A 143,280-nucleotide genomic window follows, 5' to 3' on the forward strand; every position below is an offset into this window, starting at 1 on the left:
GTCCTCCCTCTCCTCTCCCCGTGTTGTGTTCTGGGGGCACACCTCACCCCAATCCAATTTCGGGGGGAGCAGAAGGGAGGGGAAGCTCCCTCGCACAACTGGAAGTTGTTGCACAGGGCCTCTGCTGATGGGGTTCTTCATGCGAGTCCCGCCCACTGCTTCCTGCTCTCACCTGTTCCCATTCCTTCCTTTTCGTCCAGTCCAAAGTTGTGGGCGGCAAAGACAACGGCACCGATGAACTCCACTCCCCATCAGCATCCGGCGACAAGCCCTCCCAAGACAACGCGCCTTTCTAAGTCTACATCCGTGTGCATGACTCCCAGAGCCTCGCCCCTTGTTCTTCCCAACATGCAAGACGAAAGGAAAAGGTTCCTGGGCCGCAGGTCCTACTCTGACGAGAGAGATCCATACATCATATATGTAGACGTTCTTTTGCTGCTGGATTCTTCAGGTCCAATAAAGTGAACACACAGTGTTTTGTACACTTATATATTTTACACTAAAAAGGTTTCTAGATGGAACACATTGCTGTGCTGCCTTTTTTGGAAGAGCGCCAGCAATGAGGATTCTGCAACCCTGACCCAAAACAGCCCTCTTTTTTTTGGCACCAGAGTCCTGCACTCTTTCCTCCCACCCCGACCCCCTCTAATGTGCGGGCAAAAAAATTCTGTATGTCATGTAGAAAGAATAGTTCTCGGGTGCCGCTAGCTGCACAGGGAGCTTCTCTCGATTCCTGCTCCATCTTCTCTGCATATAGCTAGCCAGCTTTCTGCTATCGTGGCTTTCTGTGCGATTGGAAGCACCGGGAAAGCTTTGGAAGCCTGCAGTTTCCACTTAAGATATATAACCAGGTTTGGGGGGGGGGTTTCTTCCGGGAAGCAGGGGAGGGGGGGTGATAGAAGATATTTAGAGCCTCTATTTAGCGACTGCCTAGCTTTGCTACACTGATTCTCTAGCTTTAATGAATCTCAGAACCTTTATTTTTTTGGAATGCAGTGGACTTCAGAACATACCAGCTTTTAGCATCGACATTTAGGGGCAATCTACCTTTGAATGCGGAAGCTGAAACACAAGCCTTACATCACCACCTGCTTTACTGGTTTATAACCTTTTTTATATATCTCAAAAGCGCAAAGAATTCTTTTTTGATGGGGGGGGGAGGGAAGGGGTGAAGCACTGGAGTTCTGCCTCCTACCATAGTAATCGCATGCAGATGTGCTGGTCTTGTGTTCATTTCATCGGTGCGTTACGGTGCACATGCCTGCTTTTGCTCTCTCTCTCTCTCTCCTGAGTGTGTGGAACTTGCTTCTCTGCCTCTGGGTTTATGCCTCTGTTTTCTTAGTCCACCCATTTAATCAGATTAAGGAAGGACATGTTGATCGCAGCACAAGAGAGCTATCCTGGAGGGCTCCTTCTCTCTCTCTCTCGGTTTGGTTCTCCTACCAGGAACCTCCTTAAAATACTTTGTACACTTTATGTGATGACAAAGAGCTCCACCTCTGATCTCCTTTTGTTTGCAGCACTTGCCACCAGTTCCTGGCTCTGTTTTCACTCAATGCTAGGAGCACTAGTACGTGGTGTGTCTGCTCCTCCTTCCGAAAAAGGCTGCAACCTTCCACTGTCCTGACCCCTTAGTTCTAAGGCAGAGGTGCCTCTTAAATTATCCAAACCTTTCTGTGCCTTAGAGGCTAAGTGGGACTTCAGCAGTGCCCTAAGTACATATCCATAAAGCTGTTTTGCTTCAAGGCCTTGGTGCCCCCAGAAGGCTTCAAGCTCTTATCTGACCCCTCCTGCCCAGCCGCCCCCCGAGAAGCAAGTTTCAACACTTAACGTGCTGATTGTAGAACTCTCCCTGTGTCCTGTGTTGCCTGTGGATGGTGACCACGCCGTGTCGACCTGGCACAACGGATGAGAGAATCTGCAGGGTGTGGGGGTATCATTTGCTGGCGTTCGTTCAAGGGTAAAGTAGGCACCCATGTTGGGTGGGGAAAGCGGTGCCACTGGGACCGGGGAGCTGTTAGAACACAGACTGAACTGTTTCTCCTGTACAGGTGACTACGGGGGGAACTTTGTCAATAAAATATTCTTTTTTGAAAAGCAAAACGGCTGGCTTCATCTTTGGGCTTGTGTACCAGCTGCGAACCTGCCCAAGCGCCCTGTGGTTTTGACCTTGGCTTTAGGGCGACCCTCCTTGCATTACAGAAATGGAGTTCAGACATTTCTAAATGGATGACACGGTAGGCTGCTCCCGATGTGATTGCCCTTGTTCACTGCAACTTATTTGTGCCAGCGGTGCTGAACTGAACTGATGGTAGCCCAGGGTGAGGGAGGCTTTGTCTGCAGCGATTGAAATAAGAAGGCGGTCAGGGGTTGGCTGATGAGTGGAGGTGGGCTAGAGGAGAGTCGTCCGACAATGAAGGGGTGATTCAGATGGTTTGGGAAAGGCTTTGGAAAGTGAGCGGGGGGAGGCGGGGAGAGGAAGTGGTTTCACAAGTCTCTGTGGCCATATACAATGTCAGGGGTCAGCAAGGCTTACCTTGCCTGGGCCGGTTTACTGCCGCGGAGCCCCCTCCGCGGGCCAGATCGCAGGTGCGCATGAGTGCACGTGACCGCAATTTTCGGTGTCTGCGCAGACGCGATTTCTGGCGACTGCATCTGCACAGATGCGATTTCCGGCATCTGCGCATGCACAGGCGCAATTTCTGGCACCACGGAAATGAGTCCCCGTGCCGCACTGTGCTGGTTTAGCACAGTACGTGGGGACTTGCCAAGTGGGTGGCTTGGTTCAGGGGTGGCTTGGGGGCCAGTAAAATGACCCCCGTGGGCCACAGGTTCCCAGTCCCTGTACAACGCTGTTGGGAACCAGCGGGGAGATGAGCACACAAGCATCTTCTCTAAGGGAAAAACAGTCAAATCTCTTAGTCTTTAAACAGTATTAGCTAGAGGCCACTTACATGCATTTGACCATTTCATGTTGGACGATCAGAACAATGCTGTAGCAATGAGAAACGACAACCATATTTACACCTGATGTTTGCACAGAAGGCCTGTTGCAAACCATCTGTACCTTTTGCATTTCATAGCGTTCTGACTCACCTGTGCATACTGCCTCTCCTATTTATCCTGCTGCCCCCCCACTTCAAAGATGAAGATATTTGTGTAATACAATCCGCCAACTGAGGATAACTCTTTATGCATTGAATTTCTATACCACGTTTCACCCAAAGATCACAGGCTGGTTTACAATATAAAAACACAAAAATGCATGCCATAATACAAGAACAAAACCTGCCCCTACTCGTACAGTTTAAAAGGCCATAGATTTTTTAATTAGCCAAGTGTCTGGGAGAAGAGGAATGTTTTTGTCTGGTGTCTAAAGATACGTAACAAAGGTGCCAGGCATACAAATTAGCAACTGCAGAAAAGGACCGTTCTCTTGTTGCCACCCACTGGACCTCTCGTGGAGGCGGCACATGATGATGATGACCACAGGGTCTGGGTCGGTTCATATGGGGAGAGGCGGTCCTTGAGGTATTGTGGTCCTGAGCTGTTTAAGGCTGGTGACCCTGTGGGTTAAACCACAGAGCCCAGGACTTGCCGATCAGAAGGTTGGTTGTTCGAATCCCCGCGATGGGGTGAGCTCCCGTTGCTCGGTCCCTGCTCCTGCCAACCTAGCAGTTCGAAAGCACAAAAGTGCAAGTAGATAAATAGGTACCGCTCCAGCGGGAAGCTATACGGCGTTTCCGTGCGCTGCTCTGGTTCGCCAGAAGCGGCTTAGTCATGCTGGCCACGTGACCCGGAAGCTGTACACCGGCTCCCTCGGCCAGTAAGGCAAGATGAGTGCTGCAACCCCAGAGTCGGCCACAACTGGACCTAATGGTCAGGGGTCCCTTTACCCTTTAGGTCAATGCCAACACTTTGAATTGGGCCCTGAAATTTAATTGCTAGCCAGTAAATTGCTAGCCTGAAATTTAATTGCAAGCATCATAAACAACAGTTTGAACTTTGCTCAGGAAAACCATAGCTAAAACTAGCAACTTTTCTCCCATACCATAACATTCTGTGCTTAGTTGAAAATATGAGAAGTAGATCCAATGTATATTGAAGTGAGGTTCAAGGAGGAGGGGATGTTAACCCATGATCTCTCCTGAAGTGCTAAAACTATGGACTGCCTACTTGGCATGAAACCAGTCTGTTACCAAAACAATGAATTGGATGCCAGAGTATTTAAAGGGCACAATAATCACTGTTGCGCTTGGGTTCTGCTGGAGGGGTTTCTCACGGGTGCCTTGCTGGCCACTGTGAGAAAAGGATGGTACACGAGGTGGTCTTTGAGCCTGATCCACCAGGGCTTTTACATCCTTAACTGTTTCGAAATTTGCATTTGCAGAAAGGAAAGCAGACAGTGAAAGCTAATTTTGCAATTAGCCTTTTTAACAGCGGAGGCTTTGAGGTTTAATCCCTGGCATGTTGGGTACAGATTATTAGAACTTGTCCAGTAAAAGCACCTGTTCACTGCAGCTGGAGAGTGGTTACCGTATTTTTCGTCCTATAAGGCGCACCGGCCCATAGGACGCACCTCATTTTTTGGGGGGGAAATGAATTTAAAAAAATTATTTCCCCCCCCCAGCCCTGGCTGCCGCCCCAAGCCTTGCGCTCACCTGCCCGAAGCAGGGGAAGCCCTCCGGAGGGCTCCCCGTGCTTCGGGCGACAGGCTGCCGCCCCAAGCCTCGCGCACTGGGCGGGACCTCCTGTCGGGTGCGCGAGGTTTGCAGACACTCGCCCGAAGCAGGGGGAACCCTCTGGAGGGCTCCCCGTGCTTCGGGCGACGGGCTGCCGCCCCAAGCCTCGCGCACCGGGCGGGACCTCCTGCCGGGCGTGCGAGGCTTGCATTCGCCCCATAGGACGCACCCAGATTTCCCCTTCATTTTTGGAGGGGAAAAAGTGCGTCCTATGGGGCGAAAAATACGGTAAGTGCCTTGTTGATACTGCAGTGTGGATTTCCTTCAGATGAGAAAATTTCCTTTGGAAATGTGTATCAGCATTATTATACAGACACGAGATCAGTTTGGAATTCTCTTTCTGCACAGTGAACCAGGACTTGCTGAGATGAGTCACCTGGACAACAAAGAGAAAACAGCAAAAAAGTTTGCGTCCCTCTGCCTCCTCTCTCTGGTGCTCAAGGGACAATGCAATGCAGAATGCAAGACAATTAAAAACATCATGAAAAGTGGAAAGCAGTCTGACTGGCTTCCTTGGCTCCTGAGATACTGTCACAAGCAGACACTTGAAGTAGCTGCTGTCTTAAGCTTGGGAAGGATGTTGCCTGTAAATTTAGGCACTGACCTTGAGTTCACTCTGTATATTAGAATTCTGGGTCCCACAGCAAAGCTAACTCACCACACTGATCCAGAGTGCATAAAAGAAAACACATGCAAGGTTTACTGAATTCAACAGGACTCACTTCTGAATAGACATGGTTAGGACTGCATTGTTAGATGACTTTAAATGTGGTTGGACAAACTGATGGAGAATTAGTCTAGTTGTGCCATCATCATCCTTTTTAATTTGTATACCGTCTTTCTATCTTACAATACTCAAGGCGGTTTGCAAGCTGAAGAAACAAAAAATGCACATCTTATCAATCTAATGCAATACAAAAATGTGATAATAAAACAAAACTTTAAAATAAGCAACCTACATCAAAAAAGTAAAATTCAACAATCATTAGGATAGTATATAATAATAATATCAACATAAAAAATGCAACATTAAAATGCATCCTCATTTAAGCAGAAACTCAAAAACTTTTTTGGAGATGAAAACGTAAAGTCTTCACCAAGGCTAACTATCCAGACTGGTCCTACGTGGGTCAGAAAAAAGCCAGGGAATCCCCAAATAGGAGTTCCATCATAAGAAGTAAAAAGGAAAAAAGAAAGAGGGGGAGGGGATCAAGTTAATTCCAAGCTAAAAGCCAGGCGGAACAACTTTGTCTTACAGGCCCTGCAGAAAGAAATCAGATCCCACAGGGTCCTGGTCTAATGAGACAGAGCGTTCCACCAGGCTGGGGCCAGTGTTGAGAGGGTCCTGGCTCTTGTTCAGGCTAATCTAACTTCCTTAGGGCCCGGGACCTCTAGGGTGTTGCTATTTATGGACCTTAAGGTCTTCTGCGGGGCATACTGGGAGAGGCGGTCCCGTAGGTACGAGGGTCCTAGATCACCTGACACGGACCCACCGCCGCCGCCGTGGCTACCTTACCGTAAATACCCCAGCCCAGGCAGCAGCAAGAATAAGCTGGCAGCGGCGGCAGATTAGGGGTTAGGGGGCGCAAATTACTTGCCTTGCCCGGGGTTAGGGGTGCAAATTACTTGCCTTGCCCCGGGTGCTGACAACCCACGCTACGCCGCTGTACCCCGTCCATCTGGCTGGGCTTCCCCAGCCACTCTGGGCGGCTTCCAACAGAGTATTAAAATACAGTGGTCTGTTAAACATTAAAAGCTTCCCTAAAGAGGGCTGCCTTCAGATGTCTTCTAAAAGTCTGGTTTAAGTCTGGTTCTAAAAGTCTGGTTGTTTTAGACCAGGAAAGTATATAGCCACAAATATTTCTTACAGATGTTCTACCTTGTGGCTTATTTGGAGTTGATGCCTTGGGCTCCATTGGGAGAAAGGGTGAGATATAATTTTAATACATAGAATAATAAATAATGTGGTGCCCTTCAGATGTTGCTGGACTCTGATTGCGTCGGGCCTCAGCCGGCATAGCCAATGGCTCAAGGATGCTCACAGCTGTCACTCAAGAGCAGCTCGAGGCTGCCATGCTGACTACATCCGATGTGCAGAGACAGCATAGATCTGTGGACACATAAAAGGCAGCCAGCCTCCTCATGCCCTGTTTGTAATTGCCTGGGTCCCTCTGCACGACTGCATTTGGAGATGGCGTGCCAGACGAGACAAGGCTTTGATCTCTTCCAGCAGGACTGTTTCATATGATAAAGTAGCTCAGCAAGAGATGCTCTCATTAAGCAATGGGTGGGAGGGAAGGAGACACGCAGCCCGGAGAGGTGTCATCCTTATGGCTTTTTGTGCGGCGGAGATTTTGCATTCCATAACATCCTGTCGCCTCTACTAGATAAGATCCCAATTCCTGGATATCTTGGGAGGAGCATAATTAGCTCAAAAGAAATCTGCAACTAATTCTGAATTTAGAGTTTGAAAGTGGCGCATGGACCATGCCTCCGACAGCTGCAGCGCATGACTGCATGGAAAGTTGGCCCTAGGGTGAAGGAATGTAAATGGTGCCCCTTAAATCTCAAGTTCCTATTGCAATGCTCTTATGATATTTTTGAAGGCTAATGACATCAGAACCTGTACTGCTAATTGAAAGAAAATTGGGAGCTTCCAAAAAGAGGCCAAACTAATTTGCTGTCGTAACAAAACTGGTTGGCCTTATGTACATAAGAGAAAGCAGTACTTCTAAAAAAAAAAGTCCAGGAGAGATCAGAAAGGGAAAAGCTGCTAGCCCCCATAACACTATAATCCAGGGACATCCAGGGTCGGATGTAGATGAAGGGAGACCCTAGGCTACTCCACCTGTGAGCCCCCCCCCAATCCCCCACCCTCACGGCTAGAAGAAAATGGAAATGTTATAAACAGAATTTAGTGAAGCCAAGGATGATGACGGGTATTTAAAATTCTGCAATTCACAATTTCTCCTCTAAAGGACATCAGAAAACTTCATCAAAATTGGTTTGTCTAAGTTTGTCACTTTCAAAGTGCAGAACGCTCAGTGCGCACAACCTCTCTTGAGACATCGTGGCCCGTAATTCATTTTTAATTCTTTTGAGCCTTGAAAAACCCCTTTCTCCCGAGCAGTTAGTGACCATAAAGCTAAGAAATAGCTGCAAGATTGCTTCCACATTAGGCAAGGCCACCTGAATTTTTTCCTTGTATATAATTTGATAAAGGTCTGTATGAGACAAAGAGTGCTCTGCTGTAAGCCTATGGCTTTGTCTCACGTACAGGTGAAAGTGCAAAGTTAAATAAGTTTCAGGTCCATATCTTCTGGGTATGCTTCCATCAACAGTTCAACACCTTGCTGAATTTCTTGTTTAGATGCTTTCAGAATAGCAAGAATGGAAACCAACTGCGCAGCATCAATGTACACAGCACTTCTTTTTAAATTGGCTGCAAGTGCATCTAATATAGAAATATAGGAATAAAGGATTTTATCCTAAACTTATCTCTTAAAGAAAATGCATCTAAGGCCCTAGGCTTCAGTCTACTTAGCCTATACATAAATCCAGCACTGGGGACATCCATTGAAGCTGGGTGCTGGAAGATTCAGGACAAATAAACAAAAGTACTTATTCGCGTAGCGCATAGGTAAACTATTGTTAACGGAGAAATCTGAGGGCTCCCTTGGACAAAAAACAAGGACACCAGCCAGGAATACCAGAGCAAAACAGCAGCCAGTAGGCTTGGTCTTTATTGAAGACGGTCGCGACGGGACTTCCACCTGCCACAAGGTGGAACAAGATGGAAGCCCAGAACAAAAGAAAACCCAAACTTTTATTAACTGCTAATCCCCATGTCACACCCCCCTAAACTACATCACTCATACATCATGAAAGGGGAGGTCTGGTGGCAGTAATCTGAGCATCCTGGACCCTGCCCCATGGTTCTCCCTGCCCTCCACCAAACACCCATTGAGCGTAACAAAAGAGATATTTACATTTCCTTGTTTCCCAGCCAAGTGAATCACACCCTTTTGTCTTCATCTGGGTTTGGTATTTCTGGAATGGCTACGTGTCTGGAACTCAGGTATCAAGATGCCAGGAATTATCACTCAGGCAGAGGGGCTGCTGAGTAGCTGAGGTCACATGTCTATGAATTTATGAAGTTTTCCAATGAGCCAGTACAGAGATACATTTATCAGTGAATTCTTACATTTGGTATTGTGCAGCAAAGGCCCTATCTCTGCAGCTTTCTTATGGCACCTGGAAGCATAGATTTGATCCAAGGTGGGAAGAGTGCACCCAATTATCCTCTCCGCAGTCTTTACAATCCTGGACAGCATTGTTTTTTCAGTGGCATTGTGTCGTACAGTGCACCATGCAGTCTACCTTACAAGGCTGTTGTCAAGATTACAAATATATTTGTAATGGTTGGACCATTAATCATAATAAAAAAAGAATGAGAAAGGCAAATGCTAAACACTGCTATGATTTTGATTAGCCTAATCTAACAATGGCACCTCTCCAGATCCATGCTGGAAGGGCAATTGACTAGAATCATAGAATTATTGATATGGAAAGGAGTCATCTAATCAACCGCCCCCCTGCAAAGCAAGAATCTCAACAGTGGTCTCCCATCCAATTTGAAACCACACTGGACCCTGCTTAGCTTTGACAAATGTGCTAGCTGTTCTTGTTTATTGCAGCAGGCTTGTCTCTTTACTGCTTTTGGCAATAATGTATCTGTTTAATTATTTGGTGGTGCTCACTGACTGCGTCCCAGTGGCCATGAGGTTCCAGGGGCCACGGCAGATGAATCTACGCATTCCAGAGGTCATGCGGTTGCAATATTTTTACTTGAAGCAGAGTGCACAATCCATATTTACTTTTCATTTCCAGGCAGTGCTGAACGATCACATCTCGTTATTCCAAATTTTAATTTAATAATTTATTATTATGTAGCTAAATACCTCCCCACCCCACCTCTTGGATGCACTCTGGCCATTTCTTGCAGTTGCTTTGTCTGGAAGATGGTGTAGAGATAAGACCTCATTCTAACTGCAATTAAGACTTAATGCACTCAACTGGGGGAGGGAGGGGGGAACTGACGTCATTTCACGAACATAAGCATGTCAGCCAACTTTTCTTTCAGCCTTCCCTGGTGGTCTAGTGGTTAGGATTCGGCGCTCTCACCGCCGCGGCCCGGGTTCGATTCCCGGTCAGGGAATGACATTTTTTAAATAATAAAAAAATAATTCTTAAATCCAGGTACCTTTACAAAGGGCGGGGAGCTCGCTTTGATTTTAGCATTTGCTTCTGCCCTGGCTGCTTTTCATTCCCTGAATGCAATACTTTGCAAGCTTTTGCTTCTTCTTTTTTTGCATTTGGAAGCGTGCACCATCCGCTCGATGCACGCGCCCTGCTCTTTCCAAGGGAGGCCGCCGATGCCGCCGGCTGCACCCTTCAAGCTCGCTCCGCGGCCGCGCGCACGCTTAAGAGGATTGCCGCCGCCGCCATGAACGAGGCCGGCGAGCGCGCTTTGCAAAGGGGAAGCCCGCCCCGCGCGCCTCTGCAGCGCCAGGCTGCGATCCTGCGCCTCGTTGCTCCCGAGCAAGCCCCGCCGGACCTTGCTCCCGAGTAAACACGCCTAGCAAGGCTCAGCAGAAGCGGGGTGCACGAGGGGGGGTCCCCGATCGAGGATGCGCGCTGCAAGGAGATGCTTCGGGGCAAAGATTTGCAAGGAGAAGAAGTGGGGCTACTACGCACCCCGCACATTGCACGGGGCGCGCCGAGACATTGCCTCCACCGGCCTCCTCCAGAAAAGCGCCTCCTTGCAATAATTAAATTATTATTATTGCAATTATTGTTATTGCAATTTGCGCGCGCTCGGGTACCCCGCATCGCATCCCGCACCTGAACGCGAACACGCCCACCCCTCTGATTTGTGCCGGCAACTTTCCCTAAGCTTACACCTGACGTCTACTCAGAAGTAAAAAACCAAAAACCATCCCATTGAGTATGTGTGCAATATGACACCCAAGTCAGAGGGTCTCCGGGACTGACGCCTCACCTTTCCTTGGGATTGCGGGTGGTTTAGGATTTGCAAGAAAATTAAAACCGACGGTTGTATTATTATTATTATTATTATCATCATCATCATCATCATGCACGGCGTCCCCCCTTCATTGATTTCTTTGCAAAGCGCACGACCCCTCCTCCTCCTCCTGGAGATTTCTGCATTGCAGGGGGGGTTGGACCAGACGACCCTCGGGGGGTGGGATCCAGCCCCCCCTTTCCCAGCCCCACAAGATTCCCAACTCCTTCCTCCCCACTCCTCTTTCCAATTTTTGCTGCGTGCCCTCCCTTCCCCTCCTCTTTTTTTTCCTCTCCCGGAGAAGCAGACAGGCCCCTGCTGCCGGAGAAAGGGACGCGGACGGATTGACAGGCAGGCGCGCCCCCGCGCGCTCCCTTTCCCCGAGCCTCGCCTGCGCCAGGGCTGTCTTCCCCTGCGCGAGGGAGGGGGGGGGGGACGGGAAGGTGAGGGAGCGCGCGCGCAGGCACGCACGCACGCACGGAGCCAGGCGTACGGGAGCGAGCCCCGCGCGCGCGGAGCCTCCGGAACAGCCTGGCGCGTGCCCGAGCCTCCTCCTGCTGCTCCTCCTCCGCGAGCGCGCACGCTGCTGGCTCGGGTCGGCGTCGTCGTCGTTCTGCTCCCTCTCGCCGGCCGCCTCGCTCGGTCTCTCTCTCTCTCTCTGCTCGGTGCTGCTGCTGCTGCTGCCGCCGCCGGCCCCCTTCTCCCCCCGAGGAAGGAAGCTGCGCAGGATCCGACCCAGCCGGCCGGGAGACGCCGACGGAGGAGGCGGAGGATCCGGCAGGTGAGGAGGGCGCAGCGGAGGCGGCGGCGGCGGCCCAGGCGGGGGAGGAGGAGGAGGGAAGCGGCGGATTTTCTGTCAGCGCCTCACGGTCGGAGGAGGAGGGAGGCCGTGAGGCGCGAGGGAGGAGGGAGAAGCCATTGCGGGAGGGGCTCAGGGTCTCTCTCTGTGGCGCATTGGGGGGGGAGCTGTGGGGAGGGGGGCGTCGAAGAGGGGCGTGTGAGGAAATGGAGGGTGGGGGGATGACGAGGAATTGGGAGGGGTCGTTGAGGGTGGGGGGCAAGGGGTGACTGGGGAGGTGGGGTGGGGGGTAAGGAGGAATGGAAGGTGAGGAGTCATGGAGGGGTGTGTTTGAGGGTGGGGGGCAATGAGGAGGAATTGGGTCGTTGAGGGTGGGGGGCAAGAGGTGACTGAGGGTGGGGGGGTGGGGGTAAGGAGGAATGGAAGGTGAGGAGTCATGGAGGGGTGTGTTTGAGGGTGGGGGGCAATGAGGAGGAATTGGGAGGGGTCGTTGAGGGTGGGGGGGTTGAGGAGGAATTGAGGGGAATCATGGAGGGTGGGAGGGATGAGGAGGGTGTGAAATGGGGAGGGGAGTGAGTGAAAGAGAGGGGAATCAGGGGAGAAATTGAGGCCCACCCCAGAGGTGGGGGGGGGTGGGAAGAGGGAGAAGAAGATGGGTGTGTGTGGTTTTTTTTGGGGGGGGTGGGATGTAGTCAGATTGTGGTGGGTCAGAGGAGTGCAAGGAGGTGGGGTGGGGAATGGGGGTCGTTCATCCAGGGAAGTGGGGAGGGGAGAAGAAGGGATGAGGTGGGTTTGGGAAGGGCTGGCAAGAGAGGAGGAAGGGGAGATGGGGAGGGGAATTGGGGGTCGCCTTTGCGCTGAGGAGGCCGGTGCAGTTGAAGGGCAGAGAGAGGGCTGCTGGTCTGGGTGGGGATGACAGAGGAAAGCAAGACTGGAATTAGGTGGCTGTGGGCAGATCATGTATAGGGCCGTTGGGTGTTTGTGAAAGAGAAAGTGTTGGGGTCGGAAGCTTCTGTTTCTTCCTGCATGACATAACATCCTCTCTACGCGCCCCCCCCCTCACCAGAGTCTGCCTGGTGATGAGGACAGCCCTGTTAATGCTGATAGACAGATTGCCAAGAAAAAGGCCTCAAGTCATTGGGAAGAAACTACGAGGGGGGCAAAAGAAAGTGAGGCAGGGCTCCTCCTGGGCTCTATTGCAGATGTGTGTCTCTGTGTGCATGTGCTCTTCGACATAATGTGGAGAATGGGGTTGAAAAAGCGGTAGTTCCTGCAGGGGAGAGCTGGTGGTTTATTCTTGGGAACCTCTTTCATCCAAGGTAGGCTGGGGGAACTCCTCATCCCTTCACTGACGTACATATACTCTGTGCCAAGGGAAAGCTATTATCATAGGTACGTGCTCAAGCTCCCTTCTCATGCAGTTCCAAGATAATTAAAGATTAAAAAGCTCACAGATTATATAAATAATGGCCTTAGATTTAGGATTGCTGTGTATTCACTGTGATTGATAATGCCAAGTGACATGGGTGGGAGAGAATCAAGAGGTCCTGTCTCCCTAATAGATGATTCCACAGAATCATTGAACATTTGAGTTTTTATGACACGATGCATTAACTGCATCTGTGAAATGAGTTTGAGATTTGCGTTCTCCCTTGTCTGGTTTTGACTGGTGGCCACCAAATATTTTAGCCTACCCCCACAGATAGCGCCTTTAAATGTTGCTGGATGAAATGAGCAAGGGCCGTGAGTCAGAGCAACACTTAGTTGTCTCTTCTGTGCTTTATCAATACAGTACCTTGCAGTCGTAGACATGGTGGAACAATTCATTTGACGTATTACTGGAGCATGTTATGTTGCTGGAGCCAGTTTTCCCCCTGAGGAAGAGGTGAAAGCCATCCATGCCAGCTGCTGGCGCTGTGACACAGAAGGGACTTTAGAAGCTTTCACATCTTGCTTGCATTTTATCCACTGAAGTATCAGTTTGCAGTTAATGTGTACTGCTAGCTTTTGCTGTAGGTCTCTGCATTTTGTGCTGTGTCTCAGGCTGTGAGCTCTGTAGTATAATGTGTATTCAAGGGTAAAAGACAAAGTCAGTACATCATTTTGAACTAGTGTGAGATGAAATCTGCCTTATCTGTTCAAGCTGTTTTATTGCTTTAATTTTCTCCTTGGACTCTGAAAAGGTGAGGTTGCCTTTCATTTATGACACAGCAGTTGGTCACTGAAGCAAAGCAATGTAAGATAGAACTAGATTGGTCATCTACTGATGAGCTTGGCAAATATATAGCATTAAAGAAATTAAGCTCTGGTTTGGGATGAGAATCAGAAAGGAGCTAATGGTTGTATTTATGCATTTTCAAGTCATGTAAAACTTGGCATCCGCCTTTAAGCTCAATGTTGCACCTAGGAGCTACTTTTAAATGATTTCTGAATTCATGTCTTTTTCTGTTCCCTTTTCTTTAAAAGAGAAACAAAACAGAAAACCTCACAAATGTAAAGGTTAGGGAAGTAGCCAATGTGGAGCCCTCCAGAAATTGTTGGGCTATATTTCTCATCAGCCCAAACCAGTTTGGCCAGTAGTTCAGGATGGTGAGAGTTGTAGTATCTCAAAGGCACCACATCAACTACCCCTGGGTTAGACTGTGCTCATTTGTGGGTCACAGGTCTCCAATTGGAGGCCAGTGCTGACAAGCAGAATATTTGAGTTCAACTGAATATTGCTAGTGATGCATGATTCATTTCTTTTACAGACTCTCATAAAGCCAATTCAATTAACAAATGGTTATAGCACATTTTAATTTATTCTGTGCCTACTGAAAAGGGAGAATAAAATTGAGGAAGAAGCAGGGTGGGAAGTGAAGGTGTTGCTCTTAAATTTGCATCAACAGGATATGCTTTAATTCAGTAAACTGAAGCCATAGCTAAATTAATTTGCCCTTAATGGGAAAACCTTTGTGGGCTTCTGGGAGGCGGTGAGGGACTTATTCTGCACTTCTCTATAGTGTGGCATTTTCATTTTCAACTAAATTGCATTACCACATTAAGCTCTGAAACTTCCCATCCTTTCAAAACTGGGCCGGTTTGGAAATCAGTTGGGCAAGAAAATATGTACAAAATTGTAGGCAGCTTCTCAACTTTATTTGGTTCTCTGCTTCTCCAATGAAATGTTGGATTGTGGATGGAGTGTTGATCATTTGCGCATTAAGTCATGCTATTCTTGTGAGCGGAAGCTTCTCAGTTGCACAGCTGCTGGTTCCCAGTGATCTGGCTGCTTTATCACCAGCCTCTCTTATCTACCCATGTGTTGTCTGGTAAACTGAGACTATTCTATTGTATTTTGGAAACAGAGAGAGCTCTCATGCATACATATGACATCTTTCCCTGTGCTATAGAAATGTAATCTGTGGGTAAATAAGAATCCAGGAAATATAGCGTGTCAATTTCCTGCTGCTGTGGCCGCAGAAATTATTTCTAGTTTCCTGTCTTCAGTTATATATGCCATGGTTAATGGAAGCTGATGGCTCACACATGCCTTTGTCAATACTGAACAGAAGACTGATAACTGGTGCCTGAAAGAGAAGGGTAAGCCTTTCTAACACTGAGATGTTACAGGCTTTCAGTTCCATGTCTTTGAGGGTAGGGAAGAGCATAGTTACTGAGCAAGATAAGAAGCTGATTCAAAACAGAAGTCAATGCCAGAACTAGAGAGTTAGAGATGGAAGCATGGAAGTGTCTTCCAATAAAAACACAGATTGGGTCGAGTAACCAGGGTACCATTTTTGGCTTTCTCACCAGTCTGTATACCTCAGGGATGTCTATCTATGCATGTGTACTCTATATTATTCAGATGTTGGCAGCCAATCATAAAATCACAGATCCTTAAACTGTGTAGCAGGCCCCCCTGATGGAGTGTGGGTGTAGGGGACTGCTTTGTCTGTGGGAGTTAATATTATTATTTGTTAGGTTTTTATCCTGCCCTTCCATCCAGGGTTGGGGATGTCTGGGAATACGCATGTGCATTCTCTTCTTTCTTCCAGTTTGATCTCCTGGTTGGGACATAGCTAAGCATGAGACTTGACAGGAAGCAGCAGACCTATTGGGGGAATGTTGTAGCTGGTGAATCCACACCCTTATGTTTAGAGTAACTAAACATCTGTCTTCAGATGTCTTCAGAATGTTGCTCTTACCAACTTGAATTTAACGTTCAGGTCAATGTATGTAAAGACATATATGTGCATGACACCCATCATATATGTACAGTGAGGACTGCATGCATCTGCTACTGCAGCACACGATTGCTAGCCATAACTGTGTGACTTGGCGTTAAGAAACTTTAGATGACTGGCATCTTCTGTTCCCCTTTCTGAAAAACTGTAAGGGAGGAAATCCCATCATAAGGATATACAGTGGTACCTCTGGTTACGTACTTAATTTGTTCCGGAGGTCTGTTCTAAACATGAAACTGTTCTTAACCTGAAGCACCACTTTAGCTAATGGGGCTTCCCGCTGCTGCTGTGCCGCCAGAGCATGATTTCTGTTCTCACCCTGAAGCAAAGTTCTTAACCTGAGGTACTATTTCTGGGTTAGCGAAGTCTGTAACCTGAAGCATATGTAACCTGAAGCGTATGTAACCCGAGGTACCACTGTAATCAAAGCCCTGCTGGATCAGCCCGGTGACCCATCGCATCCTGCATCCTGTACTCAAAGTGGCTCAACCAGATGCCTATGGACAGCACAAAAGCATGACTTGACTACTCTACCCACTTGGGGTTCCCCAAACTGGTACTCAGAGGCATACTGTGACAGTAAAGGTTGAACATGGTCAGCATTTCCCAGCTTAGTGTGGAGGTGAATGTTATATGGGAAACATGAGGATTACCATCCTCAGTGATGCTGATGTGGGGAGATTTGCAGGGGGAGTATCTGCCAGTTCTTATCCTTCTGGTCCATAGTATACCCTCCCTAGGATGAGAATGAGTGATTTGCCCAGCTAAACTCGTACAGGAACTAAGCCAAACTGAGTGTGTGGGGGACAGTTTGGGCAACATCTGCAGGTGAGAACTAGTGGCTGGGGGGGGGGGAAGGCACATTTCACCCACTGATCCCCCCTCTGTTCCCGGTATCCCCATTATTTTAACAAATGTGGGTTGGGCAATGGGTGTTTGCCCAGTTCTGATTTTATGCAGTTTGTTCACTTGTTCATATGGTTCAGAAGTTTGTTACAAAAGTTCAGCTACACTCAACTTCCCCTGATTTAAGCTGCTTGTTGCTTGTGCTGTCTTTCTTTTTAACATTGTTTTAACTTTTTTTTTATTGGCAATATGCACCCTATACCTTTTCTCTAGGCTTAAAAATCCCCTGCTATTTGTCTTCTAATTTACAGGTTAGATTAGGCTTCAGTTTATATGTCACCTTTCCAGAAGGAAATTGTGTTCCTGGCAGATCACACTATGCAAGCTAAAGAAACTGCAAAGCAGAAAAATAGTTAACAAGCATTTCTGACTTTATATTTATTTATATCAACATGTATTTAAATCAAAGTTAAAGATACAACAACACAAACTCTGCATATATATTCAAATTAAACTATGCAAATGCTTTTATAATGCATGTTTTCTCAAAGTTATTTTCTAATGATCACTGTCCGTGCAAAAAATCCATCCGAAACAGTAGTCAAAATGAGTAAAAAGTAAGTCTGTTGCTTTTTGACTTGAACACATGTGATGACACTTCAATTCTCAGGAGTTATAGTGGCCGTTAACTTTTGTGCCATAGCATCCCATTTTTGACTAATTTTGATTTTATTAAATGGTACCTGAGAATATTTTCATTCTTATCAGTGCAATATCTTTGCAAATTGCCTTAAGAGATTTGATTCATTAGTTTACAGTATCATTTACCGGTAATTGTGGTCCAGTGGGTTAATTGCCTTCTCTTATCTCTTAGATAACTCATAAGAGCTAACCCCCCCCCCAAAAAAAAACTTCCTAGCATGCTCCAGAAACAAAATGCATGCCAAGACCATTTAGGAACAGATGCTGGTTGTGTCTTATGCAAAGACTTGCTGTATAATAGTCATAAATTGGGGTGGGACTAAATATGACATTGTTCACTGGTGTGCTCCTGAAAATGACAACCCCATGTTGAGTTTCTCCCACCACCTGTTATGTGTTGCCATACCTACGTGTTATGGAAAAGGTGTCACACGCAGCACTTACCCTTCTGTTCTGTGTGTTTCCTGTGTGTGTTGTTGCAACTACTTCCAGTCTAAACAGGCTGTTGAGTACATCAGATCATTTATTATTATTGTTTTTAAAAATTACATTTGGATATTTTCGTTTTGATGTTTGGAGCAGCTTCTTGAAATTGAGGATGGTAAGCTGGTGACATCAAATCTCTGACTGCAGTCTTATAAGATTATTTACTCCAAAAAATGCAAATAGCTATTAACACATTTACCTCTGACATAGCTGATCGTGAAATGCTGACTTGCTGAATAAAGTAATTTTCTAAGTCATGTCTTGAGGCATCTGCAAATGTATCCATGGAAACGGTTGGTTGTTGGTTGCTTTTAGCTAATGACAAAAAGATGAAGTAAAGAATCAGAGTTTTAAGTTTTTGTTACTTAAACTGTCAAACCAGCAGTTCTTTTTAAATTATGTATGCCAGTTAATCCATTTTATGCTCATTATTTTTGCTCACTTTTTGAGTAGTCCGTAAAGAAGTCCAGGAATTGGAAAGCACAAACACATTCTTGGTATGTTTAATTGAATCGGTGGCATTTACTGTTGCATTCAGATTCTAAGCATTTGTGCCTCTGGAGCTCCATTTACTGTCTCTGCCATGCTCACATAATGGCTTCTGACCTTGGGCTTGTGACCCACTAGTGCATTGGGACCAAGCTATGAAATTTCTTATAAAATGTAGAATTTGCAAGCAGTTTGTTGACTTGCTGGGGAATCTTTTGAAGGAGAAGGTGATGTAGGAGACGTATAACTGCTTGGCAATATGTTCTCTTTGCAGTGGTGGTGCATGGAATGTCAGTTTTTCACGCTTAGTAATTAGGATGAGAATTACGTTTCTCAGCTATAGGTAGATAGCTGTGTTGGTCTGCCGTAGTCGAGAAAATTCCTTCCAGTAGCACCTTAGAGGCCAACTAAGTTTGTTATTGGTATGAGTTTTCATGTGCATGCACACTTCTTCAAAGCTCATACCAATAACAAACTTAGTTGGTCTCTAAGGTGCTACTGGAAGGAATTTTATTATTTTTTTCTCAACTATGTAATATATTAATTTGCTTAAACTGTGAAACTTGACCCACCAGCAATCTCCAACATTGTTTTCTTTTTCATACCTTATGGGTTTCACCAGTACTTAATATAGAAAGACTGTTTCAGTTAAGCCTGCGGAATCCTGTGTCCAGAAAATGTAGGGAATTCTCAGTGCATGGTAGGTATACTCCTCTTGGAGCTGTCCAGCATGGAAAAATGAAATCTTGAGCTTGGTTTCCTTACGAGTGATAGACTCGTAATCTGGGGAACCAGGTTTGCCTCTCTGCTCCTCCACATGCAGCTGCTGGGTGACCTTGGACTAGTCACACTTCTTTGAAGTCTCTCAGCCCCACTCACCTCACAGAGTGTTTGTTGTGGGGGAGGAAGGGAAAGGAGAATGTTAGCCGCTTTGAGACTCCTTCGGGTAGTGATAAAGTGGGATATCAAATCCAAACTCCTCCTCCTCCTCCTCCTCCTTCTCCTCCTCCTCCCCCTCCTCCTCCTCTCTGAAGTGGAGTTTCAGGGTACCCAGACTCAAGAGTTACTGGATTCTACTCCTGATGGCCCCTTTATCTTTGAAAAATCAGCTTTGGGTGTGTGTGATGAAATAGGAGGGCAGAGAGGAGGTGTATAACCCATTCCCTACCTGCTGTGTTTCTTCTCCAGGTCACCCGCTCCCAGTCACATTTCCCTTGCAGGATATCAAATGCGTTTTGGGGGCAGTAAGCAGATGTTTGAAGCCTAGCTTGAAGGGTGGCCAGATTGGTGGGTGATTCAGAGCACAAAAGTGGGTGGAGAAAAGATTAGTATCTCTCTCCCCCCCCCTTGCTATTTCTCTGCTAGGCATGACTTCCCCATGGAGATCCTTTTTTGGGTGTTGGTGGTAGGAAACAGCCATTATAATGAGTTACAAGCAAACATTTGTAATATGTAGCTCTGTCCTTTTCCAGACATAGACAGCCTTTTGAAAAGATTTCCATAGAGAGGTGTGCATAAGACCGTATTACATTGAAGTAAAAAAATTCACAGAGCAGGTTCAGAGTTAGTGTCAATTCTTGCTCTTTTCTCTTGCTTATCAGTGTGTTACCCCAGATTTGTTAGCCTTGGGGAAACAGGTTATTAAGGGAGGTTGGTGTTTTTCCTTGTTTGCTACATGCTCTCAGTACAGTGGGTACCTCAGGTTAAGAACTTAATTTGTTCTGGAGGTCCGTTCTTAACCTGAAACTGTTCTTAACCTGAAGCACCACTTTAGCTAATGGGCCCTCCCGCTGCTGCCACGTTGCCACCGCACAATTTCAGTTCTCATCCTGAAGCAAAGTTCTTAACCCGAGGTACTATTTTTGGGTTAGCGGAGTCTGTAACCTGAAGCGTCTGTAACCTGAAGCATCTGTAACCCGAGGTACCGCTGTACAGTGTTGAGGATGCTAGCTTGAATACAATGTGTTGAGGAAGCAGGGCAGGAACAAGCCATACTTGTAGAGATAAATTTGAAAATGTGGTGGCAAGCTTGCTGATATGTTAGTCTACATCTGTATTGGATTTGTTGTTAGCCGCCCTGAGCCCGGCTTCGGCTGGGGAGGGCGGGATATAAATAAAATTTATTATTATTATTATTATTATTATTATTATTATTTGCTTTTAAGATTTTTTAAAATCACTTGTTTGCTGCTCTGGGCTCCTTTCGGAGGAAAAGTGGGATATCAATTTAATAAATAAAACAAAAGCAAGGAATCGAGTAACAAAAAGAAGTATGTAGTCCATCTTTGAAGATTCTCATTATTTGTCTTTTCATCTTTCCCCGCCCCCCCAAAGGCTCATTTATGATTTCCGACAGTTGTGCGTAACTATATCAGATTTAAAGATCTTGTAGAAATGAGACATGTCCCAGTTTTCTTCGCCAGCTGCCAATTGAATGAAAGCAACAGGAAATCTGCTTGTTTTGTGTACTTCACAGAATTGTAGAGTTAGTTGGAAGGGATCCCAAGAGTCATCAAGTCCAGCGCCCTGCAGAACCGGCAAAAGTGACAGATAGGCTAAGAGAAAAAGACAACAGAGACTTTGAAAAAGATTGGGAACCATTCATATTATATTTGCAGAAAAAAAGAAAGTCAATAGACTTGATGGCAGGATTTAAATAAACACCCACATTATCAGCATCAGAAAATGTTTAGAAGATAGTGAAATAGGATGGTGTATTTCCTTTTATTTTTATGTTTTTAGGTTTGATGTTATGTTATTAATAACTTTTTCTGTTGAGAGATAGCAAAGTGGGTGAAAATAGAAGAAAACCAGAAGCGGAAGTTGGGGGAAGTCTTGGAGGGGAGGGAGGGAGGAATATATATAAAATGTTAAGAATTTGAGATGTATGTAATGAATGAAAAAGAAAAATGAATAAAATAAAATTTTTAAAAAGTCCAGCACCCTGCAATGCAGGAATCTCATCCATGACAAATAGCCACCCAACCTCTGCTTAAAAACCTCCCAGGAAGCAGAGTCTGACACTTTCTGAGGGAGTCCATTCCATTGTCAAACAGCTCCTAAAATTGAAGCCATTAATTTGGGTCCTACCCTCTGGAGCAGAAGAAAACAAAGCTTGTTCCATCTTCCTTGTGACAGCGCTTTAGATATATTATCTTAGTCACCCTCCTCTATACATGTTAAAGTTTATCAGTATCCTCAAATTGTGGTGCCCAGAACTGGACACAGTACAAGTGTGGAGAACTGAGACTAGTCTTTATTTTTTCAAATATGAAAGAAGGTCCTGTCTCTCCCACGTGGTGTTACGGTTAATTTACAAACTAAAATCCTGCTGGTGAAATGTTGGCTTCCTGTTTCCTGTTGTACATGCTTTTTGTGTGGGGTGTGTGTGTGTGTTAGTAACATGTTTTAAGGATGCCAAATGCAGGAGTAACACTGCCTTGCTTATGTAACATAGTCTTTAATGCCAAAACTTTTCCAGATAAAATATCTTGCATAGTTGCCAGTCTGGTTACTAACAGGGGCCGCTAAAAAGCAAGTATGCTAAAAATGGTCCCTGAATCACCAGCTGTTCGTAGACCTGACAACCTGCTGAATGAAGCACTTTTGGGGAAATGAGCACCAAGGAGGGAGATGTCCTAGCATGGATATAGTCTGAGAACTGCTGCCGCAGAATATCGGTAGAATTGAGTTCATAGGCGATACTGTAATAGCACTTGCAAGGATGCTGATGAGATTGTGCCTAATAGTATAGTAGGTGCTTAAGGCATCCTAGCACTGAAGAATTTAAAAACTGCCAGTCTCAAAGCTTTAGACAGCCAGCTGAAATGAGAGTGATATTTCATAATTTAATTAAGATTTTGAGACCTCAATTTATCTTCAAGCTTTTAAATTTTGGACTAGACAGCTTTTGTATTCTGAATCCCGTCAAATTTTGAATTGGAAGCTTTCACTTTAGCTTTCTTTCATAGACGCCACTTCTTTTTCTTAATTCACATTTTAATCTTATTTTGGTGGTGTTGCAGCCACCCCTTGTCCAAAGCACTATAAGATTTCTTGCTAGGTACTTGTAACTGGTCAGACATGAAAGTTCACTATAGGTACAGATACTTCACACTTTGATACTGTGCATTAACTATAGCGTAAGTGGAAAAATAAACAAAATAAACTGTTTTAGAGTTGCAGTACTCCTGTCACTCAGGTAATTGATGCTTGTCTGAAACCTGGTAGTTTGTGTTTATTAAAAGCCTGGCAACAGTTATTCTTGCAGGCATAATGCTGAACCGTGGTTTATTTTCCTTGACTGCTGTTTATTCAATTTCTTACTTACCACATCAGGCCTCGGAGCAGGGTACAGCAATTTAAAATTCAATATTTAAAACAGTCTAAAATGAATTATAGCCACAAGAATAGGGTAGGCCCTAAAAATCTATATTTCAGGTGTCAAGGCCAGATTCGATGTTTATTATACCTCAGTATAAAACCTAGGTTAAGGACTGCTTCCAAGTACCTCCTTTGAAGTGAATCTTCATGAAGTAGTTAAGCATCTGCTTCATTGAGGGAAGTATGAAAAACTGTTGCCCCACTTACCCAGCCTCTATGCTTGCAGGTGACAAGTTTCATGGTTGACTTTTGTATGCTCTCAAGGGCAAGACTTGGCTAAGTAAACTAACCAATGGCTTCCATGACCCAACTTGGATATAAGGATAAACTGCAGTTTCGTGCTATGTGAGGGAGCCTTGGGCTTGCTCCTGTCTTTGGGGACTGGAAGCACCTGCTTCCTGTTTTCCCTCTAACCTCTGTTTATTGTTATAGCTGGAAAGGACAAACTATGGTCAGCTTTAATGGTGGTTTATTAAAAGAAGGAAGGATTGAAACTGATTTATGGTCTTGGCTTGTAATAAACTATTGCTTAATGAAGGGGTAGGAACTGTCAAGGAATTCTACTCATTACTGATTCAGAGCAGAACTCCGATGTATAGTTAGCAGAGTAAAAACTTAAACATGTTGCAGGATTCCCAGAAAAAATAGACCAGAGGCAATTAATTTCATCCAGCAGAGCTTTACTGCTATTGAAGGCAAATGAGCATCATGGTCACAAATCCAGTACATTCAGGATTGGCACTGTCCTTAAGAAATCCAGCTGCAGCAGATTTATCTTAAACTTACAATAACTTATTATGTCTACAGAACACCACACCAGAAGGAAAAGAGATAGAAAGAGAAAGTGAAACCCACGCTCCTTCTGGCCTTATTATCATAGTCAGCATGACCTTGCCGGAAAGAGATAACAGAACCAGCTTAAGCCAGTTGTACTCAATTTCTCCAAAGGAGTAACCCAAACACCATGAACCTTCTGCTTGTTTCTTTCACACACAAAGCTTCCAGAACCTTCTTGAATTAATTACAATAGGAAAGATTTCTACATATCAGATCAATACCTCCTGTACTAAGAAATGCAAACTAACAGGAACTTGTGGTGCTCCGTAGGTTCTTGGATGCTCAGCTTCCATCAGGTCCTGCCAGCATGGATACTGGTTAGGTGTGATAGGAGTCCCTATAGGTCCTCTTCAATTTCATTGTAAGTTTGGAGTCATCCAGGGTTAAGGCAACATCCAGGGTATTGGTACCATGGTTAAGTGTAACATTTGTACTGAGCTTCAGTGTTCCCTAGAAAATGCTGTATCCAGCGTGCTCATAAATTAGCAATATATTATGTTAAGTACCCAAGGGAATATTGTTTCTACCACTTTCAAAATTCCTAAGGTGATATTTATTTATTTTACATATAGAGAGAAAGAAACTAAAAATAAGACTTAGTTGGTTATTACTGTTAATCTTACTTGACAGAAATTTGAAATATATTTGATCCCTAACATGGGCATTTCTGAATTCTCTGCTAACTTTTTCTGAGTACAGCCATGTATTTAATGGTGTTTGTGTGGGACCAGGCTGGAATAATCTCCAGGTTGTCCAGAAACTTGAAATATTTCCTCAGCCCTGCAGCCCTTGTTTTTTTGTTAAGCCTGGGTGGAGCGCTCTAAACCTGAATATAGTAGCACCTCTACTTACAACCGCCTCTACTTGGGCCCAATCCAAGTTGCGACCACGGCAAACCCGGAAGTAAATACCGTGTTTGCCGTGATTCACACACGCGCAGAAACTGCTTCTGCCATTTGTGCATGCGCAGAAGCGATTGGCGGATCGACTTATGGACGGACCTCCGGAACTGATTATGTCCGTAAGTAAAGGTTCCACTGTACTCTGTTTCTAAGCCAAAGGAATGGAAGAAAATGAAAGGAAAGAATATCTCTGTTGGCAGTACATACAGTGCAGGACACTTTATCTCATTTATGAGCTTGCATTGCCTGGTAGTATTTGACCACAATGTACACTTTTCTTACTGGCATTGTAAAACTTGAAGAAACTTGAAGTGGCAAAAAAAGCACAGCTAAGGTTAGAATCTTTTGAATGCCACACCCTTACAAAAATGCATGACTGTTGCACTGTAGTGTGTGATTCGGTTTCCCTTGTGCAGAAGAAACTAAAACACCTGGCAGGATGGGAACTGAGCTCCTCTTTCTCTGTGTGTACTTTGCCTAGACACATTCCTGCCTAAACACCCTTCTTCCCTTCTACCCAGTGCCACTTCAATTCACCTTCCTTTGTTTTGCAGTTGGAATGATGATCCAAGCTTTACCTCCTTGTATCCTGTCTTGACATGTCAGAATATACCGGTACCTTCTGACTTATGGCAGGACTAGAGATTCATGAACAGGATCTCTCACTGTTTGTTTGTTTGGGTTTTTTTAAAAAAGTTAATAGCACTTTGGGAAGTTCCAAATCAGATTGAAACAGTGGAGATGCGGGAGGAGTGTGAGTTTAACCCTCCCCTTACAGTCATTTTACCAGTTAAAATATATCCTCCCCAAGCTGCTGTTTGCCCCATGGCAGGTCACTTGGTGCGGACCGTGTGCCCCATTGATTGAGGAGAAAGCTATTTAGCACACAAACTGATAGCAATATAATATCTAAAATAGATGGTGTCCAACACTTACCCTCCCATGAGATAAGCACTGGGGTAAACCTTCAACTCAGTGGTTTTGTTCTTCTCAGTGACATGTCAGAAATTCTCAATTGTATTGTTCTCATAGGCAATACCAGGAACCAGAAGGAAAAAACCCTCTTGCACTCTGCGAAGAGTTTGACGTCTTCTAAACATAGTCTTTGAATCCTTTACTCTCAACCGCTTTCAGTCCCCATTTAGCATTACGTGACTCCTCAATCTTTATTTCTGGAGCTGCCATCAAGTTTGACAGCCTAAACTCATTCATAGTCTTATAGGAATACCCATTCTTCCTTGCAGGCCTGCACTCTATTCACTAAGCAACTGATCTCCCACCATTCCAAATAAAGTTGGCTCGTTGAGATTCACCTTTGAGCAGCAACACTTTCATCTACCCCAGAGTATTTTGGGACTGACCCTCTTACAAACATGGGGCCCTTTTTATAGGTTGTGTGACCAGTAGTATTTGATACAGCTCCATACTTCTGTGTCATCCTTTTTAAAAGTCAGGATATGCTGATGGTCTTTCCAACATCCTGTGATGAAGAATTCAATGAATTAAGCATGTGTTGTTTTCTGTCTTGAACCTCCCACAGGAACTTCTGTCTCCTTATCTGTCCTTTGCCTAGAGCTGGACCATCAAGGGATCAGTCACGTCATATTTTTGTTCTTGCAGATCTTATTTAGTGGTTTTATCTGTTTAAAGTAGTCATCCCCTTATGGTAGAGTAGAGAAGTTCCTGATTGTAGAACAGAGGCAGACAGGCTTAAGGCTGGCAGGACCTACTCTGCTTTTTTAAACTAGAATCCTGAGTTACATCCATGGGAGCTTGGTACATAAAATATAAAATGTATGTTAAAGTTACTTATAAAAGTCAGAAGCTAAAAGCAAGTTAAACTAAAAATATATACTGTATTTTTCGCCCTATAGGACGCACCGGCCCATAGGACGCACCTAGATTTTTTGGGGGGGGGGAATAAAGGGGAAAAAATATTTTCCCCCCCCAGGCACGGGGCTGGGGAAGCTCGGGCTTTGGCAGCTTTGGCATCGCTCTGGCAGCTTGCGGGGCTGGAGGAGGGGAAAGCCCTCCGCCAGCCTTCTCCCGCTGTCCCCCGAGTTTGCGGGGCTGGCGACGGGGAGGAGCAGGCTTCTCCCCCCCGCCAGCCTTCTAGCCAAGTCGGGGGACAGCGGGAAAGGCGCACCGCGCCTCTCCCGCTGTCCCCCGAGTTTGCGGGGCTGGCGACGGGGAGAAGCAGGCTTCTCCCCCCCGCCAGCCTTCTAGCCAAGTTGGGGGACAGCGGGAAAGGCACGCTGCGTCTCTCCCACTGTCCCCCGAGTTTGCGGGGCTGGTGACGGGGCTCTCCTGAAGCCTGGAGAGCAAGAGGGGTTGGTGCGCACTGACCCCTCTCGCTCTCCAGGCTTCAGCGAAAGCCTGCATTCGCCCCATAGGACGCACACACATTTCCCCTTCATTTTTGGAGGGGAAAAAGTGCATCCTATAGGGCGAAAAATACGGTAAGTAAAACCAACAGTTTAAAATATATAATAAAATTGCATATTAAAATGCACGCCAGAATCACTTGTTAGCAACCTGTGCTAACATGGTTGCTGTTCTGAAATCTCTCCCTTGGTCTTTTGCAGGTGGCTATAAGGAAACATTGCACATTAAATAGTGTGATTCACACTTCCACCTAGCATCCTTGCCCTTTGTAAACAGCCTCCTTTCTCAAAAAACCAGCAAACCAAACTTAAGGAGTGTGTTTTTCTTTCACTCTTGTCTGGTGCATCTATAATGCATGCATATAAATCATTGGCCCTACGTGTGCCTGAGATTCCGGGATTTTGAAGGTGTCCTAGTGAGTTAGAGGGAAAAAGGGGTGGGGAAACTTCTAAGTTTTCCAAAAATGAAAACGTTGACTGCCATTTTAGTTGCTGGAGCTTATTCCTACCTTCACCGGAAGGGTCCCCAAACCCATTGGAACAGATTTTCGAGGGTGCATGGGAACGGGGAGCACAGAGGAGGGTGACGTTCCATCGTTCCATCGTTCCATCGTAGAAGCAGACGTCTGCTTCCTTGTTTGCAGCTCATTGTCAGGAGATTTTGCTTCAAGACACTGTACACAGCCAGCTCTCCTGTTAATCACACCTTTGAAAAGGAAAAACCATCAACTACAGTATAAATTGCTTTGCATAGGTCCTGGCTGGATGTTTCCTTTGCTACTACATTTGGAAAGACTGCTCCGGTATTGGTGTAGCTTACCCACACTGGAGGCGCATCGTCTTGCGCACTTGACACCCTGCCAGGCCTCTCGCTGCTGCCCGTAGTGCGCAGTCTCATGAAGTCACTCTGACTCTGCTGGTGCTGCTGATGTCACAGTTTCTGAGCTCTGCTCTTAGCGCTCTCGTTTCACATTCATAATCTGGTGATTCTAGGGCAGAATAAAGCATTAGGCTTTTTATGCGAGCAGGCGGGTTTCAGGATCACGTCAGTCAAATGGCTCTTGAGCAGCAGGCGCGTATCTGCTGTTTAGCTGATAGAATAAACAGTATATTGCTAATGTATTTTGACATGTTCACATTGTAGTGGAGGTTTCAGCTTTAGATTTTATATATAATTCATATTTAGGTCAAATAACAACAGTTCTTCATGTCTTTGTAGCTATAGTTGTTTCTTACCTTCCATCTTTAGGCTATTCCAAGGGTTTCTGCTGACTCTTTCTTTCTCAATACATAGAAGTACTTTATTTCTTTTTCTCCTGACAGGATACTTTCCTTCAGAAGGATATGAACCATCTATATTACCTTGGCACTGTTTTTTCATAACCTGGGCTGGTTACATATTTAATTAGGTTCCAGCTTTTTTGGGATATTTAGCTACACTGTTTGAGGTGATAATATGCTGCGTTAACTCTTGCACGGTTTTGATATATTAAAAACTAGCCTGCATCCACTCAAAGCCACCTGCATGATATTAATGCCTGTCATTGCTGGGAGGCAACTGATGTTCGTTTTCTTTAGTTCCGTTTCTGCTTGCTTTTTATATTAGAATCCTAATGTAGTTTAAAAAAAAACTTATTTTAGAAATAAGTCAATAGGCAGCCCAGCTTAAAGCGCTCTCTTCTAGATGACTTGTGTTTTTCTTTTAATAACTTTCCCCAAAAGAAAGACTTCATTGGTTCTTTCATTTAACCAATTCAGTCATTTAGTCTGTGAAATGGAAGGCTTTGGGACTTTCTAAAGAATTTAATTTCTTTAAATTATCTGAAGAAGTGTGCATGCACATGAAAGCTCATACCAAGAACAAACTTAGTTGGTCTCTAAGGTGCTACTGGACAATTTATTTATTTTTTATATATATTTCTACTGCATCAGACCAACACGGCTACCTACCTGAATCTTTAATTTATTTAACATCTTAATTTTTGTAGGGTCATATAAGAGTTTGAATTCTACTTGCTATGGTAACTGCTTTTCTACCTTTGGTGAAAGCCCCCCCACCCGGGGGGTGGGGGTGGAGGATGCTTGGGTTACTACTGAATCCCTTCAGAGTGTGCATAAGGAGGGAGCCTTTCATGCACAGCATGAGAGGTAACTAAACTCTCCACCCTGCATTGTTCGCTCCCTCAATGCTTTTTACCAGTGTTTTCAGGGCGGGGGTGAGTTCACTTCTGACAGGAGAGGCAAAAGCTGTTTCAGGGACAAAGTGCACTTGGAGGAGTCCCAACCCACCCCATGGTGTGGTTTAAATCATTCTGCCCCCAAAGCATGACAGTGTGATGTCCCTCTTATGTCTACTTGTACTCAATATCGGTGTGTCATATGTACATGGAGTACAAGGTCACAGGCCTTTATAAGAAGTTGGTCGATTAGACTTAAATGGCTAAATTTTAATCCACTAAGCTTATTAGAGCAACAACATTTGGGCAGCGGTAGTTAAACTTGTCACAAGAGTCTGTGTAACCTGTGAAACAAGGTTAATGATGATGGTTAAAAATATGTCTTAGTGTGAGCTAGTTGGGGGCCATAATTAAGCTGAAAAATTGTGTTCATGTGTACGTACTAGATTGCTCCAATTAGGTGATGGAAACATAACCTTTTACCTAGGAAAAATGAGTTTAAACAACTCTGGATCCTCAGCTTCTCATAGGGTGTTTCTAGGCCAAGAGACCCACTAAACACGTGTTCATATATCACGCTAAGCTGTACTATGGCTTAGTGTATATATACACTGTTTTCTGTGAAGAAGGCAACAGCCATTTTGCTCATCTCTGGACTTTATAGATTGGACTGGCAGATAATCCAAGGGTAGGCATACTGTGTCATCTGAACCCAGGATTGCCGTTAAAGTATTTCCTCCTAAACCATGATTTGTAGCCAAGGTTGAGGAGGAGAGACTTTAACCGCAATCCTGGCTTTGCATAACACTGTAAGCTACCGTATTTTTTGCCCTATAGGACGCACTGTTTCCCCTCCAAAAATGAAGGGGAAATGTGTGTGCGTCCTATGGGGCGAATGAAGGCTTTCGCTGAAGCCTGGAAAGCGAGAGGGGTCGGTGCGCACCGACCCCTCTTGCTCTCAAGGCTTCAGGAGAGCTGCAGCGCCAGCCCCACAAGGTCGGGGGACAGCGGGGAGGCAGAACGCCGACATCCCGCTGTCTCCCGATGTGATTTGGAGGCTGACGGCGGGGAGATGCGTGCTTCTCCCCGCTGCCAGCCGTGCAAGCTCCGGGGACAGCTAGGCGCAGCGTGTCTTCCCGCTGTCCCCGGACCTGGTCTGCAGGCGGGCGGCAGAGAGAAGAGCGCTTCTCCCCGCTGCCTGCCCCGCAAGCTCCGGGGACAGCTAGGAGGCGCAGCGTGTCTTCCCGCTGTCCCCGGACCTGGTCTGCAGGCGGGCGGCAGAGAGAAGAGCGCTTCTCCCCGCTGCCTGCCCCGCAAGCTCCGGGGACAGCTGGGAGGCGCAGCGCATCTTCCCGCTGTCCCCGGACCTGGTCTGCAGGCGGGCAGCGGAGAGAAGAGCGCTTCTCCCCGCTGCCGGCCCCACAAGCGCCTGGGGGGGGGAAAATATTTTTTTCTCTCTTTATTTCCCCCCCAAAAAAACTTGGTGCGTCCTATGGGCCGGTGTGTCCTATGGGGTGAAAAATACGGTAAGTCTTGGTTGAGTTACCATCCTGTGCTGAACTAAAAATTCTGGGGGGAGCAAAGCGACTGCAGGCTCTTTGTGGGGAGCCAGCGTGTTTATATGGTCATGATAAGACACACTCTCACACTTACTATGATGTGCAGACCTGGCCATTGCCTCTTCCCATGTGGATTTCTCAAAAGAGCTCAGCAACAGAGCCACCTAGAAAGCAGTAAGGATGATTTGAATCAACCAAACAAATCTTTCTGTGTTGTGTCTCTCTCCATGTTATGATTCGACAGTACTTGATATGATTCAACAGTGTATTTCCTCTGGGTGAAGGCAGGGTGGTTTAGGCTTGATACAAAGCTCCAAGGTCTGCTGAAAAATAGTTTTGAGGCAAACATGGCTCACTTGGGATCTATTCTGAAAGAGGCCGGCCAGCCTGATGATGCTAGCAGTTTGCTTCTGATACTGATGAGCATGTCCATAATTTAAAACCTGGCATGCTGAACTTGGCTGTAGACCTGTCCAATATTTCCGCTATACAACAAGTTTGGGTCCTTGAAACAGGAAGGACTGCATTACTAACTGGAATACTGGTATGCTGCTGATACCAAGTTACATCTCTGAATTTCATCTGAATCAGGAGAGACTATTCAGGTCCTAAGCTTCGGCCCAGTATACCTGAAGGAGCGTCTCCACCCCCATCGTTCTGCCCGGACACTGAGGTCCAGCGCCGAGGGCCTTCTGGCGGTTCCCTCATTGCGAGAGGCGAAGCTGCAGGGAACCAGGCAGAGGGCCTTTTCGATGGTGGCGCCCGCCCTGTGGAATGCCCTCCCATCGGATGTCAAGGTGATGGACAACTACCTGACATTCAGAAAACATCTTAAGGCGGCCCTATTCAGGGAAGCTTTTAATGTATGATATTTTAGTGTTTTTTGGTTTCTGTGGAAGCCGCCCAGAGTGGCTGGGGAAACCCAGCCAGATGGGCGGGGTACAAATAATAAATTATTATTATTATTATTATTATAAGCTGGTGTCTGGGGGCAGTGATGGGCTTCATTAGGGCCAATAAATGGGGCAACAAAGTAGGATCACATAATGCCAATCCTGAAAGCATGGTACTGGTTGCCTCTGAGCTATTAGTATTAAAAGCCCTGGACAACTTAGGGCCTTAGTACTTACAGAAGCATCTTTTCCAATACTTGTTGACTTGTGCCTTAAGATCTGTGATGGAGGCCTTATTCATAGCTCCACCATTGGGCATGGCCAATTAAGTCACTGCCGCAGGGAACATCCTTAAAGAAATTGGAGTTCTTGTTGAAACTGCACTGAAAAGGATATATCAAGAACTCTGGCCAAAAGTTTCAATATAAGGAATAATTCCTACTCAAGAGTTGAAATGAAAAACGTGTGTATTCTGCTAAGAATAACAGTTTGAAGCTAGTAGTAAATTTAAACACAACGTGTAAGGACGATAGTTTTAAAGTAATGGTAAGTTTCTGTACTTAAACGTTGTATCCAAACTTACCATTACTTTAAAACTATCGTACTTACACGTTGTGTTTAAATTTACTACTAGCTTCAAACTCTTATTCTTAGCAGAACACACACGTTTTTCATTTCAACTCTTGAGTAGGAATTATTCCTTATATTGAAACTTTTGGCCAGAGTTCATGATATATCCTTTTCGGTGCGGGGAACATCCTGACTTTGGACCTCTCCCCCTGTAGAATTGTGTTTGTCTCCTATGGTGATGTAATTTCATTGACAGTTTAAAATGTACCTGTTTGCCTGGACCTTTGGCAAGGATGATTGGGGCTGATGACCTATTATTCATTGCTTTTTGTACTGCATATATAACCTCTCTTACTGATACCCACATAAAAATGCTTCTTAACAGTATTTTAATTAGATTGTTTTTATCTAATTTTGTACCGCTCTGGGCTCCTATGGGAGGAGATGCTGGGTAAAAAATATAATAAAACACTTTCCTGTTTAAAAATTTATTATAGCAACAATATTTAATATTGTCATTGTGTTGTATCCATTGTTAGTCATACTTTGAGTAGATCCATTGAAATAAGTGGATAACTTGGAACCACTAACTTTAGTGTGTCTACTTGTGAGTAGAATTTAGTTTCCCCTCCATCTGTTAATAGCATCAGGCATAGCTGACAACAAATCAATCAGTTTTTTAAAGGCCAAGTGTTGCTGTTAGCAACCTAAGATGACAATAATTTTTTCTGCATACCTACTGCCCCTCTAGCATATGAAGATACTTTATTAATTTCAAGGCAAGTAATATGGGTTTAAAGAAAAAATGTGATTGTAGAACCTGCAGTTTTAGTGCAGTTAGGAATTCTGTGCAAAAGGAGGAACTGAAGAAAAGTAGATTTCAAAGCCTTAATGCTGAATTGTGATTTTTCTCCTCTCATTTGGATGTGTGTGGAGGGGAGGGACCAATCTCTTCACTGTATAAAATGCAGTTTATGAAAATATGGTCAGAGTATTTGAAACAACAAAAAGATTATTCAGTAAACACAGAGCTTTATTTTAATCCAAACCTCTGTCAGTAGGCTGGGATCTGAGACCGTTCCATCCTAGCAGGGAGGCTATGTGCTCCTTCATTGCTGACATGTGCATGATGGTAAATAGACAAAAAACTGACATAAAAAGGCCAATAGAAACCAGTAGGAGACCATTACAACCTCCCAGGAACACTGTTACCAACCTTAAGGTGGCTATTCTTGAGCACAGATACTTCAAAGGGAGACTCCAGTGTGAAACTCCTGAAATACAACTGATAATGAATTTCAGTTTAATCACCTGTGATCTGAATAGGAATAAATAGCCTTTTATCTCACTAAGGTGTTCATTAGCTTACCGATTTCAAGATGTCAATGGGCACAGTCATGATTTTACATAAATACATGGAAGCTGTAACCTAAATGACAGTCTTGAGTTTCCTTCTTATCTCGCTACTAACATTTATTGTCCTTTACACCCATTTGCTGCCATTAAAAAAAAAATCTAGTTTTATTCCTTTTTAATTTTAGCTGGATGGCTAATTAATTACATCATCATGCATTCTCAACCATGAAAATAGAGAGAGAGCTGTCTGTGGCTCTGACAAACCACAGCATTATTTTCTACATTGAAACTAATGCATGGAACCTTATTGCACATTACAGATTTCACCACAAAACCTCATGGTGTATTACCTTTTGATGTAATTTGTTAACCAGCCATTTAATCCAAGTGTAACCAGAACAATGAAACACCCTGGTGGATCTGCAGCAGCACAACCGGGCACCTTCAACTGTCCCAGCTGCAACAAAACATGTCTCTCCCATATTGGTCTCTACAGCCACACAGTGGCGTAGCGTGGGGGTGCCAGGGGGGCCGGCCGCACCGGGCGCAACATCTGGGGGGGGCGCGCTCGCTGCCTCCGGAGTCGCCGAAGAACCTCGGGCGCAGGAGCCGCATGTCTCGCGGAACCGACGAGCTGTGCGCGCGTCCGGGCTGAAGGCGCCCGGCAGGCAGCGGCTCTCAGCGCTCGCCGCGGAGGACGCGCCAGGCAGCCCCTCCTCACAGCCCTACCTCCGCCGGTGCTGCTGCAGCTGCTGGGCCGTTGCATTTTCCTCGCCTCTCTGCCCCCCTCCTCCTCCGGGCAAGCGGCGTCGTTTGGGCGGCAGCGCCAGCAGCAACTCGCAGGTTAGGGGTTAGGGGGGGGGCGCAAATTACTTGCCTTGCCCCGGGTTAGGGGGTGCAAATTACTTGCGTTGCCCTGGGTGCTGACAACTCACGCTACGCCACTGCAGCCACAGCAGGCGCTGCGACCTTTTCAGCAGTTTGACTTCACCCCCAAAGGTGCACCCCTCTGTTGTCTACCGAGACAGACAGATGCCAACCACCAGAACAATGGGGTATACTTGTTTGTATCACTTGAAATGCCATTTTCTTTAGGGTTACTTGTAAGAGTATCTCATGTGGCAAAGGCCAAAGGTTCTTGCCAAACCCTTTTAGTTCATACTTTAAAATCTTTCATGTGGGATTTTGCTGAAAGGTTGCAGTCATTTCGCTCATCTGATTCTGCTTGTTCTAATCAGTTGCACAAATTAGCAGCTGCCAAATATTATCACTGACCATATTGAATTCTAGTGCTGTAAGAGGCTTCACATCAATGGGAAGTCCAAGTCACCCATCATTCTTACTTGCTTGTAGAAATTTGCATGCATTAGCTATGCAAACTACAGTTGTTGGAGGTTATATTTTTCTGTCAATGAGTAAAGTCATAAAACTGTCTTCTGGATCATTTAAATCGGTTATTATTAAGCAAGAAAGAATTAGATTAGTGTGATTGTAAACATTTGACATTTTTAAATATTCTCTGTCCCATCTCTGTTCTCCTAACACACAGTGTATTATTAGCAATCTGATATATTGTTGTTTACCTGTGCTTTGTCCTTAGGAGAATCCTGTTCTGGAACCTGAAGGCTGAATTTTTAGGATCCCACATCTAGGATCTAGCTCGGCTGTTTCATAAGGACGGATTTGTTAAGGCAAGTGAAGCCTCTTAACCTCTGTTAAGAGTTTGAAAATCTCAGCTCTCTGGCAGATGATGTGGCAGGAGCAGAAAGCAGTTTGGTTCCCTTCAAATGCAGCAGGTAGAGAGATTCCATCATTGCTTTGTGGGAGTTGGTAGAAGTGGAGGAAGATAATTTTTCTAGTTAGCACTAGTTGCAAGGACTGCATCTTGGATTAGCCTTATAAAGATATTGTACACGAGTTGAACTACACTTGAAAATTGCCAGATTTTAACTTTTATTCTTAATTAACATTAAGCTGGTAGACTGTATGTTTGATCCTGCACTGGCACTACAGGTTGGGAAAAAGCAATAGTTAGTAATCTGTCATATTATTGAGTCATTTTATTGATTAAATAGTTGACTGAAAGAGAAACAACCCTTTTAATTTCATTCCTGTAGCCATCCCTGTTTCAGAAGTTTGGGGTGGGCAACGGCAGTTTTACATAAGAGATTGAGTTGCATTGCCAGAGAACTCTTATTCCTCAAAGGTGCAGTAAAAGAGTATATTACAATAACAAAATGTGCATTGCAAAGTTAGGTTTTAATAGTGATGTGATGTGAGAATATTCTCCGGAGAATATTCTCGAGAATGAGAATATTCTCCGGAGAATATTCTTTGCTAGATAATTCTCCAGACAATATTCTCCACAAACTGTAAATTCTAATGTAAGAACCAGTTTTACAACCCACATTTTAAAAAATCTAGTAAATAATAAGTCAAGCTGTGATATTGCCAGTGTAAGAAATGAATAATGATTATTTTTATCCAGTTATATTACTGGCCATTGTGTCATTCACCATTGGTAGTTCTGAAATGTGAGCTACATAATTTGATGAACATTTGAATTCATATGTATTTCAACTATATGTAATAGCCTCCCCCCTCCCCATTTTGGTATGACCTTATTCTTAGCAATTCCATACCCTTGGCGATACAGTATGATTTTTTTTTTTTTACAGAAAGTAGCTTTAATGCTTTGTACATTTAAAGTACCTAGGCCTATATAATTATGTGTAGCAGCATGTGAGGTGGCCCTGGTTTAAACAGTTGACGTTTCTATATTTTTATTTAGTGACAGAAACTGGTTTTTGCAGTGCCATTCAGTGGTACAATATTCTCATTAATCGAGAATATTCTTGAGAATATTCTCCAAAAGATTGTTCTCGAGAATTTAACATCACTAGGTTTTAAACTGAATGATGATGATGATGATAATTTATTATTTATACCCCGCTTGTCTGGCTGGGTTTCCCCAGCCACTCTGGGCGGCTTCCAACAAAAGATTAAAAATACATTATAAACACCAGTCATTAAAAACTTCCATAACTAAATAAGACTAAGGAGTTCTGACATCTAATGTGACCTGAGTTCTGGAACAGTAACCTTTGAATGCACAGGATTTAACAGGTGCTGGTGTGCAAGCCTCATCCCTTGTTTCTGTCGGAAATCAAGCCTTTATCAGGAGAAACTGGCAACTCTCCCAGGCACCCGGCTTGGTCTCCTGCTGACCTCCCTGTCTGCTTTCCCGGCAAGATCCAGGCAGAGGTTGTGATAGGCGATCCTTCTCAGCGTGAGAAGAACACACCCCTCTTTCCTGCCCCCCCCCCGGCAGGGGAAAGAGGTAGACAGAAAACGTATTTACAGGCCTTTATTTCTGTCTTTGCAGTGTTACAAAAAACATGACTGCTCTCTTCAAACTCCAGCAGCCGAGAGAGAACAAACCAGAACAAACACTTCCTATAAAGCTCATATTACACTCTGAGCTAATTCCGGTGCTTCGCACTGTGAATTGACTGTCCCTCTGTTTCCCATGGACAGTCCCAACATTCCCATCATGTTTTGTTTTCAAGCTAGCACTTTGCAGCAGCATTGCATCCATATTGTAACAGTTTCCACAACTACCATATTTTTCGCTTCATAAGACGCACCTGACCATATGACGCACCTAATTTTAAGAGGAGGAAAACAAGAAAAATATATATTCTGAATCAAATGTTGTACTAAACTATTTGATAAACTACCGGTATATCAGAATAATATTTCAACCATGTAAAGTGAACAGCAGTCAACAGTGGCATTAAGAACCATCATCACTGTCATTAACAAATGAAGAGAGACTTTATCCCCTAGTAAGGGGGGTAGGCAGTGGAAATATATGAGCTTCCCACATTGAGTCCCTTAGATCTAAGGACTGTATGGTATGGCCCCACACAATTATTTTAATAAAGCCAAAAGAAGTGGGACTTTCTTCCTTTTTTGTTCATTGCAGAGAGCTCTGGCGGCTTTCATATGAGGGAGGAATGAGGGAGAAATCTGATTCAATTCCCATTTAAAGTCAAACCTACCTAATTCACACCTTCATACACAACACAAGGACCAAACCACAGCTGCCCTTCAAATTTCACACTTCTGCAAAGGAAGGCACTGCTGTCCCGGCAAGACCTGTGGCGGAGGGAGGGTCTTGTGTGGCGGCACGTCGCCTGTGGGGACGTGGTACGTTGCCCACGCGAGCGTCATCCCAAGAGGGTGGCTGAGTGCAGGGGCAGAGGGATTACACAGGTACCACTGTGCTTGCTTTACACCCGTGTAAGCGGCTCCTGTCCCACTTTGCTGCTTTAAAGCGAGCTGCGAAGGAGGGATGGACGGGAGCCATAGCTCCCGTCCGTCCCTCCTCTGTGCAGCGTTCATTTCATAAGACACACAGACATTTCCCCTTACTTTTTAGGAGGAAAAAAGTGTCTTATGGAGCGAAAAATACGGTAGTTGTCATGCATGCAGTTTGAGAAATCTGTAATGGAGTGCAAAGCTAGTTTTGAAGGGTAGAAGGTGGTATGCTGCATTGGCATCTAAGTTCTCAAGAGTGATAGAGCAATAGAGAGTGGCATGCACAATTAACTAATAGACATTGAAATAACAGTCTAATAAAGTCAGGGTCCCTCCTAGTTTACCATTGATTAACGTAGTCCTTTAGATGCTTGGGTTTCCTCATTGCTTGAACTGTGGGCTCTTTTTCTCTCTTAACTCAAGCCCCCACCAGCCGTGGATCAGTATATGCCATCTTTTAGCTATGTCTATTAGCTATCTTTTAGCTAATATATCTATTAGCTTTGTCTGTTAGCTATCTTTTAGCTATGTTTGCAGAAATGATTTCAGGGAAGTCAAATGCACATCTGTCCCATGCAATCCACACATGATTGACTTTGAAACTACACTGGCCTTTTACCTGTTATCTCGAATGAGGGCATCTGGGACCTCTGTGGACTACAGTGGTACCTCGCAAGACGAATGCCTCGCAAGACGAAAAACGCGCAAGACAAAAGAGTTTTCCGTTTTTTGAGTCGTTCCGCAAGACAAATTTCCCTATGGGCTTGCTTCGCAAGACGAAAAGTCTTGCGAGTTTGTTTCCTTTTTCTTAAAGCCGCTAAGCCGTTAATAGCCGCTAAGCCGCTAATAGCCATGCTTCGCAAGACGAAAAAACCGCAAGACGAAGAGACTCGCAGAACGGATTAATTTCGTCTTGCGAGGCACCACTGTATTTCAGCCTGTACAGCTCAATGAACAGAGTTGGCATGGGTTTGTCCTGTGCTGTTTTTTAAAGGAATTGATGCAGCACTGTTGTGCTAAACTGGGAAGTGTGCCATACCAGTGTGCCCTAGGTGATCCCTCTGTAATGCTTCTTTAAAGAATCGGGCATACTTTCTGACATGGTTAATTTGGGGCTGGGAGCCGTTTCCCCCTCGGAATAATTCCTGGATGGTTTGAGCCATGTACTTTCTTTGCTGGCTTCTTATTCATAGCCACCTGTGCATTTACAGGGAGCACTTCGTGCAGCATAATTCTGTATACCAGAGATTAGTGTGCTGCTATTTATGTGTGTAGCTACAAAATGAGCCACAAGGGATGCTAGCATTTTAAAAGGCGTTGGCATTTTATAAGAATATGCTATACCAGCAAAAATTAACAAAGCTATTACTTTGAGAGGCGAGAGCGGAATCCCCTTCAGTCTCACAACCTTTCCTGCATGTATAGGCCAGTGGTTCTGCTTGCTGTGGCAAATGTTCCATCATACTCAGATGAGTGTAATGAATCCCAGCCTTCCTTCCAACCTTGGAGATGGAGGGTGAGGATTATCCTCTTCTTCAGCTTTGGTGGTCGGGAGGAGAATGGTACAAGGGAATGCTGAGGCTACTGCTGAAGTGTCAAGGCACTTGAAGCACCTCAGGGACATAGGACAGAGCTTGCCATGCCCATAGCTCTCATGCAGGCCACCTTCCCATCATTATTAATCTCCATCTGCCAACCACCTGTTCCCATTGCTTGTTTCCATCTATTGCATTTTGGTCGCTCCTCTTTTTGTAGGAACACATGATTCTGCCTTACTCCGATTCATTTCTCCCAATTGGTCTAATCCAGTACAATCTGCTTTGGGGGTGGGCTGTTGTTTTTGTTCGCTACTATTTTATGTATTTTTTGTGCTTCCGTATTGTAAACCACCCTGTAATCCTCGGATGAAGGGTGGTATAGAAATTTAATACATCAAATAAAATAAATAAATTACTGATAGCAAGCTCTCAAGGTCTTAGGTAGAGAGATCTGTTTTGTTGCTTAGTTGAAAATGCTGGGGACTCAGCCTACGTCTTTTATGCATGCCAGTCATGTGCTGGGGCACTGAGCCATGGCTTCCACCCAAGGTAGCCCTTCCCCAACTACCCATTTCATTCTCTTCATAATAGTCTTTCCCAGTGCTTTTTTTTCTAAATAAAATGTTTAGGGGTACTCTCATTTTCCTACTCATATTGAAATGCTGCCCCTCAAAGAGGCCAAACTTAGATTCACAAAAGGTTTAGGGATATGCTTACCCCTGTGTCCCCCCAGAGAAAAAGCACTGGTCCTCCTTGTATCTGACCTCCTCCCTATGCCATATGAGCCCCACAGTTGATTTACCATTTTCCTTCTTGCTTCTTTTCTCTCTCCCCACACCAATCATTAGTCAACTACTCTTCCCTGGCCAGTTCCCATATCTTTGGTCTTTAGCTACTTCCCCTTCCATTGCTAGCTATCCTGCTCACTCTACACCTGTCCTTTTCACTCTCTCCCCCGTCACAGACAAACGTCAGTTGTGGGTACTTCTCCATTTTAGTTGTCACACACTCATTCTGGGCTTGGAGTACTAACCTTTTGGCACTGTCATCTCCAGCCAGTCTTTGCCTTTTGTTTCTGTGGTTCCTTTCCACATGGTCCGTGTTATAGCCTTCAGCCCTATAATCTTGCTGGGGCTTCATCACTTCTGAGCTTCAGTTGTGCTGCCTCTCCTTTGCAGCCACCGATGTTCATTGCTCCTTCAAAATTTCTTTGGCTCTTCTGTTGCTTGTTCCATTTTGTGATGTCAACCAATTCATTGTGATATCAGAGCTCCCATTAAGTAGTTGACAGGTCTTTCAGCTTCATAAGAAAGGAAGTGTTTCACCCAACAGGCTTCTTAGCAGTTGGCAATGTTGAGGATGGTCATTGAATTGAAGTTCATTGATTTCATGTAGGTTTGTATACTTATCATCAAATGAGTGTGCATCTCTTGTGAACAAAGCCTCATGCAGGAACCGAAAATGTATTGTGGAATGGGCTTGTGTGTCTCTGCAGATCTAGTGCTGGCTACTGTTGGAAGACAAGGGACTTGGGCAGGTGGGTGGTAGATATTTTGATGTTGCAGGAGGGTGAGAGTTGGCAACATGCAAAATGCCAAGTCCTATAAGGCCATGTTGAAAAGAAAGTCTCAAAAGATTTATTGTATTGGCAATATTTTGAAGCCATGTGCTACTAGAAAATACCAAAGTGGTGTACAGAAAAGAGAAAGTGCATAGCATAAAAGCAATATAAAAGCAACATACAGGCGATAAAACTGCTGCCAGGGGACCAAATAAATAAATAATTGGAACTGATTTGCAAACTTATGTTCCTAGATGGAATTCAGCTGATGCACCACACTATCAGTTTTGTAGGATTTGGTCATACTACGTGGGCAAGCCTGGTACACGATGCACTGAAATAACATCAGCTTGGGGGGCTTTGTGCCACATATGCACCTGTCCATTAAGCTAAGGAGGTCACTAGTCTCAGGCCACACGTTTGTGCAAAAGGGTAGGGAGACGTTACTGGACAGCTTTGAAATTGGACCATAGCCCAAGAATTGATGCATTTGACATAAAGCGATATTAAATAATGATTATTTACTGCATTTATAGCCCATTTTTCTCTAAGGAGCTCAGGGGGGTGTACATGGCTGTCCCCCTCGCCAGTTACTGGCCCAAAGTCACCCAGTGAGCATTGTGGCTGAGCGGGGATTTGAACCCTCGTCTCCCAGGTCCTAGCCCAACATTCTAACACCATACTAGATTGGCTCTATATTGAAGACCCAAGTGGCTGAAGATTTCAATGCCTTGCTTTATTTCATGTCAGCATGTAGGTGTTCTAGGGGTGGGCCTGGTCAATTGGCTTTGTGAATTCAGAGGAATAAATTTATCAGGCTCTTTGAAAACCTCCTCATGTGCTGTACAAGCTGCACATAGAGGCCTGATCATTAGAGTGTTCACAATCTGGGCATATTTGGCGTTCTTTTGCCTTAGCACTTTAGAAGACTAATGAAGTATGTCAGCTTGCTGGCTTCAGAGATGTGTTTTCATTGCCAAGGCAGAGTAAGCAACTTGGGATCAGTCACTTGTTAAGCCGCTTCAATTTGTTTAGTTAGACATGGGAAATACTCTTAAAATCAGTCGTAAAGGGAGGGCTATTGTAAATGACAAAGCATATGTACCTTGCAGTTTCCTTACAGTTATATGTTGGTGCTGATGTTCTATCTCACAGATACTAATATATATCAGAGATTTTGAAGGTGTTGGCTTGTTACTTTGAATAGCCCCCCTTCTTATTTTCTTGAGGGGGCCGCATGAAAACAAGACTGACAGCTTTGTACTTTTTTTTCTTTCCTCCCCCAGCGACCAAATTAGCTAGCATTGTGCAGTGTGATTCCACCATGAGGCTGGGTATTAAAATGAAGGCACAGATGTTCACTGATAAAGGAGGGACTCTGAGTCACTGTAGTGACTCAATGAGCAGAGACGTTTGTTAATCTAAATTAAGTCTGACACGATACACTTAAACATTGGTTAAGATACATGAAAACAATGAAAGTAATGAAGAAATGTGGAGCATGATGGGGTTTAGCATATGTGCATGTCTGTTCCCCTCACCCCACTGCAATAGTACTAACTATAAACCCTTAGTGCTTGGTATGTAGACAGTTAAGAGTGATGCTGTTTTAATCCAGGAGATTACCTTTCTTCATAGCCTTTGGAGAGAAACCACTTCAAGGGAACCCTCCTTGTTTCGAATGCATAACAGATGGCTGGTGAGTGTGTAGCAAGGCATGCTCTTTAAAGGTACAGAACATAAGTGGGACCCATGAAATAGGGCTCCCCAAAAGGGCTGAATCTGTGGAAAAGATAGTGATATGGTTGTTTTGCAGAATATAAAATCTGTACACATTAGATAATCCATTACTCGTGAAAAGCAAACTTCTAAGTTTGCCATTACAGTCATACCTCTTGTTACGTTCGCTTCAGGTTAAATCTTTTCAGGTTGCGTCCCGCGGCAACCCAGAAGTACTGGAAAGGGTTACTTCCGGGTTTCGCCGCATGCGCAGACGTTCAAAATGACGTCACACACATGCCCAGAAGCGGCAAATTGAAACCCGCAGATGCGGGTTGCGTTCTGCTCATGTTGCAAACGGGGCTCCGGAACAGATCCCGTTCGCAACCAGAGGTACCACTGTATATGGAAAATCTTTTGTCGTCTCACATTTAAATTACTTTGCTTCCATTCTTGCACCTAACTTTTTTTTTGAATGCAAGAACGTTCAAAGCAGAATGAGGCTAAAACTACATGTTTGTTTGTAGATTTGGGGTTCTGGAAGTTTATTGTTTGTAGCAAGGCAGAGATTTGCAGAAGAAAACTGGTGGGGCTGGGTTTAGATAATCAAACAGGCCATGGTGTTATATGCCAATCCGTCCGCTATCTGCAGAATCATGAGAGCTGCTGTGTTGAGATACATGTTGTTTCTCTAGGTTACATTTGCTAATGGGATAAGATAACTTTCATGCATTGAGAAATCCTCTGAGCAATGCTGGTGTAAGCCCATGTTGTTGGACCTTCCTATTTAACCGCTGTCCCAAACTGAAGGAGTCTAGATTCTAAAGTATCTCTATCAGATTGACTAAAGTAGGTAGTTAGGTTTTGTCAGATTAGCATCATGTTGTGACAAGTTGAAAATATATTGCGGTATGACTGCTGATATTAATATCCTGTAGCGGTGGCGGCCAAACTTGGCCCTCCAGCTGTTTTTGGACTACAACTCCCATCATCCCTAGCTAACAGGACCACTGGCCAGGGATGATGGGAATTGTAGTCCCAAAACAGCTGGAGGGCCAAGTTTGGCCACCACTGTCCTATAGAAAACAACTGCAAGGGCAAAGATTTTATCCAGAAACTAGGACTGTTTGTTAATGGAAACAAAGTCTACCAGTTGAGAAACAAGGAAGGGACAGGACTCTTCTATAACTCTCAAAAATCCTTGTGGGTGCTCAGTGCTTAGAATCATAGAATTGCAGAGTTGGAATGCAGGATCTTGTCCACAGCAGTCCCTGTGGTGGGTTCAGACCACCAACCTTCTAGTTAACAGCCAGGTGTATTGACCCATTGTGCCATGTTCTGTTCAATACAAAGGAAATTCTTAGTGCTAATTAATTGTTTAGTAGTAAAATTTTCTCAGGTATTGCCCACATATTCTCATGTTCTCTTTACTGGCATAAGAGCCAGAAACTTCATTTTAAGAATCTTAATATTGATATCCTCAAGATGCCAAATTCAGTTCCAGCTACTGTACTTTTGCAAGCACCCAGCAAAATACTTCATCCACCTTACACAACAGTGAAAGTGTAAAAGTGTAAAGAGGACTGTCAATGCCATCCCGTGAGGGAAAGAATTTGGTTTCTGAGTTTCGGTTAATCTCAGATGAACATGCAGGGAACTTCATGCTGATGCAGCTCTGTGTTTTCATCCTGCACTGCATTTGGGCCTTGGAGCTCAAGGCATAACTGCTTAATTTAAATAATATAAGGCACCTCAGTCAGAACTCTCAGAGCACAATGTTGTTGCAGTGCAAATGAAATTTAGCATTAAATGTGAATGTATTGGATATTCTGGTTTGTATCTAAGAAAGTCATAGAGTACTTGAAATCAATGAACTTAAGATGGTCGTGTCCATTGATTTTAGTGGGTGCACTCAGACCTCATATATTAAACCCAGATGCCCCTGTTTCAGTGGGTCTGCTGCATTTGAACAGTTGTGTCGCTGTAGAAAGTGCAGAAGTGGATTTCAGGCATATATGCAAACCATCCTTACAGCTGGGATCATTATGCCCACTGAGTCACATAGCTTTCCCCCATCTTAACATGGCTGGGGTTTTTGGTTTTTTTTGCAAAATGTCTGCTTTTTTATTCTAGCTGTTGCAAGTCTTATTTACTTGACACACTCAGACACCCTGCTAAATTTCTTTACCCACCACTAGGATGGGAGCATGAGTTGCCTCTGGTATGCAATGCATCTAGTTCTTTGGAAGAGGCAGCCTTGAAAACCAAATAATGCTCAGTTTTGCTTTGTTTTTATAAGCATCTTTTGTTGAGAATAGATAGGCCCGTGCCACCAAAGAGAGAGAGAGAGAGAGAGAGAGAGAGAGAGAGAGAGAGAGTGTTAAGCTGGCTGAGAGCCACGTGCTTTAAAAATACCTCCTCCAAAGGCCTATTTAATCTAGTGTGGGCTAGCTGAAATGACCTAATCCAAAAATAGCCAGCAGCCTGTCTTTTCCCAACGTGTCTGCTGCAGAAGAATGGCAGCTCTTCGTTTTGTTAGCAGCATTGTTGTGTTGGAATTGGGCTTGATTTTGAGGGGGTTTGGATGTGAAAATGCGAACCCAAGCATAGGATTTTTTTAAAGTGCCTGTGTAAAATCAATTTGCCTTTTTACTATAATGCCCCCAAAGGCTGAATGACATCCGGTGAATGTTGATAACATTGTGCTTGTCATCAAGGTATTAACTGGATTCTTTGGTTGGTTTTAAGCATTAGCGTTCATGGAATCATAAGAGGACAACATTCATAGTGATCACATCACTTTGGTGCTCTTTCAGCTGTGCTGGCTACTAATTTACTTCTGGGCTCACTCTGAAGCTCTTACTTTAACCTTTAAGGCCCTAAGCAGTCTGAGTCCATGATACTTTAAAGATTGCCTTATTTTATATGAACCTGTCCAGATGCTCCATTTTCAAGTGATGCTTTGTGGATGGTCTCCCTGCTGTCCAGTGTTTGAGATGCAGGCCATGGTCTTTTGCAGCTTTCCACACTCCACTGGGAGCCGGTAAATGATTTTTTTCCACCTGGGCGCCACCATAACAAGCAACCTCTCTCATCAACGCTGAGCTAGGCAAGCGTATTGGCAAGTCAGCTATGGCAGTGGCTTGCCCCTCCAGAAGGGTATGGGAGTATGTGATGCTAATGACCAATACCAAGATGAAGGTCTACCAGGCTTGCATGTTGAGCATGCTATTTTATGGTAGTGAGATGTAGGCAGCTTGCACCTGCCAGGAGCAACGCCTTCCACATGCACTGCGTCAGGGAGGTTTGGGGCATCACATGGCATGACAGAGTTTCAAACAAAGATGTGCTCTCCCAGCATATTCTGTCTCAGTGATGTCTACGCTCTCTTGGTCATGTCCGCAGAATGGAAGAGGGCAGGATCCCCAAGGACATGCTAGTAGCTTTTGATAGCCATCTCCTCCATGAAGTTGGTGCCTCCCGTGGGAGCAAGTTCCAGAGTTTAACTGTTCTGCATAAAGAAGTGCTTTCTTTTATGTACCGCCAGTTATGTGGGTAGTAAAAAAGGTAGCTGAGAATCATTTTGCATTTCGATCATGCATTGGAATGTTTTAACATAGCGTTTCCCAAATCTGCAAAGATTCCTGATCATAAATGATTTAAAAGCTCATACTCAGAAGGTAAAAGCATCAGAGGGGGTGGGGGTTATTGTTTTGTTCTTGTTTTTATTCTGAGTTTTGTGTTTTTATCTTGTATTTTTATGCTGCAAACCACCCTGAGACCTATGAATGAAGGGTGGTATAGACATAATAAGTGGAACTTTGCAGCATTTCAGCAGCCAAAAAGAACAATGAAAGAAAGTTATTATATATGCTAGACTGTTTCCAAGAATTTGGGGCCTGTAAGAAATATCCATTGCAGAAGTACAATTGTTAGTCTTATTGCCACTTTAGGAGGCATATGGGGGGGGGGATCTGTGTGCGTGCATGTGCATGTGTGTATACACATACATACATGGTATATATGATATACACCAGGTCAGCAACCTAAGGCCTGTGGGCCACAAGCGGGGGTCGTTTGACCGGACCATCTGACGCCCCCGAACCAAGCCGCCTACTCGGCGAGTCCCTGCGCCCTGCGCTAAACCGATGTGGGGACTCACTTCCGCAGCGCCGAAAATCGTATCTGCACATGAGCAGACAGCGAAAATCGCATCTGTGCAGACGTCAGAAATCGCAGGCGCAGATGCCGGAAATCGCAGGCACACACGCGATCTGGCCCATGGAGGGATCTCCACTGGAGTGAACCAGCCCAGGCGAGGTAAACCTTGCCAACCCCAATATACATTATACACACACACACACACACATACACACACTGTGTGTGTGTGTGTTTATGCTTCACTTCTGGGCCCTAAAAAGCCCTCCCCATGATCAACGATAAAATACCAGAAACAGTAATATAATAAAATTAAATATGGGCTGGGGAGAGAGAATCTACACCAAAAGGGCAGACAAAATTAAAATGAACTTACCTGAAGTTCAGACAAAGGCAACCCAGTGAGATGGGTGGGTTACAAATAAAATCATCACCATCATCATCAAGCACAGCTAGCACACAGTCACGCTGGCGGGGCCTTTTGAGAGCTGTAGTCTAAAACATCTGGAGAGCATCAGGTTGAGAAAGACAATGCTAACCTTTGGCAAGCATTGTGTTTAAGTGTAGCTGGCACTGCAGCATGAAGATCCAGCTCAGTATCAACAGTTAGTTTTGTAACTGGATAGCAAAGAGGTCAGGACGGAGGTTAATTTATCTGTGAAGTGCTAAAGGAGTCTACGATAGAATCTGTAGAAATTGTTATATCTGGCTTCTGTCCTCAGGTTTATTGTCATGGAAGGTGTAAGAACGTATGAGTGTTGCGTTGTGGATGGCAGGAGGACGTTGTCAATTATTACCTTGAGGTTGTAAGAAGAATTATCTCTGTTGTGCAGAGTCAGGTGACAATCCCGTATTACACTTCTAAACCCGTGGAATGCGTCCCAGCCAAATGGGACAGCTCGAAAAGTCAGATGGGTTCTGCAGAATTTGAGTTTGCTTTTCAGACTCTATGAACATGCATGACAGACTTGGTCTGCTGTGAGTTTTGGGGCCTTGAGCCGTCTGACGCTTCTGCTCTTACCTGACAACATGAACAATGTTTGAGGGTTTTGTTGCCCCTTAACCATTTGGACCCTGCGTGCTTAAAATTTTGACATCTCTTTTGGCTGTCATATAATACAGGCTTCTGAAAGTGGTGCTTAAAATATATTCTAATTATTGCCTTACCAGATGGCAGCAAGGCTTCACGTGTTTCTCACTGTGTCTCAACAGAGACTTACTTGCCTCACTCTAAAGTAAAGATTTTTATTCTAGGTTTTAAAGTAATTGCCCATGTAGCAGCTTCTACCTGGTTTCCGATTTGCCGTCTGGCTCCAACATATTCTGTGAACTGGAATTCTTTATCTGGGTGCAAGATGACCGGTGCTATAGTCTGGCAAAATTAAGTCAGGCCCTCAGTGCTGTTTTGAAAATAAAAGTACCTTTCAAAAGCATTGAGCATTTCCTTTTCTTAATTGCTCTTTGCCATTATATACGATTATAATTATGTCCATCTTTAGAACATTGTACATAATACTGGCTATCCCACACTGAAATAATTAATCATTATTATTATATGGCCAGTGACATGGATTTTCTGGAAAATATTCCTCTGCACAATGAGGTGTAATTTGCATTGGAACAATTTCTGATGCCCTATTTACTTGTTTTTAGTAAAACTGCCAAGCTTGCCTATAATCTATTTGTGGTTCAACGCCATCCATAGTTACTGATGAACTTACAAAATGGAAAGTTTCCCCTGGGAAAATAAAGGACTGATTTTTTTACCCCATTCTTTGTCACTGATCATGGCTGAGAGGAAGAAGGTGCTGAAAGGAGCGATTTAAGTGATGGGGGGAGGCGGGTTTGTTCCATGAATATAGGTTGGTTGAGACACTATGGCTCTACGCCTTCGAGAGAAGAGAAATGTTTGAGACCATGAGAAGTATGGACAGAAATGGATTCTCAAAATGCAAATGCCTGGAGTGCATCGACTGGAATGGAGAAGCAGCAGGTCTAAGACATTGAAGCAAATACTTCATGGAACATGTAACTTAACTAAAGGAATTCACTACCATAGGATGATATTGTGATCATTACCATAAAAAGGAGGGGAAAAAACATGCTTTGATTATTGAGCATGATGGTCATACCCTCCATGTTCAGGAATAACATCTCTTGATTACCCTTTACAGGGAAATATCAGTAATGGTTAGATATAGTCATCATAAGATTTTTGTGAGCTTTTCTGGGCAGCATACTGTACTAGATGGACCCATTATGGTAACTGGGTCCTTATTAGCTCCCCAGACCCCATTTAGCATTAATTTGCATCTAAAGCTAGACTACGAAGTGTTGCTTGGATTCTAACGGGCATTTTTAAGGTTACCAAAAACATACTGCTTATGTTCTGCGAGAGTTTTCTGACCCCTTTGTTGTGTACAGTTTTGATGGGAGGTTAATAGCTATACATAAACAGCAATTGCGAAATGTGATATGGGATTTTTTGCTCCTCAAGTAGTGCAGGGGTCAAAGAAATAGTAGACTGGTTCACACACTGTGGCTAAGCGTGAAAAAGCAAGCCTGTTCAGTACTCGGAGCAAAAATTGGTGCAACTTTGCTGCTCCCGCATTTCTGCTGCTGCTGTGCAACTAGGAATTAAGTCATGGTTTGGCTTAGTGCTGCGTCCTAACCTGGTTTCGTGGGTTGCCTCACTTCAGACAAGCCATGAGGTGAAAGTAAAGTTTGCTCTTGGCTAATAATAATAATAATAATAATAATAATAATAATTTATTATTTATACCCCACCCATCTGGCTGGGTTTCCCCAGCCACTCTGGGTAGCTTTCAGCAGAATATTTAAATACAATAGTCTATTAAACATTAAAAGCTTCCCTAAACAGGGCTGCCTTCAGATGTCTTCTAAAAGTCTGGCTTGCCACTCATGGTTTGTTTGGGGGTGAAAAACCACAAGTCAGGTTCAAACAAAATGCTTAACCAAACCACCACTTAGCTCTGTGTAGAGCAACAGCAGCAAAACCGTGGGTAGTGATTTTTGTTCTTAAGTTCCGGCATGTTTGCTTGTCAATGCTTAGCCACAGTTTGGCGTAGTGTTACGTGCGAACTGGGCATAGTCATATCTTCAGAGATGTTAGGTGTTTTTCTAAAGTTACCCTCTACAAAAGCGGGTTGGAAGAAGCCTGAGATTATAAACCAATTTTATCTTCTTTGTATCACGCCGTTCCTTCTGGAAGCTTAGAGTGGCATATATGGGTTTTCCTGACTGTTACTCTCAACACTCTTGTGAGTTTGGTCAGGCTGGGAGATGGTGATTTTCCCAAGGGCACCAAATGAGTTTCATGACTGAGCAGGGCTACAAACCCTGGTACACCACCTAGTACGAAATCCAGCACTCGGCCCAATTCTGATTTTTGTCCTAAACTCTTTTCTCCCCAGGTTAGCTCAAGATGGGAGACCAGAGGCAACGCTCATTGTCTACGTCTGGGGAATCATTGTACCATGTTCTAGGACTGGACAAGAACGCCACCTCAGATGATATTAAAAAGTCATACAGGTAAGGAGGCCAAGAGCTCACTCTGAACATGGCATATACATTCTAACACAGCCAGCTTGCCTCATGATTATCGTTCCGTAAGTTTCTGCTATCTCTGAGATGCTAAACACTGCAAGTGAGCTGATTACTCGTACTTCATTTGGGTTATCTGAAACATAGATAACTATGGTTTCTATCTGGGAAAAAACCACAAAACATGATAATAGGAATCTAACCCAACTTCCTTGTTCAAAGTAGTTGAGTAGAAGAAATCAGACAAATTTATATACTCCTTTTACACAGTACACTATTTGCTCTAGCTGTATCTTGTGACGATTTTGAGATAAGTAGAACCTGAGATTGATTCAGTTATATTTCCAGAACTTCAGCTTTTCAGTCATAGGTCATACCACTGAGTAATAAAATCTCTCCTAAAGTTTGGAATATAATAAAGCTTGAATCATGATCTATAGTTTTCTTGTCAGTCCACATAATGTTGCTTTTATAAAGTTGTGTCTTCATCACAGCTATTTTACTCAGCAGCAATGGAAAAAGAAGGTCCAGTGACTCAGTGATGAGTCTTGTCTTGGGAATAAATCTTAGCTGTTGAGATCAGTCTGCTTTTCGCACCAAACTTTTAATCACATTTAAAAAAATAAATCAAAACTTTTGATGCTCTTGCTTTAATTTTTTTGGGAACAGTGGAAGATAAAAGTCCATAGGCTAAATAGATGTGCTGGTGAACCAGCAGTAGTCTTCTAGGCATGCGTCTTCTTTACTCCGCTTTTCCCAGAGAAAGCCACAGTTTACAGTGGTGCCTCGCAAGACGAAATTAATTCGTTCCGCAAGTCTCTTCGTCTTGCGAGTTTTTCGTCTTGCGATGCACGGTTTCCCATAGGAATGCATTGAAAATCAATTAATGCGTTCCTAGGGAAACCGCCTTCAGACCAGGTCCGGGGACAGTCTGTCCCCGGACCTCTTCTGAAGGCTGGGGGGGGGGGACAAGGGCTTTTCTTCCCACCCCCAGCATTTTAAAAAACCCCGGGACAGCGGAGGACTTCTCCGCTGTCCGGGGCGATCTTAAAATGCTGGCGGGCGGCATTTTAAAATCGCCCCGGGACAGCGGAGGACTTCTCCGCTGTCCGGGGCGATTTAAAAGCCCCTGGGAAGGCAGGCAGGGGGGACAAAGACTTTTGCCCCCCGCCAGCCTTCAAAAGAGGTCCTGGACAAGCAAGCCCATAGGGAAATTCGTTTTGCGAAGCGCCTCCAAAACGGAAAACCCTTTCGTCTAGCAGTTTTTCCGTCTTGCGAGGCGTTCGTCTTGCGGGGTACCACTGTACTGCTGAATTGGAACAAACGTCAATTGAGTTTTCTGCAGATTGACATATGTTTCAATTCAGCAGTAAACAGTGGTTTTTTCCTGGGGAAAGCAGCAGGCCAAAAGGAAAATCTCTTGGACCCGTGTCTAGAAATCATGAGAAGAACAAGAAATCTCAGGACAAAGAAAGGGAAGCGAGGATGAGCCCAGAGGTGAGTTCAGGGGGCATACTAGTGATAAACTGCAATGAACTGAATTAGACACTAGGGGTCAGCAGTAAACCTTTTCACAACGATAAGTGATTTAGTGAGCAAGCTACTTTCCTGAGTTTGCACTAACTCAGGGTGGAAACGCTGGGTTCCAAATAATAAACTTTAATTGTATTCCCACTATTTCTCAGAACAGAAGCAAACAATAGGAGATTTGTGGAGATTCTGGCTGCAGGTATTCTTTTGTGAACAGAAATTGGTGGAAATGTATGTTAGCTTTCGTTGTACCATCAATATAATGCCGCTTCCTATGTTCTGTATCACAGTGAATCTTCCCCTTTTTTGGAAAAAAAATATATTATTCCTCACTGTAAATGGGTAGCTGTGCATCTGTCTGGAAATATTAGTCTTTTGTTCCTCTTGATGTGGAAGAGTCAACCGGCAACTGCAGTTCTCTGCTTTGGGCAAACATCTGCTTGAAGTTGTATCTCTCTCATGTGACTTTAGAGACAAGGCGCTCTTTGCAGGATATTTATGTGCAGAAATTGACAGTCTTTCCAGAGTAGCAGCTACTTGACATTTTCTAATGGGCTTTTGCTCTTCATATAAACCAGCCCTACACTGACAATGTTGGATGCTTTCTGCCATTACGGACTAAATCTGGGCACAAACAATTTTACTCTTTTTGACTCGAGCAGCTGTACGCTGTAAAAATTTGGCAGTGTCGGAAACTGCTGCAGAAAATATTAGGAGGGGTAGGGTAGATTTGGGTTGTAGACCTATACATGTTTGGGAGTACCGTATTTTTCGCTCTATAACACGCAGATTTTTTCTCCTAAAAAGGAAGGGGAAATGTCTGTGCGTGTTATGCAGCGAATGTGTGGTCCCTGTAGCCGAAAAATAAGGCAAAAATCAAACCGCGCTTCAGGGAGAAGGGAGCTCCGTGAGAGAGAAAGCTGTTGCTTTCCTGCATTCTGCCTCAGGGTCTCTCTGCCCACCCTGCTCTGTTTCGTTGCTGTGTTTGCTCAAACGGAACAAAGAGCAGGGAAAGCCCCTCCCCTCCAGGCAAGTAGAGAGGAAAGCAGAGCGTCCGAACAAAGAGCAGGGAAAGCCCCTCCCCTCCAGGCAAGTAGAGGGGAAAGCAGAGCGTCCGAACAAAGAGCAGGGAAAGCCCCTCCCCTCCAGGCAAGTAGAGAGGAAAGCAGAGCGTCCGAACAAAGAGCAGGGAAAGCCCCTCCCCTCCAGGCAAGTAGAGGGGAAAGCAGAGCGTCCGAACAAAGAGCAGGGAAAGCCCCTCCCCTCCAGGCAAGTAGAGGGGAAAGCGGAGCGTCCGAACAAAGAGCAGGGAAAGCCCCTCCCCTCCAGGCAAGTAGAGAGGAAAGCAGAGCGTCCGAACAAAGAGCAGGGAAAGCCCCTCCCCTCCAGGCAAGTAGAGGGGAAAGCAGAGCGTCCCTCGCTCTATCCTGTCCCTGCTCCGGAGGGAACAATGTTTGTGAAGGGAAGAGAGATTACAGGTTCGGCTTAAAATTCTGATTTGACTTCCTGCTTTTTGTTTTTGGAGACACACAGCATTCAAATATGCTTTCTTCCATTTAAAAGGATGAAATCCTTAAACAGTGGCTGGCTTGTGTGGGTGGGTGGGGGAAAACTTTTGCCTTCCTTTCCTCACGTTATAGCCCTCTCCTGCATTCTTAGCCTTCTGTGTTTTTCCTTCCCTCCCCACTTAAAATGTGGTTACAAAGCATGGATCCACATGGATCCTCAGGATCTTTGCATTGGGTCACCCCAAATTCACCATCAGAGCACACAGCATGTCCATGGCTACAGCCTGTCCCCCCCCCAAAAAATCACACACCCATTGTTGCCTGGGGCTGCAATGGTGCAAAAACGTGGTTACAAAGCATGGATCCACAGGGATCCTCAGGATCTTTGCATTGGGTCAGCCAAAATTCACCATCAGAGCACATAGCATGTCCATGGCTACAGCCTGTCCCCCCCAAAAAAAATCACGCACCCACTGTTGCCTGGGGCTGCAATGGTGCAAAAACGTGGTTACAAAGCATGGATCCACAGGGATTCTCAGGATTTTTGCATTGGGTCACCCCAAATTCACCATCAGAGCACATAGCATGTCCATGGCTACAGCCTGCCCCCCCCCCAAAATCACGCACCCACTGTTGCCTGGGGCTGCAATGGTGCAAAAACGTGGTTACAAAGCATGGATCCACAGGGATTCTCAGGATTTTTGCATTGGGTCACCCCAAATTCACCATCAGATCACATGTCTGTGGCCACAGCATGAATCACAAAAATGATACGTCCACTGTTTCATTCAGAATATTTTTTCCCTTGTTTTCCTCCTCTAAAAACGATGTGCGTGTTATGGTCAGGTGCGTGTTATAGAGCGAAAAATACGGTAAGTCCCATTGAATTCAGTAGGACTTGGGCAAACATGTATAGAATTGTACAGTGGTACCTCAGGTTACGGGACGCGGGTGGTGCTGTGGGTAAAACCTCAGTGCCTAGGACCTGCCAATCGTATGGTCGGCGGTTCGAATCCCCGCGGCGGGGTGAGCTCCCGTCTTTCGGTCCCAGCTCCTGCCCACCTAGCAGTTCGAAAGCACCCCTAAGTGCAAGTAGATAAATAGGTACCGCTTTATAGCGGGAAGGTAAACGGCATTTCTGTGTGCTGCGCTGGTGCTGGCTCGCCAGAGCAGCTTCGTCACGCTGGCCACGTGACCTGGAAGTGTCTTCGGACAGTGCTGACCCCCGGCCTCTTAAGTGAGATGGGCGCACAACCCTAGAGTCGGACACGACTGGCCCGTATGGGCAGGGGTACCTTTACTACCTTTACCTTTACCTCAGGTTACATATGTTTCAGGTTACAGACTCCACTAACCCAGAAATATTACCTCGGGTTAAGAACTTTGCTTCAGGATGAGAACAGAAATCATGCTCCGGCGGGCCGGCAGCAGCAGGAGGCCCCATTAGCTAAAGTGGTGCTTCAGGTTAAGAACAGTTTCAGGTTAAGAACAGACCTCTGGAATGAATTAAGTACTTAACCTGAGGTACCACTGTACTCGTGTGGGTGTGGGTGCGCTTTACCTTGCATATCACAGCTTTCCCAAACAGAAACAAGCCTGCATTTCATATTGTGCGGCAGCTAAGAAAAAGGTGAATTCCATTCTAGGGATTATTAGGAAAGGAATTGAAAATAAAACTGATGCCATCATACAAATGTGTGGCCACACTTGGGATACTGTGTATAGTTCTGGTTGCCTCACCTGAAAAAGAATTTTGTAGCATTGGAAAAGGTTCAGAGAAAGGCAACCAAAATGGCCAAGGGCAGAGGTTTTCAACCTTTTTGAGTTCATGGCTGTGGGATACCTGGTAGAAACACCATAAGTTCCCTCCCAAACCCAGAGCCAGGCTTTGCAAGTGGCACAGAGTAGACCCAGGTCTGCCACCAAGTGCAGCCTGGGAGTTGCTGCACTCAGTTCTCAGATTCTGCCCCCAGCAAGAGCACCCACATGAGACTTGCATCAGACACGTTCATACCTTACTTTTTTAAAAAAGGAAAACAAGGTACACCCAGAAGTGTGAAGAGGCCCCCAAAGGAGGTGGGGCTTCAAGGCACCTTGTGGAATAAAGGCAGGGAGCTGACAGCACTGTCTTCTCCCACTTCTCTTACAAATGGGGCTTCCAGGTCAACTATCTCTATACCATGACAAGTGAAGGTTTGCTGAACCTCAGTATCCCAACTCTGAGATGCCTTGATGCATGCAGAGCATGCAACTTGTTTGAGTCCTCCTCCTTTTCAGTTTAGAGAAACAGTGAGTAAGGGGCAACATGTTGTTGTTGTTTAGTCGTTTAGTCGTGTCCGACTCTTCATGACCCCCTGGACCAGAGCACGCCAGGCACCCCTGTCTTCCACTGCCTCCCGCAGTTTGGTCAGACTCATGTTTGTAGCTTCAAGAACACTGTCCAACCATCTCGTCCTCTGCCGTCCCCTTCTCCTTGTGCCCTCCATCTTTCCCAACGTCAGGGTCTTTTCCAGGGAGTCTTCTCTTCTCATGAGGTGGCCAAAGTATTGGAGCCTCAGCTTCACGATCTGTCCTTCCAGTGAGCACTCAGGGCTGATTTCCTTCAGAATGGAGAGGTTGGATCTTCTTGCAGTCCATGGGACTCTCAAGAGCCTCCTCCAGCACCAAAATTCAAAAGCATCAATTCTTCGGCGATCAGCCTTCTTTATGGTCCAGCTCTCACTTCCATACAACACTACTGAGAAAACCATGGCTTTAACTATACAGACCTTTGTTAGCAATATCTTAGAAGTTTATAAAATTACAGCATGGAGAAAGTGGATAGAGGTTCCCCCCCCCCCCCCACTTCCTGCCTCACAACACTAGAATTTATTGATACCCAGTGAAACGGGATTTTGGAAGATTCAGGACATACAAAACAAAGTACTTCTTTGCACAGCACATAGTTAAACTATGGAACTTGCTCCCAAAAGGGACAGCAATGGCCACCAACTTGGATGGCTTTAAAAGAGGATTAGACAAATTCAAGGAGGCTATTAATCAGGCTATTAATAGCTGCTAACCAGGATGTCTGTGCTCTGCCTCCATTATCTGAAGCAGTATGTTTCTGAATGCCAGTTGCTGGAAACCACAGGAGGGGTATAGAGTTTTGCTGTACCCAGATACTGCTTGTGTGTTTCCTATAGGCATTTGGTTAACCACTGTGAGAACAGGATGCTAGACTAGACCAGGGGTCTGCAACCTTTTAAGACAAAAAGAGCCACTTGGACCCATTTCCGAAGAAAAAAAAACTGGGAGCCGCAAAACTCGTCATTATAATAATAACTTTTTTGTCACTTTTTTATTATTTCTTTGTTTGACCCCTCAGAATTACTCCTCCTCATAGAAATAAATGTTAAATTAACAAGTTACCTTTTTGTGTGTGTGTGTTCTTCACTCCCCTTCAAAACAGTGACCAGCGTACATGCCCCCTTTCAATGCAGTGACCAGCGTACATGCCCCTTACAATGTAGCGGGCGGGCAGGTGATGTCGGGACGGTGCGTGACTAACGCATGCACCGCCCCCATGTGACGTCACAGCCAGTACAGCGCCCGCCACAGTGGGGAGTGTCAGGGCGCACAATGTGCCTCCTCCCCTCGCTAGTATCCACCCCGGAGCCGCGGCAAAGGTGTAAAAGAGCCACATGCGGCTCCGGAGCCGCGGGTTGCTGACCCCTGGACTAGACAGACCTTTGCCCTGATCCAGAAGGCTTGTCATGATCTTCTGTGGTTTCTTCTTTCCACAGGAAACTTGCATTAAAATATCACCCCGATAAGAACCCGGATAATCCGGAAGCTGCAGAGAAATTTAAAGAAATCAACAATGCACATGCGATATTAACTGATGCTACAAAACGAAATATTTATGATAAGTATGGCTCCTTGGGTCTGTATGTAGCAGAGCAGTTTGGAGAGGAGAATGTGAACACGTACTTTGTGCTATCCAGCTGGTGGGCAAAGGTAAGCAACAGAGAGATTCTCCTCTGAACATGTTCTTTGTGTAGCACAATAATAATCCCATAGAGGATGGCGTTTCAACAGTTTCTAGGAACCTTGAGAGATTCTGCTGCCTCCCCAGTAGGTATGTTAGTTTTTCAAGAGAACCATTGAACCACCGAATTGTGGAGGTGGAGGGGCCTTGAGGGTCATCTTGTCCAACCCCCTGCAGTGTAGGTATCACAACCAAAGAAACCTTGACAGTTGACCATCCAACCTCTGCTCAAAAACATCCAGTGAAGGAGAGTCTATACTGTACCAGTTTCCCAGGGAATTCGTTCTGCTGTCAAACAGCTCCTACTGTCAGAAAGTTATTTCTGATGCCCTAGGGGTGCAACCTATTACAGAACTCCATTAATTAATTGAACAAAACTCATATAATCTATTGTTCAGATTTGTGTATGGGTAAAAATGTTTCAGAAGCAAGAGATGTTGCTGCTCTTGTTTTTAGATGATGGGCATGTGCTGTCATATTTCTGTTTAGTTTATTCCTGCATTTCAGGTGGCTGAACTCGATGACCTTGGGGGTCCCTTCCAGCTCTACAATTCTGTGATTCTGTATGGAAGAGACATTGCCTCCTGTATGAGGGAAAAAAGCAGAATTCTCCTTTTTAATGATAGTACTGTTGTAAATTTTGGCCTGTGGTGTCCAGTCATGATTAAAAGTTTTAAGTGCAGCCATTAAAAAATATGGATTCTGGCTTAAAATGGCGACTGATTTAGAAATATTCCACAAGCAGCAGTCTCCGAAGCGTTATCTCTTGAAATTCCTGGAATGCTTTTGTAGGTTCCTTGTGGTTTGAAAGAAGATTGTTTTGACTCAAGTTTACAGTACAAAAAGGGTTGTGTGGTCTTTTATCAAAAGCTCAGTGTGTCATGTGGTGTCAGTTGTTGAAGTCACTTAACTTGCTTTCTGAATGTGTTAGTTTCCTGTTTTGATGAATCAGCCATTGGGATACTTTCTTTTCCTGCTTTCTCCTGACTACTTTGTCATGAGAGAGAAGCTTTTGAGCACTATGGATCAGATAACTGAGTGGCAAACTGAAACAGCTCCCTAATCTAGGAGTTTTGCAATGATTAGCTTTCTTGTAATTTTGTAGAAATTAGGCATATTTTATTTCATTTATTTTATTTTATGCAACAGCTGGACTTCTTAGTGCTTGTTGGGGCTTATCCTGGATGTATTGGCTTGCATTTTGGGGGAATACAGGGTGGGATTCAGCTAATCAGTCCCGACAGCCAAAGGTCTGTGGAAGGCCTTCTGCAATGGGCTCCCTTCCCTCTCTTCCCTCTGCATGCCCTGCGCCCCCAGAGTTGGCTCTGGGGAGCTGGGAGAAGCTCCAGAACACAACATGGGGTCGTTCCACCTGGCAATACTTGGGCAGACAGAATGATTGGAAGAGCACATGGTTGAATTCCACCCACAGTAATTGATGAGAAGCCATAGGCTGGGACAGTCCATCAACTGCAATAGCATAAACTACAGCAGTGATTTGGGAGTGCTAGAGCAGAGGGGTTGGCCTTTGCTTCACCTCAAGACATAGTAACTTGCAATTGTACGACACATGGGCAGTTTTTCATGAGACCATCATACACAATTGTGAAGAGGCAAACCTTTGCCTGAGAGGTTCCCTTCCCATTTTAGCTTTTCTGCTACGAGTCAGGAGGGTGCGAGCTTTTTAAGTTCAAGAGGCTGTTTTTCTGCTGCTGATATCCCAAGCATGAGATCTAAGTTAAGTTGGCATTCGTTGGTTGGAGACACTTTCCCTTTTCCTCTGTGCAGGCGCTGTTTGTGTTCTGTGGACTCATCACGGGCTGCTACTGCTGTTGCTGTCTCTGCTGTTGCTGTAACTGTTGCTGTGGAAAGTGTAAACCGAAACCCCCTGAAGGTGAAGAGCAGGAATACTATGTCTCCCCCGAAGACTTGGAGGCACAGCTACAGTCAGATGAGAGGGGTAAGTCTTCTGCTCTCCAGGTCAGCCACACGTGGAATGTCTCAAAATCACAGGGCTGAGTAGAGAGAGGAGGAGGAGGAGGAGGAGGAGGTGAAGCTTCGTGTAGTTTCAACTGAAGGCGGTGCCTAAAAAGCATATCTGTGCTGCAAATGTGTGTTTTTTTCTGAAGACCTGGCTTCATGGAGATTCCTAAATATCTCCCTGAATGAAAGCGAGGTTTGCTCATGTACAAGATGGTGAAGAGGTGAGCAGATTCGTTGATCATATCATTTAGAAGATTTTATAACTTGCCTTTCAGTGGAATGGCCCTTGAGCCAGCTCACAATACCTGTATACGAATTGCAAACACACACACACAGCCGGGCACCCCCTTTGTCCCCTGTCCAGTGGTTGGGGGCCAGAGTGTGCTGCTTCTCACTTCTGCAGTTCCAGGGCTTGTGGCAATTGCACCCGGGGGTTCTTTCTGGCAGGGAGAGGGAAAGCCAAGCTTCTTGCAAGCTGTTCCTTCTCTGATCCATGGGTTTGGCCAGGCTGGTGGGTCTCCTTGCCATAGGAGGCAGAGAGTGCAAACACCCAGTAGCTCTTGACTCCTGGCTTGATGGCAGAAGCTGGAGAGTGCTTCCCTTCACCTTTGCAGTCCCGTTTATGGAACGATGGTCTAAAGGCACCCAGTGGGTATGCTTCTTTTGAAGCTAGTTGGTGTAGCCTTAAGAGGAAATGTGGATAACATTTGTTGACACGGTTAGCAGTTTATGGAGGAATTTCCCCTACCTTGCATATTACTCACTGTATGGACACCATTAACTAGGAATATGGTGTTGAAATAATTAATTAAGTACAACCCTTCTGTCTGTTTAACTGAAACTGATGGAAAAATAATGAAGCAAACCAACATCCTAAGAAGGAGGAACTTTTTAAAAATTAACGGCTGCACAGAAATCTTAAGTTGGCCTTGCAAACTTCCCTGTTTCCCCCACAATCCTACGCTGGTCATTTATAGCTGCAATGAAGGGAAATTTTTTTAGATGCCCTTACCTGGTTACCTAGGGACGCGGGTGGCACTGTGGGTTGAACCAGAGAGCCTAGGACTTGCTGATCAGAAGGTCGGTGGTTCGAATCCCCACAACAGGATGAGCTCCCATTGTTCGGTCCCTGCTCCTGCCAACCTAGCAGTTCGAAAGCACGTCAAAGTGCAAGTAGATAAATAGGTACCACTCCGGCGGGAAGGTAAACAGCATTTCCGTGCGCTGCTCTGGTTCTCCAGAAGCGGCTTAGTCATGCTGGCCACATGACCCGGAAGCTGTCTGCGGACAAACACCGGCTCCCTCGGCCTATAGAATGAGATGAGCACGCAACCCCAGAGTCGGTCCCGACTGGACCTAATGGTCAGGGGCCCCTTTACCCTTTACCTGGTTGCCTAGAAGCACTTAGGACTGGCAAGTTGCTTTTGACAAGCCAGGTCTCCATTGCGTCACTTCCTTTCAGCAGTTTTAGGAGGGAGCTCTCTCTAACCACGATTTCCTTTGATTTTCAGACACCTCAGATACACCTATTGTGATACAGCCAGTCTCAGAGACGACCCAGCTCACAGCGGACTCCCACCCCAGCTACCATACCGATGGATTTAACTAAGTTAAGGAAGCACTGTTAACTAGAATGGATAAGAATAAATAATATGGCCAATCCAGCACTAGAATCATGGACATTAGATAATAGAGTACGGGGAAGGGAGACGTCCTGCCACACTTAGAGGGCAGCCTCCAACCTGCTGAGAATATTTTGTAATCCCTTCGCCTTTTGTCACCTTCAGTGTCGTATCTTGATGATACATGGATGATACTGTAGCATGCAGTATTTAAAGCAGTTTAGCTTTTGGTCTTATTTCGTTTCCTTTTTTAAAAAAGAAAAAAAATTAGCATGTGTGGAGTTTTATGTTATAAATGTCTTTGTGTTGTAATGTATTGAGGAGTTATCACAACGAGTGTGATGGATACATTCTGCATTTTAAGCAGCGATACCAGCCAAAAAAACAATGAGCATTTTTCAAAGAGAATTTAAATTTGCCACAGAAGCCACCAAACTTCCATACAGTTGAGCTACAAACATCACTTGAAGGCGGCTGTTGATCAACCACTTGATAGCAACTAAGATTTCCAGTATATCCCAACTGCCCCTTTGCTCCTAACACCCCTGTCTCAAGAGCTAACCTTGAAAATGGCTGATGTTGCATGGAAGGGATTTTTTTTAAAGGGAAAAAAATGTTCCCTGCACATCTGTTTCATCTTCTGAGTGTCAGTGGCTTTATAGTTAAGATGTTCTTGTATAGGAGAGGGCCAAAATGTTGGTTTTGTTATAAAACCAGACGTTACTTGAATTATCTCAAATTAAAGTGCACACTAATTTTGTTTGAATTTAATCATTCCCCTGCACTATTTATGATCAGTTACTGCCATTTTTTTAACTTGTGCATGAACATGGAAAACAGAAACTTATGTATGCTCTCACTCTCGCGTTTGAATGAAGTCTAAGCAAATAAATAGTTGAGTAAAGTTTAGATTTCTGTTGCTTGAATATGCATTGCTTTTTACATTTTTACAAGCACCTCTTAAAAAAGAAAACTAAGGCCACTTTACACATGCATTCTAGGTATGCATCTAAGAGTACTTAAAAAAACATTTCTAGAATAAATGCTGCAGGTACAGGTATACTTATCAGGGGACTGAGATTGGCTGTGGCTCCCTTTTGAGTGTTTACTGGGTGGCAAGCTTCAGTTTGCTGCTATGTGATGTTGGAAACAGATCTATGCTGACTGGCTCAGCAGACAAAACACAGTGTTTTGGAGCTGAGACACCAAGTCTTCTATCTGTAGCTACAGCCATGTGGCTTCCTAGCACAAATTCGATTGCCTCTGTTCTACCTTGCTAAAATGGGATCAATAAGTCTGATCTGCTCTAACCAGTGTGCAGTGCTTTACAAAATTGGAGCACTGCGTGGTTGATTAATTAGTATTGCTGAACGGTTGTCAAATGACTAATCACATCTGTTTCCTTGTATGTTAACCCATGAAATAATTTGCACGTGTTCTTTTTAAAGATAATGTTTATTTTGTTTGGGGCTTCCCTTACATCCCTTCATTGATAACTTTGTGATGGATATTCTGGAACGGTTTCCCTCTCTGCGGTTGAAAAAAAAATTATGAATGGAAATTGTGTGTGTGTGAGAGAGTGTGAATGTGGTGGGCATCATGAGGCTTCCTTAGGTATCTCAGCAACTTATATTCTCTACTTCTCTGCTATTGTTTGTTTAGTCTCATTTTAGAAAATGTTCAATCCACTTAAAAATGCATCACCCATTTTCAGGGCTGCTGCTGCTTTTGAGTTTCAGAGCTCAGATCAGTCTTCCTTCTGTTCCCTTTTTCTCTGCCCCCCCCCATTTTCTCTCTTTGGAATTAACTGTGGCTGTCTCTTCTTACGCACCTTTCTGAGGTGGTACCATTTCAGACTGCAAGTGGGAGATGCCAATATGAATATTCCCCAGGGCGTGTGGAGAAAAGCAAAGTCAATGCAAATAGAAAAATTAACATATAAGGAAAAGCGAGTCTGATTGAGCCCTTTGCCTGTTTCACAAGTTTATTGGGGAGCATTGTAGAAATGTCTTCTCTTGTCTGCAGTCTGAAATAGTGCAGTCGGGCTCTGCCACCACATCCTGAGCATCCCACAGTGTCGTAATGCAGACCGTGTGGGATGAGGCCTGACTTTGTTCTACATGCGTTCTGCTTCCCCACAAGCAGGGTTTGCTTTCTTTGCAGGACTTCATCTTCCCTACACCTGAACTGAAATCTGTACTAAAGGAAAGATCTTTGAAAGCTTCTTAGCCATATGGACCAAAACTGTCTTTTGAAAGCCGAGCCAGCTCTTTTCTTTCCTCTCCTGCCCTCTCCAGTCTTCTCCAAAGGTGCCCAATATGGCATGTTCACTTTACTTAGGCTAGGCAGAAGGGCAGTTCTTAACATTTGGGTGAGCTAACACATTGTTAACACTCGTTTTGATATTGCACCCTTAGTTTTTGGCTAAATACCCTGGACAGCTCAGTACTTTAATATTCCTTGAATCCACCTGCATGATTCAAACTTAATATATTTCAGACTTGTATCTTTCTCTAGGCGAAAACAGGCTGATCATGCATTCCTAATGCCTGTCACTGGGTTTTACTCAACATCCCCCACCCAGGGGTTAGGACACACACACACACAGATTTACATATCTAGACTTGAAAGCCTCATCCATCTTGTTGAGGGTTACATGGAGGGTGTAATATGGAGAATTTATAAAAGGTGACAGAGTTCTTTGCCTAAAAGTAAAGTATGATCTCAGCTGCGCTCCTGCTGCCCGGCTTCAGTCTTGATTTTAACATAACTAAAATTGACCATCTTGGACTGATTTCATGACCTAACAACACTGGCGCTCCAGAGCAAAACATCTAGTGGAGAACTTGGGCCATGACCCGGTGTCAGGCTGGATTTTACAAACATGTAATAACCCCTAAACAGTTTGCTGCCACTGGAAACAAGCTGCTTCAATCTCTAGCATAGTTAATTGTTTCAATAGAGTTTCAAGGCAGTTTCCCCCCTCCCTTCTCCTTCTCAGTCTTGGAGTTCAGAGTACTGTATCGCTATTTGTGTTCACTTAAAGTAGATCAATTTATTAATCATTTTGCTGTTGGGCAATGATTTCATAATCATTCCAGTAGTGATTTGGGGGTAAAGCTGTAGTACTTCCTGTGTTTTCTTACGCCATTGTGTCCTTTAGATTTGCATCCCACTGAAGCTTGTTCTAAATATCCATTAATTGCTAAGCTAAAATGCCAGGATGAAGGTGCTTCACATAGTCTTAAACACAGTCTCTGCTCTCTGTTCCTAACGTTGTGCTGCTGGACACAGGGAACCGGGGCTCTTTCAAAGTCTGATTGCTGTTTGATATAAAGGAAAGTTTCTAATTCGAATTTCTAATAGCTCTATCTTCAACTGGAGGCAAACAAAGCTGAAAATGATTTGAGAGGAGTTTCACTTTCCATTGCATTTGTGTACTTGCTGTAAGTCTTCTTGTTGCTGCCTCTGGACAAACAGGACTTGAGGGTTTTTGAGACCATACCAAAGTCATTTAATAGAAGGTGAGAGTGGGGGTGAGCATACGTGATTCTGAGTCTGAGCCTTCTTTCAAGCTACCTTTAAAATTTCTGGAACAAAACCCACATCCATCTGTCTTCAGTCTTATTTATCAAGTCCACTACCTCATCCCCTTACAGCAGTTTTCCTTTAGACTGCCATGACTCACCTTTCTCATTTTTTCAAACTCATATTATGTCGTTAGAAGACTTGCAGAAGGTTGTCCTTCAGTCCTGTTTAACTGTGTCAAAACCAGTGGATCCGGCCAATTAAAGTGAGTTCCACGTGGCTTTGTGATAGGCATATATAATGCACCAAGCCGCCACAAGCTCAGAAGTACCTGCTTCGCTTTGCATGGTGGCCAAACCACATCCTAGCTCTGGCTCTTTGGCTCAATTCAGCTCCCAGGGACTTGAATATGTGAGTCGCAGAGCATCTTTCCCTGCCCCCTCACTAAAATCAACACAGCTTTTTTTCATTTGGAGCTAGTGAGAATGAAGCGAGAGATGAAAAACGGGCAATGAACTTTTTAAAAGTCCATTGGCACTGGCTTACATGAAGAACGTTCACTGCCAATGCATATGAAACTTTTGCACCATTTTTCTATGCTTAAATGTGTTGCCAGCCAATTAAATTAGTGTTTTCATTTTTACTTTAACTGATGCTAGCATTCACAAGCATCTTCATGAACCTGCCCATTTTGCTCTCAGATTGCATTCAGGGAGCTGGCTGTGTTAGGAACTCCTGTCGTTAACCTGCTCATTATTGCCCAATCATCAGACCACTTGTGCAGAGTCAGGGAGGATCTGTACAGCTTCCCGTGGTACGGAGAGCTTTGCGGGCTGCCGTTTTGATTACCTGGGAGATGCAATTTGGGGCTAATGCAACCTGAGGGAGGTTGGTAGCTTGCTGGTTGGACTTCCAAGCTTTTTACTAAATCATGCCAAGCCACAGGCTTGCACCCGGAAACTTGCTTTGAGCGCTGATTCTCCATCCCTTTCCCAACACAGGCGTGATCCTGGGAGGCTTTCCTGTGTCTGAAAATGTATCATGGATACACTGATTAGATATAACTGCTGTGGAAAAGGCACACTGCTCTCAGAGCTACTAAGAACCAGATGTTACGTTTTCAGACACCAAAGTGCCAAGTCCTGATGTGTTCAGGAAAACTGTTGCTTGGGAAACTGGTCTTAATTTATTCTACATTCCAGATGAGCTCCAAATCCCCTCTGCAGCAGCTGCTGTTGAAGTGATAAAAAAATAAATAGTTGTTTGGTGCAATGAGCAATGCAGCCGTCCTTTGTTTGGGGAGCCAAGGGGCATTGTACCTACGAATGCTAAATAAATTTCACAGGCTGTGTATGTATGAATCTGTTGTTTTTATGTGTATATATATGTATATATAAAACACTTACGTAAACATCCTTGTAGCACTTGTGGGTAGATTTCTGCCATTTCTGATGTTACCAAGCGCTTTTTCTTTCAGCTTAGTAACTTCCAAACATTGCTTCTCTCCACCCTCCTTTTCTTTTAGCCCTCACAGTAGTCAATAAAATGTGATGCTCCATAACATTTCATTGCATAGTAGCCTATCATGAGAGCGCCCCGCCCAAGCTTATTCAAAGGCAGAGTTTCACATTATGTTCTCAGTGATGTGGTGGTGTTGCTGGGGGGGTCTGCTGTTGGATCAGCAACCCTTGTGACAGTTTTTACCTACGTTACAGGTGGAGGTGGCAACTGTGCCCTGATTCTAGGAGCCTCCTGCAGCAATTGGGGCTCCTGCAAACAAACACATCAAGAATGGACAGCGAATGCCATGTCCTTAAAAAAACCAAAACCCTGAACATGTCGGCTTGATTCAAAGAGAAGGCAGCAATATCCTGAGAGGCAAAGAGTTCTTTCTGGGATGGTTGTCGTGGGTTGAAGTGGAGGGGAAGGTGGCTTCTGAAATAGTTGCAGGGCATGGCTCTAAGCTCTTTCTAGCAGCAGCGTATTTAACAAAGTGGGGCATAGCATGGGAAATCGTAGGATGAGTGCTTGCATTGCTGTGGTTCTTTTCTGTTGGTAATTCAGCTTTGACTGTTAAGGAGATGCGTCGATGTGATTGTCTAAAGCAGGGATTGGCCACCTGCAGCCCCCGGGCCACAAGCAGCCCACGGGGTCGTTTAAATGGCCCACGAGCCGCCCCTGAACCGAGCCGCCCACCCGGCAAGTCTCCGCGCACTGTGCTAAACCGGCACAGTGCGGAGTGGGGACTCGCTTCTGCGGTGTCGGAAATCACATCTGCGCAGACACAAATGCTGGAAATCGCATCTGCGCAGACGCGATCCAGCCCATGGAGTGATCTCCGCAGGAGTGAACCGGCCCAGGCGAGGTAAACCTTGCTGACCCCTGATCTAAAGACCCCAAAACTAGGCATGACAGAGACAGCCTCCCCCCTTCCCTGTTGGAGGAAGAAGACAGGGACCCTTCCTGCCTTTCCATTGTTTCTTTACCTCTCCCCGCAGTCCCGTTGCCTAATTCTTAGACTCTAATCTGTAGGCCAACAATAACACTTGACATTTGATTTTTGGTATTTTGCTGGAGGCAAGCCAACCCAAATTGTTTAATTGCACAGCGCAAGACCTTCAGCTTATTTCCGTTTCAATGTTTTGACTCAGCGATCTTATTTTACTTTTTGGTACGCCTGTGTGTTGTGTGTCGATGGGTGGGCTGTGTGTGTGTGTGTATGTAATGAACCTGGAGATTTGCCAAGCTGCAAAAGCTGTAGAAATTGCGTTTTCCACATTAGTCCTGTGTGTGCGCGTGTGTGTTGCGTCGTTCAGCAACTGCTGGTGTTCTATTAATTTTTGTATCATCATCTCCTGCTGCTGTTGCCCCTTCTCCTCTATTGGGGAACATGGTATGTGTTTTTTGTTTTGTGTAGCTATCGCTCTATTCAAGGCAGCCTCTTCTTGCATAAAAAAGTTAGGATGAACTGTGGCCCAGTCAGCCATTGCTCCTTTCATGCCGTTCCTTTCAGTGAAGGTTTGCAAGCCCCATTGAAATGAACCATGGCTCCAGAAAGCAAAGTTTGGTAGATTCCATCATTCACTTAACTGTTGATTTTTAGTAAGATTTGTTGTGGCCTCTCCTGAAGTCTGTGTGACCTGATGAAGATGTATCAAGAGTCTCATATTGCACTTGTACTTGCTGGAGAAAAGGGGAAATCCAGATTTTTTTTTAAAATTAAGAAAAATGTTAGTTGTAAAGAACAATCAAAAAGTATAAATGCATTTGAAAAGCAATTATATATATATACATATACATAGAAAATATATATATATATTTTGTTATGTTACTTAAAGGGTCATCCTTTAAATTGTATGTAAGTAGCTGTGGCTGTCCGAACTTTGTGGATTGTTAACACTCGCAAATACTGAGCTCCTGTACATACCTACAGTTCAAGCAGAAGGAATTTATTTTATGTTTTAGCATGTAATTTATGTATTGTATGTCTGAATAGGAACATAAAATTGAAAAAATAAAGACTGCTAAATTATCAGAAACCAAGGTTGTAAAATAAATGTTTTCAAGGCAAAAAAAAACCACCCGAAGTGTTCTCTTGATCTGTTTTTTTTAATGTTTATTTTAAGGCTGGATTAGGGCCTTTTCTGCCATTAACCAAAATGCTGTGACTTAAAGGAGGAAGAAATCAAGCATGGAAGCCACCTTCCTTGGCTTCTTATCCTGAGCAACTGTGATGATAATCATAATTTATTATTTATACCCCACCCATCTGCGGCAGCCTTTGGACTCAAAGCTCTCTTGTGTAGAGCGGCCACATAAATTTCTGAGGAATTCTGAGGAGAAGTGGAAGTTTTCAAAAAGACCAGCCCATTTCCTTTTCCTCTAAGGGGCTCACATGGTTACAACAACCCTGTGACGCTGGTTAGGCCAAGAGGCAGTGACTGGCCCAAGGTCACCGAGTGAGCTTCATGACTGAGTGGAGATTCGAACCCTGGTCGTCTCCCAGATCCTAGTCTGACACACTAGCTAGACACTATCCCACCAGAGATAATAGCCACTGGCTGCATTCTGCATTAGCTGCTGTTTCCATGCAGTCTTCAAAGGGAGCCTCGTGTAGTGCCCCCATCCCAACCCAAAGTTGCTCCATAAGGTTCTTCCTTATCTATTTTCAAAGGAAGGGGTGGAAGTTTTAGCACTACAGTGGTGCCTCGCAAGACAAAAAGAATCCGTTCTGTGATTCTCTTCATCTAGCGTTTTTTTTCGTCTTGCGAAGCAAGCCCATTGAAGGATTAGCAGATTAGCGCTATTAGAGGCTTTTAGAGGCTTTTAGCGGCTTATCTGCTGATCGGATCAGCTGATAAGCGGCTTAGCGCTATTAGTGCTATTAGCAGCTTTTAGCGGCTTATCTGCTGATCGGATCAGCTGATAAGCGGCTTAGCGGCTTAGAAAAAGGGGGAGGGAAAAAAACCAGCAGGAACTCACAAGACATTGTTGTCTTGCGAAGCAAGCCTATAGGAGATTCGTTTTGTGAAGCACCTCCAAAACGGAAAACTCTTTCGTCTAGCGAGTTTTCCGTCTTGCGAGGCATTCGTCTTGCGGGGCACCACTGTATGTTCTCATTTCTGGTTCTTTATAGTGTTGTGAAGATGGTGCTTTACACAGGAAAATGCTCACAAGGCAGGTTCCTGCCCCCAAGCAGATTACAATTAAAAGTTTAAATGAAACCATATGTCCTTCTTCTTCTTTGGCGATCACTCGTAGCCGAGTAAGATTGTTTTCCATAAACACGGTTTTAACAATGAGTCCATAAGTGACTGTGGAGGCCAATTCTGGACCCACACGTCCTTCCACAGTGGGGACTTTTGTTTCCGGGCGGGAGCTGATCACGCTGTGGATTTGCCAAGCGTGCCTTCCTCTTAGCACGTTTCCCCCTTGTGTCCTGAGTTCGAGTGTCTCCAAAGCCCATGACACCTTTGGTAAAGGCTGTTCTCCAACTGAAGCGCTCGCAGGCCAGTGTTTCCCAGTTGTCAGTGTTTATACTACATTTTTTAAGATTTGCCTTGAGACAGACTTTAAACCTCTTTTGTTACGCTTTCCATATCCTAAAGACGCCACCGTCTCTGCTGGCCTTCATTCCTAAGGAAACCAAGTGCTGAAACCCCTGGAATCTCTCGATGCTTGGAGACTGGGGTGGCACGTAACAGTATCTTCGATGCACGACGCCTGTGTCTGAGCAGGGATGCTGAGGCAGAATAAAAAGGCAAACTGTTCCCTGACGGCAGGAGCATGAGAGTCTCCACCATCACATTCCTGGAGCATTTGAGCCGATCTTTTGCGGACCTTGGGGAAATCAGAGCAAACAGCTGCCTCCCACATGGAGGCGTTGGCAGTCATGAGCCGTTCCCCTTGCCCTTTCTCACTGCCGCACTCCAGGACTGGCGCGAGGGCACACAGGCACTTGCCTCTTCCCTTGTCATGTCGACCCACATGGACTACAACTCCTGCCCTAGAGATTGCCCCACCATGGATAGCCTGGAAAGGCAGCTGATTTGCCCCATCTGTTTGGAGATGTTTACCAAGCCGGTGGTCATCCTGCCCTGCCAGCACAACCTGTGCAGAAAATGTGCCAACGACATCTTTCAGGTGAGCCGTGAACATGCCTGGGTTTGCAGCTTGGCTTGGTTTTCATTTTAGGGCTAAGCGCATAAGTGTTCAAACAGAGAAGGTGGCACCAGGGATATGGAATCGCTAGCAAAATGCCCGCCGTCATTGCAGGTGGCGTGAGCTTTGGGGACGGGCCTGTGTCTTGCAAGATCACTGGGTGAATCTGTGTGGACTGACGGACACATGCTATAAGCGACCCCTGTATGGTGGCGAGGGGAAAGGCCTGGTTCCCTGTTTGGATTAAAAAAATAATAATTATGGGGTTACAAGAGGGCTGGGGAAGCTTTTGCAGACTGAGAGTTGGTTTTCCTTCGGAGGGGGGCACAGGCCAGACACAGAGGGCAAAGGTGGGCAGAACAAATAATGCCAATTTTACCTTTGTTAGTTACTTTTACCTGCACATCCCTCTGTATCCTACAGCAAGACAAGTAACGGGTAACATCGGAGGACAAGGACACATTGAGAGCAGGCAAAAACACTCAAGGAGGGTGTGAAAGTGTTGAGGGGTGTGGCCTGGGAGTAATGGGCGTGGCCTGTGGAAGAAGGGGTGTGGCCTAGGGAGAGCTAAGGGGCCCAGGAATAATAATAATAATAATAATAATAATAATAATAATAATAATAATAATAATAATTTATTTGTACCCCACCCATCTGGCTGGGTTTCCCCAGCTACTCTGGGTGGCTTCCAACAAAGATTAAAAAACATTAAAATGTCACACATTAAAAACTTCCCTGAACAGGGCTGCCTTCAGATGTCTTCTAAAAGTCTGGTAGTTGTTTTTCTCTTTGACATCTGGTGGGAGGGCATTCCGCAGGGCGGGTGCCACTACTCAGAAGGCCCTCTGCCTGGTTCCCTGTAGCTTTGCTTCTCGCAATGAGGGAACCGCCAGAAGGCCCTCGGAGCTGGACCTCAGTGTCCGGGCAGAACAATGGGGGTGGAGACGGTAGTGAGGCCTGGAGGGCTGCATTTGGCCCCCACCCCTGAGGTTCCCTACCCCTGTGCTATAAGATGGCTAAGGACATGGTACCTATTTATAGACCGGAATGATTTGCAAGAAGCAGAGAGGGAGAAATACGTATCCATAGCTCTAGAACCAGGTGGTCAGCTGATGAAACTGAATGTACTTCAGCACAGTACCCGCTGCCTCGTGGGACATCTTCGGGAGAAGAAAAGGCTAAAGAATAAACCTTGGGTAAATCTGGTGTGGAGTCCCTAAGACTGTTGGGTGGCGCCTTGTACACCTCCTTCAGCCAAGCTGCTGCCAAACGTCTTGCCCTGCTTTCCTTTGGACCCCATCAGTGAAGCCGAGAGGGTGGTCTTGTCATCTGGGCAATGCAAGACCTCCAGCCACACTGCCCAGGTTTGCACCAAAAACAATGCTGGAGGCAGCAGGTACCGAGTTCCCAATCTATTCAGCCACAGCAGGCGCTGTGATTCTCCAGCAGTTTGACTTCACCCCCAGAGGTGCACTCCATTGTCTCTCGAGATAGACAGATGCCGACGACTTCAGCTGCCATTCTCCACCCAGTGTGTGTGATTTCCTTGTTGGAATCCAGTCATTTGTTTAAAACCAAATGTCAGCACAAAACACTAGAAAATTCAGTTGCCGATATAAAATACGTACCACATGGGACCAATCGAGAAACATTTGCTTAAGGTGTGTTTTCACCCTGGTGTAATGCAGTGCTAGCACTGTGCAACTGCCGCAGGCCCTGTAGTCGCAAAGAGCGTGTGATTGTTTGAACTGGCCCAAAATCAAAAATAAGAACCGCTCTTTTATCAGAAGGGGATTTCCCAAGGAATCTTTCCCCCTTGGAACTTTATAGAGTGCTGCAAAGTGTAAGGACCTGCGGGTTGCATCCAACTAAATTGTACTCGAGCTGAGCCACTGAAATGAGTGTATTTAAGTTACCCATTCATTCCAGTTGGTCTAAGAGTGCTTAGCATTGATTATCACCCTATGTCTTCCACTGTGGGCCCCTCCCTACTGATGGGGATTTTTTTGGGGGGGGGAGGGTTGTGAGTGCATTCTGCAACATGTCACTGACACAAGAATAGCCCATTAGTGGTGGATTTATAATGGACTGTCCACAAATCATTCCGCTTTGCTACTTGTTATGTGATGCTTATTGCATTATTGCCATCTGGAAGGACACAATGAAAATGTGCCAACCCCTCGCCCCACGAAACGTTTGTTTATTTATTCTATTCATATACTGCCCTTTAACCAAAGGTTTATTATTATTATTATTATTATTATTATTATTATTATTATTATTTGGTTTATTTCCACCTATATACAGCCTGAGCCTGTGATGGAGGGGTTCACAGCATTTACACCCCAAAAAGGATGTTGCTTTCCCCCATAGATGCAGCCTTGTACAGTCGTACCTTGGTTCTGGAGCGCCTTGTGACTCGAATCTTTTGGCTCCTGAATGCGGCAAACCCGGCAGTGAGTGTTCCGGTTTGCAAACATTTTTTGGAAGCCAAATGCCCGACGCGGCTGATGCGGCTTCCGATTGAGTGCAGGAAGCACCTGCAGCCAATTGGAAGCCGTGCCTTGGTTTCTGAACGTTTTTGGAAGTCGAACGGACTTCCGGAACGGATTCCGTTCGAGAACCAAGGTACGACTGTATTCAAACATAAATCAGGCAGAGATATCTCTCTAGCTTCTCAGCCTGCTGCTTTTCCACTCCTAGCATCTAGCTGGCACCACTCCACTCTGGCCTGTGTCTGTCTAACTACTAGCCATTTGAGGGAGGGGTGCCTACCCATTTCTCATCTGGCACAGATCCACTACCTTTGTTTCCTTAATGGCCCATTAGCTAAGCTATCACCTCATCAGTAATTTGAATCCTTGCTTCTATTTTAACACTTGCTGGATCCAGGGGTTAGAAGGGTCCCAGCACACAGCCCACTTCCCCCACAAAAAAACTCATAACTATATATGTGTTGTCAATTGCAGTTTTAAAAAATTGGGGTAATTCAGGAATGATGTTCCTCTCAGGCAATGGGGAGGGTTGAGAAAGCGAAAGATAAATGAGCTGAAGTTTACAAGGGACCAAATTTACATTTTTGTATTTGGACCGATCCTTAAATTCATCTCTAATCATTCTAGAACCATAATAAGCCACTACACTGACTCCCAGTACGTTTCCAAGCACACTTCAAAGTGTTGGTGTTGACCTTTAAAGCCCTAAACGGCCTTGGTCCAGTGTACCTGAAGGAGTGTCTCCACCCCCATCGTTCCCCCTGGACACTGAGGTCCAGCTCCGAGGGCCTTCTGGCGGTTCCCTCCCTGCAAGAAGCCAAGTTACAGGGAACCAGGCAGAGGGCCTTCTCGGTAGTGGCACCCGCCCTGTGGAATGCCCTCCCATCAGATGTCAAAGAGATAAACAACTACCAGACTTTTAGAAGACATCTGAAGGCAGCCCTGTTCAGGGAAGTTTTAAATGTCTGACATTTTAATGTATTTTTCATCTTTGTTGGAAGCCGCCCAGAGTGGCTGGGGAAACCCGGCCAGATGGGTGGGGTACAAATAATAATAATAATATATTATTATTATTATTATTATTATTATTATTATTATTATTATTATTATGTTATTCAGAGTTGCCTTTATTCTGACTGAGGCCATGTTGAGCTTCATAAAAGGTGACTAAATTGTCCCAGTGAGTCTTCAAAAACACAGCTATTGAAATATATCACAACTTCAGCTCAGAACAGGTGTTATAATGAAAGTCATCACAGAAACCTCCAGAGAGGCTGCCAGGAAGCAGACAAGTTACGTGGGCTGCTCAAGAAGGACTCATGGCATTTTTACAAAAAACCAAAGGCCAGAAGCCAAGAGCAAAACGCAAGACATTTAATCGTGTGAAGGCAGGTGTCAGGCATCTCTCAGGAGAACGGAAGGAGCTGGAAATTAGAACAGTCGCAATCCCCTAGTTATCCAAATCTGTCTGGACGTAGCCTGAGGAAGGAATCTAAGCACTGCAAAGCAAACAAATGTCTTGGGGGAAATGTCAGGATTTGGTATCTTTTCACCCAAATGCTTCACAGTAAACTAGTCTTGAGAGTCCCATGGACTGCAAGAAGATCAAACCTATCTATTCTTGAGGAAATCAGCCCTGAGTACTCACTGGAAGGACAGATCCTGAAGCTGAGGCCAGCAGCGTAGTGTGGGTTGTCAGCACCCGGGGCAAGGCAAGTAATTTGCGCCCCCTAACCCGGGGCAAGGCAAGTAATTTGCACCCCCTAACCCCTAACCTGCCGCCGCTGCCAGCTTCTTCTTGCTGCTGCCTGGTCTGGTCTGGTGTGGTTCTCTCCCGCGCTCAGCGCTGCGCTGGGTGGCCGCTGCACTGTCCCTCCCCCAGATAGTCCCTCGCTCTCTCTCCGCACCGCACGCCTGGCACCCACTCCCTCCACAGTGGGCGGTGACCCGGTGGCTCGGATCGGATTCGCACAGCCAGCACTGCAGTGAGAGAGAGTGAGTGAGCCAGGTAGGGGCAGAGAGCTGCGAGTGCGCGCGCGCCCCCCCCGATGTTGCGCCCGGTGCGGCCGGCCCCCCCTGCACCCCCCACGCTACGCCACTGGCTGAGGCTCCAAGACTTTGGCCCCCTCATGAGAAGAGAAGACTCCCTGGAAAAGACCCTGATGTTGGGAAAGATGGAGGGCACAAGGAGAAGGGGCCAAAAGAGGACGAGATGGTTGGACAGTGTTCTCGAAGCTACCAGCATGAGTTTGACCAAACTGCGAGAGGCAGTAGAAGACAGGAGTGCCTGGCGTGCTCTGATCCATGGGGTCACAAAGAGTTGGATACAACTAAACGACTAAACAACAACAACAAAAACTACTCTTTGCCAACCTGGGGCCATCTAGATGTGCAGGACTACATCTCCCATCTGCCCCAGCCAGCATGGGCTGATGGGAGTTGTAGTACAAGATATCAGGATGCCTCTGGCTTGGAGAAAGCAGCAGTAGATAGAGCCACGCCTTCAAGCTCAAGAGTTTGTTTTTGTTGACCGATGCTAAGATTTCTAACCTGCTTTCCCCCTCCAGCAAACAAATGTCTTGGGGGAAATGTCAGGATTTGGTATCTTTTCACCCAAATGCTTCACAGTAAACTAGTCTTGAGAGTCCCATGGACTGCAAGAAGATCAAACCTATCTATTCTTGAGGAAATCAGCCCTGAGTACTCACTGGAAGGACAGATCCTGAAGCTGAGGCCAGCAGCGTAGTGTGGGTTGTCAGCACCCGGGGCAAGGCAAGTAATTTGCGCCCCCTAACCCGGGGCAAGGCAAGTAATTTGCACCCCCTAACCCCTAACCTGCCGCCGCTGCCAGCTTCTTCTTGCTGCTGCCTGGTCTGGTCTGGTGTGGTTCTCTCCCGCGCTCAGCGCTGCGCTGGGTGGCCGCTGCACTGTCCCTCCCCCAGATAGTCCCTCGCTCTCTCTCCGCACCGCACGCCTGGCACCCACTCCCTCCACAGTGGGCGGTGACCCGGTGGCTCGGATCGGATTCGCACAGCCAGCACTGCAGTGAGAGAGAGTGAGTGAGCCAGGTAGGGGCAGAGAGCTGCGAGTGCGCGCGCGCCCCCCCCGATGTTGCGCCCGGTGCGGCCGGCCCCCCCCTGCACCCCCCACGCTACGCCACTGGCTGAGGCTCCAAGACTTTGGCCCCCTCATGAGAAGAGAAGACTCCCTGGAAAAGACCCTGATGTTGGGAAAGATGGAGGGCACAAGGAGAAGGGGCCAAAAGAGGACGAGATGGTTGGACAGTGTTCTCGAAGCTACCAGCATGAGTTTGACCAAACTGCGAGAGGCAGTAGAAGACAGGAGTGCCTGGCGTGCTCTGATCCATGGGGTCACAAAGAGTTGGATACAACTAAACGACTAAACAACAACAACAAAAACTACTCTTTGCCAACCTGGGGCCATCTAGATGTGCAGGACTACATCTCCCATCTGCCCCAGCCAGCATGGGCTGATGGGAGTTGTAGTACAAGATATCAGGATGCCTCTGGCTTGGAGAAAGCAGCAGTAGATAGAGCCACGCCTTCAAGCTCAAGAGTTTGTTTTTGTTGACCGATGCTAAGATTTCTAACCTGCTTTCCCCCTCCAGCGGAGGCCAACAAAAACCTCACCTAAAATGATTAATTATAATAATCATACCAGTGCCACAGAAATCACAGAGCAAATAGCATGACACCACACCTAAAGCAGCATAAGAAGAACTGGCTGACTGACCGAACCCAAAGGGTGCTCATCAATGGTTCCTCTTCATCCTGGAGAAGAGTGACTAGTGGGGTGCCACAGGGTTCTGTCTTGGGCCCGGTCTTATTCAACATCTTTATCAACGACTTGGATGATGGACTCAAGGGCATCCTGATCAAATTTGCAGATGACACCAAACTGGGAGGGGTGGCTAACACCCCAGAGGACAGGATCACACTTCAAAATGACCTTGACAGATTAGAGAACTGGGCAAAAACAAACAAGATGAATTTTAAGAGGGAGAAGTGTAAAGTATTGCACTTGGGCAAAAAAAATGAGAGGCACAGATACAAGATGGGTGACACCTGGCTTGAGAGCAGTACATGTGAAAAGGATCTAGGAGTCTTGGTTGACCACAAACTTGACATGAGTCAACAGTGTGACGCGGCAGCTAAAAAGCCAATGCAATTCTGGGCTGCATCAATAGGAGTATAGCATCATTCTAGATCAAGGGAAGTAATGGTGCCACTGTATTCTGCTCTGGTCAGACCTCACCTGGAGTACTGTGTCCAGTTCTGGGCACCACAGTTCAAGAAGGACACTGACAAACTGGAACGTGTCCAGAGGAGGGCAACCAAAATGGTCGAAGGCCTGGAAACGATGCCTTATGAGGAACAGCTAAGGGAGCTGGGCATGTTTAGCCTGGAGAAGAGGAGGTTAAGGGGTGATATGATAGCCATGTTCAAATATAGAAAAGGATGTCACATAGAGGAGGGAGAAAGGTTGTTTTCTGCTGCTCCAGAGAAGCGGACACGGAGCAATGGATCCAAACTACAAGAAAGAAGATTCCACCTAAACATTAGGAAGAACTTCCTGACAGTAAGAGCTGTTGGACAGTGGAATTTGCTGCCAAGGAGTGTGGTGGAGTCTCCTACTTTGGAGGTCTTTAAGCAGAGGCTTGACAACCATATGTCAGGAGTGCTCTGATGGTGTTTCCTGCTTGGCAGGGGGTTGGACTTGATGGCCCTTGTGGTCTCTTCCAACTCTATGATTCTATGATTCTATAAACTCAAGGAGCCAGCTAACAAATAACAACAATGCACACAGCAACAGTGTTAAACACCTGCAGGCAGAGGAGAAATGCTAATTGCTTCGGCTAATAGCTAATTTCCCTCTGGGGAGGGATTGCAGCTCAGTTCTGCAGAGCAGGCACTTTGCAAGCGGACCATCCCAGGTCCAACTTAGGACCTCTCTCCTTAAAAGGATCAGATGGGGAGGAAAAGATGCCCGAGACCCTAGCCCAGTGGGTTCCCAAATTTTGGTGACCCACTGCCCCCTTATTTCCACAAACTCGTCCCCAGCACCGGTGGCCCTACCCTATAAAAAGCGTTATTCAGAATAGCGGTTCGCACAACCAACTAAGGGAGGTAACAGCACAATAACATTCAAAAGCAATAATGATGAATTGCACATTTGTTCAAAATCCCGTTATAGCTATTTGGCCAAATTAATACAACAAAGTGGATGGACTCGATACCAGATTTTCAAAGACTGATGGTCATTTATACCTCTAGAGGCAGTCTCCTGTAAGCCCACCACCCACCTTAGGAACCGAATGGATACCCCACATAGTTACTGCGAGCAAGAGTAGAGAACACTGGCCTAGATCAGGGGTGGGGGACCTTCTTCAGCCTGGGGGTTGCATTCCCTTTTAGGCAAGTTTTTTGGGGGGTGGGCACATGCCAGATGCTTTGAGCGGGGTCAAAGCCAAAGTGAGCAGAGCAAGATACATTTTACCTTGTACAGTAGGCTAGTTTCTACACAGAGAGACGCTTTCTGTTCTCCACCCAATGGATCCAAAGGTTCCATTGTCAGGAACATGGGTGGCGCTGTGGTCTAAACCACCAAGCCTCTTGGGCTTTCTGAAGTGTTGGGAAAGGCTGATCTGGTCCTGAATGGGGTAACTGTGCCCCTGAAGGACCAGGTGCGCAGCCTGGGAGTCATTTTGGACTCACAGCTGTCCATGGAGGCACAGGGCAATTCTGTGTCCAGGACAGCTGTTTATCAGCTCCATCTGGTATGCAGGATGAGACCCTATCTGCCAGCAGACTGTCTCACCAGAGTGGTGCATGCTCTGGTTATCTCCTGCTTGGATTACTGCAATGCGCTCTACGTGGGGCTACCTTTGAAGGTAACAACTAATCCAGAATGCGGCAGCCAGACTGGTGACTGGGAGCGGCCGTTGAGACCACATAACACCGATCTTGCAAGACCTACATTGGCTCCCAGTACGTTTCCGAGCACAATTCATAGTGTTGGTGCTGACCTTTAAAGCCCTAAATGGCCTCGGTCCAGTATACCTGAAGGAGCGTCTCCACCTCCATCGTTCTGCCTGGACACTGAGGTCCAGTGCTGAGGGCCTTCTGGCGGTTCCCTCCCTGCGAGAAGCCAAGTTACAGGGAACCAGGCACTTGGTAGTGGCACCCGCCCTGTGGAACGCCCTCCCATCAGATGTCAAGGAAATAAACAACTATCTGACTTTTAGAAGACATCTGAAGGCAGCCCTGTTTAGGGAAGCTTTTAATGTTTGATGCATTACTGTATTTTAATATTCTTTTGGAAGCCGCCCAGAGTGGCTGGGGAAACCCAGCCAGATGGGCGGGGTATAATCATCACCATCATCATCTCCCCCTGAAATGGACCCTCAGTGCAGCATGTTGTAGGGGGTCGGACTAGATCATTCTTACGGTCCCTTTCCAACCCTACAATTCTGTGCTTCATAAGCAAGCCATTTAGTTGAAGCCTTAAAGGCAAAGCATTTTTTATGCTGACAGCAGCATTGTTTAAACTCGGCTGCTTTCCAAGTTCCCTGGATTGATTCCAGGCAATGTGATAACCATAGGTCAGCAATCATTCTTTTCAATATCATTACCTCTAAGCACTTCCCCACTGGGTTTTTCCTCATGCTTTCCTCTTAATGGAATAATGGAATAATGATGAGGATGATGAATCTGCGCACCAGCAGCCACCCTGTCAGGCCTGCTGGAGGCGGTGGCCGGCTGGGCCTTGGAGTTCCCTAACCTATTGGTATTGGGGGACTTCAACATCCATGCCGATGCCACTCCCTCCTCACAGGCTCTGGACCTGGTGTCTTCCATGGCGACACTAGGGCTCTCCCAGTTTGTTTCGGGCGCCACACATCAAGCAGGCCACACGCTGGATCTGATCTTTGGCGTCGGTATAGATGTGATCATGTTTCCTTCGATGAAGGTGCCATGGTCTGATCACTACGCTCTGAAAGCCAGGATTGACGTTCCACCCCCACCCTGCTTAGGTGGTGAGCCGATTTGGGCTCGCCCGCGGAGGCTGATGGACCCTGATAGATTCCGTCAAGCCTTGCGGGACCTTTCTCCCCCTGGCGACTCATTGACTGAGCTTGTTGAGGGCTGGAATACCCAGCTCCTGGCAGCCATCAATGAGATCGCACCTAAGCGCCCTCTGCGACCCCGCAGAAACCGGGCTCCCTGGTTTACTGAGGAGCTCCGGAAAATGAAGCGGGACCTCAGACGGCTAGAGCGAGTATGGCAGGGTGCCCGTGACGGAGCCTCAAGAACATCTTATAGGGTTTTTATGAAAACCTACGAGATGGCAGTGAAGGCCGCTAAGAAGTCCTACTTCTCGGCCTCCATTGCATCCGCTAGCTCTCGCCCGGCACAATTATTTAGTATAATTCGGTCTTTAACGTCCCTCGAAGGACAGCCAAATTTAAATAACAATTCGACACACAGCTGTGAGGCATTTGCGAGCTTTTTTGCGGAGAAGGTCCTGTCGCTCCGCCATGACCTCCCTGCCAATTTGGATACAATAAAGGAACTGGAGGCCCCTCGACTGTCCTCGGGTCCAGTATTGGACCACTTTGACCGGATATCCCCAGCCGATGTGGACAGACTCCTCCGAGCTGGAAAGCCCACCACTTGTCCTCTCGACCCGTGCCCGTCTTGGCTGATTAGAGCGTGTCCAGACGAGGTGCGGGCCCCCCTGGGGGAGATCATCAATTTGTCCCTTGGCACCGGGACATTCCCAGGGGAACTGAAGGAGGCAGTGGTGCGTCCGCTCTTAAAGAAAACATCATTAGATCCCTTAGATCTATCCAATTACCGCCCAGTTTCGAATCTTCCATTCCTGGGTAAGGTGATTGAGAGAGCGGTTGCTGAACAGCTTGGTAGGTTTCTGGATGAAACATCGGCTCTGGATCCATTCCAGTCCGGCTTCCGCGCTGGTCATGGGACCGAGACGGCTCTGGTCGCCCTAACAGATGATCTTCGTAGACAGCTGGATCGAGGCGGGTCGGGGCTGCTGATTCTTCTAGATCTGTCAGCAGCTTTCGACATGGTTGATCATGAACTTCTGGACCACCGCCTCGCCGACGTGGGGATCCAGGGCACAGTCCTTCAATGGCTGCGCTCGTTTCTCTCTGGTCGGGGACAGAGGGTGGCGCTTGGGGGGGAACTGTCATCCCGCCACTCCTTGGTGTGTGGAGTGCCTCAGGGTGCGATTCTCTCCCCGATGCTTTTTAACATCTTTATGCGCCCCCTCGCCCAGCTTGTCCGGAGTTTTGGGCTGGGCTGCCATCAGTATGCTGATGACACCCAACTCTATCTGTTGATGGATGGCCATCCTGACTCGGCCCCAGACACACTGATCAGATGCTTGGAAGCTGTGGCTGGATGGTTACGTGGGAGCCGGTTGAAGTTAAATCCTTCGAAGACAGAGGTCCTCTGGCTGGGACGGGACGATATGGGATTGAGGGGGCAACTCCCATCTCTTGCGGGGGTGCAATTAGTGCCAGCACCGTCCGTTAAGAGTTTGGGTGTAATCTTCGATACCTCCCTCTCCATGGAGGCGCAGATTGCAGCTATAACAAAGGCGGCATTTTTTCATCTCCGCCAAGCTAAGCAGTTGGCTCCTTACCTCTCTCGCCCTGACCTAGCCACTGTGATCCACGCGACGGTCACCTCCAGACTGGATTATTGTAACTCGCTCTACGTGGGGCTGCCCTTGAGACTGACCCAGAAACTCCAGCGGGTGCAGAATGCCGCAGCAAGACTCCTTACGGGGTCTTCGCTGCGGGATCACATTCATCCGGTGCTATACCAGCTGCACTGGCTCCCGGTGGAGTACAGGATCAGGTTTAAGGTGCTGGTTTTAACCTTCAAAGCCCTACACGGCCTAGGACCCTCGTATCTACGGGACCGCCTCTCCTGGTATGCCCCACAGAGGAACTTACGGTCCTCAAATAAAAACATCTTGAAGGTCCCAGGCCACAGAGAGGTTAGGCTGGCCTCAACTAGAGCCAGGGCTTTTTCGGCTGCGGCTCCAACCTGGTGGAACGCTCTGTCACAAGAGACAAGGGCCCTGCAGGACTTGACATCTTTCCGCAGGGCCTGCAAGACAGAGCTGTTCCACCAGGCCTTTGGTTAGGGCACAGCCTGACTCCCTCCTTTGGCAATCTTTACAATACTTTAGTTTATGGTTGCCATCAATTGTGATTTTAATTAATTCTTATGATGTTTTATAATGTTGCACTATTTTAGTGTTGTTAGCCGCCCTGAGCCCGGCTTCGGCTGGGGAGGGCGGGATATAAATAAAATTTATTATTATTATTATTATTATTATCTGCACGTGCACAGTTTGGATTAGTACCGCGCTATGTTTGCACCCAGTCCCACAACAGCTGCAGGGTCAGACGCAGGATAAGGGCTGCTTCTGAGCTGGCAATCCCTGTGCAGAACAGAGAGATGGTGCGTTGGGTTCCTGGTCCATCTCTCCATTGTGTACCAGCAGGGCTGGGGCGCTGGCATCTCAGTACAAGAACACTACTGTCCATTGCAGAGGGCTTGGAGGCACCTCCCCATTTAGGGCGCAGTATCCTGTGCAAGAGGGACATGGGTGGCGCTGTGGGTTAAACAACAGAGGCTCGAATCCCCGCGACAGGGTGAGCTCCTGTTGCTCAGTCCCTGCTCCTGCCAACCTAGCAGTTCGAAAGCACGTCAAAGTGCAGTAGATAAATAGGTACCGCTCTGGCGGGAAGGGAAACGGCGTTTCCGTGCGCTGCTCTGGTTTGCCAGAAGCAGCTTAGTCATGCTGGCCACATGACCCAGAATGTGCTAGTCCTGGGGGGAAGGTTACCGTTGTCGTAGTCAAAGTCCAGTCCTGAGTCACTAGCCTGGATACAGTTCACAAGGAGCAAGGCGAGGTCCGAAGCAGGAAGCCGGGCGGGGACAGGAACACTGGAAGGTCCGAAGCAGGAAGCCGGGCGGGGACAGGAACACTGGAAGGTCAGGTCTGGGTCCGGGTAGGAGCAGGTACTCAACGATGACGTTGCTTCCGCAACCTGGGACCGGGCTGACTGGCCTTTATCTTCTCTGAGGCCAGGGGCGGACCCGGCCCCCAGGAGACCCACCTCTCCTGGCCTTAAGGCGAGCACTCCTCCTGGGAGAAACCAGTTCCCTTCGCCTCTCTGCCCTGAGCATCTGCAGTTCAGGAGAGGCTGAAGGGTTACTGGGCCCAGGGGGAGACTCACCTGTAGGCACTGAGTCCTCAACCACCTCTGGAGCCAGAATGGATTCACCTGGTGCCTGCTCCTGAGGATCCGGCACAGGTGTAGGCGCCTCAGAATCAAGGCCCTGCCCCAGTTCAGCCGGCCCTGGAGGCGGGGACTCCTGTGCAGGCTGGGATTCCTCCGGTTCATCCTCTGAATCGGATTTCCAGGCCATCACACCGAAGCTGTACGCTGGCTCCCTTGGCCAGTAAAGCGAGATGAGCGCCACAACCCCAGAGTCGTTCACAACTGGACCTAATGGTCAGGGGTCTCTTTACCTTAAACCAAATATCATAAAGACACCACATTCTCTGATGTGCGCTAGGTAAGCGCCTGGAATCCTGCAATAATACACACACACACACACACACACACACACACACACACACACGGGTTTGGGAGGTGTCCCTGCCCCCAAAACATCTCTTCTGTGTGTTTCAGTCTCGAGGAACGACTTTGGGCTCTGCGGGGAGGTTTCGCTGCCCGTCTTGCCGCCATGAAGTGGTCCTCGACAGACATGGCATCTACGGACTGCAAAGGAACCTTTTGGTTGAAAACATCATCGATATTTATAAGCAAGCATCAGCCCGGGGACCAGAGAGGTATGTGAGACCCAACAGTCACTGTGTATGTTTGTGGGTGCGTGTGGGTGGGTGCGTCTTGCATACCCCAAAATGTGGGCAAATGTGGACTTGTAAAAGGATAAAAGAGTATTGGGAAATGATCTATAATGAATTGAAAAAAGTGTTTAAAAGTACTTTACCAAAAAAACCCAAGAGTCTTTTCTGTTGGGGATAATTTAAACTGAAATTCCCAGGTGTCAAAAACGATTATTTATGTATGCTACAACTGCGGTCTGTGTTTCATTAGCCCAAAAATGGAAAACGAGCGAAGTCCCAACAAAAGAAGAATAGCAACTTAAGTTGACAAAATATGCACAACTTGCAGACTTTACATATAGATTAAGAGAACAAGAAGAACATACGTTTAGAGAAGATTGGAAAAGGTTTATTGAATGTATGGGAAATAATTGTATACTGCTGAAAACGTTGGCAGAATGAAGATAAATTAAACAAGTTTTGATGGATGTAATAATGGGATGCTGATTGATATGGTTTTTATAAAATATGCAGCAATTTAGGGTATGTAAAATGAACCATGGAAAGAGAAGAAGGGAAATCATTGATATGTTAAGGGTTTAAAATGAGTGTTTTAAATTGTAAAACAGAAAATTTAACTATATATAGTGGGCAAATGTTTCATTCTCCCCCCCCCTGATATTTCATAGATTCATATAATTGTAAGGTTTGGAAAGGATCTTTTAGTCCTACCCCCTGCAACGCAAGAATCTCAACTAAAGCATTCATGATGGATGGCTATCCATCCTCTGTTTAAAACCCCCCAAAGAAGGACAGTTCACAACCTTCCAAGTCAGTTTGTTCCACTGTCAAACGCCTCTTACCATTGGAAAGTTCTTGCTAATGTTTCATCGGAGTCGCCTATTTTGTAATTTGAACCCATCAGTTTGAGCAGCAGAGAACATGTTTGCCCCATCTTGCGTGCGACAGCCTTTGAGATATTTGAAGATGGCAACATAATTTTTTTGAAATGATTGAATTGGCAAAAATGACGGCAACAATTAGAATGCAATCTAATCAAAATCTCAAACAGGAATGGAAATGTGTAGAGGAATACATGACCAAAAGATGCTCCAACAAGAATTTATTGATATGTAATAGACCGATTTCACAAATTTAAGCTAAGCAGATATATAAGATTGAATGTTTAATTATTAAGGTACAAAATTACAATCTCAATAATAAAGTTGCAAAATAATAAGAAGGAAGACACAGGGCAAGCAATAAGAAATGGATAAATGTTGGTACATAATGAAATGTGAAAATGTGAATTTACGAATATAATGTATATGTATCATTATTTAAAGATTTCATATATGTAATGCAACATGAATAATAAATAAATAAATAAATAAATAAATAAATAAATAAATAAATAAATAAATGGGAAAAACAAAAAAATAAAAAGAGATATTTGAAGATGGCTCTCATATCACCCCTCAGTCTTCTCTTACCCAAACTAAACACATCTAGCTCTTTCAACCACCAGGCACTTATTTGATTAGATACCTACATCCAATGATCCTGAGTAGCAGAGACTTGACTGGAGAAAACAGAGAGCATGGGAAGAAATTTAGAGAGAGAGAGAGAGAGAGAGAGAGAGAGAGAGAGAGAGAGAGAGGGAGAGAGGGAGCACTCAATGTTTGTTTTTTAAATAAGTTTTTCAAAAATTAACTTTTTCAAATTCTTTTGAACAACCATCCGAATAAATCTCTCATATCCGTTGACTTCCCATCCACCTTTCCATGCTGTTATTTCCTTATAAAGCTGCTATATTACTTAAATTTTACCCATTATATACGTTAATTATAAATGATTCTCATCTGCTGCTATTCTTCAAATCCTGCATACATTTTAAACTCCTGCATAATGTTTTTTTTTTTAAAAAAAGATCAGGGTGGTGAAATGTTTCAGCTGGCCACTAGAGGTCTCTGTATGCCACAGAAAAAGAGATTTTAATCAACATTTCAGACCCCTCTCCCCCTCCCTTCACGTAGCTGGTGAATTTTGCTATAGGAGGGAAGTAAAAGGGCGCCCAGGTGACCAAGGGCAGCCTTGTAGCAGGATGAGACCAAAGGCCTATCAGGTGGAGCATCGTTTGTTGCTCACAGTGGAGAACCAGACAGCCCAATGGGAAATCCACAAGCAAGATAGGAGGGCAATGGGCATGCTGCCTCTGACCATGGACAGAGAGCATATAGCTGTGGTGAGACTAGTAGCCACAAAGAGGGCTTTTAAATCCCCTTTAAAGCCACCACAGTTGAGAGCAGTCAGTTTCCTGCCATTTGAATAAGAGATCCTTTCATTTTCGCTGGTTCCGAATCTCCGGCCAGCCAGAAAGGAGACTGAGGGTGTTGAAGGGGGCAGAAATTGAGCCCCCATCCCCCACCCAAACTGAAAGGGAAAGAGTTCAGCCTACACTCGAGTAGGACACTGGCATAGACACATGCCCGACTGGCATGTTCTCTCCCTCCTGGTCGAACTTCATAAGCTTTCTTCAGGCTGAACATCACAGCGACCGATGCCAACCGACACCGACACACTTAGGGATCTGCAGAGTTTGCGCAACTTGTGTGGCAGACCTCAGCAACTCAGCATTTTGGCTAATCTACTTTATTTACTGGGATGCGGGTGGTGCTGTGGGTTACACCACAGAGCCTAGGGCTTGCTGATCAGAAGGTCAGCGGTTTGAATCCCCGCGACAGGGTGAGCTCCCGTTGCTCGGTCCCTGCTCCTGCCAACCTAGCAGTTCGAAAGCACATCAAAGTGCAAGTAGATAAATAGGTACCGCTCCGACGGGAAGGTAAAACCACAGAGCCTAGGACTTGCCGATCAGAAGGTCGGCGGTTCGAATCCCCGCGTTGCTCGGTCCCTGCTCCTGCCAACCTAGCAGTTTGAAAGCACGTCAAAGTGCAAGTAGATAAATAGGTACTGCTCTGGTGGGAAGGTAAACGGTGTTTCCGTGCGCTGCTCTGGTTCGCCAGAAGTGGCTTAGTCATGCTGGCCACATGACCCGGAAGCTGTACGCCGGCTCCCTTGGCCAGTAAAGTGAGATGAGCGCCGCAACCCCAGAGTCGTCCGCGACTGGACCTAATGGTCAGGGGTCCCTTTGCCTTGCTTTATTTACACATAAACACAGACGGAGCACTGCAACATGGCTCCCTCTCTCTCTAGCATCAGGCAGCAAAGAGAAAAAGAACAAAGGACAATAGTCCCACTTCACGGAATACGGTAAAACAAACATCCTGTCTCCGTCACTTCCCACTCTGTGGAGTCAAAACATACACCGTCATGAGATAGACAACAATCCCATGATTGCAATCATGGAGCAGGAATTCTAACAGGGGGCATAAATTGAGCCCCACCCAAACTGAAATGGAAAGAACAGGTTGTGATGGAAGCAAAATGGTGATAGCCAGGAATAGCCAGTGGGGTGACTTCCAGGTGAGTTTGAACTCCAGCTCCCATCATCCCCAGGTGTCTTGCCCAGGAGGATGGGTGTTGGAGTCCAATATCAGGTGGGCACCGTGTTGACTACCTTGGCTTAAGCCCTTTCCCCAGGGGCTTAGCTTTCCCCATTATAAATAGAGCTCCCGAGACTCTAAAAACGGTTCGCCTTTATAAATGCTAACTAGCCGAAGTGTCCAGGACTGTTTTTCACTGTAGCCACAATATGTATTAATAATAATAATAATATAATAATAATAATAATAATAATAATAATAACAACAACAACAACAACAACAACAACAACAACAACAACAACAATAATAATAACAATAAATTATACCCCGCCCATCTGGCTGGGTTTCCCCAGCCACTTTGGGCTACTTCCAACTGAATATTAAAAACAATACAGCATCAGACATTAAAAACTTCCCTAAACAGGGCCGCCTTCAGTTGCCTTGACATCTGCTGGGAGGGCGTTCCACAGGGCAGGCGCCACCAACCAGAAGGCCCTCGGAGCTGGACCTCAGTGTCTGGTCAGAACGATGGGGGTGGAGACGCTCCTTCAGGTATACTGGACCGAGGCTGTTTAGGGCTTTAAAGGTCAGCACCAACACTTTGAATTGTGCTCAGAAACGTACTGGGAGCCAGTGTAGGTCTTTCAAGACCGGTGTTATGTGGTCTTGGCGGCTGCTCCCAGTCACCAGTCTAGCTGCCGCATTCTGGATTAGTTGCAGTTTCCGGGTCACCTTCAAAGGTAGCCCCACGCATTGCAGTAGTCCAAGTGGGAGATAACTAGAGCATGCACCACTCTGGTGAGACAGTCCGCAGGCAGGTAGGGTCTCACCCTGCGTACCAGATGGAGCTGGTAGACAGCTGCCCTGGACACAGAATTAACCTGCACCTCCATGGACATCTGTGAGTCCAAAATGACTCCCAGGCTGCGCACCTGGTCCTTCAGGGGCACAGTTACCCCATTCAGGACCAGGGAGTCCTCCATACCCGCCCGCCCCCTATCCCCCAAGAACAGCACTTCTGTCTTGTCAGGATTCAACCTCAATTGAAAGCACCCTCCCCCCCCAAAAAAAAGAATCACGAGAACTGTGGTTTCCTCCTCACAAAGCTACAAATCCCAGTGCCCTTAGCAAACTGCAGTTCCCGGGATTCCTTGCTGGGGAGTGTACTTTAAATGTTTAGCGTGCAACTCTGTATTGTCTCTCCTGACTGGTGGCTATTTTCCTTGGCTTATGTTTCTTGTCTCTGTCCCTCCTTACCTTATAAGCTCATTTCCCTCTCTTGTTTCCCCCCAAGACCCCCTTTAAAAACTGAGCACCCGATTTGCGAAGAGCATGAAGAAGAAAGGATCAACATCTATTGCGTGACCTGCGGGGTTCCCACCTGCTCCCTCTGCAAGGTCTTCGGGGAGCACAAGGACTGCGAAGTGGCGCCTCTCTCTGACATCTACATGCAACAAAAGGTTGGCTTCTCGCTGATGGCTCAGATTTCCCAGGGTGCCTCCACTGTTTCCATTTCTGTTCCGTGACGTTGGCAGAAGGACCTGTCCTTTAGCTGGAGACACCACTAGGCAGTGCTGGATTTACGTATAAGCTGAACAAACTATAGCTTAGGGCTCCACTTTTTGGGGGGCCCCAAAAACAATTAAAAGGAAAAAAGCTGGATGTACATTTCCAAAATAGAAGATAAAAAACAAATAAAATAAAACCAACATGGAGCAACAGTGTTTTGTGCTGTGTAGGCTCCCATGATGTAAGTCATGGGCCCCGCCTGCTAGCCTGCTCCCTAAAATATCCCTGGTTTGCTCATTTCTATATATAGGGTGCCTACATTCTGCTATTTATCATTATTAGTGGTTTGCATCATATTCCATGTTATAGCAAGTTTCTAGAGACTAGATTGTGAGTCTCTGTAAATTGTGTTTCCGAAGGAACTTTTGTTATTGCCAAATGCCAGCCTGTTTGCATTATTTACCATAGTTTGTTATGCATAAAAAAATCATTTTAAGTTAGAGCTTAATAATTATTTCACTATTAATGTACTTCTTCTTAACTGCATTTCACTATTAATATACTTCTTAATTGTATTTCAGTTCAACAATTACTTTGATAGAATACATATTTTGTTATGTGCAAATGGCTTGATATACCTATTAGGTTAGTAAATTACCATATAGCATATATTCAACACACAAAAACAGCGACCATTTGTTGTTGACAAAGGGCAGCTGGACATATAAAGGGCCCCATTACCTTCAGTAGCTTAGGGCCTCATCACACCTAAATCCGGCCCTGCTACTAGGGCACAGGTGTGGCATCCTGTACCCTGGGGAGGGGGGCACACATGCCTCATTTTATCAGACCCCCAACACCTCCCCAAACTGTCCCATTCTTCCAGCTCATCAGAGCTCCTTCCTTCCTCTCCATTTCCTCCTCCGTTCAGGAGGAGAGGGCTATTGTAAAGTGCTTTCCCTTCTTCCTACTTAGTTTCAGAACAATGAGAAGGAGCAATACATACATACATACATAATCCATCAAACCTCAAACGCTTTATTTGAGAAAAACAAATTGATGGATTATGCATGTATGTATGTATGGGATGCGGGTGGCGCTGTGGTTTAAACCACTGAGCCTCTTGGGCTTGCTGATCAGAAGGTCAGTGGTTCAAATCCCCGCGATGGGGTGAGCTCCCATTGCTCGGTCCCTGCTCCTGCCAACCTAGCAGTTCAAAAGCACACCAGTGCAAGTAGATAAATAGGTACTGCTCCAGCGGGAAGGTAAACGGCATTTCCATGCGCTGCTCTGGTTTCGGTGTCCTGTTGCGCCAGAAGCGGCTTAGTCATGCTGGCCACATGACCCAGAAAAACTGTCTGCGGACAAACGCCAGCTTCCTCTGTCTGTAAAGCAAGATGAGCGCCGCAACCCCAGAGTTGTCTGCGACTGGACTTAACTGTCAGGGGTCCTTTACCTTTACCTTTTTGTATGTATGTACATATGTATAATGTTTGTTTTGCCCCTCAGCTCTTTGAAGGGGACAAGACTTTTGTGTAGCAAGATGAAAACTTTAAAAATTAATTTCTTTTTAAAACCCAGTTTGGAAAACCTTTAAAGCACACCTGTAACCGTGAAGCTACTGGGGATGGTTGGAATGCTTAATTTTGGCTACAAGGAATAGATTAGGGGACACACACACACACACACACACACACACACAATCCTCTTCCTTCCACAACCTTGCTTTTGGACAAATTCCTGGAGAGGAAAATACAACCATGGAGGAGGGGGAAACTGGAGAACTATACAGTGGTGCCTCGCAAGACGAAAAGAATCCGTTCTGTGATTCTCTTTGTCTAGCGGTTTTTTCGTCTTGCGAAGCAAGCCCATTGACGGATTAGCGGATTAGCGCTATTAGCGGCTTTTAGCGGCTTTTAGCGGCTTATCTGCTGATTGGATCAGCTGATAAGCGGCTTAGCAGCTTAGGAAAAGGGGGGGGGAGGAAAAAACCCCTGCAGGAACTCGCAAGACATTTTCGTCTTGCAAAGCAAGCCCATAGGAGATTCGTTTTGCGAAGCACCTCCAAAACGGAAAACTCTTTCGTCTAGCGAGTTTTCCATCTTGCGAGGCATTCGTCTTGCGGGGCACCACTGTAGGTCATAGAATCCTAGAAGTGTAGAGTTGGAAGGGACCCTGACGATCATCTAGTCCAACCCCCAGCATTGCAGAAATATCCGGCTATCCCATGCAGGGATTAAACCGGAAACCTTGGTGTTATCAGCATCGCGCTCTAACCAGTGGAGCCATCTTGTCCATTGCTTCAGGCAGTAGAATGTCTTGGGCCACCCCAGGGCGAATCTCACCCTGTGGTAATCTGGCCATCTGTATTATCCAGCCCAAATGGTAAGGAACATTTTGTCACAGATCACAACCATGCCTGTGGTAAAACAGCCATCTGTGTGAGGATAGACTTGACCCCTGTATCATCAACCACCACCACCATATTTTAAAGCCACCTCTGTAATTTATGTAGCAAGGTGGCGTCCAGGCATAAGATCGAGCACATTAAAATTCCATTTAAAAATCAATAAAGCAACAGACAGGGAATTGCTGAGCCAGAAGAGGATTTAAGATCTAGTAAATGCTTGTGCGAGAAAAAGTGTTTTTTAACTGCCATTGAAAACATGTTGCCAAAGATGCTTGGTGCATTTGCACGTGTGTGTGTGTGTGTGTCTGTGTGACTGTTCCATAATATACTTTGGCGATCACTCATAGCTGAGTAAGATTGTCTTCCATAAACACGGTTTTAACAGTGAGTCCGTAAGTGACTGTGGAGGCCAATTCTGGATCCACACGTCTTTCCACGGTGGGGACATTGGTTGGCCATCATGATTCTTATTTATCTGGGAGCTGCAGTTAAATGGGAAAGCGCTAAATGTTCTGACAGACACATTGCATAGTTTTCTTTCTGTTTCACAATGTGCTCTATGTTTTGGAGTCCTTCGGTGGCAAACCCTGGAGGAATAGCATCTATCAATGGCTACTAGCCATGAAGGTTGTGCTTGCCTCCCCTGTCGGAGGCAGGATGCCTTGGAATGCCCACTCCAGAAGAATTGGAGGTGGGGAGAGGGATGCTACACTCGGACCCTGCTTGTGGGCTTGCCCATGGGGCATCTGGTGTTAGAATTCCTGCTCCCTGATTGCAGTCATGGGATTATTGTCTATCACATGACGGTGTATGTTTTGACTCCACAGAGTGGGAAGTGACAGAGACAGCATGTTTGTGTTACTGTGCTCCGTGAAGTGGGACTATTGTCCTTTGTTCTTTTCCTCTTTGCTGTCTGATGTTAGAGAGAGAGAGGGAGCCAGTTGCAGTGCTCCGTGTGTGTTTATATGTAAATAAAGTAGATTAGCCAAAATGCTGAGTTGCTGAGGTCTGTCACGCGAACTGCGAAGACTCTGCTGATCCCTAAGTGTGCCGGTGTCGGTTGGCATCGGTCGCTGTGATGTTCGGGCTGAAGAAAGCTTATGAAGCTCCCGAACAATTGACCAGGGGGAAGAGAACATGCCAGTCGGGCATGTGTCTCTGCCAGGGTCCTACTCGAGTGTAGGCTGAACTCCTGACATCTGGTTGGGCAAGTTGAGAACAGGATGTTGGACAGAGTGGACCACTGGTCTGATCCAGGCGCAGGGCTCTTGTGATGCACAAAGACCTCCTACCAAGTGGGACCTGCTGGATCTTACAGCACAGGTGACATCGCAAACCGCCCTGAGAAATTTGGTTATTGGATGGTGCGGCCAATCAATAACCAAATGCCTTTGGGGTCTGCATGAACGAAGAGCGTCTCCTTGAAGCCATTTCCTTCTCCTTTGCGTGTTGCTGGCTCTGCAGCATTTTGTGTTTATTTATTTTTTAAAAAAATAATATTTATTGGTGTTTCACAAATAATAAAAACCAATTCCAACATTTGAACTACAAAAGCAAAACAAAATAAGAAATACACAGTAAAAAAAAAGTTGATAGAAAAAAGAAAAGAAAATAAAGAATAAAGAGTAAAGACAAAGAGTAAAGACAAAGAAAAATACCAAAGTTCAGGGCTAAAAACAAAAAAGATTAATATTTTCAAATCTTATATTTTTTTCACTAGTTTCTTGACCTCCTCACACCTCCCATTTTGTATTCCAATTCAAATATTAAATTCAGCAAATCCTTACCCTCTAACATTATCCTTACTCCATATATTAACCTATTATTATAAATATTCATTTCCAATTATCAATCCCTATTTACATTTTCTTAAGCATCTCTTTACCAATACCACTTATTTTCAATCAAACGTCATTTCAACATTCCTTAATTTTACAGTGCTTCTTCAGGTAATCTTTGAATTTCTTCCAATCTTCCTCCACCGACTCTTCTCCCTGATCACGGATTCTGCCAGTCATCTCTGCCAATTCCATGTAGTCCATGACCTTCAAGCATTTTGTGTTTAGGGTGGCCTGAAGTTGGGTGCAAGGCATGGAGAGTGATCCTGTGCTCATAAGGAGGATCCCTTCTGTATCTCACTTTGAAATGGACTCGTTTGGGTTAGATGTGGCCGTCTGAAACACTGCCCACTTCCGGGAGCATTAGGGGAGCAGACTGAGCAGCAGGGCTGTCTTAAGCATATGTGGCACCAGGGTGCAAAGATCTGCTGGGTGTGCGCCCCCTGGTTGCCCAGTCCCAAGCACGCAGGAGGGCAGAACCGGCTGGCCACCTCAGTGTCTTGCTGGCTCGGTTGCCCCCGAACTCACGGTGCAGAGCCGCCCGCAGCAGAAGAGCCCGCCACGGCGCTCCGACTGATGGGTGGGCTCTTCCCCGGACTCAACTCTCGGGCCCCGGACTCTCGCCCTGGTGCCCTGAGAGCCCGGCGCCCGGGTGCCCCACACCCCTAGTGCCTATGGGCAAGACGGCGCTGCTGATCAGTGTCATTGGCAAATCAGTCTAATTTTGGTCCTCTCCCTTCCAGGCAGAGCTGACTGGTGGGATTGGTGCCCTTGTGGCTGCGAACGACAGGATCCAAGCCTACGTTGGGGATTTGCAAGGCTCCTGCAGGAACGTCGAGGTAGGACGTGACTCCTCAACATTTCGTTCTTTTTTATTTTCGCAATCTCTCCACTTATCTGTGTCAGGTCACAGTGTTCAAAGGACCAGTGACATTTCCTTTGGTGTCTATGTCACAGTGCTCACCACATCAGAATGATTGTTGAGATCAGGGGTGGTATGGTATTTTTTAAAAAGTCAATTTCAGTGGAGATGAACGATTTTGTTTTGTTTTGTTAATTTGCTCTAAGACTTTGGTAAAAAGTTTCCCTGACAACTAAGCCAGAGGATTTGTCTGATGGAAGTGCACAAACTGGGTGTTCAGATAAGGACTCACCGTTTAAGAACTTTTGCTGAGATGGTTGCATTGCGTTAAGATCTATGTCATTAAATACGGTGGGGAGGGGGAGTTAGCTTTGCAATTTCCCCTCCCTCATATCACCTTCTCAACTGACTGTAGGTAAATGCCTTTCTGTCAAAAACCAAGGAAATTAAGCAGAATAGATTCGGGGGAGAAGGTGGGTGAGATTCATATACTTTAGAAAAAACAAAAACAATTGCTGGTGCTAATGGATTTTTTATGTATGAAAAAAAGCAAAGAACAACAAGCTTTTTTCCTGGAGGAAATCTGTCATTGTTTTAAAAGTATCTCACCTATTTCTACAGGGAGTTTTTTTTTTTTTAAAGTCAGTTTTGGAGAGGAGATGAATAAATATTGTTAATTTGCTCAAATGTGATAAAGGTAAGAAATGTTGCCCTCATTATAGTTTTTTGCCTTAGAGAAGTTGTGGAGAAATTAACAGTATAAACATTTATTAGATAGGTTGACCTCAGCCTTTATCCAAATCATAAGCAATTTTTTCCTGTGTATGACTGTATATATACTGTGTATGACATGTGTATATATCTCTAGGTGGGAAGCGGGTGGTGCTGTGGTCTAAACCACTGAGCCTCTTGGGCTTGCTGATCAGAAGGTCGGCGGTTCGAATCCCTGTGACGGGGTGAACTCCCATTGCTCTGTCCCAGCTCCTGCCAACCTGGCAGTTCGAAAGCACGTCAAAGTGCAAGTAGATAAATAGGTACCACTGCGGTGGGAAGGTAAATGGCGTTTCCATGTGTTCTGATTTCCATCACAGTGTCTCGTTGCACCAGCAGCGGTTTAGTCATGCTGGCCACAAGACCCGGAAAGCTGTCTGTGGAAAAACTCTGGCTCCCTTGGCCTGAAAGCGAGATGAGCACTGCACCCCATAGTCGCCTTTGATGGGAATTAACTGTCCTTTACCTTTTTATATATCTATATATTGGAGTAGACTTGGTGAGGCCATGGGGTGTGCATAGGGAGAGGAGAAAGGGGTGAAGTTCCATTGCACATGGAGAATTCCTTATGGTGATGGATTGAATGTTGGATACGAATATATATTGCCCAGTTTTTTAGTCATCAGAAGTAAAACAGTCAGTTCCTTGCTGTTTGTACAATCAAGGTTTCTAGTGGTTCCTGAGTGAGGCTGATAATATTGATCGATATTCCTTTTTGTGCCCTCAGGTTCAGACATAACAACAGACCATGGCTTGCAGTTAGGAGAATGAGGCCTCTCTTCCTGCTCCTCCTCCTCGAGGGGCATAAACTAAACAAGTTTCAGTTTTGAACTAGCCATGTTTTCCCTATACGTATGTTCCAACAAAGGGACGTAGGTGGCGCTGTGGGTTAAACCACAGAGCCTAGGACTTGCTGATCAGAAGGTCGGTGGTTCAAATCCCCACGACGGGTTGAGCTCCCATTGCTCGGCCCCTGCTCCTGCCAACCTAGCAGTTCGAAAGCACGTCAAAGTGCAAGTAGATAAATAGGTACCGCTCCGGCGGGAAGGTAATCGGTGTTTCCGTATGCTGCTGTGGTTCGCCAGAAGTGGCTTAGTCCTGCTGGCCACATGACCCGGAAGCTGTACGCCGGCTCCCTCGGCCAATAAAGCGAGATGAGCGCCGCAACCCCAGAGTTGGCCATGACTGGACCTAATGGTCAGGGGTCCCTTTACCCTTTACCTTTATGTTCCAACAAACTGGCGTTAGAACAAATTACCATTCCTTGAGTCTGGACATCCTCTAGAGCAGGGGTGTCCAAACTTTGAACATACTTGCTCTAGAGTTTCCATAACACCCTCAGAAACTGTGGTTAGTTCAAAATTGAGAGTGGGAGGTTTGGATCTCAATCCCATAGGAAGAGGTGGGAGGGAGTGCAGAAGACGTGAACCTGTTCTCAGAATGACAAACCACCTTTTGTTAAGTCTGACATGGACTGTTTTAGTACCAAGCGACCAATTTCAGTTTAAGCTTTCTACCCCCCCCCCCCGTTTTTTGAGCAGCACAACTGCAAAGCCCAGAAGCAGGCCCTGTGCGAGAAGTTTGACCGCATGTGCGCCATTTTGGAAGAGAGGCGGAAGATCATGTTGCAGAGGATCACCTACGAGCAGGAGGAAAAGATCCAGCACCTGAAATCTATCTGCAAAACATGTGGCGACCATATTGACTCTTCTTCCAAACTGGTGGACACAGCCTTGCAGTCCATGGAGGAGCCACAGATGGCTGTATTTGTGCAGGTTAAGTAACCGAAAACCGCTCTGCTTCCACACTCCATCCAACAAACAAGGCTTTGGTGGAATCTACACACATATAAAAAAAAAAGTTCTGAAAATGTTCTTGAATTTTCCATAAGGCTCACCGTCGCCATCTAGTGTCACATTGTATATTGCACTTAAAAAACACTTGAAACGTTTGCAGCTGTATAGCTGAGTCCTTGGAGTGGAGCAGGTCTTCCTGAGCTTCACTTCTGACTACAAGTGTTTGAATGCTGTCCCACAAAAACAGCTCCCTGTTGAAAGAAATGTAGCATGTAAGGAGGCAACCATTTCCCTGAAAAACTGGGTTTCTATGTGTAGGAAGAGTCTCTCTCTCTCTCTCTCTCCCTCCCTCCCTCCCTCCATTTCTCTCTCTCTCTCTCTCTCTCTCTCTCTCTCTGTAGGCAAGCATTCAAACAGGTCCTAGGACAGTGGTCAGCAAACTTTTTCAGCAGGGGGCCGGTCCACTGTCCCTCAGATCTTGTGGGGGGCCGGACTATATTTTGGAAAAAAAATATGAATGAATTCCTGTGCCCCACAAATAACCCAGAGATGCATTTTTAATAAGAGGATACATTCTACTCATGTAAAAACATGCTGATTCCCAGACAGTCCGTGGGCTAGATTTAGAAGGCAATTGGGCCAGATCTGGCCCCCGGGCCTTAGTTTGCCATGATGTAAGGCAACCACCTCCCTGAAAAACTGGTTTTCTCTGTGCAGGAAGAGTCTCTCTTTTGGTAGGCAAGCATTCAAACATGTCCTAGCAACATAGGAAACTGCCTTATATTGAGCCAGACCTTTGGTCCATCCAGTTCAGTATTGTCTACACTCCTTGGCAGCATCTCTTCAGTGTCTCAGGGGACATCCAGGAGACGTTTTGTTAATGTGGATGGCATTGCCATGATGCTGGGTGTATCTGGACTTTTGGATCCATTCCAGTATTAAGATTCTCATAAGTTCTGAGATGGACCTGTGAAACTCAAGGCGATGGGAACAGCTCCTCAGTATTGCCCCGGATTTGGCTGCTGGAACAGTTTTCCTTCTGCAACTGCAATGAACCTGATTTAAAGAAACCCTAACATTGTATTTGGGATGCGGGTGCGCTGCTCTGGTTCACCAGAAGTGGCTTAGTCATGCTGTCCACGTGACCTGGAAGCTCCCTCGGCCAATAAAGCAAGATGAGCGCCACAACCCCAGAGTCAGCCATGACTGGACCTAATGGTCAGGGGTCCCTTTACCTTTACCTAACATTGTATTTAAGTAGCCCAAGGAAGCTGAATTGGGGGACCTGTACACATTACACAAACTAAGCCCATGTTTGCAAGTTTTGCACGATTTGTTGGGGTTCCCTCCTGGTAGGAAGGCACAAACATCTATGGAGGGGAATCAAGCCGTCCCTAGGTGACGAGTTAAAATCTTGCTCAGACCTTGGGGAAAAGCCATAGAGCAGTGGTAGAACACACCCTTTGTCCAAAAGCTCTTCAATTCCCAGCTCCTTACAGTGCCAGCCAGCACAGCCAATGGCTCAGAGATTATTTTACTGGATTGATTTCTTTCACCGATTTCATAGCCAGCCCTCCTTCCTCCCAAAAGGAGCTCAGGGTGACTCACAAGATGTTGCGTGTGGGTAAGAATCTGAGAACATTTCTTAGATTTGGAATCACAACCAGCTTCTAAAGCAGCAGCAATTAATATAGATAGCCTAGTTTTCCTTTGCAAAGGGAAAAGCAAGTCTCCCTAGGCTGGAGAGAGTTTGTTGTGAGGGCGGGGGAGAGAGCCTCACAGGTCTCCCCTCTGTCTGATGTAGACAATACAGAGCTACATGGAGCAATGGTATGACTGGGGGGTGAGGCAACAGTATGAGCCTATAGCTACAAAGGTAAGGATGGGACCCTGGCTCTGTGACAGAGCCCCTGCTTTCTCTCCAGGTAGTTACAAGAGTCCAGTCCAGTGCCAGATTTATATATAAGCTAAACAAGCTATAGTTTAGGGCCCGAATCTCTTGGGGCCCCCAATTTTTTAAAAAATCATTTTTACTAAGTTTTCCATTTTAACAATCCAATTAAGTCGGGGCCCCTAGTTCGGGGGGTCTCTGATCATCTCATATCTCTACTGCTTTCGATAGTCATTTCTAATAGTCCCTTTAAATCTTCCTGTTGTTAACCTTCCTTCTTTCACGGCCTCTGAGGTGTTTCCACAAGCGAGTTGAAGTAAAATGATGTGTTTTTAGGGCCCCAAAAAAATTAAAGGGAAAAAAACCCTGGATGTACATTTCCAAAATACAGTGGTACCTTGGTTTACAAACTTAACCCATTCTGGAAGTCTGTTCTTAAACCAAGGCATGCTTTCCCATAGCAGTGGGGGACTCAATTTACAAATGGAACAGACTCAACAGGAAGTGGAACATGTTCTGCTTCCAAGGCAAAGTTTGCAAACCAAAACACCTACTTCCGGGTTTGCAGCGTTCTTAATCCAAGTTGTTCATAAACCAAGCTGTTCTTAAACCAAGGTACCACTGTATAAGATAAAAAACAAATAAAATAAAACTTACATACACCAACAGTGTTTTGTGTTGTGTAGGCTCCTATGATGTAATTAATGGGCCCCGCCTGCTAGCCTGCTCCCTAAAATATCACAGGTTTGCTCATTTCTATCTATAGGGTGCCTACATTCTGCATGGACTGGTTGCACAGCAACACATGCAAATGACTTTAGAAACCTATTAGGTCCATAAATTACCATATAGCATATATTCAACACAGAAAACAGCGACAATTTGCTGTTGATGAAGGACAGCTGGACATGTAAAGGGCCCCATTACCTTCAGTAGCTTAGGGCCTCATTAAACCTAAATCCGACCCTGGTCCAGTCCCTGGAGTCTCTGGGAAAGGTTCTGTGCTTGCAAACCCAGATTGCTGCTGGTGGTCAGTGCAGACCAGGGGTTCTCAAAGGGTGGAGTACAGGAGAGGATGACGGGTGTGGCAGGAAGATTCAAGGACAATGAAACAAACATTGAAACATTTCAGTGTAGTGTATATAGGCAACGGCCAATTAAGATGCGTCTGATTAATGTGCTATCACGCACACACACTGAACCCAGAAGTGACCCCAAAATGTCATGGAAAGGACAGAACAGAATGGAACGCTTTATGTAGACCCCCCCCCCACGGGTCCAGAATGTAACCCCCTCCTGAAAAAACGATTGCTTGTAGTGTAGTATAGTGTAATGGTCCTAGGGGTTGCTCATGCGTAAGCTTGTCCCAACCTCTGGTTGGGTTGCCTGAGTGAACCTTTTCTGTCCGGGCAGCCACTCGCCCGTGGCTGTCTCAATCGCTGGCAGAATCCGTCAGTGGGCGTTTCTTAAACTTCTTCCAGCAAAGAAGCTCTTTGACGCCAAGTCTCCTCCTACTCTCCCTGCGCGGAAGCCTTCTGCGCAAGGAGGGCGTAGGCAGCGGAGGACCTCTACTCTCCCCGCTGGTCCCCGGCAAGGAGTCATGGGACCGCCTCGCCGATTCCCCCATCTGCCCCCCTTCTCCACTGGAGCTACGCTGATTCTCTTCCCCAGAAGACGGGCTGCCTCTCCCAATCCCGGGACGCTCTCCGGAATCCCTCTGGATTTTGCTCTCTCCCTCGGACACTGATGGCAGTTCCCTGACATATAGTATCAAAACAATTTTGTTTGGCTATACAACCAGAAACAGTATCCGTGCCTCTCTTTTCAAGAGCATTCTCTTGCAGTTCTCCACGACATATCACTATCAATGGGGATTTTCAACTCTGGCAAATACGAAAGATCAAAAAAGAGAAAGGCTTCTTTGTATTGATGAGGAGATGAAAGTTTGTTTGTCTCAAATTAGGCCTAATATAAACGAGATTATGCAGCAAAAGCAAGCGCACGCCCCTCATTGAGTGTGTACACGTACTTAAGTTACATATGTAGGAGGCTCGTTTATAATTATATTTTGGGAAGGATGAACATTCTTACGCAGCTACATCCTTTTCTCCTTTATAATGTGGTCCCATGATCATTTTATAAAATAGTTGTGTTCTGTGTTATATAAATCAAGGAGTTGTTTCTTTTTGTTTTCCAATGTATTTCTTATCAATAAGAATTTCGGTGCGGCAATAGCAAAATCCTGAAAGTGTGGCCCTGGGGAAAAAGTCTGAGAACCACTGGTGTGCTGATCTTGATGAACCCAGAGGTCTGCTTCAGCAAGCCAGGTGCCTCTATACGTTCATGTCCTCACTGGCCACCTTCTGAGATTTTGCCAGGTATTATTAGTTATTGAGGGACGCGAGTGGCGCTGTGGTCTAAACCACAGAGCCTAGGACTTGCCGATCAGAAGGTTGGCGGTTTGAATCCCTGTGATGGAGTGAGCTCCCGTTGCTTGGTCCCAGCTCCTGCTGACCTAGCAGTTTGAAAGCATGTCAAAGTGCAAGTAGATAAATAGGTACCACTCCAGTGGGAAGGTAAACAGCGTTTCTGTGCGCTGCTCTGGTTCGCCAGAAGCGGCTTAGTCATGACCCACATGACCCCGAAGCTGTACACCGGCTCCCTTGGCCAATAAAGCAAGATGAGCACCGCAACCCCAGAGTCGGTCACGACTGGACCTAATGGTCAGGGGTCCCTTTACCTTTACCTTTGTTAGCTATTGCAGTCAAATGTTTTCTCACACAGAGTTGGCTCACGGACGTAGAAATGAGGGATGGCTCTCGTCTTACTTTGTCATCTGCTCTTAACAAATCCTGATTCTTTCCACTTGTGTCCTTTCTCCTCCCACATCAGAACGCCAAAGTTCTCATCCAGAAGTAAGTATCATTCCTTGCCTTATTGCCTCTGCATATCTACCTTCTTCCTTCCTCCCCTCTCGAGTTTTCAGGTTTGAAAAGATGGAAGCTCTCCACCTGCGACCTGTGATTGCTTTCCCTCCTGCAGGATTTCTGAGATGTCCCAGAGCTGCAAACCTGAGAAGCTGGAGTCAGGCTATGACAACATGGATCACTACACAGTCGACTTCAATGCAGAAGAACGACTTCTCTACCAGCTGGATTTTATCAAAGGTGGGGAGGGAAGCACCCCTAGGTGCCCCCATTCAAGTTATTGAAGGGTTCAAACCAGGATTTGATTGATTGATTTCACAATTTTATTATTATTAGCTCACTCTTCATTAAAAACAACCCTGTGCATTTATTTTTACTTACTTAGTTCATAAAATTTACACACCACTTCATTATAACAAAATAATAATAATAAAAGAGGTTTACAAAAAGGAATAAAACAATAAACTTATCAGTAAACATGGTTTTAAAAAAGCTGTTTAAAACATTCCAAAATAATTAAGACTGATAAGCTAAAAACAGATTAAAACACGTGTAAACCAGTGGCGTAGCGTGGGGGGTGCAGGGGGGCCCGGCCGCACCGGGCGCAACATCTGGGGGTTAGGGTTAGGGTGCGCAAATCCACGGGTTAGGGGGCGCAAATCCACGTGTTTTTAGCAGGTGCAGAAAAGAGTACAGTGGTACCTTGGTTCTTGAACTTAATCCATTCCAGGAGTTGGTTTGACTCCCGAAACTATTCAACAACCAAGGCGTGGCTTCTGATTGGCTGCAGGAACTCAAGCAGAAGCCATGTTGGAGGTTCGGCTTCTGAAAAATGTTCACAAACCAGAACACTTACTTCTGGGTTTGTGGCATTCAGGAGCTGATTTGTTCGGCAATTAAGCCGTCCGGGAACCAAGGTTTGACTGTACAGTGAAGCCCCATGTCAATAGGCAGGAAGTTCCAAAGTGAATATGAATACTCAATATGCAATAAAACCCAAGTGCATGAAACCAGAAGTAGGGATGGATCAAGAGTTCCTCTTCTGGAGTCCAAAGTCCACTCTGGGATTTTTGGAGGCTGCAGAGTTTTGAAAAATTGAAAGGAAAGGTGCGAGACTGGTTTCATTATGCCCAAATTTTAGAGATTTTCAAAAAGGACAAAAAAATTGGCTTCCAGGTGGAAAAATCAAAATTAGAGACAGAACTACTTGAACCCAAGACGAAAGTGCTTTCAAGAATGTATAACTTGTTGCTTAAATGGAATACACAAGATGAGACAGTTAAATCAGCTATGATAAAATGGGCACAGGACATTGGATACAACATTATGGCTGAAGACTGGGAAAGGTTATGGACCACCGGTATGAAATTTACGGCATGTAGTGCCTTAAAAGAAAACATTATGAAAATGGTATACAGGTGGTACATGACCCCAGTCAAACTTGCAAAGATATATCATCTGTCTGACAATAAATGTTGGAAATGTAAGGAGGCTGAAGGAACTTTTTTTCACCTCTGGTGGACATGCCCGAGAGTGAAGGCTTTTTGGGAAATGATTTACAATGAGTTGAAAAAGGTGTTTAAGTACACCTTCCAGAAGAAACCAGAGGCCTTCCTTCTGGGCATTGTGGGCCAGAGAGTGTCAAAAAAAGATAGAAATTTCTTTTTATATGCAACCACAGCAGCAAGAATTCTTATAGCCAAATATTGGAAGGCACAGGAGTTACCCACGCTGGAAGAATGGCACTCGCAGCTGATGGACTACATGGAATTAGCCGAAATGACCGGCAGAATCCGAGATTTGGGAGAAGAGACAGTCGAAGAGGACTGGAAAAAATTTAAGGACTATTTACAAAAACATTATAAGTTATATGAATGTTGAGAATTTGCTAAGTTTTTGGGAAAAACACGCTTCAGCATCGAGATTGGTAAAGGAGGGAAATTAAGTTATGAAGTCAAAAAGTATAAATCATAGACTATATAATTAAATGAATATACAAAAACACATAAAATAAGGTATTAAATTGCTGTTTATTTTTTATTGAAAAGAAAGCAGGGGATGGAGGATCTGGGGAAGTCCAGTTGATTATGATCATTAATTCGGAAAAGTAAATTTTCTTGTACAATCTTTTTCTTTCTGTAAAACTGCTTTTGACGTGTTGTTGGAGATGTATTTGACCCTGGAAAAAAAGCAATAAAAAAAATTATTAAAAAAAACAAAAACAAAACAAAGTCCACTCTGGGATTTTGATGGAGCCTGTGGATCCAGATATCTAAGTCTGCACAGCAAGTCAAAAGCAGTCTTCAGATTGCAGTGGTTAATTTCGTGCCCTCCAGAGGATGTTGAACAACGGCTCCTGCCACCATGGCCAATAGTCAGTGACGATGGCAGTTGCAGTCCAAGAGTGTTTGGGGTGTAGAGCATTGGGACTGTTGGAAAAATGCCCTGGGAAGGCTGCAAACTTCCCAAGTCTTCAGAGCATTCCCCGGTGGCTCCCTCTGGCTGCAAATCTTCTTCAGTCCAGAGCGGCCAGTAATAAGCAACCCTTCTCTCCTGAAAAGAGCACACCAGTCTTCTGGTATATCATAGCAGACGAAAAACTCAATTGTAGTTCTAAAACTACTTTATTTACAGTTTTATACAGTGGTACCTCTAGATGCGAACGGGATCCATTCTGGAGCCCCGTTCGCATCCTGCGTAAAACGTAACACGCGACAGCGCGTCTGCGCATGCGCGGGCCGTGTTTTGCCACTTCTGCGCATGCGCGTGATGTCATTTTGAGTGTCTGCGCATGTGCGAGTAGCGAAACCCAGAAGTAATGTGTTCTGTTACTTCTGGGTTGCCGCAGAGCGTCACTTGAAAACACTCAACCTGAAGCACATCTAACCTGAGGTATGACTGTATACAGAGACTCCATCAGTACATCTGTGCTCTCTGAACACCAGTACTGCGACACACACAGTCCAATAGTACTCAGAAGGAAGAGATAATACAGACTTCCTTTCTCATGCTGTCTCAGACACTCACATGATGTATACAAATCATAGTACCACTTGCTGGAGCAGCTCGGATAGGTAGAAATCCCAACAGGAGTATTTCTGTGCAATCACTGTGTGCCATCAGCACCTTAACCTTCATGCTGCCTTTTTAAAAAAATCCCCTTTCTAGTTGAAGAAGAGTCTGAGCCAATGGCGGAAGAAGATGGCGCCTCTGCCGAGGCTGAAGATGCTTTGGCAGAGTACGGGGCAGCGGCTGGCGAGGGACGAGAGGACCCTGAGGACTTCTTCACTCCTGGAAAGGAAGAGCAGGCTCAGGGAAGAGCCCCAACGACAAACGAGACGCTGAGCAGTGGGGTGAAAGCTACGCCGCAGGCTGGGACAGAAGGCCTGGCTGGCAAAGAGGACAATTTATGGGGTGGCCAGCAGGTGAGATCCAGGTCTAGGTTTCTTAAGTGCAAAGTGGGGCTGCCCTCGGGAGGCAAGAAGGGGGACTTGGGAGGTTCAGACTCCTCTGTCTCCTTGGGCTGTGCACTTGACTTGCAGCATTTCTGCTTTTCTCTTAAAGGGTTAGGATTGATAGAATCACATTTGTGGGAATGTTAAAGATAGTAGGTAAGGATATATTGAATAAGTATTGTCCTTCCTTCACTCACACTAGTGAAGTGATGTAGCAGAGCAGATTCCCCTCACTATATCTGGAAGCTAGTTTGCAGGTTCGTTTGACTCCTTTGTTGTTGTTTAGTCGTTTAGTCGTGTCCGACTCTTCGTCACCCCATGGACCAGAGCACGCCAGGTACTCCTGTCTTCCACTGCCTCCCGCAGTTTGGTCAAACTCATGCTGGTAGCTTCGAGAACACTGTCCAACCATCTTTTTTCTTTTTTTAAAAAAATAATATTTATTGCTTTTAAAAGTTACAAAAAAGTAGAAGAAAGAGAAAAGAAAAAAAAGAAAAAAGAAAAAAAAGAAAAAAGAAAAACAAAAACAATACAATATATAAACAATACAAACCCACCCTAAACCCATTAAACTAAACACATAAACAAAGCAAGACAAAAACAATTTAAAAACATCCCTCCTTTTCCATACTCTGTCCTTCATTCCCTTGTTTCCTCGACTTCCTCACACCTCCCTTTCTGTGTCCCACTTCTAGTACTTGTTTCAGCAAATCCTTTCCATCTTTCTCTATTTTCTGTCATATTATAAATAACATATTCTCTAACCTTATTTCCCATTAAAGGTAAATTACTTATTACCTTCTTATAGCATTTCTGCTAAATCCATAAAATATCATTCCACCATTTTTCTAATAGTCATTACTTTAACAAAATTTCTAAATAAACACTTTAAATTTTCCAGTAATCTTCCACTATCTCCTCTCCCTGGCTTTGGATTCTGCCAGTCCATTCCGTCAGTTCCATATGGCACTGTCCAACCATCTTGTCCTCCGTCATCCCCTTCTCCTTGTGCCCTCCATCTTTCCCAACATCAGGGTCTTTTCCAGGGAGTCTTCTCTTCTCATGAGGTGGCCAAAGTCTTGGAGCCTCAGCTTCACGATCTTTCCTTCCAGTGAGCACTCAGGGCTGATTTCCTTCAGAATTGAGAGGTTTGATCTTCTTGCAGTCCATTTCCCTTTTGATCCCTCTTAAAAGAATAAAGATGCTAGAGTCTTTCTGAGCAAAGTAACAAAAAATTTACTCACATTTCAGTTCACAATTTGATCCCTGAAAGGCAGGCTTTACTTAGTGGTTACACAACAAAGTGTGAGTTCATCTCATATGGAAACTGAACTCATGTGCTGCTGGCTGAGATCCAGCAGACAGCAGAATTTACATTAAGACAACACTGGAACAAGACAACTTCAAGACTGAGAAAATGCATGACTCGGCTCTTTTGTGGAGTCAGCCAGAGCCCCGTCCATCTCCCGGGTCACATGCAGGGGGAGGATGCTCCAGACCAGTGGAACAGGAAGTTACCCTGACTGGATGTCCCCCTGCCTGTGCCCACTCTAAGGAAATAAGGAATGTTGCATTTGACTGTACCAAGGGATTACATCCCACATGTTTTCCATGGCATTTTGTTCTGACATCTCAAGGTAGGGATAATGAACCAGTGCACCCCAGGTGTGGTCAAGTTATAGGTCCCACAACCTCTGACCATGTTGACTGGCACTGATGGGGGTCCACCAAACATTTGGAAGGACATATGTCCCCCTTCCTTGTTCTTAAGACATGCAGAGGCTCATGTCACTAGACCTTCCTCTAATTCCCCATGCCCTTAAAGTGAAGCAAGGACTGCTCCTTTACGGAATGAGCACACTCTATATTTCAGAAGCTTTAAAAAGCTTCTGAGTCCTCCCCTTACAGGGTAAGACCATCATCATTCAGTGGCAGAGCATCCACTTTGCATGTAGATGGTCCAGGTTCAATTCCTGGCATCGCCAGGTAGGACCAAGAAAGACCCTCTCTGCAATCCTGGAGGACCACTCATTGTGGACAAGACAAAACTAGATGGACCAGGGTTCATAAGAGCTAAGGAGCATAGGAAGGCAGGGCTGTTACCTTCAGCTGTGCTCCACCTTCAGAAACCAAAGCAAAATCCAATTTCCACTTTGAGGTGGTGGCCCTGCAGCAAACGGCCTCTGTTCCTGTCTGGAAAAAATGCCAGAGACCTCCTTACACAGAAGGAGCTTGAGTTAAGTTGCCCTCCACCCTTCCCTCATCTTCCCATGGTGTCAATCCATTGCATTCCATGTCTTTGCAGTACTGTCCCTTAAGACAGGTGTGGGAAATTTCAGGCCTGGGGGTCCAATGTGGCACTATAGTCCTCTCTGTTTGGTCCTCAGAACTCTTCCCAGGCCTCACCCCTCAATGGGTCTGCTTCACATCCTGAGTATTTTTGCCTAGATGGAGGATAGGGGTATGTGGATGTGTGAATGTGCATAGATAAAAAAATAAACTTTTTTGCTCCACCCAATTTGCCTCCGGCCCCTTCCACCACTGCCATGCAGCCCTTAGAACATTGACCAGAAAGCAACGCGACCCTCAAGCCAAAAATGGTTCCCCCTTGCCCGTCTTTCTCATTTGAAAGGAAACAGAACAGCATGACCAAATAAAAGAGGCAAATGATGGCATATACAGGCAATTATCACAACAATTCATTTTGTTTCCCTTTGAGTTTTTAAAATGAGATGGCTAATGAGTAAAAATCGAACTTGTTTAATGAGCTGTGTAATTGTTTTTAAAGGTGTTGCAGAGTTTTTGAACTCAAGAGTTGGGCAGAAGCTTAGGTTTCATTGTAGCCTTTCATCTTCTCCTGATTTTTTTCTTTCTTTCAGAGTCAGCTGGATGCAGAGCTCCATCTGACCGGCTCCAGTCCCCCAGCAACCTTGCCAGAATGCGATTTACAGGGTAATGTGCTCAGCCAAGACATGGGGCAGCCCAAAGTGGAGGTAGCCTCTGGCGAAGCCTTCAGCACAACGGACAGCTCAGCAGAGACCGAGGAGAGCAGAGGCCTGGGCAATGGTAGGGAATGCGAAGCTGGTCACGCCCATCTTCTGAACGGCATGGCACCTGCCACCAGCCAGGTTAGTGGCAACACAAAGCTAGACTTGTCTTGGTTGTCATGTTACCCAACTTTCTCTGCTCATTTTGTGGGGAAGCCGTAAGCATTCTCAACTGGCATGGCTCTCCTTGGGTGGGAGGAGTCTAATATGTAGCCAGGCTCAGAACTGTTGGTTCCTGTTCAACTGTGGACCTTCCACCATTCATCCTCATTGGATGTCTCCAGACATATGAGAATGAGAGAGAGAAGCTTTCCTCTTTCTGTATACGCACCAGTCCTAAGCCTCTTCCACGTGCCTCTCCTCATCTCCCCCACCCCTTGTCTTTCTTTTAAAGTAAAATAAGCACCAAGATAAAAGGGACGCGGGTGGCACTGTGGGTTAAACCACAGAGCCTAGGACTTGCCGATCAGAAGGTCGGCGGTTTAAATCCCCACGACGGGGTGAGCTCCCATTGCTCGGTCCCTGTTCCTGCCAACCTAGCAGTTCGAAAGCACGTCAAAGTGCAAGTAGATAAATAGGTACCACTCTGGTGGGAAAGGTGAACAGAATTTCCATGTGCTGCTCTGGTTTGCCAGAAGCGGCTAAGTCATGCTGGCCACATGACCCGGAAGCTGTGTGCCGGCTCCCTCGGCCAATAAAGCGAGATGAGCGCTGCAACCCCAGAGTTGGCCACAACTGGACCTAATGGTCAGGGGTCCCTTTACCATTACCTTTAAGCACCAAGATGCTTCAGTCTTTTCTCAGATGGGAATACACAGTTATTAGGAACATGTCAGCTGTTGCATTACGGAGTATAAAAAAGAAATAAACAAAGATGCATACAATAACTGTTTCCTGAGTTTAATCTTCAGCCTATCCATGATCATATCGCTGTGGATTTTGACCTCGCCCCTTCTCAAGGGGCAATTTTGTGCCACCTTTAGGCTCTATTCCGTTGCAAGATAGTTACCGTATTTTTCGCTCTATAACACGCACCTGACCATAACACGCATGTAGTTTTTAGAGGAGGAAAACAAGAAAAAAAATATTCTAAACGAAACAGTGGATGTATGATTTTTGTGGTTCATGCTGTGGCCACAGACATGTGATCTGACGGTGAGTTTGGGGTAGCCCAATGCAAAAATCCTGAGGATCCATGTGGATCCATGCTTTGTAACCACATTTTTGCACCACTGCGGCCCCAGGCAACAGTGGGTGCATGATTTTTTGGACATGCTATGTGATCTGCTGGTGAATTTGGGGTGACCCGTGTAAGTGGCTCCTCTCCTCTCCCGCTTTGCTCCTTTAAAGCAAGCAGGCTTTCTGTCCCTCTCTCCTCCCCACTCAGCGGCTCTTCTCCCGCTGTGCTGTTTCAAAGCGAGCCACGGAGGAGGGAAGGAAGGGAAACCATGGATCCTCTGCTCACGACTGCAGCAGATCCCCCCCGCCATCCGTAGGCATTCGCTCCATAACATGCACAGACATTTCCCCTTACTTTCTAGGAGGAAAAAAGTGAGTGTTATGGTGCAAAAAATACGGTAATTCCTTCTTTAGCAGCCAGCACAGTGCAGATGCAGCTGTGGCCTTGGGAAGGGTTAAATCAAATTGAGTCCGCAGCTCCCTTGACCAACTACATTCTTTCTGTGGCCCCTGTGGGGCTCATGAGTCCAGTTATGTCACCCCTTGCCTGCAGAGCTGGCAGCCCCTCACCCTTTTTCAAACACCCTCCCTTGTGGAGCTTTCCCTCAGCGTCCTGTCCTCTCCCCTTTCCTTGGGAGTCCTCTGAACAGCTGCAGCTGCTGCCCCTGGCCTCTGAGCTGCCCCCACTGCCCCACAGAGAGGTGCCTCCTCACACTGCCCCACAGGGGCCTGGGAAGCACCCCCTGGCCAGCCAGCCCCAGATGCACTATTCACCTGGGGAGCTTGTAGCCAGGGCTGCTGCAACAAACAGCTGTACAAGCCTTTGGGAGGCAGAGACGCAAGAGGGAGGGAAGGGAAGGGAAGGGAAGGAAAGAGACAGGGGCCAGTGTTGCCCACAGCACCCCTGACCACCATTCAAGGCACCCCAAGGTGCCACGGTACACTGTTTGAGAACCACTGGGTTAAATGATCAAGCCACGGCTTGGCTTCCGCAAAGCGAGTGCAAAGTTGCCTTGCTTCTGAGAACAGCTCTCTCTTCTCTCTTCCTCCAGCAGGCATTGTTGAAGTGGGGCATTTATTTGGCTGTTATATATTAGCAACAGGGAGCAGGTGTCCTAGAACGGTGCCCATAATTGCATGCGGGGCGGGGGCCCTTCTGCTCCTCCAGACCCCATTGAGATGCCTCTCGCAGCGATGATTAAACTCTTCCCTCCCTTCGCTTGCTTCAAAGAGCTGCCTGGGCCGCCTGGCCTTGCAACGGACTCTTGGCGAGTCTATTCTTAGCTCTTCTTGTTCTGTCCTTCCTCGCTTAACAATACCTCAAGTATGAGCCACACGTTTCATCTGCGAGAGCTTTCACTGAGGTAGGAGCTGGGGCTAAGAGGGAGAAGAGGGAAGCTCAGTTTCTGGAGGTGTTTGCACCTGGGTCGATGAGCCCAGAGGATGGTGCCGGGTGTCCTTTGAAACATGTTACCTGCATGACATGTATTCCAAGAGCGGAAAGAATGCTGTTGCCTTCAGCTCCTGTTTGTGGGTTCCCATAGGCACCTGGTTGGCTGCTGTGTGAAATGGATGCTGGACTAGATTGGGCTTTTGGCCTGATCCAGCAGCCGGGCTCTTCTTTCCAAGCGCAATTCAAAGTGTTGGTGCTGACCTTAAAGCCCTAAACTGCCTCCGCCCAGAATATCTGAAGGAGCGTCTCCACCCCCATCGTTTAGCCCGGACACAGAGGTCCAGTGCCAAGGGCCTTCTGGCAGTTCCCTCACTGTGAGAAGTGAGGTTACAGGAACCAGGCAGAGGGCCTTCTCAGTAGTGGCACCCACCCTGTGGAACGCCCTCCCATCAGATGTCAAGGAAATAAGCAACTATCTGACTCTTAGAAGACATCTGAAGGCAGCCCTGTTTAGGGAAGTTTTTAATGACTGATGTTTTATTGCCTTTTTAATATTCTGTTGGGAGCCTCCAGCCAGATGGGTGGGGTATAAATAAATTATTATTACTACTACTACTACTACTACTACTACTACTACTACTACTATTACTACTATCATTATTTATTTCTTGGTATCTATGTACTCTGCATGCATTGATTGCCTCTATGTTCCTAGAAGCGCACACTCCAAAGCTCTCTTCCTCCATCCTTGTCCTTTGAAGCTGCTTTTCACTCCTTGAACCCCCCTCTTTTCCCCAGGCTCCTGAATCCAGTCCCACCGCTGAGAGATGGAGAAGCGAGGAGATTACTGAACCTCTCCTCAGCAGCTTCTTCAATCCCACTACCCTTTGGCTACATGATTAAGGAGAGTTAGTGCAGAGGTGAGGACGGAACCGGAGGACATCTCACTCCACGCTGGCAGTTTCCATGCTTTCTGCTGTGCAGTCGCTAAAATACAGGAAGGGAGCTTGGAAGGGAGGTCATCAGATTGGACTCTCCTCCAGCAACACAAACGCAACAGAGAATATCAAAAAATTCCTTCCAGTAGCACCTTAGAGACCAACTAAGTTTGTTATTGGTATGAGCTTTCGTGTGCATGTATCTGAAGAAATGTGTATGCACACGAATGCTCATACCAATAACAAACTTAGTTGGTCTCTAAGGTGCTACTGGAAGGAATTTTTTTATTTTGTTTTGACTATGGCAGACCAACCTGGCTACCTACCTGTAACTAGAGCAACAGAGAAAGGGAGACATACCTGAACAAGAATGGCTGTTTCTGAAGCCTTAAGTCAGGGGTGGGTGGAAGGTCAACTGGGATCTGCTGGCTGAACGTCTGAGTGATTTGTACTTGATCCACAAGGGTTTCTGGTGTCCAATTGTTTAACAGTGGCAACAATAAAATGCCTCCCCCCCCAAAAAAAAATCCTGCTGAAATGATTAAGTCAGTGGTGGGGGGAAAGGACTTTGAGAGCAGTTCATTTCTGGCCCTAAGAACAAATTATTTATTGCATCATTTATATTCCACCTTTTCCTCCAATGAGCTCTAGGTGGCGTGCATGTTTCTCCCCCCCCCTCCAATCCCAACAACAGCCCTGTGAGGTAGGTTAGGCTGAGAGGCACTGACTGGCCAAGGTCACTCAGCAAGGCTCATGGCTGAGTGGGGATTTGAACCCTGCTTTCCCAGGTCCTAGTCCAGCACCCTGACCGCTACACCGTTCTTGGGTTCAAAATTCTCCTTCAGTTTCTGCCATCAAAACTTGGCTTCGATTGGTGCATCTCTGGGTTTGAGTGAAAGCAACGTCAGTGCCCAAAGCTTGAAGTCTTCCCACCGTAAGATCACAACGTCCATGATTCAGTGTCTCTGAATGTTGCAGTGAGAATGCAGGGTTAGTATCAGGGGGTCTCTTTCTGCCTGGCATTCTGGGACCTCCATGCTGCCATCTCTGCAGAAAGTGTGTAATATCTGGAGGATTGTGAATTGATGGTTGTGTCAATGGAAGGAGTGAAGGAATCTGGAGCAGGGTTTTGGAAGCCTCAGCTTTGGGGACCAAATGTGGCCCTCTAGAGCTTCTTTGGCCCCTGAGGCTCATCCTGGGCCATGCTTCATCCCATTACTTTGGCTTCTCCTTGAGAGATTTTGCCTATGATAATGACATTTGTTTGTTGGGGTGGAAGGTGGAGAGGTGCAGGGGAATGTAGAAACACCTGGCTTTTGCATGGCTGGAGTGTAGCTTCCTGCATGAGGTAAGAGGCATATCTCTTGCTATGCCTGTTTTCACCTCTGGCCCTTCCCTGAACTCGCATGCGGCCCCTGGAAGGTTCTCCATAAGGGAATGTGGCCCTCGAAAAATGTTCCCCACCCCTGCTCTGGATAGTGAATGAAGCTAATGCAGATGTCCATTTTGGACTGGCCAGAATCCAGACTAGGGTCTGAGCCAGAGCACAGATGCTTAAAACCCACTGCCTGACCCTCTCTCCACCTTGAAGTTTTCCATATATCATCACAAGATGCTCCCTTGCATCCTGATACATGTTCTGCTGGTGTTTGATCTCCTGGTGTTTTCTTAACCATCAGGTCCAACTGCACTCTTCAAGAGAATCTGTCGCTCAGCACACCGGTTGGCCTAACCCACTCCATGATCAGCAAGGAGGGAGACGCGCCAGTGCAGAACTCAAGCAAGTGAGCCAGACCACGTACTCAAAAGGAGAGCACCCCCTTGGCACTCCCCAGCTTTCCCATTTCCTCTCCTTTGACTGTCACCACCACCACATTCTCCAATTCTCTTCCACTTTGGTGCTTTCCAAAGAGGAGTATTAAATTCAGGATGGTGCAAAGTGCGTCCCCACTGGCTGAATTTGTTTAGAACCTGTGATTTGCAGAGGTCGAAGGCCCCGTCTGTGTTTGACCCCACCCCTAGAAGGAAGCAGCCTTATTAAAAAATAAAGTTTATTCCGGACACTTCAGTGTACACCCTCCGGTTGGGTGGTTGCTTTAGGAGACTGAGAGATAACAACATCTCTACACGACTAAATCAGGCAGGGCACATTTGGATCAGGAGGTGTGAACTGCTGGGTATCGGCTAGAGAAGACCGCAGTGTGTTCGGCACTCTGAACAGACACACACACACACACACACACGTTTTGCCATGATCACATCCTCATGATCCCAAAGCTGTAGAAAAGATACAAGACATGCTTATAGCACCCCACCCCCAAGAACACTCAATAAGCTGTACATTTTTGGCAGGATTTAATTACAGGCTTGATGATGGACAGTTTAAGGACCTCTGCTTCTAGCTGAGTTCTAGCACAGGAAAGATTTTCCCCACCCCACCCCCACTGTATCTGAAATAAAAAAATGACCTCCTTCCTTATCAGGAAAGAGCAGGAGACTAGTTCCCCCCTGACTCTTGCCCAAAATCTGCTTGCAGAACCGCTGTGGCTTTTCAGTTCTTAAAAAATTCTGTATGAGCCTCTGCAGGTTTCCTGCCTTTGGAACAAGCACTTCAAATTTTGTGTTGTACCTGCGAATGCAACGCTAGAAAACTCTGCACGACGTTCTTGGAGAGCATTTTCAGTCATGTTTGAAGCCTGTTAGCCTTGCTCAACTCATACCCCCCACTCCTTCTGCCACCTCAAATTTGGAACACCTTTTGCCCGGAAACTGCCCTTTCCTCACTTATGCCCCTCTGTCAAAGAGGGCTGGCGTGTATTGACAGCACTATAGAAAGTATATTAACAATGTGAATTAGAAACTTTCTGGGAGTTGTAGCAAAACACATTGTCTTCTTTTGTTGCTGGGCAGAAGGATCCAATATAACACACACAAAAACATACAAGTGTAGGAGAAGTTGACAGAGCAGACCCAAGATTAAGGGATATCACATCATTCCCCCCCCCCCCAAAAAAGAACACCGAACTGCACAATTGAAAGAATAAATGTTAAGCTTTACAGTTATGCCCAGTCCCTCCATTCAATCCCTGCTCACTTGCCAATATTATGCAGCAATATTTTGTTACTCCGAGCTTTCTGAGCCAGTCTCTCTTCGCGAGACATCTCCAGAAACTCCCGGAGGAGGTGAAAGGTCAAGTCTAGGGAGTTTGGGCGGCCATCACGTCTTTTGCTGGAGCCGGCAGACCGCTCAGCTCTCTGCTGCTGATGCCGGGACCCCGATCTGGCCTCTGGTGGTTTGCAGGACCCGGGAGATCTTTGGTCTTGGAAGAGTCCCTCTTCTGAACCAGCCGGGGGTCTTGGGGGGTTGTCCTCCCACTCTGAGCGGCTAAGCCACTGCTCCCAGCTCAGGCTGCTTACGGGGAGCAGATGGGACATGGCTGGCCTGGGCCACTCTGAAGGGAGGCAGGATTTCAGGGGGAGAAACAGGAGGAGGAGGCAAAAGGCAGCCGAGACCATCTGTGCCATCATCAAACGTCCTTTGTCTAGGAGAGATAGATAGAGATAGATAGATAGATAGATAGATAGATAGATAGATAGATAGATAATTTATTACAGTCAAAGACCAGCTCACATAACACAACAAAAACAGCTGGAAAGAGAAGCTGCTGAACTGCAACTCATTACCAAACTTAAAACCATGGAGAGACCTGGTCTGAACAAAGACATTGGATTCTTATCTCATTATACATGACTAAGCCATTTTTCACCTTCTCACCCCTTGCCTTTTCCTGTAAGACCTATTGCAGTCGTTAAGAGTCGTCAACAGGCTCATCTCAGCTATCTGCCAATCTCCCATTCCCACCACCCTTCTGAGTAATACCCCTCCCCACCTTCTCACTATATAGAAGGATCTGGCAACTTCTGTTTCAGTGTATCTGAAGAAGTGTGCATGCACACGAAAGCTCATACCAAGAACTAACTTAGTTGGTCTTTAAGGTGCTACTGGAAGGAATTTTTTATTTTGACTATGGCAGACCAACACGGCTACCTATCTGTAACAAAAACAGCGTTCATAAAGATAAAATATACAATTGGAGCAGATTGCAGCAATAGCTCATGAGTTAAAATTAAGATATATACATGCACCCGTACAACTGAGGCTACCATAAAAAATTGACCCTGAGGCACCCCAAAGGGCAACTTCAGCATTTCCCTAGTGAGCTATTTTATTCTAGAGGATGATCTGTGCCTACAAATCTGGGTGCAGAATCTGGCTACCAGCCAGGTCGTCTTAGGATCGTTGCTTAAGAGGAGAGAATTCAGTTTAGACTTGTCTGAAAGATCGGTGATCTAGGAGAGAATGCAGGATCCGAGTTAACTCTGGGCTTGGCAGGAATGGATTTACTTCAAAGCACCTCCTTCCCCCACACTCCAAAGAGTCTCAAAGGGGCTAACAATGTAAACAGCATCAAAACAAGAATGAAAAACAAGCTAGCTGCTTAAACACTGGAGAACTGTGAACATGCAAGGGTTTCCACTAGCATAATGAGACTTTTCTCCCTCTCTCTTCATCCATGCCCCCCCCCCCACAATTGGTTCAGGAGGTTGGGGAAAACCCCAGAACATCATGTAAGGAGAGGAGAGGGGGAGAATCATTCCACCCAGCCAGCTGAAAATCTTGCACTGGTGGAATGAGGGTCATAGTGCTACAATTATTTCCTCCCTAGGTCTTTTTGGGGGGTCTGGGGGTGAGTGGCCGTAGCTTCATTATAGAGCAGCACAATCAAGCAGTACATAAATTGAAATCAATTAATAAGATAGCAGATCTGTCTGAGAACTTTGAGGGTTGCTGCCAGCCTGAGTAAGCAATATTGAGCTAGGTGGACGTGCTTTAAAGCATCATCACACACACACACACACACACACACACACACACACACACACGTGAAGGGGCTGTCTGTCTTTTAAATCAAGTGAATAGTTGATTAATTGCAAGGGTGGTTTGGTAACAGAGGACAGGCTGTCTTTCAGAGATGCTTCTCCATGTTGCAGAGAACCATAGTATCACAGAATTACAGAGTTGGGAGGGAATCATCTGGTCTAACCCCCTGCTGTGCAGGAATTTCCGCAGGAAGGAAGCCCAGCCTTCACCCAAACACAGTTTAAATACTCCTGCACCTAGCTCAGGGCGCTTTGCATTCAACTCAATTCATTTCTGCCACCTGATAATGTTTCAGGAACGCCTCAGGAAGCAGCCTTAAAACCAGCCAGTCTAAACTCAGCCTGCCGACTCTGATTGGCAGAAGCTCTCCAGGGTGTCAGGTTAGCAACAGGTCGCTCCTGTCACCTGCTATATCTGATTCTTCTAACTTCAGGTGCCAGGGGCTAAATTTCAGCTTACCCAGGTGCAGTTAGAAATGTCTCCATTCTGAAAGCTTGGAGAGCCACTGCCAGTCAGTGCTGGCATACTGAGCTAGATAGAACCAAAGATCTGATTCAGTAGAAGGCATCTTCCTGTTGCTATTTGTCTGAGGTGGAGGAGGTGGTGCGTCTTGTTGATAACAGAACATACTTTGCATGTGCAGAGTCCTGTCTTAAATCCCTAGCACTAATGCATTTCCTAAAGGGTAAATCGTTTTGTGTGTTCACAGAATCTTTGAGTTGGAAGGGACCGAAGGGTCATCTAGTCCAACCCCCTGAAAGGCAGGAATCTCAGCTAAAGCATCCCTGACAGATGGCCATCCAACCTTTGCTTAAAAACCTCCCAGGAAGGAGAGTTCATCACCTTCCAAAGGCTGTCGAACAGCTCTTACCACCAGAAGGTTCTTCCTGATGCTTAACCTCCAGAGCAGGAGAAAACAAGCTTGCTCCATTTTCCAGGTGGCAGCCCTTCAGATACCTGAAGATGGCTATCATAACACCCCTCAGAACACACCTGGAATGGCAAGGCATTGCACTACAACCCGCTGCCTCATGGAAACCATCAAATTAGCTGCTTTCTCTTATTTCCCTGGATAAAGAATCTATGTCTAGGACAGCTGCATAGCAAACATTCAACAAGTGTCATTTTTATCATGCTACCCTGTGAACCTATGCTGGGCTAAGCCACGCTGTTGAATTTGGTTAATGTGTGTCTGCCCAGGACAAAGAACCATTGCTGCATTTACTCCGTGCCATAGCAGATTTAAAGGTTATGCTGGCATTAAATGGATCTAAAAGCACTCCTGATGTTGAGAGAGTTGGACTGTGCCCCGAAAAGCACCAGAACACTTTTTTTTAAAAAAAGGAAGAATGAAGGGGGGTCATCAAAACTTTATTACCCCCAACCAAAGAGCTGTCCCTGTGCTGCAGATGGCCATGTACAAGAAAGATTTGAGCAACACAATGCAGCTGGCTTAAGTAAATGAGCCAAGCTGCACACTACAAAAGGAAAAGCATGGAATAAAGGAAATAGATGAAAAACCAATGTGACTTGCAATAATAACACTTTCCTAACACTCTATATTCGTACCTTGGCCATGAAGCTCATTTTAATTCACCCTGATTTACTGGGAACCAAACATTATTGGCTCCTCTAGAAATGATCACCCACATCCAAAAACCTGTCTTACAGTCTCTGCTTATAAGGAGATCCCTGCTGAATCATATTATGGGTCTAGCACCTGATTTCTAATGGTACGAACCAAATTACTTGAGGGAAGTCCCTGTCATTTGCCTGCCCTGAGTCTGCCTTCCAGAGTTATACTGCTACAGACCGTGTAAAAACTACTACCTGCCAATACATTTTCCTCTTCCATGAATGGGTGTAATCCCTCTTCAAACCCATCTACATGAAAATTAGGAGGTCCTGCTGTGGGAATGAATGAGTTAAATAGGTTTGGAATGAATGAGTTAAATAGGTTTAATTGGTTTTAAACTTTTCATTTATATTGCCTTAACCTGCCCTGGGACCTTACAGTGGAGGGTGGAATGATGATGATGATAATTAATAATATTAGATTGGAAAGAATAAGAAGAATAGCAGCAGCCTTTCAAGTGCTGGTGAGGGCATACTCCTCCTTCCTCAAGACGTAGAAAGTGATATCCAAGCATTTAATATTTCATCAATAAATATTTAACAAATAAGCACATGTTTGCTGTCCTGGGAGCAATTTGCTCCTGTCCCTGTTCTGTGGAGGTAAACACAGAAACGCCACTTCATAGCTGATCTTTCACCTCCGTCTCCCCTGGTGAAGAGGTTGCACTTACAATCTTTCTGCACCTGTAGCTTCCCGGTACCTTGGATTAATTACAAAGAAGCTTCTTTCCTTCACCCCCTGTCCCATCCCTCACCCGAAAACCTGCTCACCTGCCTCTTTGCTTCAGAATTATAACCCCGCACCGTAGGACCCCCCCTTGGCATGTAATCACGCCCAACTCCTCGCTCCAGATGCTACATCCCAGGTGCGCTAGCAGGGTCTGTCCGAGAGGAGGGCTTGGTCCTTGCAACTCACCTTGCGCAGCCTTCAAGAGGTTTCGGTTTTTTGCCCTACAACTCTTGCCTGGCGCTGCTGACACCCCCAATCTTTATCAGACTCCTGTCTGCAAGAAGCCAGCAGACCTATTTATAGTGGGGAGACTCCTTCCACCCCTCCCGGCTCCTTCCACCCCCTCCTTCCCCAGCAGGAGCGGGAGAGAGAGAAAGAGAGAGAGATGGGGTGGGGGCTCCCTAGCGCCGGGAACTGTGACGTAGTCTTCTCCAGCCCCGGGAAGGGAAGAGGAACGAGAGAGCGGAGTCCTTTTCTAAAGAGATTGCATTAGACATGTACACATATAAAATTGCTGGGGTTGAATTAGCGCAAATACGGCAAGGCAGACGCGGGCGCTGTCCGAGGTGCTGAAATCGCCGGCGCTGCCTGGACGCAACGGGGCTGAAGTTGGTTCCTAATTTCGAGTTCCTTATCAAACATAGAGTTGAATGAACGGGATGCGAAGGGTCTCAGTTCCTTCTTCTGTGCTTTCCAGTTACCCGGGCTGGAGACGTGGGGATGGGGAGAAGGAGGGTGCTGGGTGAATGAAAGTCCTGTTGCAGCTTTAGGGGTTCAGTCTGCACGATGTCACAGTCCTTCCTAGTTCAAATAACAAAGGAAGGTAAGAATGAATAGCTGGGTCAGGCCAATGGCTCATATAGTCCCGCAGCCTGTTCTCACATTGGCCAACAAGATGCCTGGGGAGAAACCAGGGGGCAGAAAATGAGCATAAGAGTCCTCTCACCTCCTGTGGTTTCCAGCAACTCGTATTCCAACACATTGCTGCCTCCAACTATGGAAGCAGAGCTCAGTCATTGTAGCTAGTAGCCCTCAATTTGTTGTTGTTGTTTAGTCATTTAGTCGTGTCCAACTCTTCGTGACCCCATGGTCCAGAGCACACCAGGCACTCCTGTCTTCCACTGCCTCCCGCAGTTTGGTCAAACTCATGCTGGGAGCTTCGAGAACACTGTCCCACCATCTCGTCCTCTGTCGTCCCCTTCTCCTTGTGCCCCCCGTCTTTCTCAGCATCAGGATCTTTTCCAGGGAGTCTTCCCTTCTCATGATGTGGCCAAAGTATTGGAGCCTCAGCTTCAGGATCTGTCCTTCCAGTGAACATTCAGGGCTGATTTCTTTAAGAATGGATAGGTTTGATCTTCTTGCAGTCCATGGGACTCTCAAGAGTCTCCTCCAGCACCATAATTCAAAAGCATCAATTCTTTGGCGATCAGCCTTCTTTATGGTCCAGCTCTCACTTCCATACATCACTACTGGGAAAACCATAGCTTTAACTATACGGACCTTTGTCAGCAAGGTGATGTCTCTACTTTCAATAGCCTCCATGAATTTGTCCAATCCTTTTGGGTTCCTATATCTGTGGGGACAGAAGCTATGAGAAGAAACTTGACAAACTAGTCCCTTTGTCTAGGCCAGGGGTAGTCAACCTTTTTATACCTACCACCCACTAATGCATCTTTCTTGATGGTAAAATTTCCTTACTGCCCACCAGTGCTCAATGGAAGGAGGATTCATCTTGTGCCATAGAACCCCCTCCGGCCCACCTACAATCCTGAAACGCCCACTAGTGGGCGGTAGGGACCAGGTTGACAACCCCTGGCCTAGGCAAGGGTTGTGGCTGGCTAATTATGCACCATGATTAGCATAACCAAAGAAGTTGCTCTGTGCCACAGAATGAATGGGTGGGTCTTGCCCTCCCCCTCCCCTAAATATTAGGGGAAAGAGCAATAGGAGAGTAGTGTGAGTGAGTGAGCTGGAAGCTGGCTGGGAGCTGGACACAGAGACATGTTTGCTCTGGGCTGTATCCAAACTTGTGATGAATGAAGAAGCACAATCAATGGGGGTGCTAATCCTGTGAGGCATCTTATGCTCAGGTTGTATGTAGGTGCAAATAAAACCATATATCCCAAAGACACCACAGTTGCCACGGACCTTCCTTCCAAGGAAGCCAAACTTGGGTAAACACCTGGAACCACTGGACTCTCTCACTGCTCAGAGATTGGGGTGGTGTGTAACAGTACTGAAGCAGTTTGGGCTTGGTTAGTAGCAATAGCAACCACCACAAGGCAATATAGATAGGGGTACTGGGACTCGTTCCACTGTTCCACATCCCCAGTTTCCTCTCCTGCGGAGTCTTAAAGTTTGGGTTTCTAGTATTTACAAAGTCCTATTCCTTGTTTAGGAGGGGGCAGTGCTGGGAGTGAAGTGTGAGTATTTTATGGATTTATTTATTTTTAAACATATTCAAAGCTCAGTTCCTTCCAGACCTGAGAGGTATATTTGATAATATTTCCTCATCTCTTTTATTCTCACAACATCCTTGTAAGACACAGGAGATCATTACCCCTATTTTACAGATGATGAATTGAGGCTGATGTAGAAGCTATCCTGTATGCCTATGGTTCTCTTACACCTCCAAACTAATTGTCCATTTTATCTTGCTCCAGCATAATGGGGGAACTCCGTTTAGATATTTTGAGCAGCCAGTACACTTGCGCAGCCTTTATTAAGATCTGCTTTGTAGCTATGAAGGTTCCTTCCACCCTTCCATTTATTTGCTGCTTCCAGTAAAAAATAAAGGATGCCTCATCCCTGCATTGCATTGAAAATACTCATAAATTCAGTTCCGCCCCCCTCATTTTAAAAAGCACTATGTTTTCTGCATAGGTGCAATTACTTCTGCAAGGCCTTCTTTCCTTAAGTAGACTCTTTTATACTTCTTAAGAATGCTGGTTTGATCCAGCCAGAGTACATGAGCACTGATCTAACCAAAGCTAATAATTGGGTACCACTGAATGGAATAGGGCACATTTAAGCATGCACTCACTTTCCCCCACTAAAATCCACAGATGTTAAATTCACCTAACTTGGCCTTTATTAGGCACTCGCAACATAACCCAAACCCAAGATATGGGTTTGGTAGAGTATGACCTTTCCTAAGCTGAGCTGCAGCTCAGAAGGGGATACACTGGTCTAAGTGGGATTCAGCAGGCAGAATTTTGTTGTTGTTAAGTCATTTAGTCGTGTCCGATTCTTCGTGACCCCATGGACCAGAGTCCGCCAGGCACTCCTGTCTTCCACTGCCTCCCACAGTTTGGTCAAACTCATGTTTGTAGCTTCGAGAACACTGTCCAACCATCTCGTCCTCTGTCGCCCCCTTCTCCTTGTGCCCTCCATCTTTCCCAGCATCAGGGTCTTTTCCAGGGAGTCTTCTCTTCTCATGAGGGGGCCAAAGTATTGGAGCCTCAGCTTCAGGATCTGTCCTTCCAGTGAGCACTCAGGGCTGATTTCCTTCAGAATGGATAGGTTTGATCTTCTTGCAGTCCATGGGACTCTCAAGAGTCTCCTCCAGCAGCATAATTCAAAAGCATCAATTCTTCGGTGATCAGCTTTCTTTATGGCAGAATTTAAGCTGGCATAATTTACCCTGGGGTAAGTCCCCCAAGTAAGCTATTCTGAACCCGTTTCAGCTCAGTCACGTGACCCAGTAATGCATGAGGAAAAGACTGACAAAAAGGTCGTATAAATCAAACTCCTCCTGAATGGTGTTTGGAATAGGAGTAACTTATGCTAGTGTAAATTAGGCCAGAATAAGTTTCACCCACTTTTTATAGGTAGGATTGGTCTTTTAGACACTTTCTCCCATTGTTTATTGTGCTGCTATTTTGTTTCTGTTTTTAATTCTCTTCATTTGCTTAGATAACCGCTTCTCATCGGGTGTAGAGTCCCACATTGGTGTGGCAGGAGAGGACAGTAAGTGTGGTAGGAAAACTCCAGGACAATCAGAGAAACATTTAAACATTTGTATAGAATTATATAGTATCAATTTTCATTTATTTATTTACAGAATATGGATAGATACCTTTTGAAAATGAGAGCAAGAGAGGACAATCCTAGCTGTGATCCAGAATCTCCATTCGAACTGAGTGCTGGAGAAGACTTGTTTATAATTAATGATTTATGTTCTTATGTAGCTGTATCATTTTATACTTTCTGTATGCACCATGGCCATATTATAAAGCAGTTGTGTTCTATGCTATAAATCAAGCACCATTAGGAGTTGTTGTTTTTTCATTTTCCAGTGTATTTCTTGCGAACGAGAAATCTGGTGTGGTGTGAGCAAATTTTTATTCTGAAAGTGTGGCGCAGAGAAAAAAAGTTTGAGAACCACTGGCTTGGATGAAAACTGATCTTCTGGAGTAGACCTCCTTTGGCTCCACAGCCATCTCATGAATGAAAAACCCAAACTTTGATATTCCCATGCCAGCTAAAAGAGTTAGGAACGTGTTCCAACTTCTGGAGAAGTCAGGGAATCCAGTCTCACTTTGCACCTGTGCATATGGGGTGAAGCTTACTGAACCCCTCAAACTTACCTGCTTCTGGTAAAACCCTGAATGTGTTCCTGATGGGAATCACAAATTCGCTCCCAGATTCTGGACTTTCCCATCATGCAGTGGGGACTCTAGTTTCAAGGAAACGTCAAGAAGCCCAGAGCTTGGGGGCAAAATGATCACCTTTTTCATAATAATAATAATAATAATAATAATAATAATAATAATAATAATTTATTATTTATACCCCGTCCATCTGGTTGGGTTTCCCCAGCCACCCTGGGCAGCTTCCAACAAACACTAAAATACAATAACCTATTAAACATTAAAAGCTTCCCTAAACAGGGCTGCCTTCAGATGTCTTCTAAAAGTCTGGTAGTTGTTGTTCTCTTTGACATCTGGTGTGAGGGTGTTCCACAGGGCGGGTGCCACTACCGAGAAGGCCCTCTGCCTGGTTCCCTGTAACTTGGCTTCTCACAGTGAGGGAACCGCCAGAAGGCCCTCGGTGCTGGACCTCAGTGTCTGGGCAGAATGATGGAGGTGGAGACGCTCCTTCAGGTATACTGGACCGAGGCTGTTTAGGGCTCACCACTGTTGATTTTATTGCTTTACTGTGCATAGCACTTAACACAGTGCTTCCTCCATTCCAGCCAAATGTAGAGAGAAGGCAAGGTTTTTTGGGGGGGCGTGGGGGGCCAAAAAGACAAGACAGTTGGACAACTCACTGTTCAGCTAACATGTGCACTATTTATCCAAGGTTACATTGACTTAGGTTGGAGGGAGCAAACCTGGGTAATTTAGATGTTTCAGATAACTGGCATTCAGATAATGGGACTGTCTCTACTGTCATTTTTAAAATATTCTAATTGGCAATTTATAGGGACCTTTGTGTGAAGGGTTGGACTTTGATAGCTTCCTCTCATAACTAGATTATTTTTCCAGGCTACCATTTCATGCATTAAAAATAAGGAATATTTCTCTAGGTGCTTTGTGCGTGATTCATTTTGTGATCTCATGCAGTTTAAGACACCACTTAAGAAGCCCAGATAGTACTCTTGAAAGCAATTTTCTTCCCTTAGTTGAGTACGGAGGAAGCATGCTTTTCTTTGTCTAATCACAAATAAGTGGACCCCCCAAGTATTAACGTAAATTGGAGCTGTAGTTTACTTCACACAATCATCTATGGGGTTTCTTCTCTTTTTTATGGCATCATTCAGCATTTAGGACGGGAATGAGTTATCTATTGTGAGGCTGAGAGTTTAACATTCCATTCACAAGGCATGTAAATTTCTCAAAAGAACAGATAATTCGTGGAACTTTGCCTGCATGCAAACGACTTCCTCCCATCTTTTCCATGCTAGATCTTTAAGGTGAGCCACTGAGAGACACAATGGTATCCTGGTTGGTTGGTTGGTTTTTTGCCTTTAAGTCCCCTCCCCATCAATGAGTGAGTGGACATTGTAAGTCTACAGTGCACTGAAGAGACCTCCCTGGGGTGCAAGACTGGCCAGTGTTCATGGGGGTCCTGGGCTGCCTAGACAACAAGACCCGCCTCTCTCAACGTTGCTGATTGGGTCCAAAGGAAAGCGAGCAAGACGTTTAGCACCAGCTTGGCTGCAGGAGTTGCCGGAAGGAGGCAAACAAGATTCTATCTAACCATCTTAGGGACTCCATTCTAGATTTGCGTCATGTTTGCACCTTAGCCCTTTCTCTCCCAAAGCTATCCCTCAAGGCAGCGGAAGTTTAGGATCAGTGTTTTCCTTCTCCTGGATGGGCTACCAGGAGTATGCCCCGCGGAGGACCTTAAGGTCCATAAATAGCAACACCCTAGAGGTCCCGGGCCCTAAGGAAGTCAGATTAGCCTCAATTAGAGCCAGGGCCTTCTCAACACTGGCTCCGGCCTGGTGGAACGCTCTGTCTCATGAGACCAGGGCCCTGTGGGATCTGATTTCTTTCCGCAGGGCCTGTAAGACAGAGTTATTCCATCTGACCTTTGGCTTGGAATCAACTTGATCCCCTCCTCCTCTTTCCTTTTTCCTTTCTCCTCCTGTGATGGAACTCCTATTTGGGGACTTCCCTGGCTTTTTTCTGGCCCACGTAGGACCAGTGTGGATAGTTGGCCTTGGTGAAGATTTGACGTTTTCACCCCCCAAAAGTTTTTGATTTAAGTTTCTACTGAAATGAAGCTGCATTTTAATGTTGTACTTAATCTTGTTTTTAAGTTGTATTTTAATCCATTGTTTTTATACCTGGTGTTAGCTGCCCTGAGCCCGGTCTTGGCTGGGGAGGGTGGGGTATAAATGAAATTTATTATTATTATTATTACCTTCGCAGGATGATGAGTCCCATCTGCTCCTCACTTCCCTCTTCTACCCCTCCACTAACAACAACAACAACAACAGCAATAACAATAACAATAATAATTCCTTAGAAATGTCACCTTTTGGCGTTCTTCTGAAACCAGAGTCTCTTTTGAAGCCCTCCTTAACACTGAATGAGTGACCACTTTTACCTTTCTGGGCTCTGTTGGGATCAGACACTGGGACAAAGGAGATTGAAGCATCTCATTCAGAGACAAAGAGCAGAAGCTGCCAATTGCTAGTAATCAAAGCCTTCATCTTTTTGTAAGATGGAGTCTCATGAAACTCCATCATTTCTAATGATGTGCAATGATAACTCTTGCCATTGTGTGGGAAAGCGCAACTCAGCAGTAGGTTTGTGGCTCCCTCCCCTTTGATTACTTTTCTTGTGGATTTGGAACGGGGAGGCTGCATTGCATGATGGGATACAGTGTCTATATTACAAGTTTACGGCATTGTGGGCAGGGGCAGAGGGAGGGGTGTGTGGTGGGGGCGGGATGCCCCGGGTGTCACCACTGAGGCGGGTGACAAAATGGCAGGTCACACTCACTGCGGGGCCTGCAGCACGCCCGAGCCATGCGTCTCTCCTGGGAGTGACTCGGTGGCTTGGGCCCCCGCAGGCTCCACACTACCCCAGACGGTCTGCCCGCTGCCTCCCCCTCAGCTGTAGAGCGGCTGAGTTGGAGGAAGCAGGCAGACTCCTCAGAGGCCCCATGGATCCTGCCCTGGCTCACCCCGCCCCGGGCGCAGGACACGTGCGCTGCCCCAGGTGCCCGATTGGCTTGCTCCACCGCTGATTGTGGGGCATTTGATGTTGCAAATGGCAGCGGAGAAATGGGAAGTTTATCAGGATATGCAAACAGAGCGTGACATCATCTATGGGCTCAACCACACTTCCACTTGTCCCGTGATATCTAGGCCCAGCTCTGAGAGATTTTTTGTTTTGTCCCTGCATTACCCAGGAAAACCTGCTGTTTACTGCTGAAGTGGAACAGACGTCCATCTGTAGAAACCCCCAACTGATGCTTGTTCTGAGTCAACAGTAAGCAGTGGGTTTTCCTGGGGAAAGCAGAAGGATGAAAGAAAAACCTCTCAGACCTGTGCCTAGAATCACGGGACAAGCGGAAGTTTGCCTGAGCCCATTTCACTAATTCACACAACTCATTCCCAAGGTCATATTTGTTTGCATTGCAGGCAACAAAGACAGACAGATAAATATGTTTTGCTTCAATGATTAGGGGCAGCAACTCTTCTGAATATGAGCTGCTGGAAACTGCAGTGGGAAGAGGCAGCTCTTGGGCCCAATCCTGCTTGTAGGGTTCCCACGGGCTTCTGGTTGGCCACTGTGAGAACAGGATGCTGGACCAGATGGCCTGATCCAGAAGACTCTTCTTCTATCCATATGTCCTTAAATGGCACTGTGGCGTTTGCCCTCCTATGTGTGTGACATCATACTGGGTTCATAAGGAAAGGGTTAACTAATTGTAAAATGACTAACCCATGGGAACCCAGGGAGGAAAGTTGACTGTGTATAAGGTTTAAGCACAGAGGTTTTTTAGCTAGTTAGAGTTGTTGAGAAGACAGTCTGGCATTAGGAGAGACAGAGAAGATAAGTCTGTGGGTTGGGCTAGTCTGGTGCGAGAGAGGGAGAGAATTTGTTAAGAGGAGTCAGTCAAACAGTCGAGATAATCAGTCAGAAGGTATTAGGAAGGTATAGGCCGGTAAAGAAACTAAAGTTAAGATACTGACAGAAATATTATCTGAGAAACCATAATCTTGTTAATGTTTGTAAAATAAACTTGTTTTTTGGGGTTCACTTTTAACAAACGACTGGACTCAGTGTTTTACCAGAGAGGAACTGGTTGGTGGCAGCAGGGAAGCAAGCACAGTGGGGGCACAGGGATCAGTAGACTGTTAAATGTCTGGGGACCCTGTGTGATCGCCACAGGAACCATCTATGTATGGGACACTTTGCAGCAGCTTCTGCCAACCTGGGCAGCTTCAGAAATTTTGGACCACAACACCCATCCATCCCAACAGGACTAGGCAATGCTCAAGGATGATAGGAGTTGTAGTTCACAACATCTGGGCAGTCACTGACATCCAGACCCTGCTCTAGAAGATCTTACGGACTGTGGGCAAACAGAGATTCAGCAACAGATGGAAGGGCAAAGGGGCAGTCTATGGAGACCCTCTTTGGGGAAGCCAGATCGACTAAACCAGGCATCTCCAAACTTGGCCCTCCAGATGTTTTTGGGACTACAACTCCCATCATCCCTAGCTAACAGGACCAGTGGTCAGGGATGATAGGAATTGTAGTCCCAAACATCTGGAGGGCCGAGTTTGAAGATGCCTGGACTAAACTGTCAGTTTGGGACCAGTAGCTTCCATTCCTGGTGAACCCAGAAGGCTCACCGAATTCTGTGCAAGGAGGGTGGGAGGAAATGTCATTCATCCTGCATTTTTGCACCGTTGCTCTCCTTTCCCTTCCTTTCACAGCAGTCTCAGTCCATTTCCTCCCTATTGTGCGTGGGAGAAATTTCAGCAATTGCAGACGTATTATATTAAATCTGAAAGCATATATTGCCAAGGGATATATTAGGAGGCCTTTGATCCTGCAGAAGACTACAAGCGGTAAAGATCTTGGCACCTTCACAGAGCCTCACTGAAGCCAAAGGAAATTTGATTGCTGGACTGGGATGTTCATTTGTTCATTGATTGGGAGCTGGGGGTGAGGTGGGGGGAGCGAGGTAGAAAAATTCATACTTTGAAGGAGTTCCGTTGACTCATGCAATCCAACCCTCTTTTCATTAATAAAACACTTGTGATATCTCAAGTAGTGTCTAATGAATTAGGAGACGAGTTGTTTATATAACATGGAGAACATAAGAAAAGCTCTGCAAGATCAGACCACTGCCAGCCTCCCAGTGGCCAGCCAAAGGTCTATGGGAAACCCATAATGTCAGGGCCTGGACAGAGGAGGAATGGGGGAGACTGCTTCCCCAGCCTGACCCTTCCAGAGAAGAGAAAGACAGTATAGATTTACAACAAATTTATAGATTTACATCTGAAGGCAGCCCTGTTTAAGGAAGTTTTCTGTTTGATGTTTTATCGTGTTTTTAATATTCTGTTGGGAGCCGCCTAGAGTGGCTGGGGAAACCCAGCCAGGTGGGTGGGGTATAAATAAATAATAATTATTATTATTAACAGTGGTTTGCCAGAGGTCACAGCTCAGAGGCAGAAGAGGGGGGAAGCTGGGAAATAGGGGGAAGAAGAAGAAGAAGAGTTTTGGATTTGATATCCCGCCTTTCACTCCCTTTAAGGAGTCTCAAAGCGGCTAACATTCTCCTTTCCCTTCCTCCCCCACAACAAACACTCTGTGAGGTGAGTGGGACTGAGAGACTTCACAGAAGTGTGACTGGCCCAAGGTCACCCAGCAGCTGCATGTGGAGGAGCGGAGACGCGAACCCGGTTCCCCAGATTACGAGACTACCGCTCTTAACCACTACACCACACTGGGGGAGAGGAGGAAGAGGAGGAAGAGGCAGAGTCAGAGCAGCTGGCTGACATGCTATCTCTAGAAAGCATTCCAGACCCCCTTCTCCTAGAACTTGGGAAGCGCTGAAAGTAGGAGAGCATTGAGAGATTTTACTTTCTTGGGCTCCATGATCACTGCAGATGGTGACAGCAGTCATGAAATTAAAAGACTCCTGCTTCTTGGGAGAAAAGCAATGACAAACCTAGACAGCATCTTAAAAAGCAGAGACACCACCTTGCCAACAAAGGTTTGTATAGTTAAAGCTATAGTTTTCCCAGTAGTGATGTATGGAAGTGAGAGCTGGACCATAAAGAAGGCTGATCGCTGAAGAATTGATGCTTTTGAATTATGGTGCTGGAGGAGACTCTTGAGAGTCCCATGGACTGCAAGAAGATCAAACCTCTCCATTCTGAAGGAAATCAGCCCTGAGTGCTCACTGGAAGGACAGATCCTGAAGCTGAGGCTCCAATATTTTGGCCACCTCATGAGAAGAGAAGACTCCCTGGAAAAGACCCTGATGTTGGGAAAGATTGAGAGCACAAGGAGAAGGGACGACAGAGGATGAGATGGTTGGGCAGTGTTCTCGAAGCTACCAGCATGCGTTTGACCAAACTGCAGGAGGCAGTGGAAGGGAGGAGTGCCTGGCGTGCTCTGGTCCATGGGGTCACGAAGAGATGGACACGACTAAACGACTAAACAACAACAACCACCTGCTACTGAGCTCATTTTGGGGGGAGGGAGGGGAAATCTGTACTCACAGTGCAGGTGATTGTCTCAGAAACTGTAGCCTGGGATGGAAGAAATACTTTGGTCAAGAAGCTCTGCTTTATTACAGAATTAGGCCTGAATATCTTTCCCGAGGAAAGGAAGGCTTTTGTCAGGCAGGACAATACAGAAGTGCAATGAAGTCACAAGATTTGTTACTCCATGCAGCTAATAACATGCCCTGGGGGGTGTTTGGAGGCCTTCCTGTAAGGCTTAGGGTTGCATTAACCCCTAAAACAGGCACCCCCAACCTGCTGCCCTCCAGATGTTTTGGCCTACAACTCCCATGATCCCTAGCTAACAGGACCAGTGGTCAGGGATGATGGGACTTGTAGTCCAAAACATCTGGAGGGCCAAAGGATGGGGATGCCTGTCCTAAAACAACAGAAAACTCTTTCTGCGTGTGTTTGTCTTTACCAATAGAGAGCAAGTTTGTGAACAAAGGCAAAGTTAAAGGAGCCAATCAGCAAGCAGGAAAAGGTTTTGGAACTGTTGGGGAGCAGAGAGAAGGTTCATTTTCTTCCCTGGACACCATAATAGCTTCAGCTCTCATCCAAAGAGGTTTCCCCCCTGTCATTTTGGGCTACAACTTGTCTCTTATCTGGAACACACACACAGAGAAGAAAACTTTTTTATATATAGTCTGTTCTTACTGCTTGCACAAAGTTAGGTTTTTCTGTGTTGATTAATTTATCTTACTTGTTTGGGGGAGATTTTACTTTGCTCTTTTCAGAAATCTTTTTGATTATTACACTGAACTAGACTTTTCCTGAGCTTTGGCCTATAAATAGCTTTGAATATTCCTTTGACAGCTTTGCAGAGATTTAACTGATTTATAGATTATCTTGTTTCCAGGCAATGTTCCGTATTCTATTTTCTAAACATTTTCTATTTGGATTTTTCTAGCTCCTATGTTCTGGACACCAGATTGACCTCAAGCAAAAGGTAAAGGACCCCTGTACAGTTAATCACGTCAAAGGCGACTATGGGGTTGTGGTGCTCATCTTGCTTTCAGGCCGAGGGAGCCGGCATTTGTCCACAGACATCTTTCCGGGTCATGTGGCCAGCATGACTATACCACTTCTGGTGCAACAGGACATCGTGACAGAAACCAGAGCAGCGCACGGAAACGCATTTACCTTCCTGCTGGAGTGGTACCTATTTATCTACTTGTATTTCGTGCTTTCGAACTGCTAGGTTGGAAGGAGCAGGGACTGAGCAACGGGAGCTCACCCCTTCGCGGGGATTCGAACCGCCGACCTTCTGATCGGCAAGTCCTAGGCTCTGTGGTTTGACCCACAGCCCCACCCACCCACAGCGCCACCCTAGTAACATGCATCTAAGACCGCAGGAGCCTGTTTCCTAGAATTCCACTCTGGATTTGTAGCCTTGGAGGTGTTTACGTGGGTCAGGGTAGGATTCAGCAGTGGTTAAATCATTAATTTTAACCTGACATATTTTAATCCTTTCATGTAATAAGCATTTTATTGTTTATTAGACTTTTCACGCCCCAAGATTTATCTCTGCGTAATCTGCTGTTGATTTCCCTTGGGTACTATTATTAAGCTTATATCTTTGATAAACGGAAATGCAGCTACTGGTCTCCTGCTGGTGCGTTTAAAACAAATCTTTTCCAAGTGGATTATTACCTATCAGGTCTTGCTTGGTCATCACCACCCCCTCGCCCACTGGGACAAACAAACAACTTCACTTTCGGAATCCGCCCCCCCCCCCCAATGCTTAGTTTGCTCTGCCCAAAAAACTTAGTGGGACATTATAGGATGTCGACTTTTCACTGAGCTCCTATTCCGATTTGTTTGTGGGAGGTTACAAGTCCAGCGCTTTCCAGAGCGTTTTTACATCCCTTCCAATGCCACAAAAAGTTGTGGAAGTTTTCCCCAAATCCACTTTAATTGCACAGCCTGAATTGGCCACTAGGAATCTGAATCTCACCTGGAAAAGAGCAACAGCCTAGAAGCAGCCCAAGAATATGCTTTGCTTCCTCAAAAGGTGGCTACACCAGCCACCCTGAAATCTACTCGGAGTCAAGAGTGGATTTCATGCTTTTTAATCAGCTCATAGTGGTGAGGAGGAATGGAAGTTCCCCCAGAATGTCTGCTTCATGTACATTATTTACACAATGGGCCCCCTGCGATTGGCTAATTCCAGGATTCACGTGTAGGCCAATCAGGTTGCGGATTCACTTCCACTGGGAGCTGGATTGGGTGGCTCCTGTGGATCAATCAGACTGCTGCATTCTAGACCCTATTGTTCTAGGACCAATCAGACTGCTGCATTCTGAATCCTATTGTTCTAGGACCAATCAGACTGCTGCATTCTAGACCCTATTGTTCTAGGACCAATCAGACTGCTGCATTCTGGACCCTATTGTTCTAGGACCAATCAGACTGCTGCCTTTTGGATCCTATTCAACTCAGTACATAACACCCCCCCGACCTGCTACTCTCCAGATGTTTTGGGGTACAATTCGGACCAGCTGCAGCCTTGGCTGCTGGGAGTTTAGTCCCAAACATCTGAAGGGGGCACCGGGTTGGGGATGCCTGGGTTTGTGGATAATGGTGCAGCTTCCTGTCTCAAAAGAATTTCAGAAGCCTTTTATGTGGGAAATGTCTTTGATAGAACCAGCTGTAACCTGGAGGTGGGTGTTTTGATTTGATTTGCGCAGCTACAACGCACCAAGTCTATTTTAGGAAACCCCCTTCCGGCATTTCCATTCTCTTGGGGCGTCTCAGAAACTCTGGGTCGAAAAAACTGCAGAGAATCTTCTCCAATCTCTTCAGAGTCTGAGTCACAAAGACCCGGAGCAGCGAGTCATCCCTCGCCTGAGCCTCTTCCCCATTACAGGCCTGAATGCCGGCTGGTGTCTCTGTGCGAAGAAGACCAGGTTTCGAGTGCGTAGCATAGCGCATCGCAGAGCCAGGGACCCAGGTGGGGAATGCAGTTCGTTTGCAGAGGACAATGCATTTTTGCAGGGCACGGTGACATCTTGAAAGAACATGGCTCTGCCAGTGAAAGCAGAAACCTTGAGCCCCATTCACTGCTCTGCATCATCAACTCGCTACCCTTTATTTAGAAATGAGAATTCCAGCTAAACTTTAAGAAGGACTTTCTGGAGTTTGACGGTGTTTGACGGTGGAACGGAAAGCAGTGGGCTCTCCTTCCTTGGAGGTTTTTAAGCAAAGGTTGGGTGGCCACCTGGCATGGGTTCTTTAGCTGTGATTCCTGCGTCGCAGGGGGTTGGACTAGATGACCCTCGGGGTCCCTTCTAACTTTATGATTCTATGGCTTTATGATTTAACTTTCCCCCCCTTCCCCATAACACTAGAACTCACAGACACCAATGAAGCTGAATGCTGGAAGATTCAGGAAAGCCACTTCCGCCCTTTGGAGGAGGTGGAATTGCAGGCTTCGCGACCCCATCACACACGCAGTGGCTGGAACCCAGCCCCCACGTGATTGGGGGGATTCCCGGCCGCGTCACCTCCTGGCCAGCCAATCGGCTGGCTCTGGGGGGCATGGCCTGCCTTATTTAAAGCAGGATGCGGCCAGGGATCCCGCTCTTTGCCACTAGCCAGCTGTTCCTGCTTTTCCCACCCTCCCGCCCTATAGGGTTTTCGTTCCTTGACCTTGCTATGGACTTTGGTTGGTCGCCGTTTAGGGGCCTGGTAGGAATTTTTCCACTTGGCACCAGCCACTTGGTTTTCGCCTACCTCGTAGCAAATCGTCACAACTTTCTGGGTACTGGCGATTAGGCATTGGTATTGTTCTGTAGATGGAAGAGGGGAGGTAGTGCCATCACCTGCCCCGCATATTGAAGGGTAGTCCAGTAAAGGATTCCGGGGGGCGTTGCCCTGTCCGAAGCCTATGGAGGTGAGGGCCTAAGGCACGCCCCCAAGTGGTGACCCCGGGGGAGTTCCTAGTTGATGTGCATCAGCAGGACTCCCCCTACTGGAGGTTAACCCTTCCTGGACTTCAAGCGGACGGGCTGAAGTCGGATATAGTTGGTTAGGACCAATGCCTAAGCCAATACCGCTCATCACCTGTAACCAATAAAGTTGTGGCCTTATTTAGCCCATTAAGCTTAATAATTGTGTCATGATTTCCACTGGGGGTGGGGCAGGAACTCACCACGCAAAGATAAAAAGAAAGTACTTCTCCACGCTGCATGTAGTTAAACTGTGGAACTCACTTCCACAGGAGGCTGTGAGGATGACTAACCTTGATGGCTTTGAAAGACGGATTCATGGAGGAGGGGGCTATCAGTGGCTACTAGCCACAATGGCTACGTTCTCCCTCCGCTGTCAGAGGCAGCACGGCCGTTGCTAGAAACTGCCAGGGTTTGCGTACTTATTTTTATTTTAGTAAATGTATATACTGCCTTCCCGTTTAAGGATGTCCAAGGCAACTAACAATACAATTCAGGGCAGGCCAAAGAAAGTGCTTCTTCACACAGTTAACCTATGGAACTCTCTTCCACAGGAGACTGTGCTGGTCGCCAAACTAGATAGCTTTAAAAGAGGATTGGAGAAATTCATGGAGCAGAGGGTCATCAATGGCTGCAAGCGAGGATGTCTCTGGCTGCTGTCAAAAATACTGCTCACTGTGCACGCTCAGCGCTGGGCTTTTAATCCACGTTCACACGTTATTATCAGAAAGGCTTGGCATCCTGCACTTTGTTGTAAAATACTGTCGTCTGCATGGTGTTTTTTCTCAAACCAGCTCCACAATGACTGAAGTCCTTAAGCCGTTACTAGAATTCAGCTCTAGTCAAGGTTTGAAGACCATTGCATGGGAGTAAAGATATTGGGGCCCCATCAGTGCTGCCTGGTGTGTACACAAAGAGCAACTAATCTGACACTAATGAAGCTGTGCTGATGTGAACAGCCTGGAGGGCGAAGGGCTGTGAAGTGCATTCTTCTTCTTTGGCGATCACTCATAGCCAAGTAGGATTGTCTTCCATAAACACGGTTTCAACAATGAGCCCGGAAGTGACTGTGGAGGCCAATTCTGGATCCCCATGTCCTTCCACAGTGGGGACATTGGTTCCTGAGTGGGAGTTGATCACGGTGTGGATTTGCCAAGCGTGCTTCCTCTTAGCACGTTTCTCCCTTGTGTCCTGAGTTCGAGTGTCTTCAAAGCCCATGACACCTTTGGTAAAGGCTGTTCTCCAACTGGAGTGCTCGCAGGCCAGTGTTTCCCAGTTGTCAGTGTTTATACTACATTTTTAAAGATTTACCTTGAGACAGTCTTTGAACCTCTTTTGTTGACCACCAGCATTACACTTTCCATTTTTAAGTTCAGAATAGAGTAGTTGCTTTGGAAGATATTAATCAGGCATCCGCACAACATGACCAGTCCAACAAAGTTGGTGTTGAAGAATCATTGATTCAACACTGGTGATCTTTGCTTCTTCCAGTACACTGATATTAGTTTGCCTGTCTTCCCAAGTGATGTGTAAAAAATTTTGGAGACACCGTTGATGGAATCTTTCAAGGAGTTGGAGATGGCATTTATAAGTAGTCCATGTTTCACAAGCATATAGTAAGGTTGGTAGTACAATAAACAAGCATTTTGGTTTCCCTGCGAATGTCCCAGTCCAAGTCCTCAAACACTCTGCACTTCAATTGGGAGAAAGCCGCACTTGCAGAGCTCAAGGAATGCTGGATTTCGGCATCAATGTTGGCCCTTGTGGAAAGATAACTGCCTAGGTAGGAGAAGTGATCAACATTTTCCAACGTTACACCATTGAGTTCAGTTTGTGGCACTGCAGAGGGGTTATTTTGTACTTGTTGGTGCAGCACTTTGGTTTTTTGGATGTTGAGTGATAGGCCAAGCTTTTCGTAAGCTTCTGCAAAGATATTTAGGATGGTTTGGAGGTCATCCTCTGAGCGTGCACACACTATGTTGTCATCTACTGATGGAAGTTACAGTAACCTTACTCTTTGCTTTCAGCCTGCTCAGATTGAAGAGCTTTCCATCTATTTGATATATGATTCCTACTCCAGTGGGGAGTTTCCCTTTGACAAAGTGTAGGATCATGGCAATGAAAATAATGAATATAGTTTGGGCAATAACACAACCCTGTTTAACACCTGATCCCACTGTGAATGGTTCACTTTCAGAGCCATTGTTATCTGCGATTCTTGCTGTCATATTATCATGGAGGAGCTGGATGATGTTCACAAATTTATCTGGGCAGCCAATTTTCAGAATGATGATCCATAGGGCATTACGAATTACAGTGTCGAAAGCCTTAGTCAGGTCGATAAACGCCATATACAGGGGTTGGTTTTGCTCTCTGCATTTTTCCTGAAGCTGTCGAGCAGTGAAAATAATGTACACTGTCCCCCTGGAAGGCCAAAAACCATTTTGGGATTCAGGAAGGGTCACCTCGGATATTGTTAAGAGACGGTTTGCTAAGATCCTTGCCAGAATTTTGCCAGCTGCAGCTAATAGAGAGATGCCTCAATAGTTTCCACAATCAGTTCGGTCACCTTTTTAAAAGAGATTAATAATTTTGGCATCCCTTAAGTCTGCTGGGATTTCTTCTCTTTCCCAGATTTTTTTGATGAGCTTGAGAAGTTGTTATGTAACTTCAATTCTGCCCACTTTGAAGATTTCGGCAGGTATCCCATCAGGTCCACTGGCTTTGTTGTTTTTCATTTGGTTAACAGCTGTACACAACTCTCCCAGATTTGGAGATACTGCAAGCTCATCTCTAACTTGTTTTGGTGGAATTTGTGAGGGGACCTCAGCAGCTACAGGGGAGTTGCGGTTAAGGAGATGTTGGTAATGTTCTTTCCAGCGCAGTGCAATAGCTTATTTATCTTTTAGAAGTGTGGTACCCTCTGCTGAGCGTAGGGGGCATATGCCATGATTTATTGGCCCATAGATGGTCTTTTTGGCTTTAAAGAAACTCTGTGCACCATGAGTGTTGGCTAAGTGCTGGATCCCTTGAGCTATTTTTATCCACCAGGTGTTTTTAGTTCTCTGGTTCTTCTTTGAACCTCAGCCTTAGAGTTGGCATAGGTTTTTTTTCTTAGTGGCACAGTTTCCATCTCTTTGCCATTTTCACCCCCCAAAAGTTTTTGATTTGAATTTCTATTGAAATGAGGCTGCATTTTAATGTTGTATTTTAATCTTGTTTTTAAGTTGTAACTTAATCAATTGTTTTATATCTGGTGTTAGCCACCCAGTCTTGGCTGGGGAGGGCGGGGTATAAATAAAATTTATTATTATTATTTGCCAGATCTGAAAGGCCTTCCTTTTCTTGTCAATCATGCGTTCCATCTCACTGTCATTCTCATCAAACCAGTCCTGGTGTTTCTTGGTTTGGTATCCTATAGTTTGTTCACAGGCTCCAGTGTTCCTCAATGTTATCAGGGAATTCTGAAAGCAGGTGGTCCTTAGGAGGACACACACACACACACACACACACACACACACACACACACACACACGTCCACTGTGCTCCAAGGAAGTAATGTGAACACACTTTATGTGTGGGGACCCCCACTGTTGCAGCTAGCCCTGATCCTGGGCTGCATAGGCCACTGACATGATCCCTGATCTTTGGGTTCCTATAAGTTCTAAAAAGGGCACCCAGTAAACTTGTGGAGGCTGGGAAGCAAAGTACAGTGGTACCTTGGGTTAAGAACTTAATTTGTTTTGGAGGTCCATTCTTAACCTGAAACTTCTGGGGAAGTTTTTTTAAAAAATGTTTACTGTTTTGTTTTTATACATGTTGGAAGCTGCCCAGAGTGGCTGAGGCAACCCAGTAAGACGTGTGGAATATAAATACAGTGGTGCCTTGGGTTAAGAACTTAATTCATTCTGGAGGTCCGTTCTTAACCTGAAGCTGTTCTTAACCTGAGGTACCACTTTAGCTAATGGGGCCTCCTGGTGCCGCTACACGAATTTCTCTTCTCATGCTGAAGCAAAGTTCTTGACCCGAGGTACTATTTCTGGGTTAGCGGAGTCTGTAACCTGAAGTGTCTGTAACCTGAAGCGTATGTAACCCAAGGTACCATTGCATAAAACAATAAAACCAAACAGACAGATAAAAAAACATCATCATGCAGATGTCTGCCAAAACAAGATGGGTCGCTTTGAAGCAACGAAAGGTCATTAAAGAGCGGTGCCGAGATGGATCGCTCCTGGCAGTCATCTCAGAACTGCTGGCAAGCACCGAGATGCGCCGGCTTGTGACGGTGATAATATGGCAAAACTTCCACTTGGGAACTTTCACTGCCGGCCCGCCTCCCCGCCCCCCTTCCATCTTTTGTGAATGATGCATTTGTCGCTCCCGACACAACAATAGGAGGATCGCCTAGGGATTAATTATAGACTTGTGTGTACTTAAGCATGCCACTTGTCACATTTTAATGAATGGAGGAGACATTGCGGAGCGTTTAGGAAGCTTTTCGAATGGCACCAAGCTGAGAAATGAACCTCCAGATTCACTCAAGGAAATCGTTGGCTCCCCTTGTTGACTCACCTAGGCTTTTCCTGCAAGCACATGCGGTAGGCGGGTCTCCCAGAGGTCACAGAGACTGGCAATTAAAGCTGTCACGCTGCAAGATATCCTGTCTGGACCCACCTGATCTACGCTGACCTGGGGACCGTGAAGCTGAATCATACTTGTCTAAGCATGTCTCTTAAAAGAGAAGCGTGTCTGTTTACTTTGGGCAGTTGGAGTTTTATGCCTGGGGAGGCCCCGGGCAGCGGGAGAGGAATGGAAACAAGATTTCATCTCTTCAATTCTTTTTCACCCCTTGCAAAGTGGCAGCAGGTCAGACCTGTGAAACAGCTGGATTTTATATATTCCCAACGAGGGAGCGGCTGGGCCAGCCTTCTTCCCTGTATCACAAGATACAAGGGGAAATGTGTGCAGAGGAAGGGTCTGGAAACCAAGACTTATGATGAATGGTTGAAGGAGCTGGGCATGTTAAAGGTAAAGGGACTCCTGACCATTAGGTCCAGTCGTGGCTGACTCTGGGGTTGCGGCGCTCATCTCGCTTTATTGGCCTTGGGAGCCGGCGTACAGCATCCGGGTCATGTGGCCAGCTCTGGCGAACCAGAGCAGCGCACGGAAACGCTGTTTACCTTCCCGCTGGAGCGGTACCTACTTATCTACTTGAACTTTGACATGCTTTCAAACTGCTAGGTTGGCAGGTGCAGGGACTCAGCAACGGGAGCTCACCCCGTTGCGGGGATTCGAACCGACGACCTTCTGATCGGCAAGCCCTGGGCTCTGTGGTTTAACCCACAGCACCACCCGCATCCCTGTTAAGCCTGGAAAAAAAGGAGACTGAGAGGATTCCCATCACCTCATGGAAGATGGATCAAGCTCGTTTTCTCCTGCCCCAGAGACAGAACTCGAATCAATGGCTTCAAGTTATAAGAAAGGAGATTCCAACTAAACTCCAGGAAGAACTTTCTGACATTAAAAGCCCTAAACGGCCTTGGCCCAGTATACCTGAAGGAGTGTCTCCACTCCCATCTTTCTGCCCGGACGCTGAGGTCCAGCTCTGAGGGCCTTCTGGCGGTTCCCTCATTGTGAGAAGCAAAGCTACAGGGAACCAGGCAGAGGGCCTTCTTGGTGGTGGCGCCCGCCCTGTGGAATGCCCTCCCACCAGATGTCAAAGAGAACAACAACTACCTGACATTCAGAAGACATCTGAAGGCAGCCCTGTTCAGGGAAGTTTTTAATGTGTGACATTTTAATGTATTTTTAATGTTTGTTGGAAGCTGCTGAGAGTGGCTGGGAAAACCCAGCCAGATGGGCGGGGTACAAATAAATAATAATAATAATAATAATAATAACAATAATAATAACAATAATGATGATGATGATGATGAGCTGTTGGACAGTGGAACAGTCTCCCTCAGGAGGTGGTGGACTCTCCTACCTCGGAGGTTTTTCAGCAGAGGTTGGATGACCATCTGTCATGGATGCTTGAGTTGGGATTTCTGCATTGCAGAGGGCTGGACTAGATGATCCTTCGGGTCCCATATGATTCTATGAAACCCATAGAGTATCTGGCACAGTCTCTTTTGGATGCATTTATATTTGATTTACTCATCCCTTTTTGCAAAAAGATTTCTGAAATCCATGCCCAGTTGGCGTGGCAGGGCCTTTTCCCGGCCACCTTTCTTCCTGACATGTTTGGAATCGTGCGTTTCCATGCCAGAAACCCGAATTGGTACAGTCCAGACATGAGTTTGCCGCCTAGCCTGTTGTTTTGTGGGGTCTTCACCCATGCCGCAACCTCCTCCCCCCCCCCCCGGACAGGGGCGGAATTAGGCTGCCAACTTAATGGACTTATCTGAAGAGGAGAATGTGAAAGTGTAATTGCTCCACTTAAGTAATGAAAGGATGCATTAAATATTATTAAAGTATATTATCGTATTCAAGACTGGTCGCCTCCAGACTGTCAGTATTTTGCAAGAGGGGTTCAAGTGCACACCAGAAAAATCAGGATTTACTGAAGTTGCATTAACATGCTCTTCCAACCTCGTGAAACACATCCACTTTTTTGTAACCCCACCCCGCCCCCCCAAATGCCCTATGCTTAAAGGCATACATGCGTGCTAGCATATTGCCCACAAGTGCTTTTTTATATCACAAGCTCTCCCCGCCCCAAGGGTGCACAGGGGTGGGGGTGGGGAAATGGCTTGGAGTCTGACTCGGGAGAGGGGGCCAGTGATTTGAGGGGACCCATACAAGTCAGGAGCCTAGGACTTGCCGATCAGAAGGTCGGCAGTATGAACCCCCGCGACAGGGTGAGCTCCAGTTGCTTGGCCCCTGCTCCTGCCAACCTAGCAGTTCAAAAGCACATCAAAATGCAAGTAGATAAATAGGTACCACTCCGGTGGGAAGGTAAAAGGCATTTCCGTGCACTGCTCTGGTTCACCAGAAGCGGCTTAGTCATGCTGGCCACATGACCCGGAAGCTGTATGCTGGCTCCCTCGGCCACTAAAGCGAGATGAGCGCCGCAACCCCAGAGTCGGCCACGACTGGACCTAATGGTCAGGGGTCCCTTTACCTTTACCTATACCAGTCAGGAGGCAAGAATCATAGGCAGGGGAAGCTTCAGAGCTGGAGGAAGAGGCAGGTGAGGTCAGCCAAGGGCCAGGTGTTTCCCCACTCTCTCCTGCCCCACTGTCTCCCAGAACTGTGGGAATGTTCAGGGTGGCAGGAGAGGATATATTGTTTATTAATATCCTTCCTGACTTGCACTTGCAAGTGCCTTTGCTTAGCAGAGTTTACATTCCCCTTTTACATGCACAGCAGACAGCTGGTTGCAGGCTCGTGTGAGCCTCTCACTGTTATACAATTCAGTCTGTCTCAGATTGAATTGTACATGCCTGGTAAGTTCCCTTGAAGCCCTCTTAAAAGAATAAACACGCCACAATCTTATTCATAAGTCAATAAAAGACGTTTACTTACATCAGTTCACGGTTGGATCCCTGAAGGCAGACTTCGTTACAAATATGTGCATGTATTTTAACATTCTGTTGGAATATTCTGTTGGAAGCTGTCCAGAGTGGCTGGGGAAACCCAGCCAGATGGGCGGGGTATAAATAATAAATTATTATTATAAATTATTATTATTATGTGGATCTACCCCATATTGGGGGATAATCATAGTGCTTATGCTAAAAGCTGGTCAAACGAAGAAGGAAGTGAAAAAGAGGGAAGGGCGCTGCGTGACTCTACCTTTTGTTACCTGGACAGGTTAGGTCATGCCCACCTTCTATCACATGCAAAAGGAAGGACGCTCCAGCTCAGGAGGAACAGGAAGTTTCAGCTGGCTGGACCAAACATCCCCTTGCATGTCCGCTCTAGGAAAACAAGGAGTGTTGTATTTGACTGCTCCCGGTGGATTACATCCCACAAGAACCAGGAAGGGGTTGATGAGGGATGAGCAGAGGAAACTTCCACACAGGCATAGTCTCTGGCTGCATGTGTGCAGCCTGTTAGGGGAAGGTATATAAACTGATGGAGGAGGTGGTGGTCCCTATTGCTGCTGCAACTGCTCCATTGAACAGCAGCCTAGGACCCACGTACCTACGGGACCGCCTCTCTTGGTATGCCCCGCGGAGGACCTTAAGGTCCACAAATAACAACACTTTGGAGGTCCCCGAACCTCAAGGACGTTAGATTGGTTTCAACTAGGGCCAGGGCCTTTTCAGCACCGGCCCCGACCTGGTGGACACTCTGTCATGAGAGACTAGGGCCCTGTGGGACTTGACATCTTTCCGCAGGGCCTGCAAGACAGAGCTGTTCTGCCTGGCCTTTGGTTTGGACTCAGTCTGACCCTTATGTTTCCCTCCCCTTATGGTCTTGATTTATCAGCTATTTTAAAATGAGGCTGCATTTTAAATTGCATTTTAACCTGTATTTTAAATTGGCTCCCCCTCCCCTCTTTTTCTCCTATTATGTTTTTACTGTGATTTTATTTTATTGGTGTTAGTCGCTCTGGCCTGGGAAGGCAGGGTATAAATAAAATTTATTATTATTATTATTATTATTATGAATGTGGACTTGGGAATAGCTGCCTAGATGCTAGACTGGTGCACATGGGTATTAAGAGCTGTAGAAACAACTGCCCGCTTTGACAATAAAGAGTTAACTTTCTTCCCTGTGCATTCCTTCAGTTGGGGAGCCCCCTTGACACCCCCCATCACATAAATTAGCAGCACAGGGCCTCTGATTCAGAAGGGGCCCCCAGGTTGGGGGAAGCAAGGGGGTTTAGCACTTCACATCCCACTGTGGTTCCAATCCGGTTCGGAACGCCTGAAATTTGCATCTTGGGGTCCCAACCTGCATAGGACCTCCCCATGCTCACGGGTGATGCTCAGGTGGGGCAGCTGCCCCCCCTCTGATCCACAAAAATGATTGAAAATCATTGAAAGAGCTCAGTTAATTGGGAAATGGTTTATTGAATATTTACAGATAAATTTTAAACGGATAAAAACATTGGCAGGATTATTGCAATAGCCTGCAGTATATACTTAAAGTAGATGAATAAATGAGCAAATTAAGTTAATTTGGATATTCAAAGGATATTAAAAATACATTTAAGGAAGCACAGAAAGAGGGAGAAGGAAGTCCAAGTTTTGCAATGTTAAAATGGTTGCAAAATCAGTGAAATGTATAAAACTGAAAAGCATGAATAAAATTAAAAAAAGAAAGTACTCAATTAATTGGGAAATGTTTTATTGAATATTTACAGATAAATTTAAAACGGATAAAAACATTGGCAGGACTATTGTAATAGCCTGCAGTTTTATAAGAGTATATATTTAAAGTAGATGAATAAATGAGCACATTAAGTTAATTTTGATATGCAAAAGATATTAAAAATAAATTTAAGGAAGCACAGAAAGAGGGAGAAGGAAGTCCAAGTTTTGCAATGTTAAAATGATTGTAAAATTAGTGAAATGTATACACCTGAAAAGCATAAATAAAATTAAAAAAAGAAAGTACTCAATTAATTGAGGTTCCTCCCCACCCAGCAGATACCTCCCCCTCCCCCTTCCCCCCGCTATGTAAATTTGCTCCTCGCAATGTGGATCAACAACTTTGGCTGCCCCCCCCTCAAAAATCCTGGCTATGCCCATGGTGTTCACAGGTAAAAG

At 45.9% G+C, this 143,280-nt stretch overlaps 3 protein-coding genes and 2 long non-coding RNA genes across 18 annotated transcripts in view; 4 read left to right on the forward strand and 1 right to left on the reverse strand.

Moving 5' to 3' along the window:
• The window catches only part of TPD52L2 (TPD52 like 2), a 27,123-nt gene extending 25,020 nt beyond the window's left edge, over positions 1 to 2,103 (forward strand). For all 8 annotated transcript variants that reach the window (XM_083507731.1, XM_083507733.1, XM_083507735.1 and 5 more), the window contains one exon: positions 201 to 2,103. In XM_083507731.1, coding sequence (XP_083363857.1) covers positions 201 to 296 — 96 coding nt within the window. In that variant the 3' untranslated portion in view covers positions 297 to 2,103. The remainder of the gene's footprint in view (positions 1 to 200) is intronic.
• A 9,458-nt stretch (positions 2,104 to 11,561) lies between these two features.
• On the forward strand, positions 11,562 to 68,078 carry DNAJC5 (DnaJ heat shock protein family (Hsp40) member C5). Of its 4 annotated transcripts, XM_083507781.1 has the most exons (6): positions 11,562 to 11,608; positions 35,037 to 35,127; positions 50,170 to 50,287; positions 57,123 to 57,336; positions 59,156 to 59,327; positions 60,862 to 68,078. In XM_083507781.1, exons 3-6 carry the CDS (start codon positions 50,181 to 50,183, stop codon positions 60,957 to 60,959), a joined length of 591 nt encoding a protein of 196 aa, XP_083363907.1. In that variant the 5' UTR covers positions 11,562 to 11,608; positions 35,037 to 35,127; positions 50,170 to 50,180; the 3' UTR covers positions 60,960 to 68,078. The 4 variants fall into 4 exon arrangements, with proteins under 4 accessions (XP_083363907.1, XP_083363910.1, XP_083363908.1 ...); XM_083507784.1 differs by lacking the exons at positions 11,562 to 11,608; positions 35,037 to 35,127 and adding an exon at positions 40,606 to 40,692; XM_083507782.1 differs by lacking the exons at positions 11,562 to 11,608; positions 35,037 to 35,127 and adding an exon at positions 40,699 to 40,834.
• On the reverse strand, positions 20,569 to 40,535 carry LOC310708927. Of its 3 annotated transcripts, XR_014527222.1 has the most exons (5): positions 40,331 to 40,480; positions 35,020 to 35,217; positions 27,702 to 27,870; positions 27,391 to 27,587; positions 20,569 to 26,269 (listed from the first exon to the last, which is right to left on the reverse strand). It is a non-coding gene; the product is annotated as an uncharacterized lncRNA (long non-coding RNA). The 3 variants fall into 3 exon arrangements; XR_014527223.1 differs by having other exon boundaries at positions 27,391 to 27,870; XR_014527224.1 differs by lacking the exons at positions 20,569 to 26,269; positions 27,391 to 27,587; positions 27,702 to 27,870 and adding an exon at positions 33,093 to 33,365 and having other exon boundaries at positions 40,331 to 40,535.
• LOC310708951 lies at positions 51,605 to 56,047 on the forward strand. Its single transcript, XR_014527252.1, has 3 exons — positions 51,605 to 52,593; positions 54,215 to 54,257; positions 54,862 to 56,047. It is a non-coding gene; the product is annotated as an uncharacterized lncRNA (long non-coding RNA).
• A 1,659-nt stretch (positions 68,079 to 69,737) lies between the features above and the next one.
• On the forward strand, positions 69,738 to 112,912 carry LOC310708738 (tripartite motif-containing protein 54-like). Of its 2 annotated transcripts, none has more exons than XM_083507470.1 (11): positions 69,738 to 70,143; positions 83,419 to 83,579; positions 88,374 to 88,539; positions 93,580 to 93,675; positions 96,011 to 96,244; positions 101,049 to 101,071; positions 101,199 to 101,323; positions 104,252 to 104,508; positions 107,424 to 107,666; positions 110,956 to 111,077; positions 112,775 to 112,912. In XM_083507470.1, exons 1-10 carry the CDS (start codon positions 69,787 to 69,789, stop codon positions 111,058 to 111,060), a joined length of 1,767 nt encoding a protein of 588 aa, XP_083363596.1. In that variant the 5' UTR covers positions 69,738 to 69,786; the 3' UTR covers positions 111,061 to 111,077; positions 112,775 to 112,912. The 2 variants fall into 2 exon arrangements, with proteins under 2 accessions (XP_083363596.1, XP_083363595.1); XM_083507469.1 differs by having other exon boundaries at positions 69,739 to 70,143; positions 107,418 to 107,666.
• Positions 112,913 to 143,280: the final 30,368 nt, after the last annotated feature.

The sequence above is a fragment of the Podarcis liolepis genome, assembly GCF_965112155.1.
Source record: "Podarcis liolepis genome assembly, chromosome: 6".
In the NCBI taxonomy this organism is placed as follows: Eukaryota; Metazoa; Chordata; class Lepidosauria; order Squamata; family Lacertidae; genus Podarcis; species Podarcis liolepis.

Coding starts and splice junctions, on each gene's coding strand:
- LOC310708738 (XM_083507469.1), top strand. CDS start 69,787: ATGAGAGTCTCCACCATCACATTCCTGGAGCATTTGAGCCGATCTTTT. Junction 93,676..96,010: donor GCTCCTGCAGGAACGTCGAG/GTAGGACGTGAC, acceptor TTTTTTGAGCAG/CACAACTGCAAAGCCCAGAA. Junction 107,667..110,955: donor TGGCACCTGCCACCAGCCAG/GTTAGTGGCAAC, acceptor TCTTTTCCCCAG/GCTCCTGAATCCAGTCCCAC.
- DNAJC5 (XM_083507781.1), top strand. CDS start 50,181: ATGGGAGACCAGAGGCAACGCTCATTGTCTACGTCTGGGGAATCATTG. Junction 50,288..57,122: donor GATATTAAAAAGTCATACAG/GTAAGGAGGCCA, acceptor TTCTTTCCACAG/GAAACTTGCATTAAAATATC. Junction 57,337..59,155: donor TATCCAGCTGGTGGGCAAAG/GTAAGCAACAGA, acceptor TCCTCTGTGCAG/GCGCTGTTTGTGTTCTGTGG.